Here is a 144,179-nt window from a genome sequence, read left to right as displayed (position 1 = left end):
CCCTCCAATAAGGAAGGCATTGCTTGCTGACAGGTGTCTGGGGAATCACCAATCCAGGACTATTTGAACTACACTCTCTCCTTGAGGTTCTTCAAATCAAGCAGGTAATTTTCTTTCAGTCTGAACCTGCATGAGTCAGATTTGAGAATACAAAATCTCAGGGGAGATGTTCTTTCTTCTCTACTCGCTGCAGAGGTTTAAGACAAGTCATTTTCCTTGTAGTCCTCAAGGGGTGGGTTTGTTTCTAGATCATTCTTAGACTAAGGGATAGCTTTTAAGGTCCCAGCTTTTTGTTGTGGGTGTCAAATTACATGTTCTACTTTGAGGGAGACCTGGGCTTTGTCTGCAGGCAGAAAAGGGAGGAAAGGAACAGAATTGGGTAGGCAACAAATTTTGTGTGCTGAAAACACTATCTTACATGAAAATCACATTAGGGGCACCTGGGAGGCATAGGTAGTTAAGTGTCTGACTCTTGGTTTTGGCTTAGGTCATTATCCGGGGTCATCGGATTGAGCAGCATGTGGGTCTCTGTGCTCAGGGTGGAGTTGACTTCAGACTCTCTGTCCCTGCTGTCCCTCTCTCTCTCTAAAGTAAAATAAAAGAAAATCACATTAAACACGCCCCAACATGAGGAAAAGCAAAGGTCTAGGAGTAGGAACAAAATCCTTACAAGCTTACCTAAAGGCATAGTGTGAGTTGCCTCTAACACCTCACCAACGTCTTCCTGAAACAAGACTCCCACATCACTTCCTTGTTCTAGAACTGTTCCTCAAGTTCTTTGCGTAGTGCCAAGAGAGGTCAACTAGCAAAACATTTAATTCTCCTTTTCCCCCCAATTAAATATGACTAATATGTGGTGGAAATAATATGATAGAAATTAACAGCTCATATATAAGAAAACATCTGGGACTGTCAGTTACTGCCAATTCTGGTAGAGACTGAGGACTCTTTCAATATAACAGGATTCTGTAAGTAGGATGAATTTCTTTCTTTCTTTTTGCTTGATAAACTTGTTAGGATAAATTACCAGAAACAGAATCATATGCTGATTTTTAAATTTGGAGAGGTAGTACCTAATTTTTCTTCAGTTACTATCTTATCAGCAGAGTATGGGCATTCCTTTTCCTCCATATGCAAGTCAAATACCAAATAGAATTTAAAATTTGCTTACATAGAATTGTAGTCTTGTAACAGCTCTCATGAGTTAGTTCTGTCATCTATAAATATTCTATGTTCAAAGGTCTACTGGGAAATTTTTCTTCTTTTGAGTGTTTTTCTCTATTCTCCATCTTTTCAAGATGGTGTCTGGGTATAGGTATAGGTGTATGCGATATCATGCCAAGAAGGCAGGCAACTGGTTCTTGGAGGGTCTTTTTGCTGTCATCTGGATTCTTGATGACTTCCCTGGAGAGGATCTTTGTGTTGCCCAGTCAGTGGGTATCTTACTGGTATCTGCTGCTTCTATCTGTCAAAGGTGGGGCCTAGTTCTACCCCAAACCCCACTGGCTAGGCCCTCCTTGGGATCTTGTAGACCTTGCAGATCTCTCTTCACTTTCCATCTGGCCACTGACTTGGGCCATCTCCTCTGAAAACTCTGCCTTCAGTGGCTCACCTTTCTTTCCCTCTGTAGGGTCACTGCAGGCCTGCTGACTCACAACGCTCTACTTCTTTCTGCATTCCTCAGTGGTGAAGATTCTGGTTGCTCTCTCACTGGAGAAGCATCCCAAAGTGGCCAACTTATATTCTTAGAAGCAACACAGATAGACTGCCCAGCTCAGCACTTAGTAGATGTGCAAACAATGTTGATTTTCCCTCCCTTCCTTTTCTGCAGTAGGCAACCACATGTCTGGCTCTGATTCTCTTACTAAGCCAAAATGCTAGAATAGTGGATTAAAGAAGAAAAGGAAATGAATCCACTGCTCAGAGGTAAACAGCTCTCTTCCGCCCCGCCCCCACAGCAGCTATCCACCTCTAGACTTTCTTCTGTGACTGTATCTCTATTTTAGCATGGAGGTAACATGCTCTTCATGTTTCCGTGTCATAAGACCACTAGAGGAACACTCCAGCTTTTTTCTAATGCTTCACTTAGTCCTCTGAAGACAAGGGGCTTGGAGAAACTCAACACCTCCTCGTTCCTGAGACATGCAGAGAGCCCCTCCTCTGCCTTGGGACTCCCTGCTGTAAGTCTTATAGGGACAGGATCTGGTCCTGCTGAGCGAGCCTGTGTTTGCTCAGGGTCACCTGTGATCCGGTAGGCAAGGCAGTCAGTTGTGGGGTTCTGTATCTCCTATCTCTCTCTGTTTCTTCCTCTTTCTCTTGTACAATCCCCTGTGGATGCATTAAGTTGTTTTCATGTTTTACTATTAAAAAACAGGCTTTGTAAACATTCTTGTACATATTTCTTTCCTACTTGTCTTGATGAACTCATGAGTATAAACTGCTCAAAGCAACATCACAGGGTCAGATGTATGCTAATTTTAAATTTGGAGAGGTATTACCTAATTTTTCTTCCGTTACTCTCTTGCCAGCAGTGTGGGAGTTCCTTTTCCTCCATACCCTTGCCAACACTGGCTGTCATTAATTAAAAAAATCTTTGCTCATCTGCTAGCTGAAATATTGTTTTAATTTCCATTCATTTTATTACTAGTGAGCTTGAACATCTTTTTCAATTTGTTTTTCTTCCTTAATTTGCTTGTGCATGTTCTCTGCAAATTTTTCCATTAGGGTGGTTTTCCCCTGATTTGTAGGATTTATTTTTATGTTCGGGATCTTGGTCCTTTGTCGATGGCAGATTAGAGGAGTGGGTGAGAGCTTGGGTTTTCAAGATGTGACTTTGGGCTAAGATACTTAAAATCTGCTGTCACTTCTTCATCTATAAATTAGTCCTTATTTGGCAGGTATAAAATATTACTCTTTTCCTCTCACACGTGCCACCTCAACTACACCCCTCTGAGGATAACTGAGGGAGACGGTATTGGTAGCAGTCATGATGGGGCATTACATAATAGTGACATAGCCAGAGAAGGCAAGAAATATAAAGAGAAGAATCAATGCGGAGGGCAACAGCTCTACTTTGGGGTGTGGGGAAGATAGATGGGCTAAACATTTTTTTAAACCTTTTTTTTGGGGTGTTGTATCCCTTCCTTTGTAGACTCTGGTTCTACCCCCTTCTCTGAGCTATTTATTCAATAAAAACTTTTTTCAGAGCTTTGATTCAGAGCTGCATTTCTTTAGTACTTACCTCTGTGTGATGCTGGAGTTAAGGAGAGCCAGAAGACTCACTTGACCAGGGTATTAATGGCGACGGGGCATGTGAGGTGCTCTTTGCAAACATGTTCCTTAATCTGTTATTAGTCTTTGTACTAAGTTTATGGTATTTTGCCATAAAGGAAAAAAGTGTTTTAACTTCAAATATTTTAAAATAATATCTCTCAAGCTTGTGATGATGTATTTGTCCGCAGGTAACAGGAGACATGACACCATAACAGATGTATTGGCTGATACGATGGGAATTCTAGCCAGGGGGTGGGTCTCACACCAAGTGTTCAGATCTTTCCACCTTCCAGACTATCAGAAACACCTTAAGGCTGATTTCTTTTGTTCTTTTAAAACTCCTGCCCATGCTTAGGGCTTCTCTCTCCTCTTATTCATGTTCAGGACAGGGGGTGAGGGGAGAGGGAGAGAACATCTGACTTGCCCTGTAGATCTCTCTTAAAAAAAGGAAATTTTCTTCCAAAACACTTATATCCAACATCTCACTGTATCTCAGAGGGTGCAGATGCCCTATCACATAAGCCAGCATTGGCAAAAAAGAAGGGTATTATGCACTTGGCTTAAATTGGGGTTCTCATAGTGTGTTTCCAGACCAACAGCTTCAACCCTTCTTTGAAATGAAAATTCTCAGGGCCCCACTGCAGATCCATGGATCAGAAATTCTCTCCAGCTGGTTCTGATGCCCCATCAAGTCTGAGACCCACTGGCTCAGGGCCCACCACTGGAGCTGTGTTGGTTATGTCCCTTGAATCCCATAGGGTAGTTAAGAGAGTGAAAGATGCCCCGCCCCAAACAAAGCTGAGGTTCTGTGAGGTGGGAAGGGAGAAATAAAACCTGGAGAGGTACCAACTAAGTCCACTACATGGGACAAATGGGCCATAATTCAAGCCCCAGATGACCTTTTATTTTTTAAATGATTTTATTTATTTATTTGATAGAGACACAGCTGTCTCTATCAGAGGGAACACAGCAGGGGAAGTAGGAGAGGGAGAGGAAGGCCTCCCACTGAGCAGGAAACCCGACATGGAGCTCAATCCTAGGACCCTGGGATCATGACCTGAGCTGAAGGCAGACACTTAACTGACTGAACCACCCCTAAATCTAACTTTTAAATTGAAAAATTAATACATGCACATAGCAAAATTTTTTAATTGTGGAAAGGTATAGAGGTAAGCATACAATGCTCGTGATTCTATACTTGCTTTCCACATTCAGTATATCAGGGAGATTGTCTTTTGCCCACACCCATAAATCTGTCTTTCTAAAAGTTGTCTATTATTCTGTTTCACGAATATGCCATAATTTATTCTGTCAGTCTCCTACTGATGGACCTTGAACTTTTTTCTAATCTTTTGTTAATATAAACAATGCTACAATGAACACCTATATCTGCATATCTTTGCTTGAGCCCAGATGTCTACACGTGGAATTTCCAGCTCAGAGGCAGGTCTATTTCAAAGTTTGATACTTATTTGCCAATTATTCCCCACTGGAGTGGTACCAGTTTACACGCCCACCAACAGTGTATGAGATCCATTCTCCACCAACTCTAGGTAATACCACACTTCTAGATTTTTGGTTATCTGAGAAACAAAAATTTATTATTTTAATGTACATCTTTTTATTTGTTATTTAAATTGGCACTCCCTTATATAAAAGGAAGGTTGGGTTAATTTTCCACATTTTCTTACCGTAAAATTCATCTTTACATCTTCCTTGAGGGGCCAGCCACACAGATAATAATACATATATGTGGTTTCCTCAAAAGTTTCTGGCTTAAGTGTCACGCCAAGAAGGGTCTTCTGAACTCTACGATTTTAATGTGACATTCTAATAGAAAAGAGAGTAAATAAATCGGGTGATAAAGAACGTCAGTGCTGTTCTATTTGCAAAGATACGATTGTTCAAGACGTTTCAGGAATGCATGTCTTGGCCACAAGCAGATTTCTTTACCATCCGAATGCCTGGGTATGGGAAGCTCCGTTAATCACAGACGTTCTCTGGTTAGTCTGAGCTTTTGGTGGAGACCGGAGTTCTCTGTCTGTAGGACGAGGTGTTCACTGCGCTGGTGACATCCCCCACAGGACGCTCCCTCTCTCCCTGCTGTTGTTTATTTCCCATCCTGGTGCCTCGCTGGTCCTCTGTAGGTAGCTTTCAAATACCAGCTCCTCTGGGTCTTGTTAAAATACTTTATCAATGCCCATCTTTCTCTGCAGGGGTGACCTTTAACTCAGCTTTGCTGTCACTACCTGACTTGGATAACCTCCAAAGGAAGGTTGCCATGGCGATCCTGTATTCAGCTCAACCAAATCTGGCTTCTGTATCTTATTAAATGTTCCCTGAAAAGGAAATCACACAGAGACACGGACGATGAGGGTCATTCACATGTAGCCATGACGCGCTCTCCCCCGTCTCCCTTCCCAATCACCAGGTCACCATCCTCTCCTCTGACGCCGTGAATTCAGCCACTGCCCTGCTCCTCCTTTCCCTCGTCCCGGCTGTTGTGGCAAATGCTTACATTTTAGGGGGTGAAGGGGTGGGCGATGATTATGGCAAATGTCAATTTGCCTTTCAGAAGACATTCTTCTGCGGTTCAATTCGAACACCACTGGCAAATGTCAGAAGTGGATGTATAACGAGGCCGTGTTAGAGACACTAATTGGACGGATATTCTTTTTCCTTCCATTTTCTTCTTCTTCTTCTTCTTCTTTTTTATTGTGGTGTTTTTCCCCTTTTCCTGGGGACTCTGTTTTCACAAGGACTCTCATTAAATCTGAGGAGATAATCTCTTTTACACTACAAGCTCGGTGCTCCTTGGAATCGTGCTGGAATGCACGATTGCTGCTGGGGACTTTCAAGAGGTTGTTTTGTATTCACCCCATGGTTGAAAGAAGAGGGGAGAAAGCAAGAAATATGTGACACTCCAGCGTCTGCGGGAGGATAGATCAGGTTCTCAATCCTTTGCTAGCAGTCATTCTGGCGCAGGGGATGATTGGGCATCACGGAAGATAAAGGTCGCTCCTGAAAGGGCAGGTGCTGCCTATGGTCCACCGGTTCCCCCATCCGCTCTGAGAGGAGGGAAGGTCTGACTCTCTGGCTGGCACCCAGGGAAGAGGGGTTTGGGGTGTGGGCAGGAAGAAGAGAGGGCTCTGCTGGTCCTCGCCTCCTTCCAGAAGGTCTTCCCCCCATATTACTCTGCTAGGGCTGCTGTAACAAAATACCACAGATGGGACAGCTTGAACGCCATTTATTTCCTGGCAGTTCCAGAAGCCAGAAGTCTCAGATCAAGATGGCAGTACAGTCCTTCTGAGGCTTCTTTCCTTGGCTTGCAGATGGCTGTCACATGGTCTCCCAAGTGAGTATCTATGTCCTAATTGCCCCATCTTATAGGGACGCCAGTCATATTGGATTGGGGTCCAGGCCTAGGACCCCAATTAACTGTGATTACCTCTTTGAAGACCCTGTCTCCAAATACAATTGCATTCTGAGGTGCTGGGGCTTAGGACTTCAACATAAGAACTTTGGTAGGACACAGTTCAGCCCCAAATAGTCATCTGCTCCTGACCAGCCCCCTTTTCTAGGCCACTCTTGTCCCCATGCTGTGTTTTGTTGCGGAGAGCAACCAGCATTTTATTCTGGAAGCATGTCTCAGAAGCAAACCAGAACAGTGTCTGGAATTTCGTTTTTACTAGATGTCAGTTGCCATTATGATGGAATGCTACAAAATTCGATGTTTAAATGATACAGTGATCTGCTGTTAAAAATAGAGCATAATCGGGGCGCCTGGGTGGCTCAGTGAGTTAAAGCTTCTGCCTTCGGCTCAGGTCATGATCCCAGGGTCTTGGGATCGAGCCCCGAGTCGGGAAGCCCTGCTCAGCAGGGAGCCTGCTTCCCTTCCCCTCTCTCTGCCTACTTGTGATCTCTGTCTGTCAAATGAATAAATAAAAATATTTCAAAAAAATAGAGCATAATATAATGTTCCAATAAAACAATAAAATTTGTAGGTTAAGTCCTTCATTATACCCTCTCTTGGCTCTCTGATCTCTTCTGCTGTGTTCTGCCGAGCCCTAATTAATACACTACATGAAATATTATTGGTTTATTGTTCGTTTGTTCCTGGTGTTGGAAGCTCCATCTGGGCAAGGGTCGTGATTGGTTTCTTCACCCTGTATCCTGACCACTTTACACAGGGCCTAGTATATAACATAGGTGCTTCAAAAGAAATGGTGTGTGTGGACTATTACGCAGCCATCAAAAAAAAGAAATCTTGTTATTTGCAAGGACACAGATGGAGCTAGAGTGTATTCCATTAAGTGAAATAAGTCAGCCAGTGAAAGACTGATAGTGAAAGATACCATGTGATTTCACTTGTGTGGAATTTAAGGAACAAAACAGATCAACATAGGGGAAGGAAGGAAATAAAAGAGGAGAGGCAAATCATAAGTCATAAGAGACTCTTTTTTTTTTTAAGATTTTATTTATTTATTTGACAGAGAGAGAGATCACAAGTAGGCAGAGAGGCAGGCAGAGAGAGAAGAAGGGAAGCAGTTTTCCTGCTGAGCAGGGAGCCCGACGTGGGGCTCAATCCCAGGACCCTGGGATCATGACCTGAACCGAAGGCACAGGCTTTAACCTGCTGAGCCACTCAGGTGCCCCAAGAGACTCTTAACTATAGGGTTTCTGGAGGGGAGGTTAGTTGGAGGGGGTAGGGTAAATGAGTGATGGGCATTAGGGAGGGCACTTGTTATGATGAGCACTGAGTGTCATATGTAAGTGAAGGATTACTCAATTCTAAACCTGAAACCAATATTACACTATCTGTTAACTAACTAGAATTCAAATAAAAACTTGAAACAAATAAATAAATGGTAAGTAAATGAATTCATAGACATTCTTAGTCTCTAGGAAAAATGACCACAACTCAGGTGCTTCTCTGGTAAGTCAGTGTCTAACTTCTGCATACATCTGGAAAATCTACCCACAAGTTCTGAAGGAGGACCTTCCACTGGAGAGGGGTCCCCACCTCCTCCAGCTGCCTTGGCCCTGGACTTAAACCCTGGTTCTTCCAGTTGTCTTCTGAGGGATGAACACAAACATGGATCTGTTTTTAAAAACATCACCAAAGCTTGAAGGATTTATATTAAAGAAAATGAAACCCTAAAAGTGGTCCTGAGGTTTCACTTCCTCAAAGTGTGTCACCTCCAGGTCTCTGGGTTCCTGCCTCCAGCTCCCTCCCCTCCCCAGAGCAATCTTTTTGCTGAGCCCCAGGCCTGTCCCCGGATTGTAAGTCCCCTCCTTCCACAACTGAATCAATCTGGTGTTATCACCTCAGTTCTGGAGCACCCCACACACCCCCCATGCCTGGCCAGGCCAGAGTTATTGTCAAAACGGTCTTTGGAAGGGTATCTCCTACCTTTGGTGAAATTCTCCTGTTAAGCTATTGCACCTGGAGACCCACATCCCAATCATAGCATTTGCTTCTGAGTTGTCAAGCACTCCCCTGTTTCAGAACACTTACATGGGGACTTGTGTCTGCATCCTGGAAAACAGCCAATGAAATGGCTTTTCCCAACACCAGGCAGAGCCTGCCCCAAAGAATAACCACAACTTCTTCCCTAAAACCACTAGAAATGACTATTCCAGGTTTTGGCTTCTAGCTCTCTGAGTCCCAATCAAGATATTGGGGTTCAGGGTCAGGGACCCTGGTTTTGCAGGTCTCTTTGCCCATAAACTTGGATCAAGGTGATATTCTAAGACATTAAGGGACAGCGGGCTGGTCCAGAAAGACTCAGCTTATAGGGGCAGTAGGATTGCCCAGGGAGGCGGGGCTGGCACAGAAACGGCATGGTCTCTGTCCCCTGATGCTTAGAGGCGGGGAATCAGAGCATGTCCCCGAGTAGGGAAGAAGGGAGGGTCCCAGAGTCAGTCCTAGGTGGTCATTACCCTTCCCACCCCTTCTCTTAACTCTGCAAACACAGGACAAAATCAGGGCTCATCGTGTCAGGTCCTAGAGATAGGGCTTTTCTGGGGGCAGGGGTAGCTGGGACTATGCCTCTCTCCTCGGAGGACTGGAGGGGATCTTGGAGGATCCGTCTGTGGGTCTGCCTGCCCAGGAAGAGGGGCAAGGAAATGGACTGGGGGTGAAGCTAGCAATTATGACACTGGAATTACCTGAATTCTCCAAGCCATCAGCTTTCACTTTGTTCCGAACGCTGCATGAAGGATTGCACACAAATGTTCTCATCCCATTCTATAGGTAGCTGTGAGTTACTAAACAGAGAAATGAGTGACTCCACGAGACCCAGATCACACTGCTAGGTTGAGTCATGGCGAGACTTGACGTCTGGATCCCTTGATTCCGAAACCTGCCCTCTCAAGGGTTCTCAATGGGTTCTCACTCTCCCTTAGTGGGTGGAGAGGGAGGGCTCTCAAGAGGGTTTTTAAAAACTCACACCTGAGAGGAGGAGGCAGATAAATAAAAACGCCTTCACGGCAACAGCAGCTACAGTCTCAACTCCCTGGGTCATTGGGAGGACCCCTGGAGTCTACGGCACCCATCCTGAGCATCTGCTGTGTGTTGTGTTGGACGAATGAAGGTACTGGCTGTAAAGGTTCCAAGTTCCTTAGGGCTCACCCCATAAATGACCAGCTCTGGGGAAGGCCAGCTCCGTCTGCACAGGGACATCCTTTCCAGAACGACCCCACTGCCCATTATAGTTTACAACCTAGGTCGTAGGGAAAGAGTCCCCAGTTGTCCCCACCATGGCCCCAGGCAGCCCTGTCTCCCCTCCTTTTAGGCTTCTAAAGACAGTAGAAAACAGACCGTACCCCCACTTTCTGCTCGTGACCAGTTAGAGGGGGTCGTCCTATTTTTAAGAGATGTTAAGGTTTTGTTCTGTTGTTGTCACTTAATAATCCCTGTCTTTGCTGTCCCTACTCCACCACAAACTACAACAAGTCACCTCAAACTAAACAAAATCAGTGGGGCCCCATAGGCAACTCCGTACCAAGGGAGTCCAGAACCCCAGGCAGCGAGTGTGTTCATGGACACACGGAGGGTAGAAGCTGGAAGCGGGGTGACTACCCCTAGCCGCACCGACCCCACCCTGGGGCTGGGAAGAGCAAAATCATTCCTGGGCCTTCTGCCAGGCATAGCAGCAGTGGAGAGCTGGCCTGAGGGCATTGAGGAAAGGGACAAAGGAAACACCAGCCAATGTCTGAGTTGACAGTTAACGCCAAAAACCAGATGGCACCCCCCACACCTATGCCGTGACACCACAGAAGTCCTCAGGATTTGGGCACAGGCACAGGGAGGTGAGGACATTCTGAACCGAGTCAGAGTTATGGAGTGATGGCTCGAAATAGAAATAAACCCGAGTTATAGACAGATAGGCAAGTCTCGTTACTTGCACACTGATTGGGAGGGGGCCATGTTGCAAGATTTAAAGGCCCTTTTTTCAGGAAGCAGAACTCCAGCCTTTTTTTACAGACTGGACGTCTGAGGAATAACGAGGGGCCGGTCCTGAGTTAGGGGAGGGGGACACAGACTTGTATGGGTAGAGGCAGAGTGGGAATGGGGAGGGAGCGCTTGGTGGTGGTGGTGGTGGGAAGGGGAATTTCGTGTTTTTATCCCAGGGCAGGGGTGAGGACACAGAGGCCAACGTCTCCGCATAATGTAGATTATCCAGGACATGGCTGCCATAACGATTTTCTTGTAGAATCGGGATAAATCTCCAAGCCCGGCCAGTCAGGCCCCTTCCTGGGCCGCCAGCTCTGCTCTGCACCTCCTGGTCCACATGGCTTCTTTGCTTTCACAACTGGGCCCCTGGAATTCGCCTTCATTGGCACTTGCTGGGCCAGCCACTAACAGCTTCTCAGGGAATGCTCTGATGGGTGTGCTCTGTGACAAGGGAATCTGAAATAAATTTGCTAAGCCTCAGTCAAAATGAGGAAAGAGAAAGCACCAGAAAGAAAGAAAGGATAAAAGAAAGGAAGGGAGGGAGGAAGTCAGTCCATGATTTTCCAGCAAAGGAAATCCACGCTTTATTCTTCTAGAATGCATTCTTTTAGAATGGATACCGGAGAGCTAAATCTGTCTTTTACTTTCTTTATACCTTTTACTTCCATCTTGAAAACACCAGAAGACATAGGACAGGTGCAGCAGTTTCCATGACCTGCTTCCTATCAAGTAATGAGCAAGGCAGGATCGCCTTGCACATGCCGCGTGGCCTGCCACGGAGGGAAGGCTGCTCCTGATCAAAGGGTTCTACTAACACTCTCTCGGAAATGATTCAGGCGGGAACTCCCTTGAACTCCACTTTTTGTGATCGTCTAGGATGGTGTAGTTTGCTTAATGTGTGCAATTATGAAAATGGCTCTTGTTAACAGTAAGCCTGGCTGGTTTCCACAATAATTCTGTTTCCTTGCAAGAAGCCAGGAGATGTGTCCATGGCTGGTCTATCAGGACCCTTACAGCTAGAAGGTGAAAAAAATGGGTCTAAAATGATTTCCAGCAGTGGTGCTTGGAACCTTTACAATCCTTAGAATCTTCAGAGTTTGTCCTTAAGAGGAGAAGGAAGGCAGGAAGCCCCTCACTCACCTCTTTCCAAATGGAGGGATTCTGTTTGCTGATTTGATTTGGAGGGAAAAGATCTGCGTTGCTGAAATAGGTTTGAAAGTCATGTGGCTAGGACAGCCCTGAGTGGACCATAAAGCACAAAGTCTTCACTCCACAGGGAAAGATGGAGTGTGAGGTTTTTGGTTAACTTCGGCCTTGGTCCGAAGTGTCCTGATCTGAGTCACATAATATTGTTGAGGAAGCCAGTCCCATGGGTGGGGAATGATGCCATGGAAGTGATGTGCCTTCTTCTGCTGGTTCTTCTTTGACTCAGGGTCATGACTAGATAGAGTAGCCCTGGTTTGAGCCAGCTGGTACTTTAAGCAGGCTGGGCCGTCCCACTGAAAGACACAGCAGCTTGGGGGGTGGTGGGTGCTCATAGGGGCAGCCAACCCACCTTTTCCTGTTTGATCCCAGCATAGGCTTTGGGGGCAGGAACACCAGTGTTCTTGGTCGGCCATTCATTGAGTGACTGTGGCCACTAACACTTTGAACAGCTTCTTCATCTGAAAAGTGGGGTGGACAGAGCTTACAATGTGAAGTTATCGTAAAATGCAATCAGATCATTCACATGTAATGTGCAGCATACTTTCTGGCACAAATTAGAGTCCCACTGAACCCTCATCATCATCATCATCATCATCATCATCATCTCAAGAGTGGATGCCCTGTTGTTCATTGCCTGAGTGGTGGGGAGGCTGCAGTGATCCCTTGGGGGATGTGAAATGTGACACATGGGAGCACGGTCCAGTTATTCAAGGATGAACTCCAAATTTTGTCTTGCTACTTCAGGAAGGGCAAGTTCTGCCCACTGGTCCCTTGATGGTAAGTGGCCCTTGGACATTTGTTGGAGAGGCACGAACAAGATGACTCTATTAGGCAATTTTTTTTTTTTTAAATAAAACTGAGGTAAGGGGCACCTGGGTGGCTCAGTGGATTAAAGCCTCTGCCTTCGGCTCAGATCATGATCCCTGGGTCCTGGGATTGAGCCCCACATCGGGCTCTCTGCTCAGTGGGGAGCCTGCTTCCCCCTTTCTCTTTGCCTGCCTCTCTGCCTACTTGTGATCTCTGTCTGTCAAATAAATAAGTAAAATCTTTTAAAAAATTGAGGTAAAATTGGTATACAAGGTTCTATAAATTTCAGGTAGATGACATTATAATTTGATATCAGTATGCTACAGAGTGATCGCTCCTAAAAGTCTAGTTACTGTCCATACCCATAGCATTGGCACTCTGCACTTGTTTCACAAGCCCCCTCCCTTCTCCAACCCTTACTTCCCCCCCACTCCCACTGGTAACCACCAATCTGTTTTCTGTATCCATGAGTTTGTTTTTATTTTGTTTTTTAGATTTCACATAGGTTTGAAATCATATGATATTTGTCTTTCTCTGTCTGACTTATTTCACTTAACATAATACCCTCTAGGTCCATCCATGTTGTCAAAAATGGCAAGATTTCATTCTTTTTTTTAACGGCTGATTAGTATCCCATTGTATAAGTGCCACATCTTCTTTATCCATTCATCAACTGTTGGGTGGATTTAGATCATCACCATTTCTTGGCAATTGTAAATAATGCTGCCGTCAGTGATGGTGCCTTCATATTTTTGTATTCTTTATAACCAGTATTTTTGTATTCTTTGGATAAATACCCAGAAAGGAAATAGTTGGATCATATTGTAGTTCTAGTCTTAATTTTTTGAGGAAACTCCATGCTGTTTTTCATACTGTCTGTACTAATTTACATTCCCACAAACACTGTATGAATGTTTCCTTTTCTCGACATCCTCTCCAACACTTGTTCTTCCTTCTGTTGTTGATAGTGGCCATTCTGATCAGTGTAAGATAGTATCTCATTGTGGTTTATATATATATTTCTGTAATAATTAATGATGCTAAACATCTTTTTGTGTGCCTGTTGGCGATCTGTATGTCTTCTGTGGAAAAATATTTATTCAGGTCCTTTTTTTTTGTTGAGTTGTGTGAGCTCTTTATATATTTTGGATATTAACCCCTTGTCAGATGTATGACTTGCAAAAATGTTCGCCCATTCAGTAGACTGCCTTTTCATTTTGACGATGGCTTTTATCCCCCCCAACTACACAGGAGATTTTTGTTTGGTAGACCCCCATTTGTTTATTTTTGCTTTTGTTTTCTTTCCGATTGGAGTCAGAGCTACAAAAATATCACCAATACAATAATGTTGAGGAGATTACTACCTATGTTTTCTTCTAGGAATTTTATGGTTTCAGGTCTTATATTCAAGTCTTTAATACAATTTTGACTCCATTTTTGTGTATACTATGAGATAGTGACCTAGTTTTACTCCTTTGCAGGTAGGTATCCAGTTTTCCAAACACCATTTATTGAAAAGACTGTCCTTTCTCACTGGACAGCTATATGTAGAAGAATGAAAATCGACCATTCTCTTACACCGTACAAAAAGATAAACTCAAAATGGATAAAAGACCTCAACATGAGACAGGAATCCATTAGAATCCTAGAGGAGAATATAGGCAGTAACCTCTTCAATATCAGCCACAGCAACTTCTTTCAAGATATGTCTCCAAAGGCAAAGGAAACAAAAGCAAAAATGAACTTATGGGACTTCATCAAAATCAAAAGCTTCTGCACAGCAAAGGAAACAGTCGACAAAATAAAGAGGCAACCCATGGAATGGGAGAAAATATTTGCAAATGACAGTACAGACAAAAGGTTGATATCCAGGATCTATAAAGAACTCCTCAAACTCAACACACATAAAACAGACAATCATATTAAAAATGGGCAGAAGATATGAACAGACACTTCTCCAATGAAGACATACAAATGGCTATCAGACACATGAAAAAATGTTCGTCATCACTAGCAATTAAAGCCACACTGAGATACCACCTCACACCAGTTAGGATGGCCAAAATTAGCAAGACAGGAAATAACATGTGTTGGAGGGGATGTGGAGAAAGGGGAACCCTCTTACACTGTTGGTGGGAATGCAAGTTGGTGCAGCCACTTTGGAAAACAATGTGGAGATTCCTCAAGAAATTAAAAATAGAGCTTCCCTATGACCCTGCAACTGCACTACTGGGTATTTACCCCAAAGATACAGATGTAGTGAAAAGAAGGGCCATCTGTACCCCAATGTTTATAGCAGCAATGGCCACGGTCGCCAAACTATGGAAAGAACCAAGATGCCCTTCAACGGACAAATGGATAAGGAAGATGGGGTCCATATACACTATGGAGTATTATGTCTCCATCAGAAAGGATGAATACCCAACTTATGTAGCAACATGGACGGGACTGGAAGAGATTATGCTGAGTGAACTAAGTCAAGCAGAGAGAGTAAATTATCATATGGTTTCACTTATTTGTGGAGCATAACAAATAGATGGAGGACAAGGGGAGATGGAGAGGAGAAGGGAGTTGAGGGAAATTGGAAGGGGAGGTGAACTATGAGAGACTATGGACTCTGAAAAACAATCTGAGGGTTCTGAAGGGGCAGGGGGTGGGAGGCTGGGGGTGGGTATCGGAGAGGGCACGTATTGCATGGAGCACTCGGTGTGGTGCAAAAACAATGAATACTGTTACACTAAAAATAAATTTAAAAAATTAAAAAAAAAAAGACTGTCCTTTCTCCATTGTGTATTCTTGGGTTTTTGTCATAAATTAATTGTCCATTTACATGTGGGTTTAATTTTGGGGTCTTAATTTTGTTCTATCATTCTCTGTGTGTTTTGATTGTCATAGTTTTGTAATATTGTTTGAATCAGGGAGCATGATACCTCCGACTCTGTTCTTCTTTCTTAAGATTGCCTTAGCTCTTTGGGCTCTTTTATGGTTCCATGCAAATTTTAGAATTATTTGTTCTAGTTCTATGAAAAAAATGTCATTGGAGTTTTGATGGAAATTACATTGAAACTGTATATTTCTTTGGGTAGTATGAGCATTTTAACAGTAGTAATTCTTCCAAACCATGAGTATGAAATATATTTCCATTTACTTGTGTCATCTTCAATTTCTTTCTCAGTGTTTTATAGTTTTCAATGTAGATATCTTTCACCCTCTTTGTTAGATTTATTCCTAGGTATTTTATTCATTTTGATGGAATTGTAAATGGGATTATTTTTATAATTTCTCTTTATGATAATTTGTTATAGTGTACAAAAACACAACAGATTTCTGTATGTTGATTTGGTATCATGTTAATTTACTGAATTCATTTATTAGTTCTAACAGTTATTTTGATGGAGTCTCTGGGTTTTCTAGATATAATATGTCATGGGCAAATAGTGAGTTTTACTTCTTCCTTTATGATTTAGAAGATTTTTTTTTTCTTATTTCTATTTCTTTGTCTTGCCTAATTGCTGTGGCTAGGACTTCCAATACTGCATTGAGTGACAGTAGCAAGAGTGGGCATTCTTCTCTTGCTCTGATTTTAGAGGATGATCTTGAATGTCATATTAGCTCTGTGTTCATTATATATGGCCTTTATTATGTTTAGCTATGGTCCCTCTATAGGTTCCCTCAACAAAATGGGTACCTGGTTGAGAGTTTTTATCCTAAATGGATGTTGAATTTTGTCAAATGCTTTTTCTGCATCTATTGAAATGATTATGTGATTTTTATCCTACACCATTTTGTGGTGTACCATGTTGATTGATTTGCAGATGTTGTGCATTTTCTTGTTGTAAATTGGTGTCATTTCTTTTCAGTTTAGAGAAATCCCTTTAACATTTCTTATAAGGCTGGTTTAATGGTAATGAACACCTTTAGCTTTTGCTTATTCGGAAAACTTAATAACCTCTCCTTCAATTCTGAATGATAATCTTCTTGGGTAGAGAATTCTTCATTGGAAGCTTTTACCTTTCAGTACACTCTCTTCTGGCCTACAAAGATTCTGCCTAGGGGCGGCTGGCTGCTCAGGCCATGATCCTGGGGGTCCTGGGATCAAGCCCCTTGTTGGGCTCCCTGATCAGTGGGGAGTCTGCTTCTCCCTCTTCTTCTGCTCTGCCCCCCTCACCCTGCTTGTGCTCACTCTCTCTCTCCCTCCTGCTCTATCTCTGAAATAAATAAATAAACTCTTAAAAAAAAAAGTCTGTTGATAGCCTTATGTAGTTTCCCTTGTATGTGATAAGTTGTTTTTTTCCTTCCTGCATTTAAGATTCTCTCTTTATCTTTAATTTTTACCCATTCAATTATATAGTGTTTTGGTGTGGCTGTCTTTACATTCCTCTTATATAGGACTCTCTGTGCTTCCCAAACCTGTATGTCTGTTTCCTTCTTCAAATTAGGAAAGTTTTCAGCCGTTTTTCTCGAATAAGCTTTCTGGTCCCTTCTCTCTCTCTTTTCTCCTTCTGGGATCCCTGAAGTGTAATGTTCTTTCATTTGATGTCGTCTCAAAGTCCCCTTGAATTCTCTTCATTTTTAAAAATTCTTTTTTCTCTTTGTTTCTCTGTCTGGAGTTCTATTGCTTTGTCTTCCAACTTGCTGACCCAGTCTTAGGCTTCATCCAGTCTGCTGTTGAACCCTTTTAGGGTATTTGTCAGTTTAGTTACCATATTCTTCAGCTTCGTAACTTCTGTTTGGAACTTTCTTATATTTTATATCTCTTTATTGATGGTTATACTCTGTTAATTCTTCTCCCAAGTTCAGTGAGCATCTTTATAGCCATTATTTTGAGCCTTTTTCAGGTAGATTGCATATGTCCATTTTATTAATGTATTTTTCTGTTGTTTTGTCTTGGTCTTTCATTTGGAACATATTCCTCTGTATCCTCATTTTGCCTTTCTGCATTTGTTTCTATGTGTTAGGCATATCAACTACCTTTCCCAGTCTTGAAGGAATGGTCTTGTGTAGAAGATGTCATATGGAGCCCAGAAGCACAATCACCTCCGACTACCAGAGCATCGCTCAAGGGATGTCCCCTATGTAGGCTGCGTATGCCATCTGTCCGTGGCATAGGGGCCATGTCTATGGCATAGAGGTAGGTAAGACTGGCACCTGGCTTGACTGTAATGTGCAGTTGTGCTATGGTGTAGGGGCAGGCAGGGCTAGTGGCTGGCCCATTTGCGACCTGCTGTTGTGCTGCAGAGGTGGATAGTGTTCTCAGCTGGGTAAGCCCAACAGCTCTAGCATGTTAGAGAAATAGTTTCAAAATGGTGCCTACCATCGCCAACATTAACAAAATAGAATGAGGTTGTAAATATGGTGTCCACCAATGTCTCTGTCCCTGGATGAAGTCTGAATAGTTTCCTTCCTCTTTGGCAGGTGGTTTAAGGCTAATAAGTGGGTCTATTTCACATACAGTGAACTAATGCCTAGAGCTTTTGTTGAGTCCTAGGGTGAAAGAGTCTGTGCACGAACCCTTGAAGACTGGTTTCTCTGTTCCCTACAGTTCTATGGTTTTCCTAGACATAATCCACAGTGTTTTTCAAAGCCTGGCATTTAGGGGGCCTGTTTCTCTGGTGAAGGATATAAAGGTTGAGTTACCTGATGTGGAACATAAACCTCTCCTCCTCAGGACGAAGTTCTGTGTTTTTGAGACCCCTCCCAATTGTGGATTGCCATGTTTGGGATGTGGTTTTTAAGTTTTTGTCTTTTTGGTGTGGTAGTGTCTTTATCTCCTACCTCTCTTAATACTGTCCTTTTTAGCCTTTGTTGTAGATGTTCTGTTCATTCAGTTTTCTGGTCTTTTTCAGAGGAAATTATTCCATATATAGTTGCTCATTAATTGTATCCATGGGAAAAAGTGAGTTCAGGGGGCCCCTGGGTGGCTCAGTGGGTTAAAGCCTCGGCCTTCAGCTCAGGTCATGATCCCAGGGTCCTGGGATTGAGCCCCACATGGGGCTCTCTGCTCAGCGGGGAGCCTGCTTCCCTCACCCCTCCTCTTTCTGCCTGCCTCTCTGCCTACTTCTGATCTCTGTCTGTTGAATAAATAAATAAAATCTTTAAAAAAAAAAAGTGAGTTCAGGATTTTCCTACACTGCTGTCTTGAACTCAACTCCCCATTAGGCAGCTTTTAAAAGAGCATCTTTTGAATTGTCTCTCCCAACCTGGTCTTGGGGAGTTGAAACAGGATCAGCTGTGCCCAGTGTTGTGAACTTCATCAAATCTGGCCTATTATAGAAGCCAAAATGCTTAGTAGATTTCCTGGGGGGAAACAGCACAAAATAACAGAGAGTGGCTTGAGAGAAGATAAAAAGGGATTTATTCCTTCGAGGAGAACATTGAACATTGAACATTGAACATTCAGTCCAAACACCCCCGTAACTAATTCATTACTTTACACCAAGCAGACATCTTTTAAATTAGGCGGAATACAAATGAGTCTTGTTTTGTGCCATTAATTTCAATGGCTTTACACAATATTTGAATCACTGGTTTTTCTTCTCCTTTGGAGGCAGACCAAATCAGGCTGAATCTACTCACATTAAAAGCCATTCATGGGACCCAGCCAGCCCCATCTTGCAGATGGAATGCCATATGTTTTGGCTTGCCCCCTCATATGGAACAGTAATATGCAATCCAAGAATAGAATACACAATTTCTCCATGTCTGCATTGCCAGTCACCTCTAACCCGTAAGCACTTTCTATTCTGGACAGAGGTAGACAAGTTCATCTGGAAAAGATTCTGAAAGATGCTGAGAGTTTGAAGAGATGGTTTTTGTTTTCTTTGGCCCCTTCTAGACTCAAGACCTCAAATGAAGTCAGTTAGAAGAGTTTAGTGCATCTGTAACATGGCACTTGGAAGTATTCCATTTTTACTTTTCTAGGAACATGTTAGACCTTTTAACTCGAAAGCATAACATTTGACTTTTTGTTAAGGTCTGGAGTATCTATAAATAATGAGTTAAATTGTTCTGGGATCGAAAAATGGAAAAGCAGAAGTAGAGAGGTAAATATGGCATATGAATCATATTTATGATTAGAATAAACTTTGAGTGTTTGGAAAGACTTGACAGGAGAAACAGAGAAAAGGTAGTAAGAGGGTAAGGGCTCATTTTTCTGTTTACCTAGGTTGAGGTTGTTGAAAGAACATTGAGTAAGAAGTCTGGTCTTTTCTTTGCTGTTGACTAACTGTGTGACTGGGAGCAAGTGCTAGGATTATGTTCTTCACCTATAAAGTAAGAGGACTAGGGAAACTTGGGTTGCTCAGTTGATTAAGTGTCTGCTTTCAGCTCAGGTCATGATCCCAGGATCCTGGGATCGAGCCCCACGTCAGGCTTCCTGCTCAGCAGGAAGTCTGCTTCTCCCTCTCCCTCTGCTCCTCCCCCCGACCCCTGCTCATTCTCTCTCTCTCAAATAAATAAAAATCTTTATAATAAAAAAAAAAACAGAATAAGGGAATTAGGTAGAATTGGCAATGGCAAGTAGATTTCATCTCTCATGCTCTTGCACTGCTGGGTATTGGATGAGGCTGGTCTTAGTGTGCACACTGGTGAGACCAATCAGATATTTGCTGTGGGCCTGGGATCTGAGAATGAGCATGGTCACCTTTTATTTGGTTCAGAATTGAATGTCTCTAAGGTCCTTTTCAGCAGTAAAATTTTGTAGCTATGTAACTATGATTCAGTTTGTTCCACAATTGACCTTAAGAAGACTTGGCACCATTTGGAAACCTCTCAGTGACTGAAGAAGTGTTCTTGAGCTTCAAACCATTCTCTAACATGTGGAGTGCCTACATACAAAGCCCTATGTCCATCCACCCATTGCTGTGAAGCTTTATTCCTGATCTAGGGAACAGTTCTAACAACAGACTGATGTCATGGAAACACAGATGCAGCTAATCTCGAATTCTGATTTTAATGAGATTGTAAATGAAAAGCAAAGGGCAGATACTGGAATCTCATTGTTTTCCAGATCACCAAGGTGTGGCCCGCATCTTCTTGCAGCTCTTTAGGTTTCAGTCAGGCATAATCATGGCCCTCAAATTACCAAATATCTATTTTCTGGGTTGTTAGAGATTGAAGTTTGAGATAGCTAGGCCTTTGAGATTGCTTGACCCTACAGGATGGGCTTTCAGATAAGGTACCTGAACCATTACTTGCATCAGTGTATTAAAATGCAACTTTCTGTCTCTCTTCCTCTCTCACTTTTTTCTTTAAAGATTTATTTATTTGTCTGAGAGAGAGAGAGCATGAGTGGAGGAAGGTCATTGGGAGAGACAGAATCTCAAGTAGACTCCCAGCTGAGCAAGGAGCCTGATGTGGGGATCAATCTCTCAATCCCGAGATTATGACTTGAGCTGATACTAAGAGTTGGATACTCAACCAACTGAGCCACCCAGGTGCCCCTGCCTCTCTTTTAGCTGAGATGCCACAGGCTAAGAACAAAACAAAAGCATCCATGTACTCTTTCTTTCCAAACCCAGGAGCTATATATCCATGTAGGACTTGCAAAGGGGCTGACCTAAAACCAGGTCCTGATCCTTAGCCCATTACCCATCTCAAGGGTATAGAATTATTGAAAATGGCAATTGCAAAGAGACAATATTTTAAGGGAGAGTTGTTGGTATATGATGTGACCTGCCCCATACCCTAATCCACATACATCAGGAGAGAGGAGGCAGAAGTGAGAGCAGCTTCTGGAGGACCACCTGGAAAGCTATTCTTCCCTGGAATTGAGGGACACAGTGGACTGTGCCCTGATCGACATCAGAGTTGTGGATTATGGAATTAAGATTAAGTTATAGATTGAGGCACCAGAGCTGGGAGGATAGGGGCTGTTGGGAGGCAATGTTATGGATTTTCCATGAGTCCAATGGATGTGAAGAGGAGATTTGGTCTGGAGACTTTTCCCAGGAGCTACCATTGGAAGGATGATGGACCAGATGTCTGGTCATCCTAGAGTCCTTATATTTTAGCACTGCAAACCAAAACAGCATTTGAAAACTCATGCTTGTGTGTGTATATGTATGTGTATGTGTATGTGTGTATGTGTGACTTTGTGTTAGTCATGAGAGACTATACTTATGTTTTTTTTTTTTTAATTTGAAGATCTAATTAGCTTTATTAAGCAATTTATGAATTGGGCAGTATCCCATTTAGCAAATAGAGGGGAGCTCCTTTAGACTTATGTCTGGAAACAATCTCAGCGCTCAGTGACTTAACACAACATACTCCATGAGATTGCTTTAGAACTTTGCTCCACACTCAGGGACCTGGGTTGATGAAGGGTCCATCATTCTCTAGTTGCTTCATCTGGGTCCTGTTGTCTCTCTGGGCACCCTAGGACAGGAATAGGTAGCCAGATGGTTGCGTGTGTGCTGGTTCTTGTATGTCTTATTCCAAAAGTAGTATGCCACTTCTGCCTATAGTCAACTGGCCAGATCTAGTTAGAGTTAGGTTCTGCCTCACTGCAAGTGGGTTGGAAAATGTGGCAGAGCAGATGGAATGCATTTTGACCATCTCTGCTTTTGCCACAAGCTTTTTGACTATGGGCTCCAGTGTATAGTGATCGGACTTGAGCTGGTCAGATGCCCAAAGAAGTCCTTCTAATCTCTTATTTATAGAGTGAATCCTTGTAGCTAATGCTCTGGGAGGAGAAAGAAGGCTAAAATGGGATGTGTATATTGGGGGAACCTCAGCATTTAATATGCATAGAGTCACAATACCTCTGTGCCTGGTATCCACAGTTCTTTGGATTTATTCTCTCCAGTGTTAGGTATGTGAGGAGCCATCACCCAGTTTCCCCAGAGGGGAGATGAAATCAGAGGGTTTAATCACTTCCTTAATATCTCTTAACCAGTTTTCCTGTTTTTAGCTGCATCTTCACCCCCACATTCATGGGCACCTGGTGCCACCTTTTCTGCTGCCAGCTTACAACATAGTTCACTCAGTTCCCATTCTTCCATCTGCTTTTCATCTTCCAAAATTTCTCTTGTTTTTTTTTTCTTCCATTATTTATGTGCCAGAAGATTTGTATCCTTTTTGAAAAATCATTTTAATAGGGCTTATAAATTCAGTTGAAGTACATGGGTGCTTTCAATGCCCATCTTTAGGCAGAAGACCTATTCTCACAATCCTTATAAAACTCACTTTCTTTTTTTTTAATATTTTTTAATTTATCATTTATTTGACAGAGATCACAAGCAGGCTGAGAGGCAGGTAGAGAGAGAGAAAGGAGGAAGCAGGCACCCCGCTGAGCGGAGAGCCCAATATGGGGCTTGATCCCAGGACCCTGGGACCACGACCGAAGGCAGAGGCCTTAACCCACCAAGGCACCCAGGCGCCCCCAAACTCACTTTCTTGATACACGATAACACCTACAGCCTTACATACATCTTATCATTTCAAGTTGTTTTCATTGGAACCTGGGGCAGCTCTGTCCTACTCCCATTCAGGAAGCAGAACAGGGCCCTTTACTCGTCCTGTCTTCCTTCTCTTTAGTGAGGATGATAGGTAGGTGTCTTAGCTTTGGAGCATTTTTGTAGATGACCAGCTGTAGTGCTTTCAAAGAAGCTTGGTAGAGCACGACTGAATGTGGAGAGGGAGTTTTCTATTTTACCACCTGGAACACAAATTCGCTTACTGCATATGCCCTCAAGCCCTGAAACTGTTGTGATGAGACTCTGGTACCATAAACCTTCAGGGTGTGAAGAGAAGCATATTGTGGCTTTATGATGGACTTTTTCAACTTGGAAGAGGCACAGCATCTCTTAATGTTTTAAGAGTTTATTTGATGGTTTATTGAAAGCCTGATGAGAGCCCACTTTGTTCTCTTTATAGGGAGTTATAAAAGACCTTATTTCCAGAAATGCATTGTAATTTATGTTTCTTTTTTTTTCCTTGGGAGAATATGGCAGAATGAAAGGAGGTTTCAAAGGGATGTCTGTGGAACACAGGCATACTATATTGAAGGTAGAGCCTGGAATAGGCTCTCACAGGCCTTATTTTGTCTCCAGTAGAAGTGGGTGATTGTTTATGCTTTCCAAATGGAGGACAAACACATGCTTTGTGCTTGGGATTTGGCCTCTCAGGCCTGATCTAGCGTTTAAAAAAATTTTTTTTTGAAGATTTTATTTATTTGACAGAGAGACACAGGGAACAGCGAGAGAGGGAACAGTAGCAGGGGAAGTGGGAGAGGGAGAAGCAGGCTTCCTGCTGAGCAAGGAGCCTGATGTGAGGTTTGATCCCAAGACCCTGGGATCATGACCTGAGCTGAAGGCAGTCGCTTAATGGCTGAGCCACCCAGGTGCTGCTGATCTAGCATTTAGAAGATGGTTGGGACTCCGTTAACTCTGCTTTTAAACATACTCTGGGTACATATGAGTCATCTTGGGCTCAGCCCCTATATACAGATTTGCATGTGAACATTTGATATGATCTGGTCCCCTGGTATACAGCTCAGGCCCTTCTGAGTTAAGCTCTGGTAGTAGCTGCCCTGTGTTAAGCACAGGAAACATGGGCTGGAATTATGAACTATCTAGGCCAGATTCCCATCTCTGCCGCAGGCAGGAGGAAAAGTTTGATTCGAATCTAGTCTATGACTTAGTGTTTTCCTGGGAATCCTTATTGTAATTCCATAACGGAAGTCCCATTGTTTTAAAAATTCTCTTTCACGACTGGCAGGGACAATGCCTGAGTCAAAAGCAGACAAGACTCCTCTTTGTCTCCCAGGTCTTGAGAACAGCTAGACCCCCACATTGTGCATGCTGTTTTTCAAATTAATTGCTTGGTTACCAATCAATCAATCGATTGATTAATTTTAAGTAAACTCCACACCCAGTGTGGCACCCAGTGTGGGGGTTGAACTCATGACTCTGAGATCAAGACCTGAGCTGAGACCAAGAGTTGGATGCTTAACTGACTGAGCCACCCAGGTTCCCCATGCATGCTGTTTTTAAATAGGCTGAGTTCAAAGTCACCATCTGTTGCAGACAGAAGTGTAGCTCGTGTCTCCCTTTGGGAATGAAAGCAGGGATGAGCCCTGCTGGCACCTGCGTTGTTGGGTGTGAGGTCGTAAGCACCAGCTACATGCCACCACTTAGCCATATGTCTCTGTGTATTGATCTCACCTCGCTCCCTCTTTAGTCTTTTCACCAGTCTTAATGACTATCACGTCAGCTTATTATCTTAAATATTTTGGAAAATGTGCTGCGTTGTAGAGTGGACTTCTCTTCTGTCCTCTACCCTTACCTCCTGATATGATTCCGGGTAGATTGTCTTGTTAGTTTCCCCTTTCTTTTTAACCAAAGGAAGCAAGCTGTGAGGTGCCCCACTATTTGCCATGCCCCATTTATTCCTGCCATCTTCCTCTTCCTCTCATAGGTGGGGGAGCTCAGATTTAGGACCTTGTCACATATCCTTCATGCTCACAGCAGGGTAAGAGTAATGCCCTCATTTAGGATAAGACATCCTGTTTTCTTGAGATTCTGGTGAGCGTGGTGGGATCCCAACAGATGACATCATTAGGTGCTGAGGCTGTTTCTCATACGTAGGTCTTTTTTTTTTTTTCTTAAATCCAGGTATGAAGAAAAAGTGCAAGAGCCTGCTCACCCATGGAGCTGCCACGACGTTCATCCTTGGCTCCTTCCTTCTATCCACTTGACTTCCACTGATGAGAAGCAAGAGGCTTCCATCTTCCCTGAGAAAGATCATGAGAACACAAATGTCTGCCTCAATGGCCTGCATGGTTACAGGCACTCCTGGGAAGCTGAGGCATATCCTTGAGGACTGGGCCAGTGACTGGTATTACAGTGAGAAGGGCTGCAGACAGACTAAGGAGGCTGTTCATAGAAGGGGGACACTGAGGTCTTACCAACCACACCCTGAAGAAGGTGAAGTAGAAAAAGGATGAGGGCATGAGGGGGGACTTGGAAACAAGCTGCCACTGCATGTCTTGGGCATTTGGGGTGAGCACCTGCCTGTCCATTCATCCCTGGCATGGTGGACCTAGTGCATTGCTGGGTCCCAGTGTGTCTCTGCCATGCCAGGAGGAAAAGGACAGAGCAAGGGTCTCATGCATCCAGGTAACCTCACCTAGGGGTGGTCTTTCGACCTGCCTGGACAGGTGGCAGCAGGGTTTATTCTCTTGGTGGCTTTTGTAAATTGGTGGGATCTGCGGCAGTGTGGCAGTCAACTACCTTGGACACTTTGCCCTCTGGAGTCAAAGCGGTGGGCCTTGACTTCCTTATCCATAAAATGGGGACAATACTATTGACCTCAGAGGGCAAAGTGCCCAAGGTAGAGGAAGTCAGCTCCCTGAACCTTCATCTCCTGTCCCTCGCTGCTGCTGAGGAGGGTAGAACCATCCCAGAGGGGATAGTCAAGAGAGTCAACATTCAACTATCAAAATCCTACTCATTCCTCAAGGCTCAGCTCTTCTATCATCTCCTCTGTGAAGTCTTCTCTGAATCCTCCCAGTGACTTGGGCTGGTGTTTCCCTTTTATTTCATTCTGCCATTGGTGGTGCATAATTGTTCCTCCCATCAGACCTGAGCTTCCAGGGGCAGGGACTGTGTCTCCCACAGTGCCTGAGGCAGAGCTAGTCCATTGCCAGCTCTCAGTGTGTCTGATACTGAATGAAGAGCTAGAAGCAGTCATGCTCTCTTTGTCCTGGTCCCGTTGGTGAGCCCAATGGTGGGGGATGTGTACTGTGTAGGTGGGCTATTACCCTACGACCTCTGAGCTGGAGGGTCACCAAGCATTGAGCGTATGGGGAAGAAGGGACCAGAGTGTCCCAGCCCTCACTCCCCTTGTTGTTCCTGAGTCTGTAGAAGAAAGGAGAGTCATCCTCACAGGCACATGGTCTCAGTCCCTTGGGCATGTTTCAAAATTCCACTGCTCCTCTGGAGTGAAAGGCATCAAAGGGAGAACAGACAAGCAGGAGAGGAAGGAGCTGACCTGGGTGGGCTGGAGACTTAGCAGCAAGGGGAACACTGACCAATGGTAAGAATTCAAATGCCTCCTCTTCTGGGAGCCACCCCTCCTGGGGTCCTTCTCCTTGGTGTGCCCTCCCGAAAACAGAGTTCCTCACTCTTTTCTCTCTCCCCTCCCTGAGCAATCTGCTGCTTCCCCTTACACCTGCCCTTACAGTGCTGTGCCCTATGTCTATCCACCTTCTGCCACTCCCGTCCCCGGACTGCGAGCCCTTCAGGAGCGAGGACAGGCTGCTCATGTGCCATGGTGGTTTGTTTGTTTCTTTTTTTTCAACAGATTTTATTTACTTAATTGAGAGAGAGCACATGAAAAAGAGGGAGAAGCAGGCTCCTTACTGAGCAGGGAGCTTGATGTTGGGCTCAATCCTGGGATCCTGAGATTATGACCTGAGCCAAAGGCAGATGCTTAACCAACTGAGCCACCCAGGTGCCCCCCCCCCACAGTGTTTCTTAAGTGGGTGAAGAGATGAATGAGTAAGGGGGGGCACGCATGCATGATTGAGCTCAGAAAGCTGCGTGGATTAGGTAGGGAGAGATTCCTAGAAGACATTCTCCCTCTGAGTGAGATCCCAGCTCTGCCATACTGGCCATCTGACAAGCGGTGGGCCTTGACGTCCTTATCCATAAAATGGGGATAATACTATTGACCCCAGAGGGCAAAATGCCCAAGGTAGGGCAGGCACACGATAGACACTCAACCAATGGCAGGTCCCAAGACTACCTGAGTCAGGGTCTTGTTGCAGGGACAATAAGCCACTTAGGAAAAGGCCTCTTCTGGCGGGCAATGGGGAGGGAGTCTAGGGGTGCTACTGGCCCTCAAAACCCCTAGTTATCTGCTGCTCTACTACGATCCCAGCTGTGGCTCTCAGGGAGAGGAATGAAGAGGAATGCACCTCTTCTTTTCAGGAATGGAAACAAGGCTGGGAGCCCCTCTGCTGAGTAGATGGAAAGAAGCAGTTTCAGGAAACTGGGAAGCATTCGGTCTCTCAACAGATATTCATTCCTTATTAGGCACCTACTGCATGCCAGGCCCTGCTACTCACTTCTGCAACAGGTACGCAGCCAGGATGAGCCATAACTCATCAGGGACTGGTCTTTGCCCACTTGGCCTGAGCCACCCGGAGAAGGCAGCGAGTTGTCACGTGTGGCTGGCCTTCTGGAGGCGAAGGACTCAAGGCGCCTGGTCAGGCCTAATCACAGGAGCACCCGAGCAGGCAACTTCTCAGTTTGCCCATGGGGAGACAGAGATGGGAGGCGAAGTGGCTGGACCCAGGTTGCTCAGATAGGATGCGGTGGAGGAAAAGTTGGGACATGGGTCCTCCGGGGTCCCTCGGTTTCCTCAGTGCCCTCAGGGAGGCCTTGAGGCCCCTTCTCTGCTGTAACCCAGCCTCGTGTGACTGCGTGGTTTTGAGGCAGGTGGTTGGAGCAAGGGGCTTGACGAGGACAGCTGGTGACCCCTGGGAGAGTTCGCAGGAAAACTCCATGACCTTGCCCACACTCTCTCCATTCTGTGCCTGCTCTTAACCCATTCCCTTCCGTCCTCTGCTCGCTGTTCCTTCTCCTTTCCAGGTTGGCCTCTGCCAGAGGGCGCTTCCACATTTTCCTAGCAGCCTGTGGCTTGGCTGTCCCCCCTCTCATCCCCAGACACTGGGCCAAGTGGCCCAGCATGTGCAGAGGGTCATGTCCAGTCCCGGCTTCCTCGCCAAGTTCAAAAGGCAGCAGCTGCAGCCTCTTGGCAGCTGAGCCTGTCACCATCCCTGCACGAATGAGCGTTTCCACTCGGTGGGCCTGGTGGCGGCAGCTGGGGGTGAGGAGGGGCCGGGGGGCTGGGTCTGCATGGGCACGGCCCCCATGGAAAGTGGCCATGTTACTGGGCAACAAGGCAAATGCAGCCCCTGGGGGGGGGGTGCTACGGCGATCAAGGTGAAGTTGAGGGGCTTCCTGTACCACTTTGGAAAGTGTGGGCTTCAGTTCAAATCCCAGCTCCGCCATTGCCTAGCTCTTTGACCTTGGGCAAGTTAATAAACCCTTTGAGACTTACTTTCCGCATCTGCAAAGTGGGGATGATCATAACATCCACCCGCAGGGACCTCTGTGAGGATGAATGAGTCCAACCATGTAAAGCACTCAGTGAGTGTTCAGGGAACAAGCCTGCCTTTTTGGGTCCTCTGCCGCTCCCTCTGTCCCTGGCCCATCTCCCACTCTCCACTGTGCCTCACAGTCACTCTTCAAGGCAATCATTTCTAGTGACCAGTCTTGGCTGATTGCCCTAAGATGCCTCTTCTGCTTCTTATGCCTCTCGATGCTTCCACAATTGAATTTACAATCTGTACTCACATGAGCTGGACATCTGCTCTGGGTCAAGGCTGTGTCCATGTCCATGGAAAACAATGGGGGAAAGCCAGCCACTTCTCCAGGCCTGGCTACCATGAACACACCAGTGAGACAAAGCTCTGGTGTCCTGCCCTTTGGTCCAGAGGCTCAAACTGCCCTCTTGTCTGGAGGGTCTGGGAGCAGGAGATGATGGGTTAAATAGTTACAAACTCAGAGGGGTCCTGGCCGGTTAGCACAGACTCCGGTCATGGTGTCGGAGCACGGCACTCTTGGGGAGTCAGGGGCCTCAGCGCAGTAGCTCTGAACTGACTGGCAAGGAAGTATTTTTAACAATTGACATTGTCACTCGAGTGTGTCCAGGGTCCATAGCAGCTCCGCCCATGGGAAGGGCCAATGACAGCAGCAGCCGGCGACCAGTCTGGATGGAAGGAGAACCAGTCTAGTCTGTTGTCCCTGTGCCCCCTGTATGCGAGCTCACCCTCTGACCAGATAGTAGAGGTTTGGGGGCTCGGTGCTAGGTGTTGGCTTTGGCATCAAGCCACCCACTCAGGACCTTTGACATCTTGAGCAAATTTTGAGCCTCTGAGAACCTGAGTGATCCGATCTATAAAATGCAGGCAATAAAACCCACAGGACCGTTGTAAGGACAAGTGTTCTAGAAAACACAGGGTCCAGAATGCAAGAGCAAGCAGAGCACACGGGAGCAGCCCTGCCCCTCTTCAGGAGGGGTTCTTTCCACTACATAGGAGTCCTCCCCACTCTGGAGGTCAGTGGGGGTGCTTGTCTCCCTTAAAGCACCCAGGCCCATACTTTCATTCAGGCAACAGGCATTTATTAAGCGCTACTATGTGCCACACACAGTTCTAGCGGCTGGGGGTGCTTCAGCGAACCTGCCAGGCAGGGCCGAGTCCTCCCACAGCTTGTATTTTGGAAAGAGAGACAGGAAGTGCCAGGCCTTTCCTCCTGCTGCAAGCACACAGAAACAGCACAAATCCTGGAGGTGACGGACCCATCAGCAGCAACAACAGAACCCATCAGACGACATAGAGCCAAGCTCCAAATCAAAGGAGGAAAATTCCAGAAGCTGTAAACAAAGGAATGACCTCCGACCTGAGGCCTGAGTGAAGCTGCCGTGGAAGGAATAAGGGCGGGGATTCCGCAGCTGGGTCTGGGTCAGCCGGTCCCAGCTGGGGCTGCACATCCACCCTCCTAGGGGCTTCTAGATGCCCAGGCCACATCTCAAACCAATTGCATCAGAGTCCCAAGGGGCAGGTCCAGGTACCAGTGGGTCTGAGACTCCCCCAGTGCCTGCTGTGGGGAGGGGCTGGGAATCTAACGGCTGCTCAGACCAGGCATGAGCCAGGATCCCAAGTAGGACAGGAGTCGTGAAGTTCTCTGAGTAGGTGAAAAGGGCACTGGATAAACTACACCCACGCGCTCACAGGGTAAAAGGCTGGCCATCTACCTGGGGCTGCAGGGGACAGTGTCACTTGGGAGAATTTAAAACTAGTCTGTGCCTCCTAAGAGTTCCAGGGAAGTGGTCACATTGCCAGCCCATTGCCAGAGCCCAGGACCAATGCATTAACCGTAACCTACTGCCCAGGGCACAAGATACTGCTTTAAGAAATGAGTTCCTACTGAACATTCTAGAAGGGCAGGCAGACAATAAACAGTGGAGCAAACATGTCATTGTTTCTCAATCCTGGCTGTGCACCAGAATGAGATTTTTTTTTTTTAAAGATTTTATTTATTTATGGGGCGCCTGGGTGGCTCAGTAGGTTAAAGCCTCCGCCTTCGGCTCAGGTCAGGATCTCAGGGTCCTGGGATAGAGCCCCGCATTGGGCTCTCTGCTCAGCAGGGAGCCTGCTTCCCCCTCTCTCTCTCTGGCCGATGCTCTGCCTACTTGTGATCTCTCTCTGTCAAATAAATAAATAAAATATTTTTAAAAGATTTTGTTTATTTATCTGACAGACAGAGATCACAAGTAGGCAGAGAGGCAGGCAGAGACAAAGGGGAAAACAGACTCCCTGCTGAGCAGAGAGCCCAATGTGGGGCTCCGTCCCAGGACCCTAGGATCATGACCTGAGCCAAAGGCAGAGGCTTTAACCCACTGAACCACTCAGGCACCCCTAGAAGGAGATTTTAAAAAGTGCTGATGTCCCTGATCAGTTTCCAGAGATCTAGATTAAACTTACCCAGAGTGTGGCCTGGGCATCAGAATCTTTCCTGAAATTTATCAGGGCTGAGAACTACAAAACAACTGAGATAATTCAGATGGTTTATATAGGCTAGCTAGCAGGATATAGGAAAGATAATAAAGAGTAATTAGTTCAGGGGCACCAGGGATGGACTTCCCGGAGGTGACATGCAATATGGAACTTGAAAGATGAGCAGAAGGCAGCTTGCAAGGAGCAGGGGAAGCAGCTCTCCAGGCAGAGGGAAGAACACGTGCAAAGGCCCTGAGATCTGAATGAGGCTAAAAAGTTTTAGGGGAAACAAACCAGCCGGTGTGGCTGGAATGTTGTGAACCAGAGGGGAGGCATTTTCAAGACCGCGTAAGTCATGAATTTTGCAGGCTTGCATACATAAGCATTTTCTCCCAAGAGCAAAGGAAAGCCACTAACATGTTTCGGCAGGGCAGTGACATGGGGAGAATCCTGCAAAGTCACAGCTGTATGCACTTGATCTGCTTTACGGCCCAGAACCTCCTCCCCGCCCAGCTTCTCTCTCTCCCCCGTTCTTTATTTGCATTATTCCCAGTGACTCCGTGGGGGAGGTAGGTAGGTGTCCTATCCGTGTTACATATGAGACAGCACCAACATCGACTGGCTTCCTTCGTGCGATGCTGCTCCCGAGGGCAGGCTTCTGGATCATCTGGCGCCTGTCCCAGGGCTCCTGGGGGAGACGGGTTGCTGCAGAGTACCAGCAACCACAGTTGTCACTACAGTGAGTTACATTCTTGCCACCCCTGGTTGGAAGGGAGACGCACAATGCTGGGTCTCCTTGAGCAAAACAGCTTGCCCCCGAGTGGTCTCCTTTGCAGCACCCAACTTCCACGAAGAGCGAATTGTTCTGATTGTTAGTTGTTCCTTCATAGACTATGACAACCTCATTTTAGGAAATGAAGGTGCTTTGAACCAAATCAAAAAGCCAAATCCGAGGTGCCTCACCTTAGTGTTTCGCAGTGGGATTCCCCACTGGTGAGTCCATGCAGGCTCTGGGCAGCTGCCCCACTGCTTGGCTGTGGGCTCTCATTTTCTATTAATTCCCCAAGGACTGGCTGCTCGCAGCTGTTGCTGGGTCAGTTGTGGAGAAACCTCTTTAATATTAGAACATGCCGTCATGGTTGGAGCATATGGGTCTTTCTGACACAGCCCTTGGAACCCCAGGAGGCCCATGGCACACCCCAGTTTCTAGGGAGGGGAAGGATGTTGTGAGGAAGACTGAGAAGGGCCACAAGTGACCTTTAGTGATCTCGCTGGGTGGTTTCGCGGGGCTGTGGCTGTACACAACTGGGATGATTCTGGAAACAGGATGACGCTGGGCTGGATGGCTTGATGCACAGTTTGTGGAAACTGGTTCCACCACCTGGATTACTAAGGCGAGATATGAAACTCCTACCCTCACCATGAAGCCCAAGGGCAACAAACACATTGCTTCTACGTAGTAACCATGGAAACCCTGGTACAGACCCCTGGTGTTTTTGCTTCCTGTAGAGATGGCACCGAGTGCTCCCCAACTCCTCCCTTTCCGCCGTCCCACTACTTTATCCCAGTAGGGGCTTAGATTCCCAGGAAGAGGTCTCTCAGCTCACCAGGCTCCTGGTGAATGCCAAAGGGAAGAGCCCTGGGGAAGGAAAGCAGAAGGCTGGGAATGAAGACAGGAAGGAATGATGACATCCAGCAGTGCTGGTGAGAGACAGGCAGGCTAGGGCAGGCTGTTGGTGTCACTGGGAATGCTATTAAGGGCATTCATGAGGCAGCACGCACGTCTGGAGTCCCATCTGACCGGCATCAACAAATGTCTCTGTTCCATTCATTCTGGAAGGGGAGCTTTAATTAGGCATGAAGAGATTTATCAAACAGCAGCCCCTTGGAGCTGTTGGTCTCTTTGCCATCTGGACGGATGGCTTCGTACCCTGTGACAACAGCAGTGGGAATGATTAATGAGGTCCCACAGCCCCACCCCCTGGGCCTGGTAAAACCTGAATGGCTTTTGTCCTCTCCCAAAAGGAGAGAGATTTTGCCTTTGTTGATGGGCACACAAGCTAGGGTTCATGTTGAGGTATGTTTGACTCTTTGAAGGTGATCCCAGACCCATGGCAGCCAAGACTGTGCTTGAGGTCGGTTTCCAGTGTGCAGTGAACCAGCCACAGGGATTAATAGAAGAGACCATGGAGTGGGGATAAGACTGGGGTGCAAATTCTGCCAGTGAACTATGGGGCTTCACGCAGTTTTTTTGGCCTTGATTTTATGACCCATCCAATAAGAATAACGATTTCTACATCTGCCCACCACATGTGATTTTTTTTTTTTTTTTGGGAGAGTTTTATGACATTACAGATGCAAAATGACTTCATTGATTACATAGCCCTCCACAAGCATTAAGGATTTAATCCAACAAACATTTATTGAGCAACTGCTGTGTGCTTTGCACCACTCCTGGTGCTGTAATGGACACAGATGATTAAAACACAGTCCCTGCCCTTGGCGAGCTTACAATCTAAGAACGGTCATAGGACAAGTGCACAATAACTATAATACAAGGCAGAATATGGTAAGTGCCATGAGAAAGGTACAAATAAAGTGCTACGGTGGTTCAGCGGAGGGAGAGATCCCAGTGGTTGGTAGATCAGGGAGGGCTTCATGGAAGATGTGGTTTCTGCACCGGCCTTGAAAGGAACAGAAGAGAGGGTCCCAGGAGATGAGAACAGCAAGACCAAAGGCACAGAGACAGGAAAACCAGGCACCCCTTCCAGCAATGACGATTCTCGATGGACCAGTGCAGGGAATAAAGAAGGAACAGGTCCTTATCTGGTGATCTGTAATAATGTCAGGGTGGTGACTTGTACCTTGTTTCGTGGGCCAGGGGAACTTTTAAAGGCTTCTGAATGGCTGGAGATAAGAATCACGATGCATCTGCAGGATGGGTGGCGGTGTGCAAGCATGCGCAGAGGGAAATGGGGGTACAGGGAGGGGGAAGAGAGTGCTGCTAAAACTGTGCAAGCAAGGGAGAAGCCAGGGCAGCGCTGGTTGAAAGGGTGACAAGGGAATCCATGGAGAAGAGTCAAAGATGACTTTAGGGTCTCAGACTTGGGTGGTTGAGAGGCTCACGGGGCTTCTAGCAAGAAGAGGGGGGGATCGTGGAAGAAGGGGAAGCAGAGATGATAAGCTTGGCTTCGAGGTATGGAGTCTATGATGCCCCTGGAGCAGGGGGGGTGGGCACACAATGGAAGGCACCAATGTAGGGAGTGTCTGTGCAGTGGGGCAAGGTGGGAGGTGGGAAATAATGGCCTGACCCATCTCGGGTCCTTTTTAGAACAAGGGAAGGGTGGTAATAAATAAATCATAAATACATAAATAAATAAATACATAAATAAATGATGAAGAGACGTTGGGAAGGGAGAAGAAACACCGGGAGTACATGGCATCGTAGGCACGGAGGGGACGGGTGTCCTGCAGGGGTCGCTGTGGATCCCAGTGATGTGGGGAGCTCGGTGGTGATGAGGGGTCTTCTGATGAGGCAACATGGAGGGTGCTGAATCTCCGGTCCCCAGAGCATGGAGAACAGGCAGGTCATGGGAGACAGCACTGCAAGCACTGGAGACCCCTTCCTGGGGCTGCTGGCAGGGAAGGGGAGGGAGGGAAGAGGATCCTGGAGCCTGGATGGGTGGGAGAGTGCGCGCTGGTGGAAGTGAGGACAGAGGTGGCAGAGGCGTGGCTGGGGTGTGTAGGAAAACGTCACTGCCCAGAGGACGGATGTCACGTCCTCAGGAATGCGCGGAAGGAGAGGCGTGTGGAGGAAAGGGATCAGGAGATCTGGGGGAGAGATGGTGTTTCTGGTGGCTTCCTCTCTTCAGCCAAGGAGGCGGCCGATGGAGGGGGTGGTCATTTGGGGGCTTGGCCAGCATGCAGGTCTCGGAGGCTCCAGGGTGGGTGAGGGTGGGGTGATTGGGGACGGCTTAACAGTCAACAGGAGGTGACCAAAGGGTCTTCTGCTCCCAGGATGGCTGTGACCACTGCAGTTACAAGGCGGTGGACCAGGGTGGCGGGGACAGGGTGCAGGCTGGGACTCCTTGGGGCCACCCAGGCTAGCTGGCTTGTGCATTTAGCTGCTCTCAACGGGCAGAGGGGACGGGCTGCCTCCTGACTGTGTGCCCCGGTGGAGGAGCAAGAGGAGGTGGGGGAAGCCCAGGTCCTGGAGCTCCTGCCATCAGGTGGCTGGTGCAGTTGGGCAGTGTAAGACCTGTGACTTGGGGAACAGAGGGGTGCAGAGGGTCCTGGCTTCCCAGGGCAGGTTGTCAGGACTCCTTCTACTTCAACAGCCACTGGTGTCCGTTTAAGGAACCTAGACCAATATGGGACAGAAGGAAAACCAGCTCTTCCACGGAGCTCTGGCCTTAAACTGCCCCACAGGGTGGACTGGTGGCTGGTACACGAAGCGTGGGGCCAGTCCAGGACCTGACGTCCCAGCTCCCCTCAGGACTCACCACTGGAACGTTCTGGAGTCCAAAGCCCCTGTTAATCCATCGAGTCCCAGGAAATTCTACCTGCTCCCCAGGGCACTCCCAGCTTCAGACATTAAATGTCTTCCAGGGCCTTTGAGATCCTCTCGATGAAAGGTTCTGGAGAAGTGTAAAATATGATACTAATTATTTCCACTTCTTGCGAGGAAGTCCAAACCACGCAGTTCCCACAGAGGCTGTTAGGGCTGTTGCTTTTTAAATATTCATTTTATAACGTAAATCCCAAATCTCAGACTTGAAGCATCCATGGCAAGGACAACAAGAGAAGAAACAGAGAGGCAGGGTGGCGGTTGCAGCCATGGCTTGGACACGGAGCACCCACGTGCAGGTGAATGGTTCTGAACATCCTCCCACCGCCTCCGTTTGCTGCCCACCAGCCATTAATTTAGAGCAAATGTCCTGGTCTGAATTGCTGCTGATTAATTCTGTCCGGTCTCATGTGCTTGGGAGCAGATCTCGGTTACTTTTCTTAACTCGCTTCACCTTCCAGATCATGGTTTTTTACTTAGCTTTCAAATACGTTTTAAAACACTGTTATTTATCAGGCAAGGGAATACATCCAAACCGCCTAATGCTTGTCTATATGTGACCTCTGATTCCAGCCCCTAAGTGATTGGCATGGAGCCCAGATTTCCCTGGGAAGATTAGGCCATGTATTTGGATACTGCATTTGGATTTGGGTTAAAAAAAAAAAAAAGTCTTTACAATTAATCTTCATGGGGGCAAAAGGGATTTTGTGAATTTCTCAAATCATTGCCTCCATAGAGAGGATGGGTGGGTGGGGGTGGGCAGCGGAGCCTCTCCCTGCACGCTGGAGATGTTCAGTGTTGGAGCTCAATGGCGGCTAGTGTGACATCGGGAGAGGAAAATGACGAGAAAGTGACATGGATCCGGCAGTCTGGCTGCAGACGCCCCGTGAGCACACGATGCAGGAAGCAAACAGAGTGGTTACAGAGAAATGAAGCAAGGTGCTTAACATCCTTTTAGGTCTCACACTCTGGGGCTCTATGAGGCACCCAGAAAGGCAATCATATGTATTTTAAAAAAGGATGACATTTATCTTGACGGTGCCCTTTCAAGCTTTGGCTGTGGCTTCCCTGGTGGAAGAAGGGGACAGGACGGTCCCTCATGTGACATTCTAATAGAGCAGGAAGGGGGCTGACCCAGCGGGTGACATCTCAGGGTCCCTTCCTCCTTGGTGGACTCTAGACATTTTAAAGAACACCCACCAGACCACCACGTTCTAGACACTCTTCTGCCTTATTGTGGGGTGGAGTGTTGTCCCCAAGCGGGAGATCTCAATTTTTCCAAAACGCCAGGTGAACACCCCCTGTGGTCTTCAGGGTCATCTGCCTGGTCTGTCCAGGTTCTTGGTGGTTCTTGCAAAGCCAGAGTATGGACTGTCCTTGGTTTCTTCTCCAGCCGTCTCTCCATAGCTGTGGAAGCCTGTCTGGAACAGGTGGGTCCACCGTGAATCATCCCTCGGACAGTTTTACTCTAAGTTTGTGGAACAAGGCTCGTGGCCCTGAAGTGGCCTCTGCTTCTTGGTGTCCTTGTCCTCCTTTGCCAGGCTGAACCCTTCAACCTCCTTCTCCTCTGTGAACAGCACCATTTTAGACTTGGGTCCAGTTGTCCCCTCTGGGTCTTGGCTCACCCAGAATCCACGTGTCTCAGAGGCTCGGGGCAGCTGCCAAGAAGGGGCTCTCCATTCATCCATGAGCCCAAAGATCTCTCCAACCCAGATCATCCAAAGTCATGGGACTGGCTTCTTTTCATGTCAAGTCCTTCTGCCCCTAAAGATGGACTGAGTCTCAATCCGGTTTGGGTGGGTTCTCCACACCTTCTTCCTGTGGCTTATCTGCCTAATGCTAGATGAACACCACACAGTTATAAATACTCAGGTCAATATATATATGCAGGTATATATATATATATTCTGGTCACTGTTTTACACTTTAACAAAGAAAACCACTAGCCTGCTTGTTCTATAATTTGCGCCACCCCGACTCCCATCTGCCTGTGGTGTAGCTGGCAGGAAATGTGAGCCACTGAGTCCCACGGGGTGCCCACCTTACGTGGCCCCATCGCACTGGCCAACAGTCAGTTTCAAAGCCCCCTGCTCATGCAGGCTCTTGAGGGCCTTGAACTCCAAGGGCATGGTGTGGGGGCTGGCCTGGGAGGTGTAGCCATACTTGAGGCTATCGTAATAGTGGTACTTGACGGGGTTCTGGTTCTGATCTAGTGGAAAGGGCCAGAAGCCGTAGAGGTAGATCTGGTTGCAGAAACGTGTGGCCAGGGTGTACATCAAGAGACCAGTGGTGGGTCTCTTGATGTGGACCTTGTTGGTTAGCCAGTACCTGAAAAAAAAAAAAAAGAAAAGAAAAGAAAGAAAAAAAAGAAGAGAAAAGAAACATGAGTTTGTGAATCATCCTTTCCAGGAAGAGGACAGTTTTAACCTGTCCAGCAGTCTCCCTCGTCTTCACCACTCCAGGAGCTGTGGAGACCACTGACCCCTGGTTCCTTTCACAGAGGACTGACTACCTACCTTTATTAAGAAACAGAACTCTTCCCTATGCTGTGAGCTTTCCCATATATGATTTTTATGGAAACATGAGGAGCCCATTAGGAGGTACAGATGCAGAAATGAGGCACAGAGACAAAAGTGGCTTGCCCCATGCCACCTAGGTAGAAAGGGCAAGACCTTGACCTGGACTAAGGCCTGTTGGAATCTAAAGTGGGAACGGGCAAAGTTTTTCTATAAAGAGCCAGCTGGTGGATATTTTTGGCTTTGCAGTCACGCTCCTGGCCTCTGCTGTGGGAGCACGAGAGAGCCAGCCAAAGAGGACTCATGTGGGTGTGGCAGCTTGCTGCTTGGGCCGCTGCATGCAGACCCCCTATTAAGGGGCGGCTCTTGTACGGTGCCCCCCCATCTTCCCTTTGCGGAGGGTCCCATGTGCTTCCCTCTGCATGTCACCATTCCTGACTCCAGCAGAGACCTCCTTGTCTCTTGAGTGTCATAGGATTTCCTTCCATCCCTGCCTGCAGGACCTCCACCCTCTAATGCGGGCTGCCCACCTCTGACCATAGGTGGCTGCCTTGAGAGTTGAGATACCAGAGGGTGCTCTGCCCGGTGAAACCAGGTTCAGCCATGCTCTCTTCTCAAGGCCTGTTGTGGCACTTGGTGTATCTCCTTCTGAATTGGGAGTTCCGACTTCCTACCTAGGAATCTGGCAGGGATAGCGAGAGGAGCTATGGAGAATTGGGAAGAGCATGGCGTTAGGCTAATGGACGCCAGTGCTGGAGGAGGCACTGAACTACCTCTGCCCATAGAAGGTGTCAGTTTACCTTAACCAAGACAGCATTGAGGAAGAACCCAGCTCTAATCCACAGATGAGGAGAGAGAGGTCTGGGGAGCTACCAACTTTTTAGATCTGTGCTTCAACTGACAGTTCTGTTAACAGCTACCTGCGTGCCTTTGGGCTGGTCACTTCTCCCTGCTGGACCTAATTTTTCACATCTTTGTGATAATGGGCCATAGACTAGGGGATCTCCAAGTTTCAACTCAATCTAGACCTTTCTCCAGAAGCAGGAAAATGTCCATTCTCTTTGCCGCCATTTTGGCTTTCCACTATAGTTCTTCTGCTTGGATTTAGAACTCATCGGGATGTGCGGTTTAACCTCTTTCTTTCTCATAAAAAGCTTCTGCTAACCCTACGCTGGATGCCTTTAAAGGCAATGCATATGCCTTGGTGGAAAGATGGAGTTCCTTACCATCAACTCCTCACTACTGTGTGTCCACACCAGACACTGGCCATGTTTTTCTGTCCTCAAACTCTGTGTGCCTCACCGCACCTGGTCCACCTGCCTCTGTGAAAAACATCCACTCCCCAACCCCAGCGTGGCTCCTGAGGACACCTCAGCCCTGTGGCAGGTATGACTTTATAGTCAAACGCACCAATTAAACTCAAGCCAGAAGCAAATGTATGCCAGGCAAAACATTTACGTGTTGCTGAAAGTTGAAACGGTCTCATATACTTCACAGTGCTTTTGGGGAAAAATTGGTTGGGCAGGGGGAAGATTTTCTAGAAGCTCTAGCACGCCCTTCCTCTTACAAGTGGTTCTTTCTACCGACCCAAAAATGAAACACCAAGACATTCCAGAAAGTTCACCTTAAATCCTTTTTTTTTTCCGGAGGAGATTAACCTTTGAAACAGACAAAGGTTACAGATTCCTAGTAACCCATATAATTTTAGTAAATAATGTAATATTTTATATAATGAAACACATTTCAAGGACCCCTCACCCCATCCTGTAAACATGATTCTCGGAGGCACTGTGCCGACCTCCAGGAGAGTCCCTAGACAGCCAGTCTTTTGTCGTAAGCTTGTCAGTTGAAGACCACTTTGCTTGCTTCTTTTCCTGTTTCATTCTGTCTGGGCCAAAAAACTTCCTTATGGGTGAATTTTTCAACCCAGAATCAGATGGAGGGGACAAAGGCGGAGAGCAAGACAATGGCTCCCTTAACCACAAACACAACTGGGAAGTAATAGGGAAAAGCCTGTGTGGACATCCCACAGACCTTCATCATTTCTTCCTTGAACTGCTGAGAGGCTTACTCCCAGCTAATATGCGGAAGGCATGGTGCTGGCTCAGGGGGGCGTCCGTGGTTGATGCTCATGAGATAAGATGCTCTTCCTGAGATAACTTGCACACTGTAGGTTCAATGTGGCTGAACTGAGCTTGGGAAGGGTGCTGAGGGGCAAAGGCAGGGAAGTGGAAGGAGGAAAGAACCCCAGCAGAGTAGCAGCTGATATTTGGATCACCCCACACATCCTTGCAAAGTGCTCATCCACATTGCTTTAATTACTTATGATGATGGGGAGCTCACCCCTTCATAAAATTGCATTTTCAAGTCTAACTCAATGCTTCTTGACCAAGGCTATACACTGAGTCACCTGGAGCTTTAAGAGGACAGATCCTGAGTACAACCTCCGGGTATAGGTTGGACACTGGGATTTTTAAAACCTCCCCCAGTCATTCAAATGTGCATCCAAGGTTAAGAAGCCCTGCTCTCATTGGTGGGTGGTTCTGCTAAGAATGAGGTATATTTAGAGAAAATATGGGCAAAGAGAAAGCCTCAGGAATAGTCATCAAGTTTTTTTTTTTTTTTTTTTTTTTTTTTTTTTTTTTTAAAGATTTTATTTATTTATCAGAGAGAGAGAGGGGGAGAGAGCGAACACAGGCAGACAGAATGGCAGGCAGAGGCAGAGGGAGAAGCAGGCTCCCTGCTGAGCAAGGAGCCCGATGTGGGACTCGATCCCAGGACGCTGGGATCATGACCTGAGCCGAAGGCAGCTGCTTAACCAACTGAGCCACCCAGGCGTCCCTAGTCATCAAGTTTTAAAGACGATTTGGCCGGGGGAACTTGTCGAGTCCCGTGGCCTTGATGTCCCCTGGCCGGAGATGTAACTGGGAGGTGGGAGCTAGGATGTGTGAAGGGAAAACCAGTGCCTGGCCTCAGGGTCGCCAGACAACAGGGAGGGTCCCATGGTGCTGTGGCATTTAAAGGGGTGACCAGTTTTATTGTTGTCCAGTATAGTGGTGTCGAAGGGTGTATGAGAGAGCTGGATTTTTATGCCGTTTCTCCAAATTTTTGAATGTTGGCAACTAATTAAAAAAAATTAGAAACATCATGTGAGGTCCTGTTGGGTGAGTCAGCAGACCATATGTGTGGGTGATCCACGGGCCTCCCAGATTGAACTTGTTCTCTTGTTTCAGGTTCCAGAAGGAAAACAGGAGAGTCCAGGGAGACAGGCCCGAGTAGAGGCACTCCTCGAGCTGCTGGTTAGACAAGGCTTAGAAAAAATGCGGCATAGACTCCCCACTCCTAGTTTTGGGCTTTTTCCCCCCCATGGTGATTCCAGGAGGGTCGTGGCCTGACATGAGCCGGCTGTCGATCCTCCCGAGGGACGTGCAAGCCACTGCAGTGTCCCTCCCTGAGAGCATAGCGCTATTTGCTCCCTGAGCAAATTTAAGCCCTAACACCGGTCACAAATGCCTTATTAGGGATTTGTGGTTTGTTTGTTTTCCTATTGTAAGGCCTTAGCCTGAGAAGGCGTTCAGAAATGAATTTCTTCTCAGGACATCAGTGCTGTGCTCAGAGACATGGAGGGAAGAGTTTGATCTGCAGGAGGTCTGAGGTTACTCGGACACATGCTGCGCCCTACCTGCAGGCGGGACTTTCCTCCTCCTGTCCCCAAGGTCAACTGTTTTCCCCTCCCCACCAAAACTAAGCACACGCATTACATCTTCCTGGAAATGTTCCTTTTGTTCCACTCTCTTCTTCCTAGTTCATGCTGAGGTAATCACTTCCATGTATTATCATGAACTTGGCTTCTACTTCTGCTGTTGTGCTTGTCAATCTGGCCTGACCCTCCTACACAGAACAGTGCTGGCATCTCCCTGGGGACAGGGGTCATGCCTCACAGCCCTGGTAGGGGGTTCAGAGGCACCTGGCTCCCTGCATGGCACAATCAGTGCACTGTGGCACGGACAGAAGCTCTCAACAAACACTCCATGTGCCCTCCTACATCTCCCAGCATTCCTTGCAATGGGGCTGTGGTCACGTGACCAGTTCTGGCCAAGAAGCTGTGACAGGAAGTGTGTCCTTTGGGGGCCAACCTTCTCCTCTGCCTTAGGGACCCTCCAAGCCTCCCATAAAGATGGTGTCAGCCTAACAAGGAAGAAGCCTAGATCCCTGGATCACTGACTGGAAGAGAGCCAGTGCCGACCTGCATCACACTTTCCATGAATGAGAAATCAGCTTGTTGGGCTAAGCCGCAAGGGGCTGGGGTGTCGTTACTGCCACGCAGCCTAGAACCACTATCTATCATCCAGGGTTCCAGGTGCTCAGCAAATGTCTGACTCACATGGAACTGAAAAATAGGAAGAAGTCAAAAAAGAGGAAGAGGGAAGCCAGCATGGCACACAGGTTTGTACCTGTGGCTGGGAGGGACAGGGAGAGAGGGGCACAGCCTCTCGTATCTGCTGCCGGCTTTCCCCCAAGAACCAATCACTGGGAGAGGTGTTAACAGCCCAGGAGGCTCCAGAATGAATTGGGAGCTCTGTGGCATGGAGGGGCTGACTTATTTCCCATCCCGGCACCACAGGTGAACAAGAACACTCCTGAGCCATGTCTGACTGGGACGCGGGGGCGCCATTTAATGAGCAGCTTATAATAGCCGCTGACTGAGTTACGTGGGAACAAATCACTCTTGATTTCCTTTCTATCCCCCTCGGCCACTCTGGCCAGCTTAGAGACTGTGTGTGTGGCTGACTTGTAGACGATTTCCTTCCTCAGGATAACAGCTGGGTGTTAAAATACAAACTAATTAATTTTGCCTTCCCAAATGAGGTTAGCTGGGTGCATCCGAGACGTTGTATTGACAATGCACCTTTAATATTCCAGTCTTGAGATTTTAATTAGAAGGCAAAGTAATCATAAAGAAGGCAGTAATTATTTTCCAAATTGGTTATCCCAATTGCCAAGACGATTAAGCGCTGTATTTTATGAGCATGGACAGCTATAGACGAGGATCGCCAAAATCATCTCCAAAGCACATTTGTCCTTCTTTCTGAATTCCTGAGCTCGGTATGTGGCAAGCACAGTGGCTGCCACTGTGGGAAAAAGGGACCAAAACGGCCTTCTCTAAGATGCTAAAAGCACTTTGTGGAACATAGCTCATATTGTCCCTTAAGGAGCAGGAATGCCTTACAGGTGGTTGCCATGGCACACTTGGGGACACTTTGTGCGAGATGAGCAGCAAAGTTGGGGGCAGGACCCTCAGACCCCTGGTTTCCCATTATCCACACCAGCAGCCTGGGCTCTGGTCTGGGGGTCCATAGCCCATTGCTGTCTTTTCCTTGGGAAGACTGCCCAGGGCTCTTGTCTCCTGGGGGAATACCTCAGGATGAGGCTGCCCAGCTTTGTGAGCATGGAGAGCTGGGGGTTTTGTCTCAAGATTAGGGGCTGGAGTGCAGAGCTGACCCAGTCCTGTTGATGCCTGGTCCCTAAGCCTCAGTGCCCACCCAAACCAGTATCCTTCACTCAAGTAAACAAGGTTGACTTGAAGGATGACCATGCCACCAGAATTTCTCCAGGGACTCTTGGAGTCCCGAGGACAATACCCAGTGGCCTTGGCCAGGCTTGGGAAGCCCTTGTGACCTGGGACTGAGATCCCTCCCACCACCTGGCCCTCAGAGCCACACGCTATAAGGACCTTCTTGATTCCTACCAAGACACCACCAACTCCCAGCTCTCTTGGCCAGCAACTCTGTCTTATGGTCTCAGCTTTGATGTCACTTCCCAGACCTCCCCAGATGGGTCCATTTTACGTTGTTCTTTTCCAATCACAGCACTTAACCATACTATGCTATCATTATTTACTTGTCTTTCCCCTCCCCTACAATTTACAATTCTGTGAGCCAGTGGACTGACTTCCTACTCCTTATATAACCCCAGATCCTTATAGCTCATGTGTAAAGTGGGTGCACCACAAATCTCTAGTTTATGAAGCCAGGAGAGAAAATGAGCAAGCAGAGGCTAGTGTCCCCTTGGGGGGGCACTGGAAGAAACGAAGGAGGCTGGTTTTCCTGCAGACCTGCAGGTCTGTACATGGGAGAGGCAGGCTAGTCGTGCCTTAGACCATTTGTTGCCAAAAGAAAGGAGAAAAATCATGATGCCTGATAACTTCAGAGCTTCCTCCTCCTTCATGGGGGGTCCCTGTGGGTGTCGAGAGACACTCACAGGGATCACCTCTGGCCCAGCAGGGTTTCAGAAAGTCTACCTCTTGGGGGCTGAAAACTTGTGGCTGGTGTTGGATTCTGGAATCTAAACTGATGCCGCTCCAAACAGGAAAAAAAAATTATAATTAACCTCATTTATAATGAAAGGAATCCAATTCCACACAACAATCAGATGGCATTTTCCGTTGGATTCGCAAAGAGAACAAGTATTGGTGACCTACCATGCTGGTGAGCTGGTGAGGCTATGGGAAAGCAGGCATTTTCAATCACCGGAGGTGGGACTGTAACTTGGTACCTGCTTCTAGGGAGGGCAATTTGGTAACCTCTATAAAAACTAATGATGCTTACATGCATCTCTTTTTAGCAACGGCATGCCTAAAAGTGAGCCTCTAGATGTACGTATGTGTGTAGATGCCGGTATAAGATGATCACTGTAGCACTGATTATACTAGCAAAAGATTGGAAAAACCTGCGATGCCTACCAACAATTTCTGCTCCCATAAATTATGGTCCAGACACTGTGAAGGAAAGCAAGGTGGTGTGCTTTGATGTGGAATAATTTCCAGAATTTAGCAAGGTACGATGTTTAAAACATGCTCCCTTATGTGTAAAAGTGGATATTTCTGGAAGAATACACACAGAAAACCAGTGTAACAGACTGCCTCTGTGGAGGAGGGCTCACTCGTTCTTCACTTTAAATCCTTTATACTGTTTGGATTTTTCTTTTTATTATGTGCATTGCTGTTTGAAAAAAAAAATTGAGACAATCTATGAAAAATGATGAAATGCCATCTGTGCCTTAAGACCACAGACCTCCTTCTTTTTCTCTATGTAACACTGGAATGGGATATACTTCTGCACTCTGTGTCCCCTGGAGGAGACTGGAACCCAGCTCCTGGACTGAATCTGGGGACATGCTCTTAGGACCATGCGATGGCCATGTCTGGGAGGAGGGTCCTCCAACCTGCGCTGGTCTCGGCTCTCATTCTCTGCGCCATGCTTACTCTCTTGCCTGTCCAGTGTGCAGGTTTCTGCTACCCGCTGCCAGACAGCAATGCCCACAATGCTGATCTGCTGCTCCGGCCCTGGCAGGGATGCCCGCTGGACCACTGCCATCCTAGGGCTGACGTTCAGCACGTTTGGTGCCTAATTAAGCACCAATTCACAGGCTTCCTCTGCACCAGGCCTGTGGTCTGGGTGGCTAAATGGGCCAGGCAGCAGGCTGCTTTCCTGCCCGAGGGCCACCCTCTCCACGGGTCACAGCCTTCCCTATTGTCGTAATTGAATCAGAGCCATTCACTACCATCTGCAGACCAGAGTTTTCCCCTTCCTGCAGCCATATTCAACTGCCGGGGTGTCCTTCCCCTGGGCTGTTCGCTTCCCTTGCCAACAGCCAGCCAGGGCACTGTGCCACTCTTGCAGGCTGACACAACCGAAAGCCCCCTGGAAGTAAGATTCAAAGGGTAGGCTTTCTCTGTCCCACACTGCCCCCTCCCTGCAATGCCCAGGTCCCATAAAGGCCCCAAAATGTCAGGAATCTCCAGAGGAGCTGGTGGTTAGAGATTCTGCTGGCACAGGTGTGATGAATCAATGAATCTCTGAGTGGAAACTGTGGACCATCTAACCCAACCAATATGGGTTGAATGATATTCCCTCAGAATTCATCTGTGGAGGTCAACCTCCAGTACCTCAGAATGCGATCTTATTTAGAGATAAGGGTCTTTACAGAGGTAAGCAAGTTAAAATGAGGTTGTTAAGGGGACTCCTGTTCCAACCCAATTTTATAAGCAGGGGGCATTTGGAGATACACAGACACACAGAAAGAATGATGGAGAAAGGTCCTCCACAAGAGAAAGAGGAAGGCCTGAGGGAGGGTCTTCCCTCAGTGCTCTGAGAAGGACTTCTAGCCTCCAGATCTGCAAGACAATAACTTTCTGTTGTCCATTTAGGCCACATGGCCTGTGGTCCTTTGTTACAGCAGCAAGGACAGACTCATACACTAATTCTGTAGGATGTGGAGTTCCCAAGTCATGGCCCAGCAAGGAGCATTCACTGCTGCCTGAACAAGAGGCAACCAAGCTCAGTTCAGAGAACCTTATTTGTTGGGATGCTCTTCTCAGCACCCAGATGAAGTCAGAATCCTCGTAGATCCCTTCTCAACCTTGGTTCTACATCTGGAGCCTTGCAGTCCAAATCTGTGAGCCACTCAAGGGCAAAGGCCTTGTTTCATTGATTTTTGTGTTCCCCCAGCACAGGCCTGGGGCCTTCTAGGTTATAGCAAATAAATATTTGTTAATTGAAGAAAGATTGCTCCCACGCTCCTTGGAGACCTCTCTCCCCAAACCTTTCGACTTTCGAATTTCTCTGCCACTGGGGTGCCTCTCCAGCCTGGGTCCCAAAACTTCTCCAGGTCAGATTTGACCAAGGTCATTGCTGACCTCCTTGAGTCTCAAAACATTATACATCCATCGCTGTGATCTAAGATCATCTTATCCCTTTGAGAAACCATGTGCCTGCTGCTGATTGGTACTGTTCATCACACATGTACAATTGTTTAGAACCTAAGCACAGAATCTTGCATTTGTCTGTATTAAATTTCTCCCTCTTCGATTAGCTCATTGTTTTAGTCTATCAAAAGAAGTTTGGATTCAACTCTGAGGCCCCAATTATTAGGAATCCCCCCAAAGTTGTGTCTTCCGCAAACTGACTAAGGAGACCATTGATGCCTTCACTTAAGTTACTGGTAAAAATGGGGACAGTTGGGGCACCTGGGTGGCTCAGTGGGTTAAAGCCTCTGCCTTTGGCTCAGGTCATGATCTCAGGGTCCTGGGATTGAGCCCCACATCGGGCTCTCTGCTTGGCAGGGAATCTGCTTCCTCCTCTCTCTCTGCCTGCCTCTCTGACTACTTGTGATCTCTCTGTCTCTCTCAAATAAATAAATAAAATCTTTAAAAAACATGGGGACAGTTGGCAGTACAGGAAGCTGGTGGTGTGTTTTAGAGACCCCCATGAAGTCAACCTTTAATTAGTCATTTGGGTATCTGTGGTCAACAGACAGTGGCCAGTCTGTCAAGGACATGAGAAGGGGCATGGCAGTAGACACAACTGAAACCCATACACATGGGTTCGAGTCCCCCTCCTCCTCATCTGAGTTACCTGGTGTCTGAGCCTGTTTCCTTGTGAGTAAAATGGGGATAAAAATAGTATCTATCTTACAAGGTTTCTCTAAGAAGAGACTTAACATTTGCTCCTTTTTACTCCCTGAAATATCACAGTTCTCCATGCTGCTCAAGCAATATTTTGTCAAAGTATCTGACTTGAACCAAGATATGAAAATGACGACACCAATCCTGGGTCTATCTGTCTACTACCCCCTCAGAAGAGCAGACTGGGGCAGTGTGCCCTGCTGCTTTCCCATGAGGACATCTGGTCTTGATATTTGCTTCTTCATCTTCAGGTGTTCCTGAGCCATTGCACTGATAAACATTTTGAAACTCTGGCTTGGGGTTGACAACAAGCTCGCTGGAGTCCATCCTTTCCCATGTTTAGAAAATTGGGGCATGATTTGGGAAAGGTCAGGGCCAACTGCTCAGTGGTCTTAGTGCATGATATCTCCTGAGATATTAATAGGTCTTGGTTTTGTTGATAGTACAGGTTCTCAAACTTGTGTTGTACATCAGAATCACCTGTAGGGTTTGTAAAGATGTAGATTTCTGGGCCTCAAACATGCAGTTTCTGATTCAGTAAGCTGGGGGTGGGCCTGAGAATTTGTATTTATAACAAGTACCCAGGTGATGCTGATGTAGCTGGTCCAGGGACCATGTTGAGAACCGCTTGTTTAGGGCAACGAAATGGGATTATACATAATGATGCCAAAAGCTTTGTCATGCTATCCAGGTAAAAGACAGCTCTCCTTTGCTGAGAAGACAGGTGAAGAAGAGGAACCAAGAGTCCCATTCCCATTTGTCTTTTGTAGCCTCTACACTGCCTGCCCTTAACTTTTTAGTTCTTTTTACTTGAATCATAAAATGCAATTTCTGTTTTTCTTTCTTTTCTGGGGGGGGGGGGCGGGTGGACGGAGAGGGAGAGAGAGAATCTTAAGCAGCCTCCACACCCAGGGCGGAGCCTGACGAGGGGTTCCATCTCATCACCCTGAGATCATGATCTGAGCTGAAATCAAGAGCCAGAGGCACCCCTTTTCTATTTTTTTTCTTAATATTTTCATAAGCTCGCATTCTGGCTTTGGCCTTCTGACATTATTCTTCTAGGATCCCTGTTATTAATTCCTGGTTATTGCTACAGGGGCAAATGGGTGGTGATCAGGAGCAAGAGAGGAGTCCTGAATCTCGCTCACAAGCCATGCAATCTTGTGCAAGTTTCTTACCACCTGAGGCTCACTTTGCTGTCTTCAGCATAGAATGCTGGTTCTAGTTCTCTCATCACATGACACAATACTTTGCATGGTGTCTAGTATAGCTGTGTTAGGGATGGCTATCTGTGACCCTCCTCGATTCTCCTACATGTCCTTCTTCAATCTGAGGTCACTGGAGACCCCCTGACCAGTCACCAGAGGCTCTCTGAGTATCAGGTACTATGCAGGAGAGAGGAATGCAGCACAAAGTGGCAGTATTCTAGCCTCGAGGCACTGACAACTTAACAATTAATAATAAGAAGTAGGTTAATAACCACAAATGTGTAGGAGGAGACTGTTTAGCCAGGAGAATGGAAACTGTGTTCATGTGGTCCCTTCACATGAAGCCTGGCTCTACCACGTGCCAGGTTGTAGTACTAGACGGACTTAATATGACCAGCACTGGGCTCTAAAGTGATTTAAGTAAATGATTTCATTTGGTCCTCATGACAAGCCCACTTGCTGTTAATAGAGCATCTCATGGTTTTTTTCCCCCCATGAAAGGATGGACTGGGGACACTAAACCAGTCTAAGGAGCACAGTGACTTGTATGTGGACACGTTTGGGCATGTCAAGCCACCCAGCTGCATTCAGGGTGAGTGGACGCACAGCTGCTATGTGAGGATGGCTGCTTTCCTTTGGAAAGATGGCTTGGCTGTGAAGGAGCAGTCAAGCAAATGAGGGAGGCAAAGGCCAAGGCAACGTCAAGGGGCGAACAACACTGAGAGCCTCAATGGGGGGTTCCACAAGACTGTGTCAAGGCTCAAATTCCAGAGGGTGTTTGATGGGACCCTGAGGTGTTTTGACCTTTCAGCTTGTTCTGCCTGGTGGGAACACTGTCCCAGACTCAGAAGAACTGCCGTGCACCCAGGGAGACCTGATACACCGCTGTGTGGTCTCCTCACACCACTTCTCTGGTGTGACAGCATCTGCCCCACGGAGCTGATGGGGGCCCCAAATCCAGAACTGGCTGGATTTGAATTTGCTGCCTCTGGTGTCCTGGCTAGAGTGAGGTGCTGTGCTTCAGTTCCTGGTTGTGCCCCTTCCTGGCTCGGTGGCTTCCTACTCATCACCCAACTCATCTGGGCGTCAACTTCCTCCTTTGCAGAATGAACATATTAAGATGCCTCAAAGATGATTCCCACTTGACATTCCCACCAGCAGGCACAAGGGTTCCGATTTCCTCACATCTTCACCAACGCGTGTTATTTCCCACGTTTTGATAGCGTCCATCCCAGCGGGTGGGAAGTGGTATCTCACTGCGGTTTTGATTTACAATTTCCCAATGATGAGTGATGTTGAGCATCTTTTCATGTGCTTACTGGCCATCTGTATATCTTCTCTGGGAAAAAAAGTCCATCCAAGTCCTCTGCCCTTGTAAAAATTAGGTTGTTTGATTATTTATGGTGTTGTTGAGTTGTACTCAACATATACTCCGGATATTAATCCCTTATCAGATACATGATTTGCAACTATTTACCCCCATTCTATGAGTAGGTCCCCACCCCCTGCCATACTAGATCGGCTTTTTGGTGCATGAAAAGTTTTAGTTTAATGAAGTCCCTTTTATCTCCTTTTTTCTTTCATTTCCTGTGTTTTTGGTGTGATACTTAAGAAACCATTGCAAGACCCAAGATCATAAAGATTTTCTGCTACATTTTCCTCTAACAGCCAATTACTTCTAATCGAATGGCGCACTTGAAAGTGGTCAAGATGGGTTACTACCAAATCACAAGTTGGCAAAGATGTGGTGAAATGGAATAACAGGTGTGGGGGAAAATGTGGAGAAACTGAATCCCTCGTGTGCTGCTGGTGGATCGCAACATGGTGCAGACACCATGGAAGGCGGGATGGATGTTCTTCAAAAAATTAAAAACAGGACGACTGTATGATCCAGCCATGGAAAGCAGAGTCTCGAAGAGCTATCTGCTCACACGTGTTGACAGCAGCACTATTCACCACAGTCAAGAGGTGAAAGCAACCCAAATGTCCAGCTATGGACGGATGGACAAACAAAATCTGGCGCACACATACAACAGAATATTATCCAGTCTTCAAAAGAAAGGCTGTTCTGACACAGGCTCTGGCACGGATGGACCTTGAGGACGACACGTTAAGTGGAATCTGTCAGTCACAGAAAGGCAAGTGCAGTAGCAATCTCCTTGAATGAAGTATCTAAAGTAGCCAAATTCATGGAAACCGAAGTAGAAAGATTACTGTATCAGGGGATGGAGGGAGGGGGGGGGTTGGAGAAAAGGGGACTTGTTATTTAATGCATATAGAGTTTCAGATGTGCAAGATGAAGTTCTGGAGATTTGTTTCACAACACTGGGTATATACTTAACTACTGAGCTGCACAGTTAACAATGGTTAAAGTAGTAAATTTTATGTTGTGTCTATTTTATCGCAATAAAAATGTTTATCTTCTCCACTTCATAAAGAGAGGGTTTATTGAACAATAGATTTTTAAGTATGGAAACAAGATTATTCTGTAAACTCCAGTCTACGTTGGAACTCTGAGGTGAAGACATCCTGACAGGTGAATCTAACTTTTGTCCACTCTTCTACTACAGAATCCTTTATCCAATGGAGCCTAAATAAACCCTCCACCCTGTGGTTTCACCCTCTGGTCCTACTTCTACCTCTGAAGTCTATAGGGCAGGTCCAAACCCTTGCTGGGTGGTTGGTGGCCGTAGGGATGACTGACTGACTGTGTCTCCCTTGGCCAGCTCAGACCACACATTCAGATGTAGGCAAGAGACAGAGAAAAGTGAGAGACAGACAAAAGCAAGGCTCAGGGAGGTAATGGACCTGTTTCACCACCTGAGTAATGGAGGTGGGATTTGAACCCAGGTGTCCCTAACTCCAAAGCCTATGGTTCTCATGCTAGACCAGGCTGCCTCTGGGCCAGTTTCCTCTTCAGCCATCTTTTCTACGAACCCTCAGTTTTTTCTCCTGTGGCTTTGTTCTGCCTCCCCCATCCCTTCAGCCCATTCTTCCTCTTGAGGCAAACCCCAGGGCAAGTTCCCGCCTCGTCTGGGCAAGCCCTCGCTCTCGCTACAGGCACTGCCCACCTTTCCTGTAATGTCTGACAGGACCCGCACCCTGCAGAGGGAGAGGGCCATTGGCAGAAATCCATTCCGAGGCCCCGGAAGCCCTCTTCCCTGCCAGCTCTTCCCCTTGCTAAAAGCAGGAACCAGCCCCGTTCTCTCCTGCAATATTTCCTCCCGGGAGTTCCTGCAAGGGAAGATGTTGCCATCCCAGGATTAACAGCCTGTTTGTTTAAAGGGCTTATTACTGGTGCTTAATGCTATTTTGACAGATGAAAGTGAGTCAATTATAGCTGGAAATAGCTCTGGCTGTAAACGTTTCTTATAGGTAGTAGCCCATTCCCTGTCTGAGGGACTACTTCTTTTTACCATGAGCAAGTCCTTCCCCTTCTCGCATCTCCTCTGACCCCCAAACCTTTCCTCCTTCCAGGCAGAGACAACATATAAGGCATGGAGCCCAGACTCCATGAGATGGGGGGTTGCTGGGACAGGGAGGAGGTAGATGTTCAAGGAAGACCTCACAGGTTGACCTCCAGGTTAAGGAATGTGGCCCCAGTGAGCCCTCTGTCCATCAGGTGTCACTCTGCTCCATCAGCCACAAGCGTCGCCACCTCTTCCTGAATGTTTTGCTCGGTTTTTCTTGGGGGTAATGGGTTTCCGTGCTGGCAACACAGCCTAATCAGATCAGGGCCGGTCACAGGCTTGGGGGTCTCGGGGGTCACCTTTGTGAGGACAGCAAGAATCTATGTGGGTTGGACAGAGAGCTTTCTGGGGGCCACACTGAGTTATGCTTGGGCCCCAGGAAAGAACATTTCAGAGTCAGCATGGGTCTGTATGATGCGCTCGCTTGTGCCACTGGAGCAGGATGGTGAAGTGCCACGTGTTTAGGTGAGGTGGGTACAGGGCTTGATCCCAAGCTGCAAGCTCAGGAGTGTGGACAGGCGTATTTGTAACAGCCATCTCAAACTTAATATGTCCAACCTTAATACCCCCAAACATGCCTGGGCTCTCCTCTCACAGAAAATGGCACCACGGTCCACCCATACTCTCAAGCTCTAATCCTTTTTTTGAAAGGTGGCTTTCAAAAAAGGATCCTTTTAAAAAAGGATCTTTTTTTAAAGATCTTATTTATTTATTTGATAGAGAGAGATCACAAGTAGGCAGGGAGTCAGGCAGAGAGAGAGGGGCGAGCGGCTCCTGAGCAGAGAGCCCCACACGGGGCTCTATCCCAAGACCCTAAAACCATGACCTGAGGCGAAGGCAGAGGTTTAACCCACTGAGCCACCCAGGCACCCCTCAAGCTCTAATCCTAACAGCCATTCTGGATTCTTCTCTTTCTCTCCCTCCTCGAGATCCTCAAATAGAACCCACCAACAAATCCTGCTGCCTCTACGCCAAAGTTTCCAGCTAATCTGAGCGACCTGTTGCCTATCTACTACCACGACCCCCGTCTTAGCCACAAGCAGTCCTGACGCAGACCATTGCAAGAGCTCCCAGCCTATTTTCCTCTTTCCACCCTTGCCCCTCATGGTTTACTCCCTACGCAGCCCCGATGGGAGGACCGTTCTCAGCCCAGCTCTCCGGGCGGGCCCTATGGATTGGTCAAACCGGGCATGCTGGAAGAAACCCATTTAGCAGCCCCAGCTCCTTTCTCCAGGAAAGGATGTGCAGGAAGACCAGGCCGATGCCGAGGTCACAGAACTCACGCGTGGTAAGCTGGGATGCAAATGCGTCTGGGCGGGGAATATCGCCCACCAAGCCCTGCCCAGGCTCCGCGCCGACCCCCTGCCCACCCCTGGCCACCCCGCGGAGAGGCCGCTCACCCGCGGACGGCGTGCAGCAGGCGCAGAGAGGGGTACGCAGTACGCACGTTGACGCGGTGCTTCAGGATGAGCTCGTTGACCCACTCAACGCGCTCCTTGCCGCCCCTGGCCATGAAGGCGGGAATCCACAGGATGCTGCCGTTGAGACTGTGCAGCCGCTGGAGTAGCTTTTCCCGCCACGTGGCGTTGACCAAGTCCTCAAAGGCCCGTTGGATGACGGAGGGGTTCATGGTCACCAGGTCGGTCTTGAGCCCCACGTCCCGCGCGTACTCCTGCACCGGGGCCAGGTTGCACCTGCCAGAGAGAAAGGCGTCACGGTCCTTTGGGGAGAGATGAGACGCTGCTGCCTACAGTTCATTTCATCCAACCTTTACCTCCTGTCCCCTCTCCTCATCTTCCAGCACGGTCCCCCCGCTCCCGCCCCATCATCCCTGCCTCCCATATTTACTAGGCTCTTACCACATACACGCTGGCCCCTGGGGCTGTGCAGTGTGTACCTTCTGGAGTTCCAGATCTAGTGGAGCAGGAAGGGGGCGAGTAAGCCAGCCCTCAGCCCACAAGATGGCCATGCTACAAGCAGGTGCAACCTGGCCATGATAGGTAACAGTGAGGGCTCTGAAGGCACACTCCCAGGTTCAGAATTCACTCTGCTACTTTCTACCTGTGTGATTCTAGGCAAACTCCTGAAACTCTCTGAGCGTCCCAAGGAGCTTCCCTACAGCTAAGGAATATGCACAGTGGTGTCTTTAGCTGTGATGGAGATCCCAAGAGCACCCCCTCCCAGGGATTAAAGGAGTCAGCACATACCCAGTACTCAGAACACTGCTGGACCACACTAAGATCTCAATGTGATCTAGTCTCACGTTACTACGGGAAGGAGGAACATTAGATAGTATTCTCAGAGGTGGTGACCACTGAGGGACATCTGGACGGATGGAGGAGAACTAATCCCTTTGTGGATGAGGCAACTAGAAGAGTGTTCCTCTAGCTTGTCAGAGCAGAGCAATCACCTCAGGTGGTAGTTAAAAATACAGATTCACCCGGTCTCTCGCCTGGGGACCCAGATTCAGCAGGTGAGCAGAGAAACTGGTAGTTATTTTTATAAGCCCGTCAGGTGATTCTTATGACCAGGCAGTTTAGGGAACATTGCGTTTTGGCATTAGAAGCACAAGAAATGTATCTAAGGGTGTAGAGGTGCAAAACAGTATGGGGATTTAGGGGTAGGCAAATAATTCGCTCTGCCTGGGACATACTGTGTGGAGGAGACAAACCTAGAGAGATAAACAGCGTATATGTTGGGCATGTGGTTCCAAGAAGATTTCTTGAACAGGGGAGTAACATGACAAATTTGCATTTTAGGCAACAGGTAGGCAATAAGACGAAATTGTAGTACGTATTGGATTGGATAGAATTGGGTCTGGGAGTACAAACTAAAAAGGCCATTGCAATCTTGTGCTGAACTAGCCAGGGACCCTGGGTGGGCAACTTCTGATATCTCACCAGAGGCCTCCTTTGTGGGGGACCTTCCCACCTTCATGGGTCTAGCTTGGGTGTGCATACTGGGACTTCTTGCCTATGCTGCAGACCAATGGGCCTGGACTGGCCACAGGGGAAGCCTGGCTGCTTACTGCACAGAGGATCTGATGGTGGAAGAGCCCTTTGACCAGTGGAATTAAGTCTGAGGAACTAGAGTAAGTGTTTGTAGAACAGAGGCTGGAGATATGAAGACCAGGGCCATAAGTCATTGCCAAACGATGAGACCCAGAGAGACACCACTCACCCTCCTTGCAAGCCAGGACTTTTCTTCCTTCAACATTTGAGGAGGAAAAGTAGGATGATCAGAAAGAAAATGAACATCCTTGTGCCCCTGGCGTGTGCCAGCCCCTGGTCCTTTAACATGGGTCAGCTCATTTTATTCTGACTCCGTGTTAATCACCCTCATTTTACAGATGGGGAGCCCAAGGCCAGAAAGTGCAATGTAATTTGCCCAGAGCGAGTAAGAGAAGCCCCAGGATTCCGTCTCTGATGTGTCTGATTCTGAGACCTGTTTGGTGGTCAGACTAGACGCCCTGAAATACCCACCGTCCTCATTCCCACCCTGGCCTTGCTATCTGTGACTGTGGCCACATACTGCAGGGTGTAGAACTGGTTTGGGACACCTTCAGGGGCCCTTGCCTCGGACCTCAGAGGAATGGAGTGCCATTATCCCTATTGTCCTGAACCCCACTGAGCCAGGTTTCCAAGACCTTCCTGAGAATCTGGGGCCTCCCCTGGGTCAACCTCCAGGTCCTGAGAACAGGGGCAAGGGAAGTGGATTCAATGCAGTTCACATCTGCTGAGTCTACCACGGGCCAGTGGGGGCTGGCTCCCAACAGGCTTCCAGGTTGGTCAAGGGACGGAAAACAGGTGCATGCACCCTCAGCTACAGTACTGGTCAGTTGGGGTGTCGCCCAAGTGCCCTGCTGGAGACTCTGGGGAGCTCTGGGGCTGCGAGCAGCCGGAGGCGGGCTCCCCACCTCATTCAACCTGGGACCCAACTCATGGCAGGTGTTCCAGGCAGGGGAGGGCTCTGAGGGCCAGGCTAGGTCCATGACCATGTTTCAGGGCCACTCCTTGAGTGAGGATGATGGAGGCAGCTCTGCCTTGCTGTACCCCTCCTTCACAGGGTAGTTTTCTTTATGGGGGTTATCGGGGGGATCAGGAGGGGAATAAGCTTGCTCTAACAGCAGGCCAACTCTCCCAAAGAAAATTCTAGGGGGGCTGCTGGTGGGCTGCAGTGCTTTGATGGGCATGACTCTGGGCTGGAAAGGAGTCTGTCCCTTCCAGAAACAGGCATGTCCATAGGTCCAGGGGGAGAGGCAATCTGCTGGAGAGAGCAGCAGCTCATGCTTGGCTCTGAGCCATACTGCCTGGGCCCACAGCTTGAGCCTGGCCACCCAAGCATGCTATGGACCTGTGGCTCTCTGTACCTCAGTTTCCTTCCTGCAAAAGCCAGATCCAAATGGAACATTCCTGATAGGGTTGTTGTGAGAATTGCATAAGTCAATTGACATGAAGTGCCTAGAATTACACTCGGTGCATGCGAAGTGCCCAATGACCATGACAGTGAGAGGGATGATTTGTCTGTGAGGGGGCATTCATCCATTAGGTTTTCTCTATTGAAGGTGAGTGTGCGTGTCTGTGTGGTCTGTGTGTGTGTGTGTGTGTGTGTGTGTGAGAGAGAGAGAGAGAGAGAGCGAGCGCATGCAATGAAGTTTTGATTCCCAAACATCTGGGAATTTATTCTGTACTAAATGACCCCGAGTTAAGCAAACCCCTCTGCCTGCCACTGCAGCCTCATGGGGACACCGCAGGGACCAGCACTCCTGTCCGGCCCCAATTCCCAGCAGCACTTGAGGTGGGCAGCCCGTGCTCCGTCAAGCTCCAGCCTCTGCCATCCATGAATCTAGTCTCTCGCTTCCATGCCTTTCCTTCTGTTGCTTCCTCCTGCTCAACTTTTTCATTTGCTAACGTCTGCTTCTTCCAGAAGCCTGACCTGAACTCCCCTCAGGAATGCAGAACGTTTTGCAAGCTCATTGCATTTTGCATGCAGGCCTGTTCAGTGTGGAGCGTTCTGAGAGGCAGAAGGTCTTGGGGTCTCCCAAGCAGGTGAGGGGTCCCATTACCACAGAGCAAAGCAAAGTGATGGAAGACTGGTTGACAGAGACTGAGAACATCCCATCAGGACCCTCCTGGTGTCTGTTATCCCACAGAGCCTAGAGCCCGAGCTCAGAGTCCCCTGTCTGTGCCAGGCTCAGGCTTGGGCTGGTGTCCAGAGATGGGCAGGAGCAGCTTGCTTTGGGGGAGCTCATGGTCAGCATGGGATGGGTGGGGTGGAGACACAGGGCTCCTGGAGAGTTCTCATTCAGAGAAGCAAATGCTACAGGAGAGGTGGTGTGGAATTCTGGGGTGGCCTCCCTCCCTGCACCTCAGGGGAAGGCAAGGCAGGGAATGAACTCTCAGTGTGCTCTATTGTGGGCGACACCGTCTAGACACACACATGCCAACTCAGGCTGAAGCCATAGCATTGCACCGCATTTTCTCTCGGTGGGGGCTGTGGCCTATAAGATCCCCCAGAGGGAAAGAGGGTGGTCCCTCTAAGGAAGAAAGAGCCCAGGGGGCCCCTGACGGTAGCCAGGGCTGCCACCTGGCATCATGAGGGTTCTGTATACAGTGCGCCTTTGTAATTTTGTCCTGAATTGCCAGGGCAGGGTTGGGTCGACCATGCAAATCTCACTGCTGAAGCTTGTGGCAAAGGAAGAAGCATGGCTTATGCATGTGACCCCAAGTCAGGAAGGCCTGGTACCCCCTACTCACACTCTGCCCATACCTTTAAACCCCGCCACCCAACCCTCACCCTTGCCGCAGCTTCCATCAGACACCTGCCCTGCTTCCTTCTGCCTTGCATTCCCCCTCCGTCCCTAAGTCTGTAGACAGGAGGGCTTTGAGAATGGGGGCCAAGTCCCGGGCTACACCAGGCACAGGCATAATCTGGCAAACGCTACCAAGCTAAACCAAGTTTGGCTGCGAGGTGGCCAGGGTGCTTCTGTCACAGCAGATGCATGAGTCGACACAGCGTCTAATCCCACGGCCTGAGGTCGTTTCCCAAAGCCCCAGGACAAGGCTCTCTTTGCATCAGGACAGCCCCAGAGGAAACGTGAGATGCGGTATGCCCTTCTGCCAGGGCTGGGGCACTGTTTGGGACGAAACTCGAAGCTCTGTGTGCCCTACTTCTGACCAGGGGACAGCAAAGCCTTGTTCCCAGTCCATCTGGGTTGGGGGTCAGGTATCAAGGCCATGGGTAACTGAGTCCAGTTGGGTCCCAGGAGACAGAACAATGAGAGCTGACATTTCAGGGAGAATGATGGTCAAGTCCAAGTTTCTCTGCCACCCCCTTACTTCCCAGATTTTGACTATAGGATAATAGTCACTAGCAGAGCACTGCCTTCGAGAACACTTGTACGAGGTTTGCAAACTTGAACGGACAACTGGCTGGCCTAGGCTTTATCTGGGGGTCGACAGACTTTTTGCATAAAGGGCTAGGTACTATTTTCAGATTCTGGCATATGCTTTCTCTGTTGCTACACTTCAACTCTGCCCAACTAATTTCGCTATTGAGGATATGAAAATGAATGGGCATGACTGTGTTCCAGTAAAACTTTATTGATAAAAACAGGCTGTTGGTCATAGTCTGCCTACCTCTGTGCCAGGTTAGGGATCTCAACCTTGACGGTACACCAGACCATTTGGGTTTCCTTGGCTATATCCTGCTGACCCCTCAGACTGACCTAATCAGTCTGGGGTGCACTTTGGACACTGGGACTTTTAAAGGCACCTCAAGAAATTCTAATGCACAAAGGTGAGAATGGAGACTAACCCAAGCATAGTCTCTCATTTCAACCTCTTGGGACAACTGGCCATGCACCACTTAAACCTGCCTGTCGCTTCGGGCCCAGAGCCCCTGCTGTGGTTACCTGATGACAAAGCTGTGCGTGTCGATCTCCTGCCCGCAGCCGCTGTTCAGCAAGACCCCCGAGTTGCCCACAATGGCACAAGTCCGGAAGTGTTTGTTCTTCAGGGGAGAGGTTCTGGGGAGGAGATCATAGAGGTTCTGGGACACGTTCATCGTGCTGTCACGGTCAAAGATGTAATGAATGATGTCTCCGGGCTTCAGGGTCCCCTTGAGGACAGAGATGTCCTTTTCAGCATCCAAAAACTTCAAGATTTGCTTCCTACAGGAACCAAACACACATGAGGAACAAGTTTCCCTGTGGCCAGCTGCCCTTTGTCAACCCAGATTTTCCTGTCCTCTGTCCCCCCGTGGCCTGACGCAGCCAACACACAGGCGAAGCCGAGTTCGGGTGCTCTCTGAGAACGCATTCTAGGTGGGGGGTATCAGAAATGGCCCAGAGGCAACTATGGCGAGGGCCGGTCTGGCTTTTGTGGTTATGGCCTCTTCCTATGGGAGGTGGTAACTGCCCAGGGAGAGGACTCTATTAGGACACAGTAAGAGCTCATCACAGAAGGCCCGGGGAGGAAGCGTGTCCCACCATTCTGGTTTGCCCAGGACAGCCTGCTTTTAGCATTGAAAATCCAATGTCCCAGGGAACGCTTGTTTTGGACACTTCCAGTATCCCCAGATATCACACTCCCTCTCAGTGGGATTCGGGGCCAGCATCTGACAGGGGGGTCCTGAGCCAGGATTAGGAAGCCAAGATGACACATGTCCCTCACTCCTCAGCGGTCTGTTTTCTTCCACAAAAATCTTCTCTAGGAGAGTGGATATCCCATGGTGTGAATGGGAGTGTAGATACTGTGAGGTGTGTCAACTCCTCTACCTTTGAGAGACTGAGAATGTGGCCTGCCATCCCTGAGTCGGTCCATTCCATGGACTGTGCTGTTCTGCCCCCACTGCTATCTAGTTCGAGTTTATAAAAATTGATCCTCCTCTGGTCCCTCAGAGAAATTCCTTCGTGCTGTTTCAGAACAAAGGTGAGCAAAGGACAGCTCCCTAGTCTCCCGGATGACTTGGATTTCGGCAGAATGTTCTAGAATCATCTAGCAAAGTACACAGCTGAAATGGGTGTGGTCAGAAAAAGGATAGGATCTTCTCAGAATCGCCTGGGGAGATTTACTTAAACCACTCAGACCTAGCTGGGGGATTCTAGCTGGGGTGGAGGTGTTTACTGTCTGAATCTCCTAAAACATCTTTAGAAGTGATTTAAGTCAAGAGAAAGAAATTTGGTCCCCACAGTAGCCCTACATGAACTTCATTTCCTGCTGCAAGCCCCTTTCGAACATAGATACAATGATGCCAGAAGATAGATACAATGATGCCAATCTTCTTTTCCACAGAGCCCTGGCAGGACAAAACTTCTTCCTGCACTTTGCAAATGTCCGAATTTGCAAGACAGTTGCCGCACTGTGCAGATGGTAATGTGGATGCCTGAGAGCCTGTAGGACTGGAGATGTTGGCCACCAGCTGCGTGTCCCAGCAGCACGCCCATTCAAGCCCCCAGGGAACTATAAAGAATTCGGAAGTTCGGGGCTCACACCTGAGAAATCCTGACTTTGAGAGTGGCTCAGGCTCTGCGTGCTTCCTAACGCTCACCAGGGAACTTTAACATGTGGCTGGATTTGGGAGCCTCTGGGGTAGCCAAGGGGTGGCTAGAATGCTTGGCAGGGCACACTGGAAGGAAGTTCTTCTTCCACTAGTCTTATTAATGACCTGGATCTCTTGCCATCACGCAAGGGAGACACTCCGGGCTGAATAATTTGTATCTCTTGATGGGAAAAGAGGCATTATATTTATTTACTGCCCTTTACCAAGGATTCTACAACTTGACAAACTGATACAGCATGGAGATTGCTAAAACCTCTGCAATCACTTACCCCAAAGTATTTAAAAGTAAAGAGAGTCCCTAGAAAGTCCATAAATAAATACCTCTGTGAGTGAATTGATTTATACCTAATTATGAGAAATTACTATCAATTATTAAACATCATTCCGAATCACTCACAGCATCTTTTATTAATAATAATTTGGGTGATTAATTGAAGGGAGTTGGAGGAAATTCCTTTTCCCCCTGGGTGAAGGCACATTGTTCCTGCCAGCATGGCTGTGTTTGTAGGCTGCCATGGTCTGGTCGCCTCTGAAAGTGTGTGTGTGTGTGTGTGTGTGTGTGTGTGTGTGTGTGTTAAGTGTCCATCAAGGCCAGGGGCATGCAGGTGGGCTTGTGCTGGTGGAAGGATTTCACTCCCATATGGTGTGGTGGGGTGCTCCCCCCACCAGATATATGTCTACTTCCTAACCCTCAGAACCTGTGATGTGGCTTTATTTGGAAATAGCACTTTTGAGGACATAATGAAACTAAGGCTCTTGAGATGGTCCTGGATTACCCGGTGGGCCCCAAAGCCAATGACACGTGTCCTTACAAGAGGCGGGAGAGGGAACCACCCGGACACAGAAGAGATGGGGACAGGGATTGGAGCCATGAGGCCACAGGGCTGAGGAAGGGCTGAAGCATCCCCCCTCTCCCCTGCACACCCCTTCCCCCATCACGCAGAGGGAGCACTTGGAACTCGGGCCCCAGAGCTGGAAGAAAATATGTTTATGTTGTCCTAAGCCACCAAGGGGGTGGGAATTGGTTAAGAGCAACCCAACCCTGGGAGACTATTGTGCATGATCTCACGGACGGATCCACGAGTGCTGCTGATCCAAGGGCGAGTGATAAAGGCCTGTAGCTGGTCCACCAGGGGGCCTCAGAGGGGCACTGGTGAGGGTGGCAGACCCTCAGGTGGCAGTTCCTTCAGGTGGCTTTTCAGCTGCTGGGTCCTGGGTCTCATGTGTCTCTAGCTCCCACCCCCATTCCCCCTCATGTCCCCAATGAAGCCTTGGACTAGGGGTTGGGGCTTTCCCATTCTGACAGGGAGCCTCCCTGGAGAGGGCACCTCCCTGCTCCTTGTGGGGACACCTGGTAGCTCTGGGCCCCCTGCTCTCCCTCCCCAGGTGGAAGGCCAGCGAAGGTTGGCGGCCATAGTCCAGGCTTTCTCCATTTCTCCAGGCTACCTCGCCAACCTCCCTACCCACATTCCGTACCTCCTACTTCGTGCCCCGGCAGCACAGGGCTCGGACACCGGATGCCAGGCTGTGTGCAAGTGGGACGAAGCTTGGCATACCTGTCAACCTCCTAATTACCTTTCTAATCCCGCTGCTCCTTTTCTGGCTCTCCTGTTTCATCCCCTTGTTCTCCCCTCAGAGTGATCTCTGTATTTCCACTGATTCATGCAATGCAACACCACTTAATGTGTGTGTCACATGGCGCTGTCCTGTCTTATATCTGTCTCCCCACTAGCATGTCTGCTTTAGCATCCCGGGCCCCCAGCACGATGCCAGGGTTCTACTGACCAAGCTTTGGTGGGTCAGTCATGGCTATGTCAATGTCAAGTACTCAAAATGTTGATGCTGTATCTCCTTCTTTAGAGCTCTCCATCCCTGCCACCCAGCAGTGACTGCAGAGCTCTGAGACATCATCCTAGAAGCTCAGGACAAGAGCTCCTCTCTGGCTAAGCACACCTCTCCTCTTTATGTCAGTTCCTGGGTCACCCACAGACAGCGGCGCAAGTGCCAGAGAAGGACTCTTGCTTTGGATCGCCTGGGAGAAGCCACCTGTGGTCTCCACCACTCAGGCTCCTGCTGTTGCTGACCCGAGAGCCTCACTCCTTCCAGAACCCAGGACCTCAGCAGGGAGCTCCTGCCACCTCCCCAGCCCTAGTCGCTGCACACACGTGTTGGGCTGCTGGGGTTGTCTCGGGTTTTTATTTCCAATTGATTGCTAACGGATGAAACCTGCCTCAGCGGGAGGTAAACATTTTATTTCTATCCTGACTTCTTTAGATGATGGAGAGCAGCAATTTGCCGGCTTGTGCCGAAGAAGGCCAAGGCTCTCTCTTGTCCTATAGGTAATTACCACTACCTGATCCTCAGAGAGAGCGTCTGGTTGTGCCTCCATTTGGCCGAGGCTGGCTGGATGTTGTGTTTAATGCTTTCATTACTTCTGTCAACAACAGCTGGCGATGAGGAGCCATTTATTACAACTTCAGCTCTGGAAGAAAAAAAAAAAAAGAGGAAGAGGGTAGACATGATCTGTTAGCATGCCGATGACAAGCCTAATAGTTTTGTTTTTGCATGGGCTTGGATGTAAACTTCGGGAGAGCAAAATTGCAGTTATTACCTGAGAAGGGAAGGAAGTCTATTTATCTTCTAGAAGGCACAAATTCTCTCCCTCAGATATACAGTACATACAGTTTGGAGACGGGGAAGGCAGTCTTTCTCTCTCTCTCTTTCTCTCCATCCCCCACCCCAATGTCTTCTCCCAGTGAAACCTCGAGGTCAACCGTTGGAATAGTAATACACCTTCAAGTTACTTTTGCAAAACTCTGCAGTTGCATTAGCAGCTAGGGGGCATCAGATGGTCTACAAAACTTAATAAAGAGAAAACAAAAGCTCATGCCAGGGAAAAGCGAAGCAGCCTGTGGCTTTCCCCTCCTCCGTCTTATCGTATCGCTGCCCTGTTCGTACTCTCAGATGACACCTCACACCGCGTTCCACAGTTCTCGGTGCTCAGTCTCCCTCTCCCATTGTCTGTAAGCAGGGGAGCTCCCTCATTCATTTCTTTTTTTGTCTAAAGGTCTAACATAGGAGGTGCTCAGTAAATGTTTGTTGAACTTGAATTTCACCTTGGGGGAGCCTGGATGGGTGAAGGAGTTGGTTGGCCCTGCATGTCTGGGGCAAATCACAATTCTGGCTGCACAGCCTCTCTCTACCTGACTCAGGAACACTAAGCATTTGGGACCCGCTTGAATCCTGAGGTTTGAAATCTATGCTAGTAGGTTTCTAAGAAACTAGGTTACAATTACATCTCTAAAGGCAGCGTAGTCACCAGCCTGCCTTTATCAGATGCGTACAGATGCATGTGGGTCACGTCAGGTATTGCTTTTGTCTGTGCTGACAGCAGATTCTCCCACTTCGAGTGATAAGTGGATTTGTGATGCCAAATTTTGGAGCTCTAAAGAATTCAAACCAAACATCTATGTCCTCAGCATTTATCTGGAAATAGCTAAGTTAAAAGAGATGCAGTTCTTTTAATGAAGTCTATAGCCGATGCTCTACTTTGCTTTTTGTAGGTAGAAAAGAAATTCAGTTGGGGGTGCAAATTATCTCTGCACATTCTCCCCACACATCTCCATTGCTCAATATTCCTGACTCCTCTGGCTGATATCTCCTGTTTTGGATTCAAACATATGTAACTTTTGCAGAGGACTAGAAGAGGAAACAGAAGACCCTTGGAAATTTTGTTGTTTTCATAAAAGGAAGCAGAAGGTGTCATGGAAAGATTTTACAAGCTTTGTGACTGTGGGTAAACCATTTTACTTCTTGGAGATTCAGTTTCCCCATTTATAGAAAAAGGGAGATATTCAGCATTAAGGACCTAGAATTCTGTAAGGACCACGAGGTCTCCTGCACCTGTCCCTGACTGCCCTCTCATAAGGCTGCAGGAGGAGCTACTTGTGGTTAAAACCCATTGGCACTGCCTCCTTCTGCACAGGCCACAGGTAGGAGCAGTGACACTTGGGACCACAGATCTAGCTATTACACCTCAAGATCCCAAACTGATCATAACTGATCAGAACCTGGTATCTCATGGCTTAATGTGGATTCAGTCTTAAGGTGAAGCTTCCTAGAAACTGTGGCACATTGGTTGACCCCAGGCTCTCTCAGGCCAGAAGGATCTGCAGAGGTACCTATCCTGGGTGCTTGCCCAGAGAATTTTCTTGGAAAACTCCAGAAGGAGTTTCTAGGCTTCTTTGGGACAGAGTGGTGGAGGGGAGGAAGGGAAAGAGATAAACGCTGGCATGACTAGTGGTAAAATTCCATTTCTGTCTCCACTTCCTAGTGATATCTTGGAGGAGACCTTATGCCTCTAGTTGTGGTCTTCCTGGAGTTAACCCTGGCTCTGTGGCTGTTGAGCTGGGGGACTTGGGACAGAGACTTGGATCTCTGTCCTCTGCTTTCTTCTCTGTAACATCGGAGGGATGGATTAGGTGACCCAGGAGCCAACTCAAGTCTCTGGTTTTACATGCTCTCTGTTGCACAAACTCAGCTGGATTAGTGGGTCATTCCAATGCAATGAGGAAACAGGTTCAGATGGGAGAAATAATTTGCTCATGGCCCCAACTAACAAGCACGGGGAATGAATCCTGGTCTGCCTGACTCCCAAGGCTTTTTCTTCCTGCTTCTCATACTTGATTTTGAGTAAGACTCTTCCTCCCTCAAGTTACCATGGAGCACAGCTGTGGCAAGATCATGGGTCAAGATCTTGTTTCTCCAAAAGGGGACATTTTTCCACAAAAGAAAGAGAAGAACTTAGGGCCACGTGGTCTCCTTTTTTATTTCTGCATTTTACTAGGCATAGTGCAAGTTTCATTTGTCATTAGAGAGCCAGAAGCAATGATGTCAAGGAGAGAGGGGTCACTTTCCTGAATCAAGTGGGGGGTTAGGAATGGACATATTGAATAGGTCGGATATGGTCAAGAGACCTAAAAAAAAAAAAAAAAAAAAAAAAAAAATCTATAGAAGGGCAAATAAGAGACCGTACTCCAAACCATTTGGATCTCTCATCCCCAGACTGACCACAGTAGGATATTTAGAAAGTAAGACAAGGACTTCATTTTCAGTAGTAACTGTGTCAAACAATGTGGCAATCTTTCTTCCTTCCAATGTTCCTTAAGCTATGGGGCAGTTGTCATCAGTGGACAATCGGACTCAAAAGCCTGGTCCAACCATAGTCAGTGGCAAGTGTGGGTTTGTTAGCTTGCAAACCATTTGCTCACTTCTGTGTATCAAGCAGCCTCTGGCCAAGGATCATCACAGGAGAAAACTCGCTTTCAGAATTTAGATTGTGCATTCAACAGTCAAGATGAACATTGCTGTGTTGACTTCCTAAATATTTTTAAGAGGTCTTTGTGAAGTTCCTGAATGTTTTATTTTCCATCTTAATCTCCCAGATAAGACACCTACTACAATGAAATTGAATGAGAGACCTGATTTTCTTTAGAGCTTCCACTGCTCAGCAAAAATGCAAGTTATGAATAAGCACATTCGTGGCTCAAGTGCTTCAAAATGTGTGGGCTCTTTTCCAGAAAGTAGCTCTTTCCCATCTGAGTTTTCCATCTCTATAGCCTCTAGACCTTGGGCCATTTCCTGGGCTCTTCTATCGACAGCTCCTCCCCAAAAGTGATTAGGGAAATGCAAAGCCAAAGTGAAACAAAACAGATCTATTTGCTAAGTAAGAAGGGCACATCCAGCAAAGAGGAGAAGCAGATTAATAGCTGCCTTACAGCAAAAACAAATGAACACAAAATCTAATTTACAAACCTATTAGATTTGCTATGTAAGCTGTTCACAGCTGATCTGATTGTACCTCTGCCTCCAGAATCCCTGCAAGACAAAGGAAATGCATTATTTATAAACCCAGCTCTTCTTCCCAAAGCCCTCTTCAATCACCAGGAGATCCCGCAGCCTGCCTGGAGAACCCTAGAGGGGGGATGAGATCTCACTCTGGCTTCTCCAGAGTGGGCAACATCCTGGCACAGTCACAGACCCAAGCATTTTACAGGGAAGTAGGCCTCCCAGATCCCCCCCACCCACTTGAACACTGTTTCAATTGGTAGGAGTGTTTCCACTTGAGATCATTTGAGTCTTGAGACTAACTTCTTTGAGATGAATCTCCCCTAGTTAATCCCTCAGCATGACTCAGCATGGCTCAGCATCTGCTCTAGCATGACTCAGTATCTGCTCTAGGATGTCTTAGCATGACTTGGCCTTCACTCTAGCATGATTCAGCATCTGCCCCTGGTCTTCTGTTGCTCTCACTCACGTGTTAGGATGTTGTCCCTCACATTCTAAACCTGAGACACCAGAAGTTCAACAGAATCCTGAATATGGTAATGATTTGCTTTTTTGGTGGCAGGAAAAATAATAAGTGGTGTCACTTTGTTGTGGGCAAGGAGCAGGAGATTGGTGATTAATAGGGTCGTTTGCTTCTTCCTCTAGAATATAGGGTTTTGGAGTAGAAACCTTGTAGGGCCCTTTCCAGCCCCTATTCGTTTCTGGAAAATTCCATTCTGAAGGGGGCCTCTGGGGCCATGAAGTGTCACCCTGCTTTGCTATCACACAGGGCCAGGGAAGAGATGAATCCACTCACCCTCAGTACCTAGTCCACTCTGTGCCCTGTGCGTGTTTTTTAAAAGTTGTGAATTATTTTTATTAAATTGAATATTTTTTTCTCCCACTGGTTTATAGGATGTGTGGTGGAGGAGCTCTTCACACTTTTCTCATTTCTAAACTTCCATCTAGATTTTCTGTCAGGGTGTTGGAGCACTCCGGAGAAACGATTAAATCACTGGCGAAACTGTATGTTTCAAGGGATCCTGTGATTTAATGAGAACTCTTTGGGGGAAGTGAATGCCTGTCTCTACACTGTTGAGTCTGGATTTTTCTGTCTGCTTTCTTTAGGGTTACCTTATCTGTAGTTATAACGCTGTGTGTGGGTTTTGTGTATGCATTTGTGTGAAAACATATATGCCTTTTCCTGATGGACTGAAACATCTTTTCAGCATTATTTGGCATCAGCCAACATTCTTCCACTTCACAGCCAGACAATCCGACAACAGGAAGTACGCTATGTCCTGCCCAGAGCCTCCTCCCTTAGGTCTTTCCTCAGGTCTCCAATTTCCATCCCTCCCAGTCTAGTTCTTGATTGCATGGAGTGTCATTGGTTCTTCACATTTTAAATCAATGCCTAGTATTTCCTTTTTGTCTCTCCTTGTTTCTCCCTGTGAAGACAAGGCTCTGCTCTGGCATTTTTAACTCAGGGGTCTGGGAATATCGGGCCAGCTCGGGACCTGTAACTACATCTACTCAGATCAAACCCCAAGGGCTTTCCTGGGTGTACTGCTGTCCACATGTCACTGACCTTGCACATCCCCCCATCCTGACCCCTGTCCTCAAAATCAGTACTCTTCACAGGGAGGGAAGACCTGTGGGGCCAGATACTCAGTCAAGTGCAGTAATTAAAAGTGTGGTAATAGCTCAAGACTAATGAAAGGTTAATGGAACAAAAAAGATCATCCAGAAAGACTTCATATAAGAATTGATGTATGACTTTAAAAAATCATGATCAATGAGAAATTCAGTAAATGGTTTGGAGTAGTTGGTTAACAATCTGGAGGTGAGGAGGAGGGGAATCAGTTGAGTATTACTTTAGTCTATACATCAAAATGATCTCAAGTGATTTAACTAGTGTTTCCTAAATGCCAGCTATTCTCTTACCACCAGTTCACCATGTTTTATCACTCACACACAACATTACCTCCTTAAGTTTTAAAACTGACTCGTCTTTGAAAACTCCTGATCCTAAGCAATGCCATCTGTGAAAATATGTGTTTGATATAGGGATTAGATGGCATTTGAAAAGAACACAATGTCATTAATACAAAAATACTTATCACTGGAATTCCTAAAGCCATATTATTTCTGAGAATACTTCTAGAACCCTCTGAAAAAGACTAAATTGCAGAGGTACCCATTTAAGGAAGGGATCCCATAAGAAACCGGTGAGAAAATGGAAGAGAATATTTATCAAATCTTTGATGAGGTATGAAGAGTGTATGCAAAGGACTTTTTAAAATTCAGAAGGGAAAGAAGAAGTCATAAGAGAAAATATAAGACAGATTTGACTTTATAAAAACTTAAAACTTGGCTTATACAAAAAAAGCAATCCTCAACAAACCCCATGCATGGTGTCTTTCATGAAATTGAAGTGGGCATCAGGAGAGAGAGCACTGTCTCTGTGCAGCCCTCTGGTTTAATGTGACCAGGGGTTTGGAGAGAACCACCTGCCCAACAACAGCTGTCCCAGGTCTTTCTCTTCTGCCTCCAGACCAGGTCCTGAGTGGCACCAAGACCTATGGAGTTCAGCAGCATCTTGGCCTCCATCACTTTACGCCAACAGCAGCCCTTTCCCCACCCCCCAATTTATGACAACCAAAAATGTGTCACCAGACTCACCAAATGTCCCCTGGGCAGGGGGGCAAAATTGTCTCCATTCAGAATTTCTGCTCTAACCCTTGTTTCTGCCCATTGCCCCCCGGGAAGAGGGATCTCCCACCAGCCAGCCTATCTGCTGTCACCTTCCTCAGCTGACCCCTGAGCCAACATCTGTGTTTCCCTTCCAAACCATCCCATTTTCATTTTTCCATCTTTTCCTTCTCCTCCCAGAGTATTCAATTGTCTTATAGCATCTGTGACTTCCGTGCTTATTTAATTATTTCAACGATTTCTTGAACTCACAGATGGCGGGGGGGGGGCTTTAAAGAAATCTCATGTGCATGGTCCAAACTCCTTCTCTTAGAATTGGAACCAGGGCCTGGAGATTTGGTCCCGGTTGCAGTTTCCTTGGCTGTTCACCGCACTAGAACATCAGTCCTTGGAGGGCATGCATTAACCAAGTCTTGTCTTTTCTGTATTCTGAAGCCTTGTGGACTCTGGAGAAACTGACCCTCCCAGGTTAGCCAATTCCTAGAGACAGTAAACAACTCATTTGGGAGTGTACCTTTCAAAGGCAAACCAACCAATCTAGCGCCCACACCACTGTTATCTTGTTATCTTCCTTACTGGGGTCTCACACTCTGGGCTACTATCCGTCTGCCCTAATCACCCCAGAGCCAGGTACTGGACAGATAGGGGCAGCCCCCATGTCCAGAGCCTGCTGGATTTATTCAACCAGCCTCAGCCTGCTTGCCCTGCCTCACTCTTCCTTCCTATGAGAATGACAATAAAGGCTCTTGCCCACAGTCTTCCTCATCTTTCTGCTTCCTGGGTGACCTGGGATCTGGAAGTATAATAAAATATCATTTTAGTGGCAATCATCCTCTGACCTATTGGTCTGACCATACCTAAATAATGATAAAACCTGTATTAAAAGAGGCGGGGACCCTGTCTTGTTCACCTTCACAGCCTTCCCCAACTGTGGCTTACTGAATCAAATCTAACTTCCAGGTTAGGTGGGACTTTTCTTCCAAAGTCTTCCCTTCCCAGTGAGCATGCCATGTTCCTGCATACGATTTACACCTGTACAAGACACAGTTCCCCCTCTCAGATAGCCATAGAATGGGGCACACCATCATTCCAAGAAACAGACTGCAGATGTTTGGCTGAACAAGAATCACATGAACCGACAAGGGATTTTCTTTTTTTTTTCTGATTAGGATTTTGCCTTCAGTGTTATTAAAATAAGCTTGCCTTCCTTACAATGAAGGAATGCTGATACCTGCTTGGTTGAGTGACATAAGAAGATGATCAGGTGAGAAAAATTTGCTAAAGATAATTCACAGTGTGCTGAAGTCATAGAAATAAAGGCACTTGGATAATCCAAAGGAGAAGACATATAGAAAAGCACTTGCACACATAAAGAACTCTATAAAACAAGGTATATTTCTAGTAGTAACCACTGTGCATTTGACCCTGTTAAATATTCTTAGCCATAGTGATGATAGAAATTGATTACAGCCCTGCATTTTAGGACAGCGATCTTCTTTCCACCACTGACCTAATACTCCCTCTGAGTAGAGTGTACTTGGTAAACTAAAACAATGCATCAAAATGATATGTTGAAAAAAAAAAAGGCATCATGTACAGTTAGCTCTGTTCTAGTGAAAAGCAATTAGCAAATCTGAAAGCTGCATTTCTGTGTTGTCTCTTTGCCCAAGCCCAGTTGTTGATGGGTAAGGGAACATCCAGTGTGTTGGGGTCTTGTAGCTGTTTAGAATCTCCTGTGTTCTCTGTTTGTCACTGGAGAGAGAGGCTCAGTAAACAAACTGTCAGCTTTAATTAAGAGTCTAGACCCAACCTAAACAACTGACTAGTCTTGAGAATAAAAGGTTAAACTAAAGCACAAATCATGAATTTGCAGATGGTTCTTCCTTCCTTCCTTCAGAGTTTTGGGAGGATACTGAATGTTTTTTTTTTTTTTTTCAAAAAATTTGAAAGATTTTATTTATTTGACAGTGAGAGAGGAAACATAAGCATGGGGAGTAGGAGAGGGAGAAACAGACTCCCCGCCAAGCAGGAAGCCCCATGTGGGGCTCGATCCCAGGACCCTGGGATCATGACCTGAGCTGAAGGCAGATGCTTAAACAACTGAGCCACCCAGGAGCCCCTTTTCCTTCAATTTTTGCATAAAACCAGTTGGGGTTCCTTCCCGTTGTCTAAGGGACACACTATAAATATATGGCCCAGAAATGCATGGTGGGGAGGACTGGAAGAAAAAGGATCATTCATTTGGGGTCAGTCACATGGATAGAGCTAGGGCTTCTGGGTTCAGCGTTAGAGGATGGGTTTCTTTTTAATTGGGGAAAATATATTTAACACAAAATTCCCATTTTAACCCTTTTAAAGTGTACAGTTCAGTGGCATAAGTATATTCCCAATGTTGCGTAGGCACATTACCACTACGTAGCTCCAGAATTTTTTTTTAATTGCCCAAAGAGAAACTCTGCACCCATTAAACAATACCTCCCTCATCCCTTATTCTCCTACCCACTGGTAACCTCTATTCTACCCCCTAGCTTCATAAATTTTTCTATTCCATATTTTAATATATATATTTATATATTATATAAATTAATATGAATTAATTATATAAATTAAATAAATAATATTACTTATATAAAATTATATATAATTTGTGTATATAAATTATATATATTATATATATATAAAAATGTAAGCAGACTCATATAATAGTTGACCTTTGTGTCTGGCTTCTTTCACTTAATGTAATTTTTTTTTTTTTGTAATTATGAAACTGTATTTAAATGACAAAGCATGTAATTATAACTTTAAAAATAATTTACAGTAACAGTTGAATCTGGGCTTGAATTTTAACAATACATCGAATAGAAATTATACTTAGTGTAATTTTTAAAAGATTCTTCCATGTAGTTGCATGCATTGGAAACCTAACTTCTGATGCGGCTGTTCTAAGGAGGCAGAACTTCAGAGTCAAGAGAGGGAAAGACCCTTCCCAAGTGTTTGTGTCTTGATCCTTGAGCCCCTGTGATTAGAACAGGAGCAGAGGGTCTACCAGCTGACCAGTGCTTGGATGGGTCAGGGGCTCTCTGGCCCAGGGCTTACTTGGTGAGGAGCTTCCTGAATTTGTTGCCAGAAAATTAAGCTTTGCTGTCCATCTCCTCCTTCATGGAGCTCATTGTACTTGGCCAAGTGCTCAGATGGGCAAGGGGCCCAGCCTTGTTGATCCAGTGCACAGCCACACTATGAGGTTGGCAAAAAAAGTATTTTCAGTTGCCCTAGCACAGTGGGAAATATGGCACCCCATCCTTTGGACCAGGCCAATTTGCATTCCTGAAGACACTCTGTCACTGGTGTCTGATTCACTCTGAGCAGAAGGCAGTTACATGTGGTGTTGTCCATAGGCTTAGTCATTTGTTTTGGGTTGGTCACCGTGAGACTGCCCACAACACCTGTATACTACCTGCATTCGTGGGAACTTCTTCCCAGCATTCTAGCCATCCTGCTCTAGGGCATCTTTAGTAGATACCACTGGGTAGTCCTTGATGAAGGACTTGGACCCCGTCATCAGCTACTCAGGAGTGATGCAATGGCTGGGTTCATCAAGAGACCTGAATTTCGAGGTCATACTTTCCAAACTCTAAGAACTAGAGGCTACAGCACTCTAGTTCTTAGAGTGGTTCTAGAGGCCATTCGTCACCTTGTAAGGATAGCCAGCCTTTCTAGTCACATTCCATAGCAAATCCTATTCTGTGGGATATGAGTCAGCAAATTTTTCCTTTAAAGGGCCAGACAGCAAAATATTTTAGCCTTTGTGGACCAAGAGGAAAAATGGAAGGTTTTGCAATGAGAAGAATGCAGTTCCTTCTGGGGGGATATTGGAGCTTGATTAATTGAGATTTGAAGTTAGTAGTCCTGTCATCATGATAGAAAGGTGGCATCATTCCTCTATAAAGTCTTCCCTCCCATGAACTCATCAAAATGTGTGTCTTGAGTCTCTCTTTTGGACTTCTACTTTATCTACACTTATGGGGTAGGAGAACATTTCATATGGGGATGCAAGTTAAGAACACAAGGCTCTATAATAAGACTCCCTGGGTCTGAGTTCTAGCTGAATTAATCGTTAGCTGTGTGATCTTTGACTATTATTTAACCTATCTAGAAGCTTCCGTTTGTTTCCTGGTCTACAGAATGAGTAACCACTTCACAGGGTTTTAGTAAGGAGTGCATGAGCTAATGAGTTCCAGGCTTTAGAACACTGCAGGACAGATTATAAAGCACTTGATATTAGTGTTACACTTCCTTTGATTTTTTTTTTTCTCCCAACCTTTAAAAAATGCCAAAACATTCTTGGCTTGAGGGCCACATGATAATAGGTGGCTGGTTGGATATGACCGATGAGTCACACTTTGCTGACCTCTGCTCTCAGGAGTTAAGAGCTAAATGCCTCTCATCCCCCATGTGAGAGGCATCTTTGCCATATTTCTTTTGGACGATGTCCTTCTGATCCAGCATAGGCTTCCTGAAGGCACAGCTCCAAAAAGGAGGACCATGAACTCCAGCACTGCCAGCTCTTTACCAGTGTTGACAACGACCATGGATCATACTGAAAGCTGGAACTGGTCGGTCACTTCTGGACCACCAGACAGGACTCCTTGTGACTCTAAAGGTCACAGCAGCTTCAGTTTTATGAGCAGCAAGTGACGCTTCTGGCTTGGTAGTTCCATCAGATTTAGACTTATTCCCAGGGTCACCCATACTTGTCACCAGTTTGCCTCTTTCTTCTGGTTCCATGAACTCAGCTTCTCGCTCATCAGGTCAAGCTTGAAGCTCTCCTGATGTGCTCACCAGTCTCTGGGACACCCTTTCCTGGACAGTGAGTCTTATTGGACAGAAGCCCTTGAACCTCACAGATACTGAAACACACCAGGCACAGAGCTCAGAAGAGACCTCGGTAGGGTTCAACCCTGACAGTGGTGTTTCCATGACGATCGAGATCTCTGCTGTTGGTGTCAAGGACCAGGGTGAAGTCAGCGAGCTTACAGGTGTCTCTCTTATGCCCCTGAGCTCTCCTTGTCAACCGCCTAGCTCCTTTCTTGGCTGTCCTCCCTTCTTTCACTTTAAATATTAGTGTATTACTGAATTATTAAATATTACCCATTTGCTTTGATTTCAGCAAACTTTTGCTTGTGAATCAGCTTCCATCGACGTACAAAAAAGAACCAGCTCACTCCTGGTTCTTCCCTTTGCTCAAGTTCAGAAAACACCCATGTGAACTTAGGGCTTTGATTATGTTCCAGGCAATTTCTCTAGTCTTCATATAAAAGCACAGATAGGGATCTACACATCCAAATTCAAGTAAATAAGGCACTTGGATGCCAAATATTTATACCCGGTTTATTGCTGATCCTTTCTCATTATGAAACTGTTACCTTTGATGGGGTGGGGAGAAGGGGACCATATGATTTCTCACTCAAACCTGAGTCTTTTTGGCATAAACTGAGGCACTGTTTACCAATCTAGGTGGGACTCTCTATCCTTAAACCCATACCCATTTTATAAAGGAGACAGACTTTATAATAGAAAGACTTCTGAGAGAATGCTGCATTCCTAAACCCTGAAAACACTCAAAACCCCAGAAACCAAGGCCATTAAAACTCAGAGGTGAGACATATTTATTCTGTGGCTTGAGCTGGAGACAGTAAAGCTATCGGCCGAGAAGACTTCTGTAAATCATTCAAGGCTGTAGAGACTTTTCTGAGAGCCCCCTGACCCCATCCTGAAGTCCCTGCTTTACAGCAAGCCAGAGCGCTTGTCCTACTTCTGGGTCCTGGTCCTACCTGCACCAAGGTGCTCCCCACCACTGCAGTGTCACCTAGCACATGACTTCGCCAGACCGCAGCCAAGCATAGGACAGGGTCCTGCTCATCTCCGTGTTGCGGAGGTGGGGTGTGTCTCTCTTGCACATCAAACATGCCCGGGAGAGGGCTGCTGAATGAGTAGATGAGTCAGGAAGACTGAAGGTGTCCCTCCACCTGTAGAGAAGAGGACTAAGCCTCCCAGAAGCATGACTTGGGGAGGAAGAAGGGAAATCCTAGCTTCACTGCGATCACTACTGCCCACCTACTCATGTCCCCCTAGGGGGTGCTCTAGCCTCAGCGCTCACGCACTGGCTGTTCCCCTTCCCTGGAACACTCTTCCTGTAAATCTCTCCATGACTCACTCCCTGTCCTTTCAAACATGGGCCCCGATGTCACTTTCTCAGAGAGACCATCTCTGACCACCCCATTTAAGATAGCATCTGCTCTGCTATTCTCCCCACCGTGGCCCTCCCCGCTCCCATCTCCTTTTGTCTTCTTATCACCATATTCATGTATTAAACGCACTGTCTGACTCTGCCCCCGGAATGTAAGCTTCGTGACGGAAGCGCCGTGTCTGTCTTGCTGCGGCTGCACCCCCAGCGTTGGGCACAGTGCCTGGACATCATAAGGGCTCAGTGAATATTTGTAAACAGAAGACGTCTGCCTCCTCCTCCCTTCCTTTGTTACAAGAGAAGAGCTAGCTGTTCTCTTATCCAGACCCAGGAGCCCTGTAGGAGCTAGCTGTTCTCTTATCCAGACCCAGGAGCCCTGTAGGAGCTAGCTGTTCTCTTATCCAGACCTGCCTGAGCTCTGAATCGCATCCCTTCCTGCCTTGGAGACTCTTGCTCTATCAACTACTTCTTCTCCCTTCCATATCTTCAACAACATCCCTCCAGCTCTGTCGTACTTCTGATATATATCTTGGGCCTCACAATAGCCCTGTGAGGCAGCACTGCTTACCCGTTCCACCTGACAAGACACTCAGGCACAGAGAAGGTGAAATACTTCCTAGGGCAGCACAGGGACTAAGTAGGGACACCAGGGCTTGGACCCAGGAGGTGGATTCAGGATCCCAGCTCCTGATTCCTCGGCCATACAACTGGCTCATACCCACTAGCATTTATATGTATGTTTGTTTTTCTCATTTTTTTAAAAAAAGATTTTATTTATTTATTGGACGGACAGAGATCACAAGTAGGAAGAGAGGCAGGTGGAGAGAGGGGAAGAAGCAGACTCCCCGCTGAGCAGAGAGCCCGATGCGGGGCTCGATCCCAGGACCCTGAGATCATGACCTGAGCTGAAGGCAGAGGCTTACCCCGCTGAGCCACCCAGGTGCCCCTGCTTTTCTCATTTTAAATAAACAATCCAACCTTAACTCTATAAGGTTTCTGTACTTTCTCTATGTCTTGCCAGCACTTAGCAAACTTCCTAAGGAATCGTCTACACTAGTCATCTGTGTTCCTCATTCTACCCTCTCTTGGCGCCTCTCCAATCTGGTCTATGTCCCCCTTCAAAAGAACTCTCGCAATGGATGCTACTCATTCCCCACCTTCTTTGAACCCCATCCTTGTGTGATGATAGTGGCTGCTTCTTCCTTCTGTCCTTCTTGGATAGGTAAAGTCAGGGCTCCCTCGGTCTGGCCATGGGACAGATTTCCCTCTAGAGGAAATACGCTACTGGGAAGGGACATAATGAACAATCCCTACCCAAGAGATGGGTTAGAGTCCTCAGGGCCTCGTTAAGATTCCTTCTGGCTCATAAAACCCATTATTATATTAAATCATCTCCACTCAACCCTTGAAGGTTCCACGTACAATGAATAAAATCCCTTGAGTCTCACCGCTCCCCAGACAGAGGGTGCCCCCAATTAAAAGTCTTGATTTTTCTCTATTTTCACACCCAGCAAGATTTTGTTCAGCATTACTTTCTACAGTTTTTCTTACAGACTATTCATTTCATGAACTTTTCAAATACAAAATATACTAGAATATGGTTTTTGTTTTGTTTTGTTTTGTTTTCAAACGAATCAGCCTCTCTTTTCTCAGCAAAATTTACTCCCTAAATGTGATGCCTTCACCAACCCAGGTGAAAATCCCTGTCCCAGATGGACATGTTACTAGAACATATTTCCAGGAAGGGGATGCAGATTCCAAAAGATCAGTGAAAAATGTTAATGACCTCATTTGCTTGACCCCACGATGTGCGGGGCTCTGTAACAGGGACCTGTTAATTTTCACATTTTAGTTTTAAAAATAAAACACGCAGGCCCCAAAAGGTTAAGTGATTTGCCCAGTGAAAACACTGGCAGAGCAGGAACTGGGGTCTCCTGTGCTTGGAGAATGGGGCCACCCTGCCCTTCATCTGCTGCGGGTAAGGATTCAACATACTGTCAGGAAGATGCCAGGGAGTGAAAAAGAAGCAAAGGTTAATTCCACAAGTAGTTGTGAGATAGCTGGTGAGCGGGCTAGAGAAATAGTCAAGTTGGAATCTTCACCTGTACCACACCAGTAGGGAGGAATCGTGATCCAGGAGTGGGTTTATATGAAAAATCATTCAATCTTACTGTCTCTGTCCTTTTGGGCTGCTAGAGCATGATACCAGGGACTGGGTGGCTTATCAAAAATGTATTATTGCTGGGCGCCTGGGTGGCTCAGTGGGTTAAGCCGCTGCTTTCGGCTCGGGTCGTGATCTCAGGGTCCTGGGATCGAGTCCTGCATCGGGATCTCTGCTCAGCAGGGAGCCTGCTTCCTCCTCTCTCTCTCTCTCTGCCTGTCTCTCTGCCTACTTGTGATCTCTCTCTGTCAAATAAATAATAAAATCTTAAAAAAAAAATGTATTATTGCTCACAGTCCTGGAGGCTGGGAGTTTGAGATCAGGGAGGCATCATGGTCGGGGGAGCCCCCCCATATCCAACCCCGTCTGGGTCTGATTTCTTGTTCTAAACTCCTGTGGTGGAGGAAGTGAGGGAGCTCTGGGGGCTCTCCGGGACAGGGCACTCCTCCCATCATGACGGCCCCACCTGCACGACCGAATCACCTCCCAGAAGGCTCCACTCCCTAACAGCATCGCATTGAGGGTTAGGGTTCTGACATGTGAATCTGGGGTGGGGGTGGGGAACACCAGCATTCAGACCCTAGCACCTCCACTGGCCAGTGACTCAGTGTCCGTCTATCGCAGTGCCCGCGCCTCCTGCCGCAGATACAGTGGTAACCTCGGCTGTCATTCCCCGCATTGCATCGTTGCATTAGAAATAGACTCCTGCAAAACCCCTGAAGTGGGATCTTGGTAGCTCTGAAAGCCTCTCCTTTCATTCATGTGGCCTGCCATGGATAAATCTGTGCTCTTTAAAGGGAAGCAGAATGCCCAGCCACAGTGCCGCGCTTTGCTCTTGAACCCGCCTCGCCTCGGCAGCACTTGAAAGGGCTCTACCTTAAGCCGGCCTTTCTTTCCTCTCTTTTGTTCCCTTCTTGATGGAGCTGCATTCAGAAACAGCATCCATCCCCATTAATACCAGTGGCAGCCTTTCCCCGAGGAAACCCCCCGAGGGCACCAACGTTGGAGAGGACTTTGAAGTCCTGTCTCTTCTGGGTGTCAGATGTGTCCCCAACCTGCCTTTCCAGCGGTCACCGTGCAGGGAGTGTGGGTGTCGTGCAGAAGGAGGATGGCCAGGACCATCAGTTAGGGGGTTGGGGTTCTGGGTCTTGATGGTTCTGGCTTTGCCGCTTTAGACTCTCTAGGACTTGATGTCCTTCCCGGTAAAGCGGGGACCTGTTGTGGGGCTGCAGTGAGCAGGACTGGACGGACAGGGACCTCGGTTTTTGTATTAAGGTGATGGCTGCCGCCCTCTGGATCAGAGAGAACCATTGCTGGGCAAGGACTGCCAAACCCCCGTGGAACAGCTTGTCCTCAGGGAAGCTGCCTTTCAGCAGTGCAGCCCTCAAGGGAGAAAGGAGGACCAGGACGCAGAAGAAAATGCGTGTGTTCCCCATGGCAGAGCTGTGGTACCTGCTGCCGTTGCTGTCACCGATGGTGTGCCAGAGACTAATCAGTGCATTTCCTTTTCTTCAACAAAGAAACTCTTAGCTAAACAGCAGGAAGCACCTCTAGAGGTCATGCTGTTGAGACCTAGGCTCAACTGGCTAGCAGGCTGTGCTGGACTGAGCTCCCAGGGGGACTCCTTGCGAAACTCCCGGAGTACAGACTGGTCCTTGAGTGAGTCCGACCACACGTTGGTTCTTTCTGCTCTGCCCCTGGACTGAGCAAGACCCAAAATATGCTGTGAGCCACAGACACTGTCCTCCTCTGTCGACTGGCCTCACGTCTCCAAGTGTTCCCTGAACCTTTCCCACTACTTTCTCCCAGCTCCTCCCCACCTGCCCGTCCTCCCCCTCAATGCTGGGGTAGCTCAGAGCCCTGCTGAGCATGGATCACTTGTCCAAACCCCAGCTTCATTGCTTGTCTAGATGCCGTGACTGACTGATTCCCAGCAGGCACGCCTCACTTCCAGAATCATGCACATCCTGGATACCTCCCTACACAACTCAAACCTGACCAGGATCCAGGTGGCATCTATATTCCCCACGTGCCCTCACCATGCTCCACCTTCCAAGACCACCCAGGCTTCAGATTGTACACTTGAGGGGAGCAGGTGCCGACCTTCATGGCCCCACCCTGGATCATGGCTTGGTCTCCATGTTCTCTCCCTCTCTGTCTTGGAGAGTCATTCTCTGCCACCCCCTCCCACACTGGACCCAGCTTTCTGAAATGCAAATTGCAATCTGGTAGTCCCTCCTTGAAACTCTTCAGGGTTCCCTTACAGACCCACCCAGCTTTCAAAATAAAGAACAAAAATTAAGGAGCACAGCACAGGAGACACTTTCTGGGGTAGCCCTCTCTGTCTTCGTATTCCATTTTCCCACTTGCCACTTGCTAACTCCACCAAGGGAAGTTTCTGGAATGTGTGGGTTGGATCCAACCAAGCTTGTATCTTTGAACATCATGCTCTCCCTCAGGAATCATTATTCTATCTGCATTTACTAAATTCCAAGTTTATGAACTGCCAGCCCCAGGTCACATCTGGCCTCAATATGTGTCTGGGTGGAGGTGACTTGCATATTCTAAACATTTTAAAAATCAGAAGCCAATATTTTAAAGCTCAAGGGAATAGTTATTATAAAGCAGGCTAATTTCTGGATCCTTTTGAACAATCAGAAGATCTGGCCACACTGAGTCAGAGTGGTTGGTTGAGTTGAGTTGAGAAGGGGCTGTGCCTCAGGTTGGTGGGAGCAGGGGCGGGGGGCAGGTGGGAATATGCTACGTTTCGCCACGTCCTCACCATTCCCTCTTGTCTTACCCTGAGATGCCTCACTTATGTACGTGTCCTACCTAGACTCTGTAGTTTGAGATCCCTGGTTTGACTCTTTGCCACTTACATAGCAGAAAATCACATGTCATCTTCTCCATTAACATCCCTGACTCAGAAGCCCCTCTTAAGCCAGTACAGCAAGCCTGCTGGACCTGAGGGTGTGCAGGGAGTGGCAGGGGGCACTAGCTTCTTGCTCCTTCTCAATGACAACTGACAAGGTGCTTATTGATAAATTCAACCATAAGCAGAAGAACACCCAGAGGCTGAGTCCTTTGCCCCCTGTAGAAGCAAAGCTGCTGGAAAGGAAATCTGGGAAGTTCCTTCTTCCTACCATACAGTGCAAGGCTACTGCCTGCCCAGGGCTCGCTGATTGAACTTCCAACTAACAGAACAGTAAGAGGAAACCAGCCCGAGCTCTGGAAGGATACTCAGCCCCCATGACTTCAGGTGTCAGCCATGGCCTCCAGTCCCACACCAACCCTTTGTTCTGGAGGAGTCTGGGGGCTCTGGGGAGGAATTGTGGAGGGGTTCTGCCCATTGTTTCCCGGTGAGCCAATTCCTGTTTGCCTTGGAGAAAAGCCCAGAGCTGGTGCTCAGGATGGAAAACGCAACCTCCTGCCATGTTGTTAGGGCATAGAAAATGACTTCACTCAACAAACAGCGAGTAGGTTACAGTGGGTGGGGGTGGGGTCGGGATGGGCATAGAGAGGATGGTGGCACCCAAGCCTGTGTCAGGTTGATGCTAGAAACAGGTGTCTGGGTGGGGACTTAAGAAGGACTTTGCTTGGATGGTAGAGCCCAGAGGAGTGACCATCTTGAGTTGCTACTGCCTGGGTACCTAGCATCTGGCACCCACAGGCCACGCCCTCAGTGTGGATTTTCTCCTTTTGTCTCTATCATAACCCTACGAGGTGAGCATTTTTAGTAATCCCATTCAGTTAGAGACGTTAAGCATTGAATCCAAGGATTTACAGCAAGGAGGAGCTGGAGGCAGGATATGAACCTGGCTTTGTCTAACAGATGGTCTCTAAGCTGGGAACATGGGGCAAGGGGTTGGGGCAGGGGCAGTCAAAGCCTGAGTGGAGTCAAAACTGGGGCTTCGTGTAATTGGCGCAAATCCAGAAGAGAAGCCAGAGAGCAGGGCCAGACAGCAATTGTACTTGGGACCTACCCCTGACTCCAGACAGATGCCCAAGCTGTCCCCTGGCACAGCCAAGAGAAGGAAGCAGGGAGCCAAGTTCTCCAAGGGGTGTGTGCACAGGGACCTATCCCACTGGATTCCTACCTTCTCATTCTAGGAGGGTTTGGCCCTAATGTTTCAAATGTTTCTAGCAGCTTTTCAGGGAGCCTGGTTTCTGCTGCAAACACACAAAAGTGAGAGGTGCAAAGATGGACTGGATAAGTTCCCCTCCCTTGCTTTCCCCCTTGCTCTGAGCATCAGTCCGGACTTCCCAGGTGTGTGCAGGGCGTTCTGCCCGTCTGCCTCCAGGGTCTGGGCTGGTAGCTCTGCATGGTGCTCTGGGGACAATGGTTCAAGGTAGCATTTCAGGCTTTGGATTGGGGCTGGCTTTGAGCTTTATCTCTTCTCCACTTCTCCTGCCACTGAATTCACCTAGAAAAGGCCAGGGAAGAAGCTCGGGGGAAGTGAGGCTTAGTCTGCTCCTCCTTGGACTTTAGAACAATCCAGAGGCAAAGAGAATTCTTCACCAGCTTACTTCTCCATGTGACCACAGTGGACTGGACAAATGGATGGGAAATTTAATGCTTCTTAGGCTCTCGTAAAACACCCTGGCATGTAAAGGGCTTTGCATGGGCATGTTCAGAATGGGGAGCAGAGGGGAGAGGCTGCCCAGAACCTCCCCACCCCCTGGAAGAGGGAAGGCAGGAAGGGATCTTGTCTCTGCATTTTTATTTTTATTTTTATTTTTTTGACAGAAATGCCTCTTGGATTCAATACTGTCAAAAAAAGAGCGACAGAAGAACACAGGCTTTGGTGAGCGAGCAGAGTATTTAAAGCTGAGCCTCCTCACTCCTTAAAGTGAGTAAACTTTGCAGAGTAAATGAGGTAATGAATATATACAAACAGCTTGGCAGATGCTATTTCAATTTTACTTCTATTATTGTTCTCATTAAAACTCTTCTGAGAAGAGAGACAGGTCACGGCTGGATTCCTTTGCCTTCCCATTTTCTTTGCCTTTGCCTTCCATTTTCTTCCAATTAGCATGCACTTATTAGGCACCTACTATATGGCAGGCCCTAAGCTGAGCCCTGGGGTCACAATGGGGATAGACAGTAACCCGCCCCCCAGGTTTGAAAGTGCTTAAAATCTAAATTTGGAGGTACATGTGGGTGGCTCAGTGTCTGCCTTCAACTCAGGTCCTGATCTCAGGGTCCTGGGATCGAGCCCCACATCTGCTGAGCAGGGAGGCTGCTTCTCCCTCTCCCTCTGCCTACTGCTCTTCCTGCTTGTGCTCTCTCTCTCTTTCAAATAAATAAATAAAACCCTTAAAATAAATCTAAATTTGGAAGCACACACACCCCCATACGAGAAAGACAAATATCTCAACAAAGGAAGAGTCATGAACATGTACTTGGTGGCGCCAAGAGGAATGGAGGACAGGGCCGGGTGTGTAGGGACCGGGGGCGGGCTCCGCGGGAGACAAGGACGAGTTGCCCAACGAAGGAGCCGGCACTCCATCAGCATCCTGGAATCTGAGCGAGAGCCAGCCTCACAAAAGGCTGTGGGAAGAGCCCCAGGCAGAGGGATCTGCTTAGGCCAGAAGAGCCTGATGGGTTGGTGGATCCCAGATCTTCCTTCCTTTAAAATTCATGTTTCTGGAGCCTCCCAATCCAGGATATGGTCTCCAAGACTTCATCCCACTCTTCCTCTCCCCAACCCTGATTATTGGTCTTGTTTTTACCTCAACACGGTAGCTTTATCATATAGCCTCTCCTTTCCTTCTCCCGCTCCTTGTTTCTCCACCTTATTTTTATGAATGCGATCTTTCCTTCGTAGACTATTCTCCTCCTGCCTGCTCTTCACACCCTGGACCTGCTTCTCCCTCCTTCTCAAACCTTTGGTGCAGCCAGACGGTAAACACGACCTCTTTGATCAGGGACCTCTCTTTGAAATCTTCTTTCATCTCATCATTGTCCCAAATGTCACCAGACACCTGCTGATGGCTAAGCCCAGGGGCCCTTGAGCACCCTCAAGCCTGCCAGGAGCACTTCCCTCTCTTGCTCACTGCTTTGGTCTCTTGGTTCCCCTCTCATCTTTGTCCAACCTTCTCCATGGCCTTTGCTACCTTGGCTTCTCCTTTCCATCCTCTAAATGAGGGCAATGGCCAAGGCTTAATCCTGGGGTCTCTGTTTCTTTAGGGATTTTGTCTCCATTCATGGCCTCAACTAACATCTCCCTACAAATGGCTTCCAATCTCCATTTCCGTCTTCCACAACCTCCCTCCTAGATATTGTTCTCTTATGGCTTGATCCCAGTTGCCTGCCATGTACATGACCATGGACAACCTCTTCCCATCTTGAGCCTTTGTTGCCATACTTAAAGAATAAAGGAAGATGGGCCAGCTAGCCTTTTGTCCCAATGCTCTGATAATTGTTGGTTCAGGCAGTGATTTTTAAATGTCTTCATTCCCACATAGACAAACTCTATCCTTTTATAATCACCATGTTTAAGGCCAAACCATTGTCCTAGCCACCACTGATGGTCCCCTGAGTGCTGTTACTTCTTCTCTGCACAATGATGCCCTAACTCTCTCTTCCTTTCCATTGACACAACTGCAACCCTAACCCTCCACGCTCCTCCTGTGGATGACGTGAGTGGTTTCCCCAGCTCATCCCCCTCTCAGCAGCTCACATATTCTCTGCACAATCCTGTTCAAAACCCTTCAAGGTTTCCTACTGTCCATAACATCTTCTCTTCAGCTTTATGGATCCCTTTGAGAATCCTTGAAAATATATGGATCTTTTGTCCAGAAAAATGCCTAGAATTTCAAGAGGTTCACTGATCTCCTGAGATCAATCGCAGACTGTTTAGAGGTCTTTGGACCCCAGCTTAATCCAAAGTAGCTCCTAAAAGAACCAAGTGTGATAGCATTAGCACTGACAGCTTGGCTCTGAGCCCTCTGTCTTGTCGTATTCCCCTCCACCTCCAGGCACTCCTGAAGCCTCCACTGCAGCCCAGCTCCTTGCTGTCACTCACCCTTTCCTTGGCTTCGACCATTCTCCCCATCTGGATCACCACCTTCCTTCTCTTTCTGGCTAAGTCCTTGGACCCATCCTTGGACGCAAGCCCCACCCTGATCCTGCCTCCTCTGCTAAATGTCTCTCTTGTCCTCAGCCCCCTTTGGAGCTCCTACAGTATGAATCATCAGTACCATCAGCACAACAATGTCACTTTCATTTTTATTGCAAGGCAGGGCTCACCGCTGAGGACAGGCACTGCCATTGCACACACGAGAGGTTTGTTGGTGACAATGAACTTCCTGATAACTAAAGGGAGAAAGCTTCCAAAAATCCTCCAACTTAGCTATATTTGATAATAGCCTTTTATATTTTATTACACACACTTAGTGCTTTTCTAACACATGGAATATTGAGCATAATTTATCTGGAGCACCAATCCTGCTGTAATATAATGATTCTCCAAGTGGTACTGGAAGACAGGAAACAGTGATGTTACTGAACCTCTCTTGCAAGTTTATAAGGTGCTTCTTTGAGATGTGAGAATGTCTACTGCAGTGCCTGGCAGGTAACAGGTGCTCAGTATGTTAGTCTTCCTTCTCCGGTGGTGGCTGGGTTTTTTTTTTCTGTTTAATGTAGAGCAACTGGTGGGTGAAAATAGACTAGCACCTATTTATTGCCCCGCTCTAAAATTTCAGGGCAAGGAATTCAGAGGCATAACAAAAGGATTTTCTATTTCCAGTGAGTCCGGACTCCATCCAACAGGGAAGCCCATGGAGGGAGGCACCCAGCTGTGAGGCATTAGAGCTAGAGAAGACCTGTGGGCTCATCTCATGCTCATTCTACAGATGGGGAAACTAAGTCCCAGAGAGCTTTGGGCCTGCCTGTAAGGTGAATGGCCTGGGGGTGCCGAATCCGTAACCAAAGCCCCGATCCCCAAATTGTTGCTCACTCCAAACCCATCTGTCATCAACCCCTAAGAAGTCTCTGACCTGTTAGACCACAAGTGCCTTGAGCCTTTTTTCCTGTACTGGGTTCAGATTTGCATGGTGCCAGCCTCCAACACAGGGCTTGTGAGCACCTGTGGATGGTGAGTCGGATCGATTTGACTCGTACAGCTTTGTGGTAAGCACATGAAGCTCGCAGTAACGGTCACAGCATCTCGGCACCAGGGACGCTTTTGTCCGGGGGCACCTCGAGTGACTTGCAAGGCTGCAGTTTCTGCACCTCGCTAGGAGCACGTTCGGACAGTGGACTTCTCCATGGTAGGCAGCATGTGCTGGTTACGCCGAAATGTGATGTTCGAGAAACCAGTTCCTGAGCATTTACCGCGCGCCATGCACCGGGGACACGTTGGTGAACCGGGCGGAAATGGACTCTTCCCTCACAGAGATTGTCTTGCAGTGGATGAAAACAGTAAAATCAAAACTGAATAACCCCAACCACCTTATCTAGGCTGATGGTCTCAGTGGCTAATCTCCGCCGATTTCCAAGACAGAAAATAAAAACAATGCCACACAATGGCACTCTGATGAAGACTAAAAAATCCCAAAGTCAACACATTTTACTTTATTTTCTCTCCATTGATCTCAACTCCCAAACGTTCCAGCTTCAAAAGGTAAGATTAGGTACCATTAAGCCAGCCAGACCAGCATTGATTTAAAACCCTCCTTCGTGCTATAGGATGGAGGAGGTTGCAGACCCTTATTAATCTCCGTGTTATCAGCTTGATCTCAGCCTGCCAGCGAATTCCTGATTCTGGCCACATCCCTCCAGTCCTCTGGCTTCTGTGTACCAGGCCACGAAGACTGTAGAGAACCTTGAGTTATCCTGTGAAGGATACTGGTCTTTCTCCATGGAACCAGCCAAAAGGAAAGTGGGCTTCATCTTTAAGTAGGATGGCACTTAACGGACTTTGAATCAGACGGTTTTTTGAGGGGCTTTTAGTATATGTGTTGCCGAAGTGAGCACATGGGGGGCTTTTATAATTCATATTTTCTCTCCTTCGGCCATGGAGAGAAATGTAGACACGATCTCAGGATGTAGGCGGCAGGGGCCTTTCTGAGCCTCAAGGAAGGAATCCCCCCCTTTCCTGACCTCTCTCCTTTCCTGCCTTTGTTCTCCAAACCAGGGCTTAGTCTCTGCAAGGCCCGTGCAAGGAGCTTGGAAGCACAAGGCAGCACAGGTCTGCTGTGGTGACCCCAGCCTCCTGTGGCTACCATCCCACAGGCAAGAAAAGGATCATGCAAGATACACGAAGCCTAAGCTACGGCGCAAACCAGAATTAGAGCGTGCCAGGAGACAGCGAGATGGGGGTCTAACCTTGTGGCATTGTCGGGGGTCCGGGGTCTCTCGGGCCTTAGTCACCCTTGCTTTTCAAAGCATTCAGAAGACTGTTTCATTGGCCAATTCCTTATTTGTACCCTGGGCAATTTCCCAGGTACCGTGAGCAAGTGTCTCTGTAACCAGGCACTTTCTAGGAAGATTAGCTCTCTTCCTCTACCTACAGAAGTTTTGCAAGGATTGTCACAGCTTTGCTACCAAAGGGGCAGATAACGATCACGGGGAAGAAGTAAGGCTAGTGTATCATCACGGCACAGACGTCAATCTTTTCCTGGATCTTCCTTCAGGGGTTTTGCTAACTGCACTTTATTGACTTAATACTTTTCTTTACAAACCTAAATGAATTTATCATAAAAGGAATCTTTATATCAGTGCCATAAATAGAATACCAATATCCCTTGCCCTTAAATAGAAAATAATGGCAAGAATAAATATAATTAAATTCTTGGCTACCAGCCTGCCCAGAGGCTGTCTTTACCTGAAGGAGCAGGTTGGTTCTAATGGCTTTCTTTTACCTGCCTTTGATCACCCCCAGTGGCCTCCCCCACCTTAATTCCTCTGCTTTCTATAACAAAGCACAGTTTGGGATGAGACCGTAGTCTGGGTAGGCCACCAAAACCACCCAGAAAACCAGGAACCCCAGGGGTCTGTTACTGCAGATACCAGCTAGAAAAGGGGGGACTTTCCTGTGTGAATGACCACATCCCGGCCAAGTTCATGAGTGGGGCTTAATGATCCAGCCAAGGAGGGCCTCGCTGCCCAGCTTCTCCAGAAATTTCGATCCTGTGCTATAGCCCAGGGACGAGGTTGTTTCTGGTATAGACATACTGCAGTCTCCTTGAAGACTGATTTCATAGATCAATTCCACCCTTGGTTGGGATTTCTCCTTTTCTTGCCTCCTGTCTCGGGCCTCATCTGGGAGAGGGGCAGAGAGAGGGAAGCAGGCTAATCTCTGAGACTAAATCTCCAGCACCCGGAAAATGGCCAGCTAGACCTTGAGAAAATTCAGTTCTCTTTCTCTGTGTTTAGGAAGCAGTTACTTTACTGGAGTCCCAGTTTACCTCTCCACAAAGTGGGTTTTGTTGGGGTTTTATAATAAATGTGTGAAATAATGTTTGAAAAGCTCCTGGTGCTTACACAGGCATCCGGCAAGTGGCTCTAGGAATAACTATTAGCAAGTTATTCTGACATCCATTCGAGGGTAACTCTAGGCCAACTCTGTGACAAGTAACAGGGATCCTACAACAAGTTTCCCCTGGTCTGATGGTCCGACCTCACTGACTTGGGCTGGGGCTCTGCAGAAGGCCAGGAAACCAGCTATACCTACCAGTGGAGCAAGTGTGCATGCAAATCACCTGGGGTCTTGGGTCTTGTAATGATGCAGATTCAATTTCATTAGGTCTGGTTCTGGGGTGAGGCCCAAGATTTTGCATTTTTACCAAAACTCCAGATGATGCCATGTGGCTGGACCAAAGACCACCCTTTGAGTGACAAGGCTCTAGCCCCATGGTTCTCCAAATGTGGTCCTTGGAGGGACCAATGGTAACAGATCACCTGGAACTTGTTTGAGATTTGGACTCTCAGACCGCACTCAGATCTGCGGAGTCAGAAACTCTGGCCTGGGGCTGGTACTGTATCTTACAGCCCTCATGGATGCTGACCCACAGCTTCCGCACTCCCTGCCCCTGCAATCCACGGCACTTCCTCATTCCTCCTGTGTTAGGGGAACTGTGTGGCCTGAGCCTAAAAGCGAGGGAGACAGCTGTATCCCAGCTTCCCTAGGCCAGAGAGAGCCAAATCTCTGCGGATTAGCATTTGGGGCTCTCTTCTTTATTCAGATTCACCATTGACCCCCAAACACTAACCAAGGCTACCCGGATGCAGCTGGTAAGGCAAGGGGCAGCTAGGGAACTAGATGTGGCGGGAGGGTGGTTTGGGCTGTTTATCCCCTTCCCTGCCTACACCTTCCACCATTCCCTGCTTTCCACGAGGCCTGGGCTGCTCCCACTGAACTTAGGCCGGCCAGCAGCCCAGCAGGTATTTACAGAATGCCACAAAGAAATTACGTGTTTCCACTTCCCACAATTCCAAATCCCAGATGCTGGGTGTTCGGCCCCTCCAGCAAGTGGTTTGTATTTCTGTAAGTCTAGCTCTGCAGTCCGCCTCCCCTTTCTCCCTTGACTTCCTCCCCAGCATGCTTTTTCGTACTATATTATTTCTTGAATTGAAGAACACTCCCACGGATGTTGCTTGGTTAAGACCGTAACTGCCCACTTAAAATCAATCAATGTGCCTTGAGCACCTGCCCGGTGCGTTTTGGCAGCTTGCATCTGTATGCGTGTTTTTAATTGTGGTTAAAGTACACGTCACATAAAACCTCCCACCTTAACCATTTTTAACTGTACAGTTCACTAGTGTTAAGTGCATTCAGGACGTTGTACAACCCATCTGTAGAGTTCTTCTCATCTCACAAAACTGAAACTCCGTATGCCTTAAATAGTCGCTCCCTCCTCCCCTAGCCCTGAGCAACCACCATTCAGCTTTTTTGTCTTGGGAATTTGATGGCTCTGGGCACCTCATGGAGGTAGAATCGTTCAGTATCTATCTTTCTGTGACTGGTTTCTTGCACTTAGCATAATGTCCTCAAGGTCCATCCATGTTGTAACCTGTGTCAGAATGTCACTCCTTTTTTTTTTTTTTTTTAGAGATTTGTTTATTTATTTGACAGACAGAGATCACAAGTAGGCAGAGAGGCAGGCAGAGAGAGAGGGGGAAGCAGGCTCCCTGCCGAGCAGAGAGCCTGATGCGGGGCTCCATCCCAGGACGCTGAGATCATGACCTGAGCAGAAGGCAGAGGCTTTAACCCACTGAGCCACCCAGGTTCCCCCAGAATGTCCCTCCTTTTAACGGCTGAATAACATTCCCTCATACTATATGCCGTACATAACTTACCCTTTCATGTATCCTTGGACATCTTTTTTTCTACTGCAAATACTACTGAACACAGGTGTACAAACACCTGCTCAAGCCCCTGCTTTCAATTCTTCTGGGCCCATGCCCAGAAGTGGGATTGCTGGATCCTATGGTAATTCTACTTCCAATTTTTTGAAGAACCGTCATACTGATTCCCATCATGCGGCACAATTTTTCATTCCCATGATGTGTGTTTTATTTAACCCTCGGAACACTGTGAGTCGGATATTACTAACCCCGTTATTTAGATTAGCAAGCTGGGGCTCTGAGAGGTGATGTCACCTGCCTGAGGTCACACAGGTAGTAAGTGTTTCTCCAGACACGAGAGCCTCAATCTTACCACTGTTACCCTTGCGCTGGCAGCTGGGAGAAATGAACAGTGAAGACCTAAGTGAGTTATTCTGACACCGGTGGAGGTTAGAGCTTTACTCTAATGCGGCACCAGACAGGGTGGGGAAGGGGCTCCAGAGGTTGGCTGGTTCCACGCTGGAGGCTGGCCTGCCGTGGTTCTGTCCTTGAATACAGCGGCCTAAGAGGTATTCCCTGCCACCCCCCCCCCCGGGGGGGTTCCAACTTGCCCTTCTCTTTGCTTCTCCTTGTGGACCCCGGTACAGTCAGACGTCATACAGAGTCCTCTGAGTGTCAGTTCCCAAGTTTGGGAACCACGGAGGTGTGGTTGGAAGAGCTTTGCTGTTTCTCCTTCTTCTTCTTTATTTTAAAGCTTTTATTTATCTACTTGATAGAGCATGAGGGAGTGCACAAGCAAACGTAGAGGCAGGCGGAGGGAGAGGCAGAAGCAGGTTCCCGCAGAGGACTCGAACCCAGGACCCGGAGATCAGGACCGAGGCTGAAGGCAAATGCTTCACTGACTGAGCCCCCGGGGCACACCGGACAGGCTTTGCTTCTTCCGGGAGCAATTGCAAGTCCCCAGCCCTATCCACTTACCAGCTCATTTTCTCCGGAGACCGGAGACCGGAGACCGTATGCCTCCTCCCTTCATTATTTAAGCCATGCTGGCATTTACCGAGAGAGAAGTGTGAATTAATCCTGGGTATCGCTCCTCCGAGCACCGCCAACGTTCTTGTTCTGGAAATTGGAGATGGGGAACTAACAGCACAAGCCCACGACTCCCTGGGCAGAGTCTGAGTGTGGCCGCCCCTTCCTCAGCATCCACTGAAATGGGGCACCCGAGGGCAGCGGCCACCACTGTGTCTGGGGCGCTCCTCTGCAGTCTCAGATGTCCCCAGCTTCCCTTTCCCAACCCTCTGTGTGGTACAGAGGATACAGAAGAGGCTTAGGGAGCTGTTGGAATAGGAGCAGCAGCCCCATAATTCCAGTTCCTGAAAGTAGCTAAGGCCTGCACGGGCCTGCCTAGGCAAACCTGCCTAGGAGTCCAGTGCCTCAGTTTCCCGCCTGTGTGACCTTAGCAAATCCTGGACCCTCTCCCGCCCTCATCTGCCCATAGGCAAACCGGGTGGCTGTGGGGGTTAAGGGAGTGAGCCATGGGGTCCCCAGCAGAATGGTGGGCACGTGTCTGTCTCTGGAAAACAGGGCTCCCTGGGCACATACTTCCTCCCTGCTCTAGCCTGTCCTGTTCCTGCCAGCTTGCTTCCTTCCTTCCTTCCTCAAAGGGCCCCTCCTAGCCCGAGGGAGCTGGAAGCACCAGCCCTTCTGCCTTTCCCCAGCAAGAAATTCCTCCTGGCCTTAATCACTTGTGTTGTCTTCCTCTTCCTTCAGTGTGTGTCATCTCTCTGGCAATGAGACGGTTGCACGAGGCCACGCTCCAGAGCCATTCTGAGGAGACTCGGTGAGGGCAAGCGGGGGCCTGGGGGAGGCACCATTGTGCAACAGGTGACTCGGAGCCGGCCGCCCTACGGGGCATTGGCCCACAGGCTGCCAGGATGCCACCCCAGCCTGGCGCTAGCACACGGCCCCAGAGCTCGCTCTCAGCACCGCTGCTCCCCACAGACCTTCATGTTTCCCAGCGTTAGCCTCCTGCAGATTTCCCCCACTGGATGCCATTCAGTACGTGGTTTCTGGATCATTCTCCTTGCTTCCCGCAGCCTGGGTTCACATCCCAGCTCTGCAGCTCACTAGCGGTGTGACCTTGGTCGTGTTCTTTAACTGCTCAGTGCCTCGGTTTCCTCCTCTGCGCAATGGAGGACAGAGCGGCACAAACCTCCAGGGACTGCTGACAGGGCAGGTGCGAAGAAGGCTAATGGGCTTCGAGTATCGTTCGGTGCAGAGCAGGCATCCCAGAGTGATGCGTTATTCTCGGTGGCGTTGGCCTCTGAGAGGAAAGGATGTGTGAGGAGAGAAGCTGTGCTTCGGGGAGCGACCCCCTCTGCTTACCCCTCAAGGCAAACTCAGACCCCAGACTGTTAGATTTCAGGATTGGTAACATCGGTAGCATCGGGGAGTCACAGGGCCACCAACCTCTTTGGCCACGGAAGACCATCACTCTCTCTCAGGAAAGAGAGGACACCTTTCTACCCCACAGGAAAAAAGAACACCACCTCATAATAAAGGAGAGTCAGTCTCAGGAAAGGCGGCCGGCAACCCCAACCAGCATAATCATCATGGGTACGTTGGGCTTTTACTTTTTCTTCTTTCTTTTCTTCCCCTGTTTGGATCCCTGGCCTTCTGCGGATCAGCATTGGCGACCACTGACCTCAGGGTCATTTTGATCCCCCAGCCGCTGACTAAGAGGCCAGAGGAGGAGGAAAATTTGTCACCCTGAGCTCAAAAAGGGACTGGGAGGTACAGCTGACGGGGGGTGCCTCTGGGTTCTCCCAGGAAGAACAAAAAAGGTGCTGGGGAAACTCTCCGACAAAGCATGAGCCTCCTTGCAGAGCCATTTAGGAACACACACACACACACACACACACACACACACACAGTCCGCGGAGCGGGACTCAGAGTGGAGAGCAGTGAATCAGGATTCCAAGTGGACAAGTGCCGGGAGGAGCAGCTCCTGGCGTGGAACACGGATACACGGCTGGTCACGGCCACTGCTCTCTCCCTGGATGGAGCGGTTCCCTTTGCCCCCGTGAAGTCTGTGACAGCTGAAGCTGAGAAAACGCTGGGACAAACAGGTCCCGTCAGGACACCGGGGCGGCTTCCTAGCCGAGTGACGGATTGCAGGCCACTGGGGAGAATTTAAAACCAGCCCAGCTGCCACCCAGGAGAGTGACTAATCTCAACACTTAAGGACAAGCCCCAGACCGGCAGTCATTCAGACACAGGAGATGGGTTTCCTGGACGCAGATGGCACCCAAGTGTCTCGCCCTGGGGCTTCTCTTGGAGAAATGCACCGACCCCATCCCTTGGCAGGAGACGGCCACCTGATGTGAAACGCCCCCCCTGCAACCCCAATGGCCTGACCTCCTGTTCCTTACTCTCTCAATGTGTCAAACACGCAACTTCCAGCATCCTTTCTGGGGACCAGCCCTTGGAAGGAAACAGTTGGCTCCGGGTTAAGTCTGCTCTTAAGGCCAGTATGAAAGCATGAAGGTGACAAAGACAGACAGAGCTGGCACTCTCTGTCCAATCAGAAGGACGGTGACTAGGGGATAGACGGCTGGAAAGGGTTCCCTGGAGAATAAGAGGCTGAACAGAGGCGTGGGGTGGGTCTTGACAGCTTTGGTTTTTATCTGAACTGGCAGTTGGAAACAGAACTGCTAAGTCCTCTACTTTTACAAACTAGGAAGGGCTTTTCCACTGGCCGGCCTCCGACATTCCAAGATGATGAACAACGCCCTTGCCCTTGACTGAGCTTGTGTGCTCCGTGTTGGATACAGAAGGCAGGCAAAGTGGAAAAGCAGGACCTTTCAAGTAAGCAGACGGTGTTTACTTATTATTAGAATAGTATAGGGGCCCCTGAGTGGTTCACTCAGTGAAGCAACTGCCGTTGGTTCAGGTCATGATCCCAGAGTCTTGGGATCGCGCCCCACATCGGGTTCCCCGCGCAGTAGGCAGCCTGCTTCTCCCGCTCCCTCTCCCCCTGTTTGTGCTTGCATGTGCTCTCTCTCTGTCTCAAATACATAAATAAAAATCTTAAAAAAAAAATAGTATAGGCCTTTGGGAGCAGAAAGACTGAAAGCTTATTTTGGCCACATCTAGTCCAGAAAAATATATTATGGCTTTCATGCACTAAGTCATATGCTCCTCACCAGGGGCTGGGGGCAGGGAGAAATAAAACAGAATTGCTGAGCCCATGACCACGTGCTAAGGGTAACACAGGAGGGACGGCCACCCCAGACTGTCCAAGGAGGGTCTGGGCCCTGGCAATGCTTTACAGAGGAAGTGCGACCAGACCTTAGCCTTGATGGTGGAGTCAGGGGAAGGTAGCAGAGCATGGGGTGGGAGTCGGGGGGGGGGGGGTAGGGTGTGCAAAGAGGTTTTTCCTGAAAGGAAGACAAATGTGTTCAAAAGCATGGAAGCATGGAGTCATGGCTCATTCCAGGAAACTGTGAGCAAAACAGAATGGCTAGAGCCCAGGGAGGCTGAAACAGGAGGCTGGGGCCAGATTATGTAATACCTTGCACACCGCGCTCAGAGCATGGGAGCCTTTCTAGAATTCTACTCTCTCTGAGAAGTATTTATAATTGCAATTTACAACATCTCCAATTTGTAAAACCTAAACAATTTTAAAACCTAGCAACCCTGCTTTATAAGGGGGAAAGAGGCCCTGAGTGGTGAATTGGTTTCCAAGATGGATATCTATTTACAATTTAAATTTGATGCTAGGAACAGTTGGCAACAGGACTTGGGCAAGTGAGTTAAAAACCAGAGCCTTCTCTCCTATTTTATCCTCCAGTCATGTTTATACGAGAGGGAAGTACACCAGGATTGGGAAGAAGAATGAGCTTTTACCAAAAAAAAAAAAAAAAAAAAAAAAAAAAGAAAAAAGAAAAAGAAAAAAAGATTACATCGTCTTGAGCAAATATGTATTCTTCTGACAAGGTCCCTGCGCTTCAGGACTCAAAGACGAGCTCATTTTCTTTCACATCAGCCTGGACTCATCCAGGACCAAAAGGTGCACCTCACTCCTGGCGGATGGCCACAGTGGCTGCCTCCTTGCAGACCTGGTCACAGCCAAAGACCAGAGCTTGCCTGCTCCTCTTCTTAATTCTCTGCAGTTGTGGTCTGATGTCTGCTTGGGGTGCACTGGGACTCCTGACCAGGGTGACTGGATGGCATCTGTCCTGACCAGTCAGATGTCCATGCCAATAGGCCAGTGCTCACAGGGACCCACTGTGAAATATCTCTACTATCAAGCCTGCTCCAGGCCCCCAGATGCCCAATGATACATGGTATGTAGACGTCAGAATTCTCTTTCAAGTGACATCTAAATCAGATTTGCAAATGGATAGGAGTTTTCCCTCCAGAAGCTTCAGCCCAAGGTCCCACCTGTGAGTCTAGGATGCTCCTGCTTGTGGCCCATGACTTTGCCTGGCCAGCCAGGGGACAGATAGTGCCATCATCTGTCCTCTGGCATCACACTGAACTTGATGGGACCAAAGGGGCATTTCGGGGAGACGAGCCCTCTGTCCTTCCCACAGTCTCCTTCACTTACCTTCCCTTTTTGCAAGCTGCTGAGGCCAGACCATGGTCTTAGGAAAACTCTGGGCCTGTGCAACATCCCTGGGAAATGAGTGAAATTCTGAGACTCGTTCTGCAGTATTACCGCAGAGTGAAAGAACCCAGAGGACAGGGCAGTCAACGAGGCTTCTTACAGAACTAGGGTCCCTTGCTTGATCACCAAACCTCTCTGAGTCTCAGTTTCCTCACTGACAATCTGCAGATAGCCACAGCACCTAGCTTAAAGAGATACAGTAGCATTGAGCAAAGTAGTACTTTAAAGCAATGAGCCCAGTGTCTGGCACACAGAGTTTGAGGAGTAGGAGGTCTTGTTGCCCCCGGGGAGGTGACCACTGTGTTGCCATGACAAAAAGGTGAGTTAATATCAATGAAGCACTTGGAATGGCTCTTGGCTCAGAGCCAGCACTCAATAAATCAATAAATGCTAATGACCATCATCACCTTCATCTTCACCATTATCGTGATTATTACTATTATTACTATTTATCTTCTTTGAAGTTAGAGACTATGCTCAGGGAACTCATTCAGGGATGAGGGCATTGGGTTGCAAATAAGGAGACCTGTGCAGGCCTGTCCTCTCTTTACCAGGTCAGGGTGTGATATTGGATAAGTGATATTGCTTCGCAGGGTCAAATTTACACTAACTTTAAAAAAAAGGGGAGGTTTCCTGGGGGGGGGGGGGAACCTCACACACCCTTCCCATCCTAAGGATCTGTGGGTGTCTGCTTTGCCCAAAGATGCTATTTGTGCCCATCACTGGGCCAGTGCAATAGAAGTTTATTGAATGTCTCTGTGCACTGGATTTGGGGACATCTTGGTGGGCAAGAGAGTCATGCCTCTGTTGTAGGTTACCCTCAAGACTAAAGTTCAGGGGACAATCAGAAAGAAGCACTTTAGCTTACAACTTGGACTAAAAATTGGGGCACCGCATGAATTGTTGGGAGCTGTTTTATCAAAGCCCCACCCAATGACTGATGTAGAATTTGAATTCACTCTTTGTTCGAGTGCTTTGCTTAGAACTAATCTTTCTACCTTTCCTTTTCCCTCTTGGCCCCAGGAAGGCATTTCCACAAGCAAGCAAGTTAGAAGTTGAAAAGCATCACGGAGGAAAAGAAACGAGTCTCTCAGAAAAAGCTTCAGGAAGAAAAACCTGCCCCTCGTAACCCATTGTATTCCTTGTGCAGGACAGGACCTCTGAGACTACCATACCAAAAGCTTCATTTTAGAAGAAAGGGATACAAGAGCTTTAAAAAAGTGTATCTCACTTGTGTTCCACCAGACAATGCATGTGCAATTCTCTTCCCTCATTCGGCTTCATTCCTTAATCCTTGGCTATTTAGTCCAGAAAGAAATGCCTTCCTTCTTCCCTTCCTAATAACACCATGGGGTCTTCCCTTCCACACACAGCCATCCCTGGAGCAGGTCGAGATCAAGATGGGGAAGCACGGGCACGGCTGGGGCAGTGGCACCATGGTCTTGAATATGTGTCCAGGTCTCCCAGGAAGGAATAAGATGAGGAAGACAGAGCCCTGCCCCTGGCACCCGTCACTGGCCACTGTGCCAGGGCCCTTAACCCACTGAGCCCTGGCTGACCACTCAAAGTTGGGGTGGTTTCAAGGATTAAAGTGACTGAGCTTGGAACCTAGCCTCTAAGCAGACATCACACCTGTTGGGATTCTGGTCCTCTGCCCGATACCCTTTCTCCTCCAGCCATGGCAAATCCCAGATATGCCTCCCCTCCCCTTAAACAGGTGTGGGGCAGATTGGGAGTAGGGACTAGGGGAGGGAAGGAGTGGGGGAGATGTTTCAAGCCTGGGTCAAAACGGGACTAGCTGGGGATCAGCCTGAGCACAGGGACACCAGGAAGGAGGGGTGATGCCCCAGAAGATTACACATTTGACCCGTCTGACAATTTTTCCCAGCGTCAGCCCAAACAGATACTCCCCTCCCCAATGAAACAGGTCCCCGGGCATAGTAGAGGAGCCCTGGGCTTTAAATATATAGGTAAAGGCCCTTCTTAGCTCTGGCCTAGGAGCTTATTCCTGGATACCCTGTTGAAATAACCTGATGTGGGGTGGTGTTGGGGGCGCTGGGGGTTCTGTAAAGCATTTGGCAGGAAAGTGAAGCATTATGTGCAAAGTGATTTCCTGATTGCATTTTAAAAATTAAAAGTCCCTGGCATGTAGAAGCTATTCAAAGTTCAGTGAGTGGATAAGCCAGGGATGCCTGAATGGGCTCTGCACTTCTTGTGTTTCTATAGCAGAACAATGGGCAGCTGCTGGTCCTTCCCTCTCACCTGTCAAGGTCAGCAAGTGGTCTGGGCCCATCAGAGCCCACAGCTGGGAGAAGGGAGGGAGAACCGAGAGGAAGGCCCTCCCCACCGGGCCATCCATCATCCAAGACTTGGCTTGCCCGCTTTCCTCTCCCACCCTGTTTTTGGGGGCAAACAGCTATGGAAAGTAATGTATTTCTCTATTTCTGCGTGGGAGCACGTCACGTATTAACGGAACAGTATTTGCGAAAGTTTTCGGAGCTCATGGGGAAACCGAGGGTGAGGAAGAGGAGGAGGCTGGCAGAGGGGTTCATGAAAGGTCGTGGAGCTCACAGAAGGAATTCTTGGGCTTCTGAGATGGGGAAGGGGCCGGGAGAAAAGGAGAGGGCAGGAAGTGGCGCCTGCCCCAGGTTTGGGTCCTTAGGGCCTTGGGATCCTGTCATTTCCTTTTTGAGGGACCTGTCCGCTTAGCGGGCCCTCAACTCCAGCTGATAAAGAATGAAACAAATGGGACAAAGGAGGGGGCGCACGCGGCGCGGGCCTCGAGTAGGGCGCCAGGCTCGGCTCTAGCCCCAAGGAGAAGGGGACATTTTGCCCCCTCGGCGACCTCACCCTATCCCAGCCCTGGGCCAGGAAGCTCTCCTCAGGGCCCCTCAGAACCCTAGCTGCCTCCCCACCTGCCCGCCGCGGATTGGACGCTCTTTGTGGCGCTGAAGCAGAGAGACCCGGCGGAGCGTGCGGGGAGGCTGCCGGGCGGGGCGCGAGTCCCAGCCTCCCGGCCCGACAGCGGGTGCGTCCCGCGCCGCAAGTGAGCACTCCTGGAAGTCCCGCGCCAGGGCAGGGGCTCGCGGTCCCGCCCCACCTCTGGAGAGATCGGGAGAGAAGCTGGGGCGAGACCGCGCTCCTGGGGGCCCCCCCGAAGACGACCCCGCGGCAACACAGACTTTCCCGAAAGGTCTCCGTCTCCGCGCTGAGAGCGCACGGGAACCCGTGGGCGCAGGGGGCGCCGTGGGGTTAGCTGAGCGTCCAAAGCCAGGCGAGGGAGAGAGTCTCAGCCCAGCCCCGCGCGCTTCGCCTCTAGCGGTACCAGCCGGCGCCCCAAGGCCGGGCTCCAGGGCGGGCGGGAGGAGCGTGTGCCAGTCGGTAGGTACTGGGGACACTCCCCTTCCAGGGAGCCAGCGCAGAGCCCCCGCCCTCCGCTCCAACCCGGGGATCCCCTCCCCCAGCGCAGAGATCCCCGCGCGCCCCCTGCCCACTTTGCCAAGGCGAGAAAGCGGCCGAGCTGGAGACAAAGAAACTCCTGCCTCCTCCACTCTCGGCCCCTCCGCCCACCCCAGACACTCCCCGGCGCCCTCCCTCGACCCCGGCGACATCGTTCGCGGACACGCTAGGGAAGGGGGGTAGGGTAGGCGAGTCTGCTCCCTGACGCGGGCCAGCTGGAGGCTGCCCGTGCTCCCCGCTTGGGGACACCCCACGGCAGCCGCGCCCCCATGCTCCGCGCCCCAAACCGTCCCGGTCCCCCGGCACCGCCTCCCCGGGCCAAAACCTTCCCCCCACTTCTCCAGCTGAGCGTTAGGGGGGCGCGGCGCACACAAAGCGGGTGTGGGGGGCGGAGTACCGGGGTGGGAGAGATCCCGCCAGGGCTCTGCACGGGCCCGGGTGCAGCTATTTACCCGATTTCTTCTTCGATCTCCGAGATGTCTGCGAAGATGAGGAAGACTACGAGCAGCGTGAGCGCAGCCAGCATCCAGCTCCGGAACTGCAGCTGCATGGTGGGTTCGCGCCCGCCGGGACCCGCGCGGGCCGGCGCGAGGAGCGGGGGCTGGAGGGCGCAGCGGCAGGCGCCGGAGCCTCCGCGCGCGGCGCGCAGCGGGGCAGACACCCTGCGCTCCGGGCGAGTGCGGGCCAGCGGCGGCGGCGGCGACAGCGGCAGACAGGGGTTGCTCAGGCGCGGCGAGCCCGCTCGCTCTCTCTTCGCTTTCGCCCGCCCCTCCTCTCCCCTCCCTCCTCTTCCCCTCCCCTTCCCTTCCCCTCCCTCCTCCGCCCCGCGCGGGGCTCCGAGTGCAGTTTGACAGCTCTGCTCCGCGCCTCTGCTCGCCTCCTCCCACCCTAGTTAACTCCTAGGTCCAGCCATCCGCCTTTGCTCCTCCCGCCTGGCTTCCTTCAGTCCCCGAGGGCTCTGGGATGTGGCCAGAACCCGCCACTCCCCGCCTAGGGTGGCTGGGCTCGGGGCACCGCGGGCGTCCGGGTACCGAGCAGAGCCCCGGGAAGAGTGCGCACCGCCCGGCGTCCCCAGCCGGCTGGCAAACGCCCTCCCGCGCTCGCTCTTTGTCCAGCGCCCTCGCTTTCTCGCAAAGTTTTGGCGACACAAAGACCTACACCTGGGGACAGTCCCCAGCGCTCGGCGAGGAGGCGGTTTCAACCAGGCAGATGTTTCAGCAGTTGACGAATTAGGAGGGGTGATGGGGGAAGGGGAGGAGAGAAGAGATATCCAAGATAGGCCAACTTCAGCGGAGATGCTGATTGCAATCTGTGGGCGAGGTGCTCAGGCCCCTAGAAACCACCCCCTCCGGGCGGTCATCTTGGTCACCATTGATAGAACAGAGAGACTGGATCCGGAGAGGCTCCCTGAGTTGCCTGAGGTCGCGCAGTCTTGGCTAGAAGTCTGGGCTCCTGCTGGAGCGGCTGCTCTACCCACAATGGCAGACTCAGCGTCGGCCCTGCCCAGCCTCTGCCCTGGCCCTTCTGCCTCCGGGCTGGGCTTCCCTCTCCAGCTTTTGCCCTCTCCCAGCAAAATCAGTACCCGCCCTCCCCCCACCCCGGGGTCGGGGGAGGCTCCTGTCTTGATCTAAACGCCTGCTAGAAATTATGGCTCCCACAAGGGGTAGTGCCCCCCAAGCCGAATATTTTTCGCTTCCCCAGCCTTAGACAATTTAACTGAAATTACATTCTGCACCAACCATTAGCCTGGGAAGGGCCCCATTAAGTTTTACTGGAATTAGATAATTACCTTTTTTTTTTTCTTGCACTAATTGTAACAATCCTCAAATCAGGAAATGTAACTTCCCAGAACTGATCATCTGGTTTATGAAAGGGTCCTTGAGGTCGGAGTTTGGGGGAAAAGGGTCCTGTTCAAGAAGTGATATGGGGTATCCTAATGGCCTGAAAAGGACTGTGGAATGAAAGGGCCCTGGTGCAAACTGGCTGTTTCCTCCAGGACCACCCACACAGAGCCAGTTCTCACCAGGGTTGAGGAGGGGGATGTCAGTGGCTAAGTCCCTTCAGGGGCACCTTGGGGAGGTAATAGGGCTGCCCGTGCCCAGGATCCTGCCTCTTTGTGTGTAGGGAGGAGGACAGGAGGAAGTCTTCCAAGCTAGGGGAGCTGCTGGATGGCTCTTGTTGACCCTGGAAGCCAAGATAAGGTCTTCCCTGTAGGAGGAGTTCCCCTTACCCTGCCTGGAGGGCAGGAGAGGGAAGCACTCCAGAGAAAGGGGGAAAGCTCTGGGCATGGGGTACAGATGTCTTTTCCCCAGAAGAGGGGTGTACCAATCCCATGACAGCACTTCATTTCTTTTCTAGCCCCTTGCAAAATCTGTGCACCTCCATGCCTACGGGGAGCTCCTCCAGAATACCACTTACTTTTCTTGGAGTGAGATTTTTGTAAGGTTGAGTACTGTCTCCCGGTCCATTAGAGGTGTTGGATGTCTGTCTCCCGGTCCATTAGAGGTGGTAACGGGCATCAAAGGAGGGTTTACCATCAATGTGGCTGGCCACATGGCTTAGCCATCACATCTCCAAGTTTTCTGAGTGCCTTGATCTTTCCCTTGTCCTACTTCATGGGTGGTTAAGGAGTGGTAGAATTGTATTTGTTGTTTTTCTGAATGGTTGTGATATCTGAACAGAGAGAGGTTAAGAACAGGGTGCACCTGTTACACTGCTCCATATTTCAATCGTTCATTCATTGATTCCATTACTCAACATGTTTGTTGAGCACTTACCCTGTGCTAGATACTCTGTGCTTGGGGCTAGAGCTACAAAGAGAGGAGAGAGAGAGAGAGAGAGAGAGAGAGAGAGAAGGGGAGAGAGGGAAAGAGAGAAGCATTTCCTGCCCTCTAGTGGCTCATGGTTTAGAAGGAAGACATGTAATTATGATACGGGATGTGAGCAAGCTACAGTACAGCTATGGTCTCCCGAATAGCTTATAATTGATTAATAAGACCACACAAGAGAGCAGCAAGAAACGAGCTGGCCTGTCTCTTTGCTGCTCTCTGCTTCTCTACCAGCTCTTACTGTGGCCATCACGGAGAGACTGCTCTCATCCTAAGCTCATCAAAATTGCTACTGTTACAACAGAGTGTATCCATCTCCTTTTAGGTGACCCAGTGGTCATCCCAGGCTCAGAGTCTCCCTTCTTTGGACTCACTTGAGAAGAGTCATTTTGAGCGGACAGGAAACGTGGAAGCTGTTGAACCCGTCCATCCCTTCTATAGAAATCCTTGTAACCAGACCCCCATAGAGCAAATCCGTCAAGTACACCTGCTGGGAGAGAGTGAGCTTTGTAACATGTAATCCTTGCACTGAGAGCCACTGAGATGGGCTTTTACTTGGAGAGTGGTAGGGACTCTCGTGAAAGTTGACCACAGGACACTGTCTGGAAACAGCACTTGCATCTGCTTCCACATGGGCCAGCTCCTTTTTATGGTGGTCTGTGTACGCCACTGCCTCGAGGTTGTCTGTGAAAACCAAGTTTGTTCCTGGGGTCTGGAAAGAGGGAAGATGATTGAATTGGCAGCAAGTGTCACGTCTGCTGATGCTGTGTAAATGGACATGTGGACACACACTAGGCTCAGCCCCCCAGGTCCCTCCACTCTTCCTGTCCTTTCTATTCAAACAAGTCCCTTTTCCTGCGTTGGTCTTTCTAAGAAACAGTAATCGCTTCTTTAGGTTACATTATTGAGTATTTGGGTTAAAATACAAGAGTTATATGGGAGTGGCAGCAAATTACAAGTCATTACCACCCATTGACATTTTAACTCAAATTAATAGAGTAGATTAGCTATTCAGGCGACTGACATGGCTCTGGGAGGTTCATATGAATGGGGTGGGAGGAGCAGGGAACTCTGCAGGGCCCAGAATCAGGCAGCCCTTCCTTATCTCTGACTCTGACTAAAGGTGTGCTTCTCCTTCCAGCTGCTGACCTCAAGAGTGGGGACCCCCACCCAGAATTGAAATTCCTGAAAACCCAAAAACCATATGTATCATTTACACATCAACTAACCTCTCCACGCTTCTCGCCCCAGATACGGAGTGTTTTCATCTGAACTGCTTCTTGGGGGGTGATAAAGACTTCTCTTGGCAATCCTTTACACAGGTACCATCACCTCAGAAGGGTCTCCATTGCCCAAGATACCTCTGTGGGCAGAAAGGGAATTTTAAGGCAGGTGGCCCCTTCTGAGCCTTGGGGACTTCTGGGATTATGCGAATGCCAAGGTCCTCTCCAGCACAGTTCTAAATGGATTTGTAAATAGGCACCACCTTTGATTTTTACTGAATCCCTTTCATTCTGGTACGCCAAGATTAGGGAAACAAATTTATCTTCACTCACTGCCCACCCTCCACCATTGGTGAGACAGTAATCGTGAATTTCAATTTTCATCTGTCCACACAGAAGAAACCAGTCCTTTTAACCCAATCTTTAAATAAAAACCTCAACAATAAATAATAATTTTTTTTTTTATCCAAAATTCTGAGACCCGGTACTGAACCACCCTTGAACTCACTTGGAAAGCCATTTAGAGTGTTTGAGAAAAAACTAGAGTGGTAACAGTTTTGCTCTATCATCATCTCTGAAGGAGGAGCTGTGGATTCTTAGTGTTGGGGGTCTTCTGGGGGGGTGTGTAAAGTCACAGAGATCTTAGTTGGAATAGACTAATAGGCTATTGTATTTCTGTACCTCCCATAACTGAGAGAACCAGCCTCCCTTTTGAAATTTACACTAAATTTGAATGTTCTCACAAATGCAACATTTCCCCCTTCAAAATCAGAATCCAACGATAACAATATGGGAAAATAAATGGGCACATTTGCATTCCATTTGTAGCTTTTGTAAATAGCAAAATTGTATATTAGCTGAAGAAAGAAAAGAAATATACCCAGGCAAGTGCTGTAAATGTTTCTGGGATTATCTGCAAGAGACCTTGGGAGGGACATGGGCATGAGCTCCATGGGGAGCTGGAAGTGATAGCAGAGGGTAGGGGGTAGAGGTTCAATTTTTTGCTGGGATTTTTCCAAATTCTTCAGCCAGGATTAGAGATGGTTTTGAACCAAAGCATGAAGTCGAGGGTCAGATGGCAGAGATAAATGAAAAGGAACGTCTTCCCATGATTCTCAACAGTGCTTCAGCGAAATGACGACTGGGATCTCTGAATCAGCTCATCCAGTTTTGCCCAAACTCCAGCATGACCCTCCCCAAGACCATCTAAGGAAGCTGGCCCTGGTCAGCCTTCCCTGGCTCTCTGTCTTGTCTCGTGTCACTTTCTCTAGCCTCTGTTTGGATCATGGACCCCTGCATTCTCAGAGCTGGGGCATTGGGCAGAGAGGGTGCACCCCTGTCCCTTCACTCACTCAACCATGGCGTGTCTTGAATAAATCTAGGCACAGTTTCTGCCCTTATGGAGGTTGGAGTCCTGTGGAATTTTTACAGATGGAAAACCCTGGGACCCAGAGACCAAGAGACGGCCCACAGTTGCTAGTTTGAGAACCTAGTTTGAGAGTTTGCCAGTTTGAGAACCGAGAGCAGAATTCTGCCTCTCCTGTCTCTGAGCTGAGCTCTGTGCCAGGTTTCCCCTACCTACACTCTTCCATGTTATTTTCCATGACAGTTCAATGAAATTGAAAACTCCCAAGAGGTAGGGAGATTTATTCCTCTTCTGGTCCCACATTATTCAATGAATACATGTTCCCCCATGGTCAATTTCAAGCCACCACCATCATGTCACTGAAAGAAACACTGGGAAGCGTGTGCCCTAACCCACCATGACATGGATGTCTACCACATACGTACAACAGATGAATCATCTCAAGGGGATGGAAAAGGGTGAAAGGTAGAAAACAAAGTTAGGAAGTGAGGAGTTCTGAGCATGTTTGGCCTTTGTTTTCATAAATTTATGTTTTTGAAAGTTTGCAGGCTTTGATTTCTAATAATGGCTCTGTTTCACGATCAGCACAAGCTGCCTCCAGGGCAATACTGGTGACCACCGGCAACAAGAAGTTGGCATCGTCCCAATGAACTGGTGAGCATGCTTGGCAAAATACCATTTCTAAATGAAACTCCAGATGGGAGAGTCTCCAAAGCCATGGCAGCATTCAACAGAAAGTGAACGTGCCCGGATCCTGGCACAGCGCACTGGCCGGAAGAGAGTGGCCTGGGCCCCAAGTAGGCTCCTTGTGAAATGTCCCATTGGGAGTCCTCTTCTACATCTGCCTACCCCACATGGAGTCTTTGTGGTTGGTCATCCTCTCTTCCCAGTTCCCCCAGTCTGGTTTGACAAAGTAGACTGGAAAACCACAGAAAGATCAAGAGACAGTGAGCGTTTTTGGATTAGGTAAAGCAAGTAAACCCCAAAGGCCAATGGCTTCTTCAAAACAAGTTTGTTTCTCTCTCATGTGCAAATGCCCCCAGTAGGCAGCCTGGGCTGGTTTGGCCATGGAGCTCCCTAAAGTCTTTAGGATTCAGGTCCTTCCAGCTTTCCTGTGTGCCATCCCTTTGATGAGGCCCTTTCTCATAGCTCATCACCTCCAGATTCCCAGAGGTAGAATGGAGGAAGAGATAAAAAGAAAAGAAAGTTCCGGAAGCCTATGGCACAGGGCTTTGGCTCACTCCCCTTGGTCCAGAACACTGTCCTGCGCTACACCTCGCAGCAGGGGGCTCTGGCCTTCGGTGCGCTCAACTGAGAAGCCCATTGTGGAAGAACAGGAGGGCAGATGTGAGGGGCAACAGGCAGGCTCTGCCACAATGGGGTTGGAAAAGACCACTGCAGGGTTTTTCTCTCTGCATTAGCTCTGCCTTAAGATGATTGTGTCTTGGGCAGAAATGCCGGGTACAAGACCTGTTCGTGCAGCCGAGTTTCATACTGTCATAGTTCTCTCTCTCTCTCCATTTCTTTCTTTCTTAAGATTTTATTTATTTATTTGACAGACAGAGATCACAAGTAGGCAGAGAGGCAGGCGCAGGGTTGCAGGGGCGGTGGAGGGGGAAGCAGGTCCCTGCTGAGCAGAGAGCCCAGTGCCGGGGGGGGGGGGGGGGGGGGCTCGCTCCCAGGACCTGGAGATCATCACCTGAGCGGAAGGCAGAGGCTTAACCCACTGAGCCACCCAGGCGCCCCACTTCCCTGTTTCTTAGCGCCCTTTATTTTGCCACATTCTTTCCTTGTTATCACCCGAGGGAGGCATCCTAGGAGGCATGATTTGTACTAAGCAGATCTTTCTATTCTAATGCGCTGACATCTGGGCCTTCCCTGACCTTGGAAACTGCTCTCCCAGGGCTGATGAATCCCAGAGAGAGTGAGGGATTTGCCAGGGAGTGTGTCTTCCATATGCAAACCAAGCCAATCCAGACCCACACCCCACCCACTTCCTGTATGGGCTCTCACTCTCTGGGCCAGTAACCCCCTGCCCTAAATCACCCCAAGGCCCTACACCAGACAACCAGGGACATCCCCTGTGCCCCAGAGCCCACAGGAATTACACAGAGTGAATCCTAAACCTGTGTATCCCGACTCGCCTCTTCCTTCCCATGACCATCAACCGGAAGCCTCTTGCCCGTGTTTTCTTCCCTCTCCTCCGCCTGCTGACTGACCCAGGAGCCTCCCCGTGTGTTCCCGTGTGGCATGGCCTGTACAACAGATTATCTTTTCAACGGCCACGGCCTCCTGATCATGGGCTTCCCTTCCCCCCAGCTGAGTTATAACAACAGCTACATTTAAAAACAAGGTTTTTAGACCTGAACTTCGCAAACTACTTGTGATATAGGACCGGGAGTTTTTCTTTGTTTTTAAATCTCATCGACTGCAGAGTAACAGGTGTCTGACCACGTGACCAGCTGTTCGGAACTTAGCTTTTTGCGTGATCTCGACCTAGGTTCCAGTTTTCCCGATATTAAATGGAGAAGATAATAATACGTAGCTCATGAGTTTTGGTAAGAATGAACTAAGATCGTATAACTCAAGTACTCAGGAGCATGCCGGCATAAAGGAACTGTTCATTATATATGGACTTCTGCTTATTATTTAGGATAATGCAAAAATAGAAAGGATATACATATGTATATATATATAATGCAAAAGCAGTTATCTCCGGATGCTGAAATTTGGGTTGATCTTTATTTTTCTCCACACTTTTCTCCATTTTATCAATTTTCTATGATGACCATAAATTACTCTATAATCAGGGAAAAAAGAAGAAGTCATTACAATTTGTAGTGCCTATTTGCACTGCACTGAATTTTTTTTTTCTGCCAGACTTTAATATTCTTTCTTAATAACCCAAGAGAAACACACATATTTAGTAAAGAAAATTGGTTTTGCAAACAATTTCCAACCTTTCTTGGATGTTTTGTGAGCAGCTGCCCAATATTCCTGAGGAAGGAGAGCATGGTCTACAGAAATTTGCCCACTGGCGTTGGGAAGCCGCAGAGATGAGTCTCTCTCTTATGTTCTCACCTGATGTCACCCAATGGTCACCTAACGGGCTTCTCTGTTGATTGCTCTGCGTCATGGGCAAGTCCCAGCTTTTGGAGCAAAGGGGTGACTCAGAGAGATGTGTGCAGGGACAGCAAGCAGTAGCTTCACACCCACATGGCACCCCGGTCTCCCCAGCTCCAGGCGCTGAAGGGACGGACTCTCCCCTTGACCTCACTGTGGCTCAAACTCTGCCACCCATGGTTTTGTGCAGGCAGTGGTACTGAGGATACATTAAAATGAGGGGCAGAGGGGCAGACCAATATGAGGGTCATAATCAAGGGTCATAATCCTTCCTCTTCAAGTCATTACATAAAGTCCTTTGCTTTATGTAATCATCAGGTCGCTTTACTGTGCAAAGCTCTCTTTGAGAAGAATGACCCTCACCTTGAAGTCAGCTCTGTGACCACTTCATATTTTAGAATATCCACCCGCCTGGGGCGCCTGGGTGGCTCAGTGGGTTAAAGCTTCTGCCTTCGGCTCAGGTCATGATCCCAGGGTCCTGGGATCGAGGCCCGCATCGGGTTCTCTGCTCTTTGGGAAGCCTGCTTCCTCCTCTCTCTCTGCCTACTTGTGATCTCTGTCTGTCAAAAAAAAAAATCATATTAAAAAATGGGCAGAAGATATGAACAGAGACTTCTCCAATGAAGACATACAAATGTCTATCAGACACATGAAAAAACGTTCATCATCACTAGCCATCAGGGAGATTCAATTTGAAACCACATTGAGATATCACCTTACACCAGTTAGAATGGCCAAAATTAACAAGACAGGAAACAACATGGGTTGAAGGGGATGTGGAGAAAGGGGAACCCTCTTACACTGTTGGTGGGAATGCAGGTTGGTGCAGCCTCTTTGGAGAACAGTGTGGAGATTCCTCAAGAAATTAAAAATAGAACTTCCATATGACCCTGCAATTGCACTCCTGGGTATTTATACCAAAAATACAGATGTAGTGACAAGAAGGGCCATCTGTACCCCAATGTTTATAGCAGCAATGGCCACGGTCGCCAAACTCTGGAAAGAACCAAGATGCCCTTCAACAGACGAATGGATAAGGAAGATGTGGTCCATATACACTATGGAGTATTATGCCTCCATCAGAAAGGACGAATACCCAACTTTTGTAGCAACATGGAAGGGACTGGAAGAGATTATGCTGAGTGAAATAAGCCAAGCAGAGAGAGTCAACTATCATATGGTTTCACTTATTTGTGGAGCATAACAAATAGCATGGAGGACATGGGGAGATGGAGAGGAGAAGGGAGTTGGGGGAAATTGGAAGGGGAGGTGAATCATGAGAGACTATGGACTCTGAAAAACAATTTGAGGGGTTTGAAGTGGGGGGGGTGGGAGGTTGGGGTATCAGGTGGTGGGTATTATAGAGGGCACGGATTGCATGGAGCACTGGGTGTGGTGAAAAAATAATGAATACTGTTACGCTGAAAATAAATAAATTTAATTTTAAAAAAAGAATATCCACCCCCCCCTTTTTTTTGGTGGGAGGAAATTTATTGAAATGAAAAAGAAGGTAATAATTTGTTTCCCTAGACAGTTTTTTTAAAAATCCAAACTATAAAATCCAAATTGTTTCAAACTCTTTCAGATTCTAAGAAGGCATTATTACTACCTAACATTTATCATAGTTAACATTTTGAAGGGAGAAGGAGATGATCTTTATGACCTAGCACCGTTGCATGTTTTTTGTTTACAAATATTTTGGGGGGAGCATTGGGATCTTGCATGTAACTAAAGCTTAGGGGCGCCCGGGTGGCTCCGTCGGTCAAGTGTCAGGCTCTAGATTTTGGCTCAGGTCATGATCTCAGGGTCATGAGATTGAGCCCCGAGTCAGCCTCCACACTGGGTGTGGAACCTGCTTAAGATTCTCTCCCTCCCTCTCCCTACCTCCCCTTCCTTCTCTCCTCCTCTCTAAATAAAATAAAATAAAAATAAAAAATAACTAAAGCTCAGAGTAAATGTTTACCAACAGGGAGATAATGTTGACAATTCCCCATGATTATGGAAATTCATGGCTGCGTACTGGCCTTTGGATCAACATATTATTGGTAATAGCCATGATTTATTTGCTTCCAAGACCTAGATCAGTAACCGAACCCCAGTTATAGATTTGATCCAAGGGAGGAAACACCGTCCATTTTGCAGGTCTCTGGAAATTCACTGAGATGACAGATAAGTGCTGGGTCACCCTTTCGGTCGGAAAGCAGGTTTTTTTTTTTTTTTTTTTTTAAAGATTTTATTTATTTTGACAGATGGAAATCACAGGGAGGCAGAGAGGCAGAGAGAGAGGAAAGGAAGCAGGCTCTCTGCTGAGCAGAGAGCCCAATGCGGGGCTCAATCCCCGGACCCCGGGATCATGACCTGAGCCAAAGGCAGAAGCTTTAACCCACTGAGCCACCCAGGTGCCCCCGGAAAGCAGTTTAATAAATTTTCCTGAGTGGCCCTGGGAGCAGCCGTGGCCTCCAGTCATGTGACATCACGAGAGGTAGACAGGCCACATAACAGCAACCCCCTGAGCATTTAAGTTACTCACATACTGAGTCAGAAAACCACCGTGTGATTTTCCCAATACAGCAGAACATAGGTCCAAGAGGGATTAGGAAGCTTGATCTTTCAGTTTTATTCCAAAAGGAAACTGCCAGGGTCTCAGATCCAGAAAGGCCCCATAGTGGGTTATTACACTTCTCTAAGTGCCCATAAGATCCTCGGCCAAATTTTACCGGAGGGACCCACTGGCTCCCGTGCACCGATTCAGCTGTGTGTATGGATCGTGGTTCTTGCGTCCGTAGGGAGGTCAAAAAGGCACGGTCGACAACAGGACTCTGAACACTGTCTTGACAATGTCCTTCCTTTCCTCTCAGTCTCTGTGTGAATAATCCCCAGTTTGGACCATTCAAGATGAGTCCTCTAGTACTTACTTTGTAATTTAAAAACTTGGAAGGTTTCTAAGGGACTTCATCTGGCTTGTTCTCGGGACCTCTCCCATTTCCAGTGCTGTCCACCTGAATTGCCCACTTCCTGACTCTCGGGCGTTTCAGGAAGATTTTGCGTTCTGTAGCGAGGCTCATGTCAAAAGATAATATTCTCGGGGCGCTTGAGTGGCTCAGTGGGTTAAAGCCTCTGCCTTTGGCTCAGGTCATGATCCCAGGGTCCTGGGATCGAGCCGCATCAGGCTCTCTGCTCAGCAGGGAGCCTGCTTCCTCCTTTCTCTCTGCCTGCCTCTCTGCCTACTTATAATCTCTGTCTGTCAAATAAAGAAATAAAATCTTTTTTTAAAAAAAGATAATATTCTCTTATGGTTCCAGGCCCCGTAAAGGGGAACACATATTCCCCTTCCCTTTCTTCCTTCCTATTCACCAGCCTCGGGGAGGGGTCAGTGCCCTTCCTGCAGGACGAGCGTCCCACCGCTCAGACTACAGCTGGACCCTGGCCGAGGTGTGCCCACAAACAAGGAACCAAAACAACACAGCATTTATTTCAAGATCCATTAGGGGCTCACATGGCATGAGGAAACAGAACGGGAAAGATGAAACTGGCAAGAAAAGAACTTCTATTCTCTGTTTCTAGAATGGAATTGACCACAAATAATGATGGGGTGGAAATCATTCAGCAGCATCTACTTTAAAGGTGAACAAATTTAAAAATTACACCAAACACACATTTTTGTTGTCATTACCGAAGCATACTTTAAAAAAGAAAAAAAAAAAAGGATAATTGCCACTTTGTTCTTTATTATTTTTCCTCACTGGCACATGACCTGCGGGGATCCAGGACTGGAGCGCCCAGCTAGCCATTGTGAGAGTCAGCAACCCCCCCCCACCCCCCAAAGCAGGAATTACCCTTCCAAGGTGGCTGCATCCATTTGAACGGATAAACTCTTAAGTATCAATAATATTGATGATTCATCATGATTTGCTAGATAATAGAAAACCGTTTTACCGTCTCGCTTTCAGAAGCCAGTAAAGAGAAGGCTTCCATAGGGAGTGGTTAACCACTCAAAAGTGATCCTTGTCCGCTGACAAAATACAATAGAAAAGGTATTTTGAGAGCCGTGGAGAGGAGTATAGTTTTGATATTTGTAAAATAGTCTTCGCAGAATCAATCCTTCCTGTGCTTTCATACAACTTGGGAATTTGTGGGCCATTTGTCAAAAAGAGGAATCTTTCTCTCGCTTTCTGCATCATTTGATTTCTTGCAGGGGGTCGATATCGGGTGTATTCAAGCCCACTACCCAGGTGGTGTTCTTCCCCTGGTTTTGTTGTCCTGTTGCAACACCGGAGACGGGCCACCAGGTGGCACTGTGCTAGACGAGGGTCTCCAAAATGAAGCGCCATGACAAGGCTGAGCCTGTGCCGTGTAGACGCGGGGCCAGGGAGGGTGAGAGAGAAATAGAATGAGAACAGAGAAAGGACACAATCACGCAGAGGACGCAAATCTTGTATTTTGCTTATTGACCTGTGTTAGACCCATGGAAGCCAGCTCCCATCAGCCAGTTTCAAGCATGTAACTGGAGTTGAGATTAAGAAGTAGACACGCTCATGGTTCACCTCCCCTTCCAATTTCCCTCAACTCCCTTCTCCTCTCCATCTCCCCTTGTCCTCCATGTAATTTGTTATGCCCCACAAATAAGTGAAACCATATGATAATTGACTCCAGACTATAGACTCTGAAAAACAATCTGAGGGTTTGAAGGTTTTGAGGAAGTTTTTGAAGGGGAGGTTGGGGGAACCAAGTGGTGGGTATTAGGGAGGGCATGGATTGCATGGAGCACTGGGCGTGGTGCAAAAACAATGAATACTGCTATGCTGAAAAGAAAAAAAAAAAAAAAGAAGTAGACACACTATTTCGGGGTGTTGAAAGCTATCAGTATTCAAAGCCAATGAAACGGAGGATGGACATGAATCACCAGAAACTGGTTGGATGATCCCAGTTATCTCTGCAGAGGGGTTCTTTTCTTAATGCCTCTTCTAGCCTTGGTGAAGAAAGGAAATTTGAGCAGTTCTTCAGATAATCAATAATGGAAATCAATGATAGATGGACACATTGCATGATCAGTGAAAATCAATAACTGATCAACAGCTTGCCCTGTCCCTGATTTGGGCACAACTACAGTCGATGTGCATTTCTAGCTGTTTAAATTGGTGAGAAAAAATGAAGTGTTTCCACTTCCCCAGCTATCCTTACATATTAATTAGACCAAGAATCAGCCTTTCTCTCCCTGCCCCCCCCCCCCCCAGGCAGGTATATAAAATAGAAAATTCACTTCCTTGGGGATGGAGGAAGAGCGTGATACTCGTACAGCATCTGTGTCCTCACAGCTCACTCAGGGGCCAGGAGGCACTATTCAGTACCTTCCCTTTAGGAGTCCAGCACTCTACCCAGTGCCCTGATAGGAAGAAATAGACGCTGGAGATTTTCCCCCAGAGTCTTTGGAAAAGATCCCTGATGCACGAATGAGGTGATGCTTGTCACATGTCGCACAGATACAGCTGCACCCAACCCCTCATTAACTTAATGGATTCATATAGTCAGTCCCCCAGGGATGTGGAGTTGAAGCGACTCCGATTCACGGCAAGTGTGGGAGTATTTATAAGTGTATCTCTCCCACTGCTCCCAGGTTCTGAAAGTGGGTGAGCTCTGCTCCTGCAGCAGATAAGAAGGAAATGAACACTGTACCCAAAAGCTGTCATCATTTGTTCATTCATTTATGCTTTTTATGACAACGAGTTTGCTTCCCAAGAAGAGAAAGTTTATTAATTTTTGTGCCCTTTGTCCATCTTGCAGTACCTACTGGCCCATTTTGTATGATACCTTTTTTTTTTTTTTTTTTTTTTTTTTTTTGTAGTAAAGATATATTGCTTTAGGGTCACCTGTATGAGGCAATTGACTTTGCTTATTAGGCAATGCTTTTTTTCCCCCATGTTCAGAGGTAATAACTGTTCTCCACTAACTTTCTCTCAAGTGTAAATCATGGATCATAAACTCACAGCTCAAGTTTAATCAGAGGCTCCCAAATATTTTCTTGGACCAGCAAAGTGTTTAAAAATATTTCTGATGGGTGTCTGAGTGGTTCAGTGGGTTAAGCCTCTGCCTTCGGCTCAGGTCATGATCTCAGGGTCCTGGGATCAAGCCCCACGTGGGGCTCTCTGCTCAGTAGGAAGCCTGCTTGCCCCCTCTCTCTCCCTCTCTGCCAACTTGTGATCTCTGTCTGTCAAATAAACAAATAAAACCTTTAACAAAAAAATTTTTTTAGTCTGGAAATCTTTGGGGGACCACAGACTCCCCAGCTCTCAACAGGCTCCACCACACATTTTCTATCTAGTCTGATTCATATACTTGTGATCCCTGCCTGGCTCTAAGGGCATCTTGGAACTGATTCCATGTGAAGCCCATACTATTGGGAAAAAGAACCCAGAATGTGCATACTTTACTGATGATGGGTCAGCCCCTTCTCATATAGTAGATTTTCAATAAGTGGGGAGATTCCCATATACTGTTCACAAGAGGGCAGATTGGAACAACTTCTCTGGAGGTCAGTTTAGAGATATACAGAAGCCCTGTCAGAGGAGACACTTGTTCTGTAAGATGAATTAGTGGTCCATGAGAATAGAAGTATGCAGACCCGTGGAGGCCTGCTTCTCCTGCACAGCCCTCATGCTCTGGGAGCCGTTAGTGGTATGAGTTACAGAGACGAATGGCAGCCTCTTGTTAGCCAAACAAGTCCATTAATTGCAGTTGGAAACATTTTATAAAGTAAGAGAAGTCTTTAAAAAACACATGCCCTCAACCCAATAATTCTGCCCATCTTTGGAAATTTTTTCCTAAGGAAATACATAAATGAATGTGGACATGTCTGGATACAAAGGTGTTTATAACAAGGTCATTTATAGAAATGAAGTATTGAGAACAACCCAATGGCTAGCAGTAGGCTTTTGTGAAAAAAATCATGTGATAGCTATGTTGTGGAGTACCACATGGTCATTAACCATCATAACTTGGTGCTATTTGTGTATGCAGAAATTGGTTTGCATGTTAGGAAGTTGGAGACTATAAAACAATATGATTCCACGTTGGAAACATTAACACGCACATATTTGCATGGTCCGGTGGGTGTCCTCCAAGATGGCGCCCAGGGACGTCTGCCTCCTCGAATTCACAGCCTTGTATAACCCTTCTGCAGTGAGTAACTTGTTTCAACCTGCAGAATCCAGCAACATTGAGGGGAGGTCAGTTCCATGATTAGGTCACAAAAGGTTGTGACTTTCATCTTGCTTTTGGGCTCTGTTGCTTTTCTGTCTTGTTCATGTTGATGAAGGCAACCAGTATGTCAGAAAGGCCCACCTGTCAGGGAAGGGCCCCTAGCTCCAGCCAGTGGAGAACTGAGGCCCTCAGTCCAATAGCCCACAGGGAACTGAATCTTGCCAACAACCATTGAGCAAACTTCTCCTGTTGAGCCCCTTAGGTAAGACCCCACTCCGGACAACATTTTGATTGCAGCTTGTGGGAGACGCTAAAAAAAGAGCTGTGCCTAGATTCCTGACCCATAGAAACTGTGAGATAATAAATGCGTGTTGTTTTGAGCTGTTGCACTTGTCATAATTTGTTACGTAACAATAGATAGCTAATACCCAGGGCGGGATATCTGGAGGTATATACAGGAGAGTAGTGGATGTCAGGATGTCTGGATGGCATAAATGTAGCATTCTTAAAATGTTTGGGGACTACACATCACTTAGATGAAGTACTGGCAGGCTTTTATATTTTATTCTGATGAAAACGTTGAGATTTTGACACTGTCATTGAGTAAACAGAAGGGTGACTTAACAGTTTACAATTTATTTGGCTGATTTCATATACTTATGACAGAGCTATCTGTCTCTGAGACACACTCTGTATTTATGGTTGGGACTACAATTTGGGGTGACTTTAATTCATCTTTCCCCCTTCTCTTTGCTGCAGGTTGGGTTCTCTGAAACAGAGTTTGGGTTGCAAGATGTTTATTAGGGATCAACACCTGTGAAAGGAGGAGGGGGAGAAGGATTGGGCAGAAAGTGATTTGAACTGCAGTGCAAGCCAATACTGCCTCATCTCACCAGGATGGTGCAGGGGTGGAGGGACTCTGGAGCAAATACCGTCTAGGAGATGTGTCTTGAATGGGGTTGAAATGGCAAAGCTTCTATAGCCCCACTTGCTGAGCTGTTGGATGCAGGCTGCCCCCAAGAGGGGGTGGCTTCTGCTTGGTGACTCTCTGCCCCTGACACAGACCTGGAAGGAGCTGTCACTGGAGGCTGCTGACTGCACCTTCCACACTGGACACCATGTCCTTCCTTGAATAGGATTCTGGGTAGCTCATTTGCCTGTGAACCACCATGGAAAAGAGGTAAAGGAAGCCAGGCTGGGCTGGTAGTAAGGGGTGGGGACTGCCATGTGGGCCTAACAAAAGCTTGGCCAACCACATGGAGAACCCTTGGCCATATTTGGCCAATCAGAGTATTTCCCCATTGACTGGAAAATGCTGGATGTTTATACTCCCCACAGTGGGTCATTGGATGTGCTGCCCTAAGAAAGGCATGCCCTTGGCTAAGAAAGGCATGTCACTTTCTGCAGCTGAGAAAGCTTGGAGGAGCTGGTAACTAGAAATTGTCCTGTGACAGCACTTTCCGTAGCTGCAACAGGTCCTCTCTTTCATAGGGACCTTGGAGGTGGCTCTGGGACCATGGTCCTCTCTTTGTATTACTCAGATCCACTTCTTCATGTACATTGTCAAGATCCCAGTGTGCTCCTCTTTTCCTGTGGGAAATGTAGGAGAAGATTAGAAAGACCTGTAGCAGCTGGTCTTGGGGCCCACCTGGAGCTCATTGTTCTCTAGACTTCCTTCACCATCAGCTAGCACCTCTGCTAGTCTCGATGGCTTACCTACCACAGTGACCCAGAGGTCTGAGTCCTTCATCACAGTGCCTTCCTCAGGTCAGGGTCATGCACTTATCCTCTCACTTTCCCATTTGGAAGGGAGGGAGGACCGACTGAGAGGCACCAAGCAGATCACCTGGAGCTTTACCTCTCCTCACATTCAGGGACAGTTTTCTCTGTTGAGATGGTGATTCCTTGCTTCGGCAGGATGTTTCTGGATGGAAAGAGTTTGAAGCGCCCCTATGGTGACCACAGCTTATAAATCAATGAGTTTCTTGCTCTGGCTCTGGCAAAAGCGTGCCCCCCCTCCTTAGGAAACCGTTCCTCTAACGCTGCGGAACCCAGTTATATGGAGGGAAAACACAAATCACAAATTTCTCCAGGGGGAGGGATGTTAAATAAGGTCATTCCTGCTTCCATCTTTTGGTTCTCAGACCCATGCATTGTTTCCATTGGGCAGACAGTGCCATATACAGGTCTCTAATTCAATGTGCATCCTGCATCCTGGAGAATGGTACCCCATCCTTGGGGAATATTGCATCCAAGGGTGTTTCAGTGGGAACTTCAGAAGCCATTCCATTGCTCTATAAGTCTGGCAGCTTCTGGGTGGGGCATTATGTAGTATAAGCCAACTTCCTCACCTCCTTTGCTGCAAAGTATGTCTCTTAGGATGCAATGTTATGTAAGATCTTACATTGGTGGATCAAACATTTTAAGCCTCTGGAAAGTGGCGCTGGCCAAGGCCAGATGGGCAGGAAAGGCAAATTCATATTTGAAATATATATCTATTCCTCCAAAAAGGAACCTCTAGCTCTTCCGGATGGGAAGAATTGAAGGGGCCAGCTGTATTCCTTAAAGTTTGCTGCCATATTAGGCACTCAGGGTTTTCTCTGTGTCTGGAAAATGGATTCTCAGAAACAGCCGTGGTTTACTAGCTTTGGTAAGTGGGATCCCATGCTGTTGGGACCGTGCATAGCATTCACCCCTCTCTCTGTGGCCACTCTATTCATGTGACCAATAACCTAGGGTGGAGGATTCAAATGCCTGAGTCATTTTGTCCCGGTGGCTATTTTGTGCCTCATCCATTGTGGATGCTCACTGGTAGATATTAACATTTGATATAAAGATCTTCACACCTTATGCCCACTGCCATATGTCCATCCGTATGCCACTACCCAAATCTCTCTGTTTTTAATCTCCAGATCTTCCTGTCCAGACTCCTGACTGTCCAGCCAGACTAGTCACATTAGCCATGAGCCATATATATATATTCTCACCTTTGGTCATTTCTCCTTCCGTGCAAAGTAGACAATGAAGTGAAAGGCTGGATGTGCCATCCATTTTTGGCTTGCACTCACATACCAAGCTGTCTTAACTCAGGCTATTACAACAAAATACTGTGAACTCTGTAGCTTAAACAATAGACACTTATTTTCTCATATATTCAGTTCTTGCTGAGGGCTCTCTTCCTGGCTTTTAGACAGCTGCCTTCACTCTCTATCCTCACTTGGCAGAGAGAGAGACTTTTGCTTCTTCCTCCCCTTAAGGACACTTATCCCATCACAATGGCCCTACCCTCATGACCCATCTAAACTCAATTACTTCCCAAAGACTCCTCCCACCCCATACTATCACGCTGGGGGTTAAGGCTTCAACATATGCATTTTGAGGGAACACAAGCATGTAGCCCATAGAAGCAATCCATCTATAAGCCAAGGTTTGGCTTTTTCTTTCTTTAGCTAGCCATCCATGGTTCTGACATAGCTGTGGGCATGGGCTGAGGGAGAAATCATGGACATGTGGGCTCTCTGTTCACGTAGCTTGCTTGTGCCCCCCTGAACACATTGTTGTGCAGTAGTATCCTTTTCCATTTTATGATGGATTGCTACTGGGCCCACCCAACCTTAGGATATGGCAGTTCTGATAGGCTTAGTCATAATAGAAAGTTCTGGACTCATGGTCACCTGTGATGTTTCCATGGTCAGGTGCTTTATCTCTGTTAGTAGCTGTTGTCAAAAGGTATACAGTTCTCCACTGTAGATACCAAAGCTTTGCCCAAATCCTAGGGATCTGAACTGTGGTTCTTTAACTGGAATATACCATCTGATTCACACAGTAACTTTCCCCGCCATCAATAACTCCGTATTACAGGTTCTTCTGGGTCATGTGGCAGAAATAGCAATGTGCTTTCACTATAGACTAGCCCAGGCTCTGGGCTCCTCTCAAAGTATACAGTGTTCAATTTACCCAGTATATAGGCTGGAATAGTGCTACAAGATGTGGAATATGATACACCCAGAACTTGGTGAAGCTTACTAGGCACTGTGTTTCCTTCCTTCTTCAAGCCTGGAGATATAAAATGTAATCTTTTATCTTTGACTTGGAAGATATCTTGGCATATCCCTGAGCACTGTAACCCTACAAATTGTATTGATGTAGCAGGCCCTGCTTAGGCACAGTTTACCTTCCACTATTAGGACCATGTGTCATACCAACTCATCCAGTGTGCTAGCCAACTCTTTATTATCTGGCCCAATTATCACAATGTAATCAATGTAGAAGATAGATGTGGTGCTCTGTGGGATGTCCAAATCATCCATATCCCTTTTATCAAGAGGGTTCCTCTATCCCTGAAACAGAACTATGAATTTATATTGTTTCCCATTCCCTGTGAATGCAAACTGTTTCAGTTTCTCTTTTCACACCATGCACCTGAGGCCATGTTTATTTGCCCTAACCAAGACGGTACATCTGACATAACAGCTGCTATTAGGGCTATTTATTGATTGAGTTTGTGGTAGTTTATTGTCATTTTTCAGGATCCATTTGGTTTTTGCCAGAGGCCAGATTGATGAATTCATCTGAGGTATAATGGGTATTGCATTCCCTGCAATCCTAAAATGGGGACTTAGCAAAGCTTTAAAGCACCAAATAATAAATATTTTATGCTTTGTGGCCACATAATCTCTGTTATAACTGTTTAACACTATCGCTGTAGTACAAAAACAGCCACAGACAATGTATAAACACATGAGCGTGGCTATGTTCCAATAAAACTTTATTGAGAGAAACACGTGGTGGGTGGGGTTTGGCCCGTGGGCTGTAATTTGCCAATCCCAGCTTCAGGTCTTTAAGAGTGTCACTAATTTCTACCATCCTAAAGAAAGATTTGCTATCTTGTGTTGGAGAAGGAGGATGTGTCAAGTCATGCAGTCAAGCAGTTCCTAAAATTTGCTTTCTCCATTTCCATAAATTTGGTAAGAGAAGAAGGAGGCATAAAGAATTTAGACAATCTATTAATCATGGCACAATATGTTTGCATAAATTACCATTATCCCCCAAGTTCCATGGGGGTGACGTGGGCTGGGCTTAGTGGTTGCTGTACACGCAGGTCTGGTCACAGCTAAGAAACACTGAGCTTAGGAGAGGCTAAATCTTATAATGGTTGCTGGCAAACATGCCCATCCTTCTCTCCAGAAAAAGATTAGACTTACTATCCTGGAAGGTAAGAAAATCCTCTCCTGGGAGGAGGGAGAACTTTATTATCCTGGAATGTTTCCTAGGATTTCTATCTTTAGGGAGACACTCTTTCTAGCTCTGAAGGCTGTCTGTTATAGAAACATTTTTTTTTTGCAGGGCCTTTGGCTCAAAGGATGAGCAGAAATGCCAGAATTATGGAGAATTACCTCCAAACAAGGATCCTGTTCCAGAGGCTTCCGTTTGGTATTCCCTACTATGCTAGTTCTCACCCCATAGATCAAGAACCCAATATGGGGGTTGCATCCATTCCTGAGTATGTAAACCCTAAATATGCATTTGGGTTCCAGAAGTGACTACTACAAGGGCTCATGGACCCAGAGGATCTACCATAAGCCAGAACTCAGCCAGACCTCCACTTATTACCTGACCCTCATGTGCTCCCCATGCTAACAGAGCATGCGAGGTTAGTGATGTTTTAGGTTTATGAGTGTCAGTGCTAATTCAGTCCTCCAAACATTAGAGTATTCCCTCCCCCTGGGTGTTTAGCTGTGTAAGTTAATAGCTGTAGGTCCCTTAGGAAGGACTGGAGTAGGTATACTATATAAATCCAGGAGAGTCAACAGATATTCTAAGGAAGTCTCAAAGAAGATACTATTTTCTAAGACCAATGGTGAGGGGGCACCAGCATCACTAGAAAGTTCAGTGGTGTCACTCCTCTATAAGCTGGGCTTGTGGTAAGGGGAGCTGTCAGTGAACTGGGCACACTGAGAGCAATGGGGATGATAGAGATGGGAATAATGGAGACCAGGTGGGGACATTTATCATGATGAGAACCAGTGCAGGAGTGGCATCCAAGAGGTTTGACCACAGAAAATTCAGAACTTTATGGAGACAGGTAATAGAACACAATGGCACTAGAGATGAAATATGTGGACTCCAAGCAGGATGATCCTAAGCTGTACAGCCAGAGGAACCCAAGGATGGATGAGCAGAAGGCTGGGGACCATCACCTCAATAAGATATTACACCTCCTTACTTATATTCTTGGTTTCATTGAGTTTCAGATTGAAGAGGTGCCCGAGTCCCAGGAGGAAGGACCCTATACCATGGCAAGCATACACAGTAATGACACCCACAGGCAGCCCAATCCAGTCTTGTGTCTGGCTCCCTCGATCAAGCACCCATGAATATTCTCCCAGCTCCTGTATGTGCATGCTGGCTGGGGCTCACAGCCTCTTTGATAAGGAGATAATTTTAAAAACTTTATGGAACCCACTGTTGGCTTTCAGTTGCCTCTTTCAGTTGGCTCTTAAGTTGACTAAATCAAGTGCATTTTGTACCCACATAGGGTAAATTCAGATTTAATGGCCCATCTGATGGCCCAGAACCTGGGGAGGTAATGCCATCTGATGTCTTTAGGAAGACAGTGAGTGACAGGCAGATCATGACCCCATCCCTGACTTGTCCATGTTGTGCTCATTTTTGGAGTCATCTTTTTTGGCAGGCGTGTATTCATGTGGCCATCAGAGCCAATCCATTTGCACAAATACTGGGTTATTAACCTGAAACCATCAAGAAGAAGGAGTGTGGATATTTCTTCTCCCTGTTATGTCTTTGAATGTTCCCCTTCTGTGAAAGTACTTGTAGGAGGAAATTAGTAGAAGGCCTTTGCTTTTGAAGATACAAAGACCTGCCTGGGGCCTCATTCCTGTTTCTGTCTAATAAAATCTCTTTTCTAATAAAAAAAAAAAAAAGTTACTTCCTGACAAGAGGCTTTGAGGGCAACTAGGGAAGTTAGTTTATTTCTCATAACTGTAAGAAAACAAACCCAGAGGAAACAACATACCGAAAATTTGTGGAGGATCTGTCTGGGCAGGGAAGACAGCGCAGGATTTGGTGATAGGTCAGCCTCAGGGGTAAATGATTTAAATGCCACCTATTTGTATGAAATTTTGGTCATTCTTGATACTTCTCTTTTCTTCAAGGGCATGGGCATAGACACTGAATTTTAGAGAGTTTATATGACTTGGCCAAAATCTCATGCTAATAGGTGATATTTAAACCCATTTACCTCTAAGGCTGACTAGCAAATCCTATGCAGTCTTTCCTTCCCATGATAGACCTGCCACAATTTTTTAATTGGGAAAATCAGTTTGTATCTGCATCTCTTTCTCCGTGAAGACTGAGAAGGGGTCTCCAACTGAGAGAAGTTGGTGGTTTAAGAAGTCAGGTGTCCCTCGACCTATGAAGATGGCGGAGAAGTAGCAAGCTGAGACTGCTTCAGCTAGCCGGAGATCAGCTAGATAGCTTATCTAAAGATTGCAAACACCTGAAAATCCATCGGCAGATCGAAGAGAAGAAGAACAGCAATTCTGGAAACAGAAAAACAACCACTTTCTGAAAGGTAGGACCAGCGGAGAAGTGAATCCAAAGCGACGGGAAGATAGACCCCGGGGGGAGGGGCCGGCTCCCGGCAAGCGGCGGAGCAACCGCGCACAAAATCAGGACTTTTAAAAGTCTGTTCCGCGGAGGGACATCGCTCCAGAGGCTAAACCGGAGCGAAGCCCACGCGGGGTCAGCGTGGCCTCAGGTCCCGCAGGGTCACAGAAGGATCGGGGGTGTCTGAGTGTCGCAGAGCTTGCGGGTATTGGAACGGGAAAGCCGGCTACAGAGACAGAGCCGACAGTAAGCTCGCAGCTCCGTGTTACCTTGAACCGGTCGCAGGCTCGGTGAGCTCGGAGCGCAGCCGGAGGTCAGGCAGACGGGAGTAACTGGGCGCTGTTCTCTGAGGGCGCACTGAGGAGTGGGGCCCTGGGCTCTCGGCTCCTCCGGGCCGGAGACCAGGAGGCCGCCATTTGTATTCCCGTCCTCTGGAACTCTACGGAAAGCGCTCAGGGAACAAAAGCTCCTGAAAGCAAACCCGAGCGGATTACTCACCCCGGCCCCGGGTAAGGGCGGTGTAATTCCGCCTGGGGCAAAGACACTTGAAAATCACTACAACAGGCCCCTCCCCCAGAAGATCAACAAGAAATCCAGCCGAGACCAAGCTCACCTACCAAGGAGTGCGGTTTCAATACCAAGGAGAGCAGCAGAATTCCAGAGGAGGAGAAAGCCAAGCACGGAACTCATGGCTTTTTTCCTGTGATTTTTTTTAGTCTTGCAGTTAATTTAATTTTTTCTTTTTCATTTTTTTTTTTTTTTCTCGCCTTCGGGTAAAATTTTTTTTTTTTTTTAACTGTTACCTTTTTCTTTTTTAACGATTTTTTACTAGTTTATCTAATATATATATATATTTTTTTACACTTTTCTTAGGTGTTTTCTTTTTTAAAAAAAAATTCTTTTCTTTTTTTTTTTTTTTTTTTCTTTTATCTTTCTTCCTTTTTGAACCTCTTTTTATCCCCTTTCTCCCCACTCACGATTTTGGATCTCTTCTAATTTGGCTAAAGCATATTTTCCTGGGGTTGTTGCCACCCTTTTAGTATTTTACTTGCCCCTTCATTTACTCTTATCTGGACAAAATGACAAGACGTAAAAATTCACCACAAAAAAAAGAACAAGAGGCAGTACCGAAGGCTAGGGACCTAATCAATACAGACATCGGTAATATGTCAGATCTAGAGTTCAGAATGACAATTCTCAAGGTTCTAGCCGGGCTCGAAAAAGGCATGGAAGATATTAGAGAAACCCTCTCGAGAGATATAAAAGCCCTTTCTGGAGAAATAAAAGAACTAAAATCTAACCAAGTTGAAATCAAAAAAGCTATTAATGAGGTGCAATCAAAAATGGAGGCTCTCACTGCTAGGATAAATGAGGCAGAAGAAAGAATTAGTGATATAGAAGACCAAATGACAGAGAATAAAGAAGCTGAGCAAAAGAGGGACAAACAGCTACTGGACCACGAGGGGAGAATTCGAGAAATAAGTGACACCATAAGACGAAACAACATTAGAATAATTGGGATTCCAGAAGAAGAAGAAAGTGAGAGGGGAGCAGAAGGTATACTGGAGAGAATTATTGGGGAGAATTTCCCCAATATGGCAAAGGGAACAAGCATCAAAATTCAGGAGGTTCAGAGAATGCCCCTCAAAATAAATAAGAATAGGCCCACACCCCGTCACATAATAGTAAAATTTACAAGTCTCAATGACAAAGAGAAAATCCTGAAAGCAGCCCGGGAAAAGAAGTCTGTAACATACAATGGTAAAAATATTAGATTGGCAGCTGACTTATCCACAGAGACCTGGCAGGCCAGAAAGAGCTGGCATGATATTTTCAGAGCACTAAACGAGAAAAACATGCAGCCAAGAATACTATATCCAGCTAGGCTATCATTGAAAATAGAAGGAGAGATTAAAAGCTTCCAGGACAAACAACAACTGAAAGAATTTGCAAATACCAAACCAGCTCTACAGGAAATATTGAAAGGGGTCCTCTAAGCAAAGAGAGAGCCTACAAGTGGTAGATCAGAAAGGAACAGAGACCATATACAGTAACAGTCACCTTACAGGCAATACAATGGCACTAAATTCATATCTCTCAATAGTTACCCTGAATGTGAATGGGCTAAATGCCCCTGTCAAAAGACACAGGGTATCAGAATGGATAAAAAAACAAAACCCATCTATATGTTGCCTCCAAGAAACACATTTTAAGCCCGAAGACACCTCCAGATTTAAAGTGAGGGGGTGGAAAAGAATTTACCATGCTAATGGACATCAGAAGAAAGCAGGAGTGGCAATCCTTATATCAGATCAATTAGATTTTAAGCCAAAGACTGTAATAAGAGATGAGGAAGGACACTATATCATACTCAAAGGGTCTGTCCAACAAGAAGATTTAACAATTTTAAATATCTATGCCCCCAACGTGGGAGCAGCCAACTATATAAACCAATTAATAACAAAATCAAAGAAACACATAAACAACAATACAATAATAGTAGGGGACTTTAATATTCCCCTCACTGAAATGGACAGGTCATCCAAGCAAAAGATCAGCAAGGAAATAAAGGCCTTAAATGACACACTGGACCAGATGGACATCACAGATATATTCAGAATATTTCATCCCAAAGCAACAGAATACACATTCTTCTCTAGTGCACATGGTACATTCTCCAGAATAGATCACATCCTCGGTCCTAAATCAGGACTCAACCGGTATCAAAAGATTGGGATCATTCCCTGCATATTTTCAGACCACAATGCTCTAAAGCTAGAACTCAACCACAAAAGGAAGTTTGGAAAGAACCCAAATACATGGAGACTAAACAGTATCCTTCTAAAGAATGAATGGGTCAACCGGGAAATTAAAGAAGAATTGAAAAAAATCATGGAAACAAATGATAATGAAGATACAACGGTTCAAAATCTGTGGGACACAACAAAGGCAGTCCTGAGAGGAAAATATATAGCGGTACAAGCCTTTCTCAAGAAACAAGAAAGGTCTCAGGTACACAACCTAACCCTACACCTAAAGGAGCTGGAGAAGGAACAAGAAAGAAACCCTAAGCCCAGCAGGAGAAGAGAAATCATAAAGATCAGAGCAGAAATCAATGAAATAGAAACCAAAAAAACAATAGAACAAATCAACGAAACTAGGAGCTGGTTCTTTGAAAGAATTAATAAAATTGATAAACCCCTGGCCCGACTTATCAAAAAGAAAAGAGAAAGGACCCAAATAAATAAAATCATGAATGAAAGAGGAGAGATCACAACTAACACCAAGGAAATACAAACTATTATAAGAACATACTATGAGCAACTCTACGGCAATAAATTTGACAATCTGGAAGAAATGGATGCATTCCTAGAAACATATAAACTACCACAACTGAACCATGAAGAAATAGAAAGCCTGAACAGACCCATAACCAGTAAGGAGATTGAAACAGTCATTAAAAATCTCCAAACAAACAAAAGCCCAGGGCCAGACGGCTTCCCGGGGGAATTCTACCAAACATTTAAAGAAGAACTAATTCCTATTCTCCTGAAACTGTTCCAAAAAATAGAAATGGAAGGAAAACTTCCAAACTCATTTTATGAGGCCAGCATCACCTTGATCCCAAAACCAGACAAGGATCCCACCAAAAAAGAGAGCTATAGACCGATATCCTTGATGAACACAGATGCGAAAATACTCAACAAAATACTAGCCAATCGGATTCAACAGTACATTAAAAAGATTATTCACCACGACCAAGTGGGATTTATTCCAGGGCTGCAAGGTTGGTTCAACATCCGCAAATCAGTCAATGTGATACAACACATCAATAAAAGTAAGAACAAGAACCATATGATACTCTCAATAGATGCTGAAAAAGCATTTGACAAAGTACAACATCCCTTCCTGATCAAAACTCTTCAAAGTGTAGGGATAGAGGGCACATACCTCAATATCATCAAAGCCATCTATGAAAAACCCACCGCAAATATCATTCTCAATGGAGAAAAACTGAAAGCTTTTCCGCTAAGGTCAGGAACACGGCAGGGATGTCCATTATCACCACTGCTATTCAACATCGTACTAGAGGTCCTAGCCTCAGCAATCAGACAACAAAAGGAAATTAAAGGCATCCAAATCGGCAAAGAAGAAGTCAAATTATCACTCTTCGCAGATGATATGATACTATATGTGGAAAACCCAAAAGACTCCACTCCAAAACTGCTAGAACTTATACAGGAATTCAGTAAAGTGTCAGGATATAAAATCAATGCACAGAAATCAGTTGCATTTCTCTACACCAACAGCAAGACAGAAGAAAGAGATATTAAGGAGTCAATCTCATTTACAATTGCATCCAAAACCTTAAGATACCTAGGAATAAACCTAACCAAAGAGACACAGAATCTATACCCAGAAAACTATAAAGTACTCATGAAAGAAATTGAGGAAGACACAAAGAAATGGAAAAATGTTCCATGCTCCTGGATTGGAAGAATAAATATTGTGAAAATGTCTATGCTACCTAAAGCAATCTACACATTTAATGCAATTCCTATCAAAGTACCATCCATCTTTTTCAAAGAAATGGAACAAATAATTCTAAAATTTATATGGAACCAGAAAAGACCTCGAATAGCCAAAGGGATATTGAAAAAGAAAGCCAACGTTGGTGGCATCACAATTCCGGACTTCAAGCTCTATTACAAAGCTGTCATCATCAAGACAGCATGGTACTGGCACAAAAACAGACACATAGATCAATGGAACAGAATAGAGAGCCCAGAAATAGACCCTCAACTCTATGGTCAACTAATCTTCGACAAAGCAGGAAAGAATGTCCAATGGAAAAAAGACAGCCTTTTCAATAAATGGTGCTGGGAAAATTGGACAGCCACATGCAGAAAAATGAAATTGGACCATTTCCTTACACCACACACAAAAATAGACTCAAAATGGATGAAGGACCTCAATGTACGAAAGGAATCCATCAAAATCCTTGAGGAGAACACGGGCAGCAACCTCTTCGACCTCTGCCGCAGCAACATCTTCCTAGGAACAACGCAAAAGGCAAGGGAAGCAAGGGAAAAAATGAACTACTGGGATTTCATCAAGATCAAAAGCTTTTGCACAGCAAAGGAAACAGTTAACAAAATCAAAAGACAACTGACAGAATGGGAGAAGATATTTGCAAACGACATATCAGATAAAGGACTAGTGTCCAGAATCTATAAAGAACTTAGCAAACTCAACACCCAAAGAACAAATAATCCAATCAAGAAATGGGCAGAAGACATGAACAGACATTTCTGCAAAGAAGACATCCAGATGGCCAACAGACACATGAAAAAGTGCTCCATATCACTTGGCATCAGGGAAATTCAAATCAAAACCACAATGAGATATCACCTCACACCAGTCAGAATGGCTAAAATCAACAAGTCAGGAAATGACAGATGCTGGCGAGGATGCGGAGAAAGGGGAACCCTCCTACACTGTTGGTGGGAATGCAAGCTGGTGCAGCCACTCTGGAAAACAGCATGGAGGTTCCTCAAAATGTTGAAAATAGAACTGCCCTATGACCCAGCAATTGCACTATTGGGTATTTACCCTAAAGATACAAATGTAGTGATCCAAAGGGACACATGCACCCGAATGTTTATAGCAGCAATGTCCACAATAGCCAAACTATGGAAAGAACCTAGATGTCCATCAACAGATGAATGGATCAAGAAGATGTGGTATATATACACAATGGAATACTATGCAGCCATCAAAAGAAATGAAATCTTGCCATTTGCAACAACATGGATGGAACTAGAGCGTATCATGCTTAGCGAAATAAGTCAAGCAGAGAAAGACAACTATCATATGATCTCCCTGATATGAGGAAGTGGTGATGCAACATGGAGGCTTAAGTGGGTAGAAGATTAAATGAAACAAGATGGGATTGGGAGGGAGACAAACCATAAGTGACTCTTAATCTCACAAAACAAACTGAGGGTTGCCGGGGGGAGGGGGTTGGGGAGAAGGGGGTGGGATTATGGACATTGGGGAGGGTATGTGATTTGGTGAGTGCTGTGAAGTGTGTAAACCTGGTGATTCACAGACCTGGGGATAAAAATATATGTATATAAAAAATATATGTTTATAAAAAATAAAAAAAAAAAAAATAATAAAAAAAAAAAAAAAAAAAAAAAAAAAAAAAAAAAAAAAAAAAAAAAGAAGTCAGGTGTCCAAATGATGTGATCATCTAGAAAAGCAGGAAGTCATGAGACCAGGAAAAGAGTGGTATAATCTCTGAGCAGGATCTGGATTCCTGTTTAAGATTTGAGGGCATAACTCATGGGAATCCAGTCTGTACAGCCATGTGTTTTCTCCAGCCATGTTCATATGGCTGGAGTAGAACTGCTGAATTGGTAATCATAGACACTTTACATTTTAGTGGCCATTGCCAAAGAGCTATGCAAATATACTCTTCCTTCAAAATGTTTCTCCACACCTGTTAATATAGCGTTGTATCAAACTTGTTGATCTTTGCCATGTGCTAGGTGAAAAAAAAATTTGGTATTTTGTTGTTTTAAATGCAAATTATTTCATTATACGTGAGAATGAACACCTTTTCTTATGTTTCTTCTGTGAATGGCTCTCTATGATGGAAACTACTTACAAACTTCAGGATAGTCAGATTAAAAGGAAAATACATTGTCTAAACTACTGAGCAAAAATACAAAACATCAAGGAGGAGGTCCTAATACCTTAGGGCTAGGTCTTTGCCTTGGCTAGAAACATTGTGGCCGGGGCCACAACTCTCTTCAGAAACATCCTAATCCCACCCACCAATGGGAGACTGGAGACGGGTATCCAGATTCCCTGCTCCCACTGCTGCGATCCCATATTTAACCACAGGCGAAATTTTGCCCATGACACAATCCTAGGGAAACACTGACAGGGAAGGGAAAGAAAGAATAAAATGAAAGGATCCAATAAATCCTCTTCCTTAGAGGTTCAGTGGGAACTGAGAGTCAGAATTATGCATTCGGCAGCATAGAAATGATACGAATGCAAAACTTATGAATCATACACTTTTTAACCTGCGGTACGACTCTTTAAGAGAAAAATAAGACTCCTAACTCTCATTAAGTTTGTCTACACTGAGAATCATGGTACATACACACACTGTGTTGTCCCCAATTTTTTAACCTGGAATGGGAAAGAAATAAATCTTTTGGACTCCTTTCCTTTCTTGTGGAGGGGGTAGTTTTAAACACAAGTTGAAAGGGGCTGAGAATCACTCTAAGTCCATTCTTGGAGAGGGAAGCATGGTACAGACATCAAAGAGAGGAGATAGGGCATTGGGTAAGATGGTGGTACAGAGAAAGACACCTGTCTGGAGGGTGTGGATGTGACCCCAGGAGTCCAGGCTTGCCTGAGTTATGACAGGGTCTTCACATGAATGTGCATTATATACTTAGGACCCCGGAACTGAGGGTGGGATCACCACCCAGCAGTTGTGGACTTGTGCCACATGAGCAGTTTTTAAATGATGTCCTCTGAAGTCCTGGGTCCTAGTGTTGCTTCCAGAGAGGAGTGATACCCAGATGGAAGGGCTGCCTTACTGTGAAAAAAGTATTCTGCACCAGTCACATATGTGGGATGAACTATGTGCCATGAACTATGTTGAGGTTTTTATTTAACTTGGAGAGCTGCCCAACTCTTCCAGCTTTGGAGGTGACAAAATTGAAACTCAGAAAGGTTACATAACCTGCCTAAGACCCCTTAGCCACCGAATGGTGAGCCTGAGTGTTATGGAACGAATGTTTTGTGTCTCCCCTCAAATTCATATGTTGAAGTCCCAATTCCCAATAAAATGGTATTTGGCAATGAAGCCATTGGGAGATAATTAGGTTAGGATGAAGCCATGAGGGTAGGGACTTTCATGATGGGCTTAGCACTCTTATAAGAAGTGACATCAGAAAGATTGCTCTTTCTTTCCTCCATGTGAGGACACAGTGAGAAGGTGTCTGTCTACAAATGAGGAAGAGTGTTCGAACCAGAACCCAATCATGCAGGCACCTTGATCTCGAACTTCCAGCCTTTAGCATTGTGAGAAAATAAGTATCTTCTGTGGAAGCGACCCAGTCTGTGGTTTCAGTCCTTCTGTACCTGACGTGAACACCCATATTCGTCCCAGTGTATCCTGCCACCTCTCCAGGATGATCCACGATTCCACTATGATGTTCTGCTAATGTATCACACCATAATGGTAAAATAACTCAGGACAAAACACATGCAAACTACCCTGAGAAATTTGTAATATTCTTGGGATAGTTTTTTTTTGGTCTTTAAACTTGTCATAAGGATGCTGTTCAAAGGGAGATATTTCATTCATTTCCTTTGAAAGAAAGGAATCTACAATCAATATTTCCTCCATCCACAGAAATCCACCTATCGTACATGGTCCTGGGTCCTATAAAATTCTATTTCATAGTTTGGCTATTGTGGACATGTTATTATGAACACTGAGGTGCATATGGCCGTTCTTTTCACTGCATCTATATTGTTGGGGTAAATGCCCTGTAATGCAATTACTGGGTCAAAGGGTAGCTCTATTTTTAACTTTTTGAGGAAACTTCACACTGTTTTCCAAAGTGGCTGCACCAACTTGCATTCCCACCAACAGTTGTAAGAGGGTTCCCCTTTCTCCACAACCTCTCCAACATTTGTTGTTTCTTGCCTTGTCAATTTTTGCCATTCTAACTGGTGTCTGGTGGTATCACAGGGTGGTTTTGAATTTCCCTGATGGCTAATGATGTTGAACACTTTTTTCTTGTGTCTGTTAGCCATTTGTATGTCTTTGGAGAAGTGTCCATTCATGTCTTCTGCCCATATATTGACTTGATCATTTGTTTTTTAGGGGTTGAGTTTGAGAAGTTCTTTGTAGATCTTGGATACCAGCCCTTTATTTGTAGTGTCATTTGCGAATGTCTTCTCCCATTCTGTGGGTTGTCTGTTTTATTGATTGTTTCCTTTGTTATGCAGAAGCTTTTTATTTTGATGAAGTCCCAAAAAGTCATGTTTGCTTTTGTTTCCCTTGTCTTTGGAGATGTGTTTTTATTTTTTAAAATTTTTATTTTTTATAAACATATATTTTTATCCCCAGGGGTACAGGTCTGTGAATCACCAGGTTTACACACTTCACAGCACTCACCAAAGCACATACCCTCCCCAATGTCCATAATCCCACCCCCTTTTCCCAAACCCCCTCCCCCCAGCAACCCTCAGTTTGTTTTGTGAGATTAAGAGTCACTTATGGTTTGTCTCCCTCCCAATCCCATCTTGCTTCATTGATTCTTCTCCTACCCAGTTAAGCCCCCATGATGCATCACCACTTCCTCATATCAGGGAGATCATATGATAGTTGTCTTTCTCTGCTTGACTTATTTCGCTAAGCATGATACGCTCTAGTTCTATCCATGTTGTCACAAATGGCAAGATTTCATTTCTTTTGATGGCTGCATAGTATTCCATTGTGTATATATACCACATCTTCTTGATCCATTCATCTGTTGATGGACATCTAGGTTCTTTCCACAGTTTGGCTATTGTGGACATTGCTGCTATAAACATTCGGGTGCACGTGCCCCTTTGGATCACTACGTTTGTATCTTTAGGGTAAATACCCAGTAGTGCAATTGCTGGGTCATAGGGCAGTTCTATTTTCAACATTTTGAGGAACCTCCATGCTGTTTTCCAGAGTGGCTGCACCAGCTTGCATTCCCACCAACAGTGTAGGAGGGTTCCCCTTTCTCCACATCCTCGCCAGCATCTGTCATTTCCTGACTTGTTGATTTTAGCCATTCTGACTGGTGTGAGGTGATATCGCATTGTGGTTTTGATTTGTATTTCCCTGATGCCGAGTGATATGGAGCACTTTTTCATGTGTCTGTTCGCCATCTGGATGTCTTCTTTGCAGAAATGTCTGTTCATGTCCTCTGCCCATTTCTTGATTGGATTATTTGTTCTTTGGGTGTTGAGTTTGCTAAGTTCTTTATAGATTCTGGACACTAGTCCTTTATCTGATATGTCGTTTGCAAATATCTTCTCCCATTCTGTCAGTTGTCTTTTGATTTTGTTAACTGTTTCCTTTGCTGTGCAAAAGCTTTTGATCTTGATGAAATCCCAATAGTTCATTTTTGCCCTTGCTTCCCTTGCCTTTGGCGTTGTTCCTAGGAAGATGTTACTGTGGCTGAGGTCGAAGAGGTTGCTGCCTGTGTTCTCCTCAAGGATTTTGATGGATTCCTTTCGCACATTGAGGTCCTTCATCTATTTTGAGTCTATTTTCGTGTGTGGTGTAAGGAAATGGTCCAATTTCATTTTTCTGCATGTGGCTGTCCAATTTTCCCAGCACCATTTATTGAAGAGGCTGTCTTTTTTCCATTGGACATTCTTTCCTGCTTTGTTGAAGATTAGTTGACTGTAGAGTTGAGGGTCTATTTCTGGGCTCTCTATTCTGTTCCATTGATCTATGGGTCTGTTTTTGTGCCAGTACCATGCTGTCTTGATGATGACAGCTTTGTAATAGAGCTTGAAGTCCGGAATTGTGATGCCCAACGTTGGCTTTCTTTTTCAATATCCCTTTGGCTATTCGAGGTATTTTCTGGTTCCATATAAATTTTAGAATTATTTGTTCCATTTCTTTGAAAAAGATGGATGGTACTTTGATAGGAATTGCATTAAATGTGTAGATTGCTTTAGGTAGCATAGACATTTTCACAATATTTATTCTTCCAATCCAGGAGCATGGAACATTTTTCCATTTCTTTGTGTCTTCCTCAATTTCTTTCATGAGTACTTTATAGTTTTCTGAGTATAGATTCTGTGTCTCTTTGGTTAGGTTTATTCCTAGGTATCTTATGGTTTTGGATGCAATTGTAAATGGGATTGACTCCTTAATTTCCCTTTCTTCTGTCTTGCTGTTGGTTTAGAGAAATGCAACTGATTTCTGTGCATTGATTTTATATCCTGACACTTTACTGAATTCCTGTATAAGTTCTAGCAGTTTTGGAGTGCAGTCTTTTGGGTTTTCCACATATAGTATCATATCATCTGCGAAGAGTGATAATTTGACTTCTTCTTTGCCGATTTGGAGGCCTTTAATTTCCTTTTGTTGTCTGATTGCTGAGGCTAGGACCTCTAGTACTATGTTGAATAGCAGTGGTGATAATGGACATCCCTGCCGTGTTCCTGACCTTAGCGGAAAAGCTTTCAGTTTTTCTCCATTGAGAATGATATTTGCGGTGGGTTTTTCATAGATGGCTTTGATGATATTGAGGTATGTGCCCTCTATCCCTACACTTTGAAGAGTTTTGATCAGGAAGGGATGTTGTACTTTGTCAAATGCTTTTTCAGCATCTATTGAGAGTATCATATGGTTCTTGTTCTTTCTTTTATTGATGTGTTGGATCACATTGACTGATTTGCGGATGTTGAACCAACCTTGCAGCCCTGGAATAAATCCCACTTGGTCGTGGTGAATAATCCCCCTTTTAATGTACTGTTGAATCCTATTGGCTAGTATTTTGTTGAGTATTTTTGCATCTGTGTTCATCAAGGATATTGGTCTATAGCTCTCTTTTTTGATGGGATCCTTGTCTGGTTTGGGGATCAAGGTGATGCTGGCCTCATAAAATGAGTTTGGAAGTTTTCCTTCCATTTCTATTTTTTGGAACAGTTTCAGGAGAATAGGAATTAGTTCTTCTTTAAATGTTTGGTAGAATTCCCCCGGGAAGCCGTCTCGCCCTGGGCTTTTGTTTGTTTGGAGATTTTTAATGACTGTTTCAATCTCCTTACTGGTTATGGGTCTGTTCAGGCTTTCCATTTCTTCCTGGTTCAGTTGTGGTAGTTTATATGTTTCTAGGAATGCATCCATTTCTTCCAGATTGTCAAATTTATTGGCATAGAGTTGCTCATAGTATGTTCTTATAATGGTTTGTATTTCTTTGGTGTTTGTTGTGATCTCTCCTCTTTTATTCATGATTTTATTTATTTGGGTCCTTTCTCTTTTCTTTTTGATAAGTCGGGCCAGGGGTTTATCAATTTTATTAATTCTTTCAAAGAACCAGCTCCTAGTTTTGTTGATTTGCTCTATTGTCTTTTTGGTTTCTATTTCATTGATTTCTGCTCTGATCTTTATGATTTCTCTTCTCCTGCTGGGCTTAGGGTTTCTTTCTTGTTCTTTCTCCAGCTCCTTTAGATGTAGGGTTAGGTTGTGTACCTGAGACCTTTCTTGTTTCTTGAGAAAGGCTTGTACCGCTATATATTTTCCTCTCAGGACTGCCTTTGTTGTGTCCCACAGATTTTAAACCATTGTATTTTCATTATCATTTGTTTCCATGATTTTTTTCAATTCTTCTTTAATTTCCCGGTTGACCCATTCATTCTTTAGAAGGATGCTGTTTAGTCTCCATGTATTTGGGTTCTTTTCAAACTTCTTTTTGCGGTTGAGTTCTAGCTTTAGAGCATTGTGGTCTGAAAATATGCAGGGACTGATCCCAATCTTTTGATACCGGTTGAGTCCTGATTTAGGACCGAGGATGTGATCTATTCTGGAGAGTGTTCCATGTGCACTAGAGAAGAATGTGTATTCTGTTGCTTTGGGATGAAATGTTCTGAATATATCTGTGATGTCCATCTGGTCCAGTGTGTCGTTTAAGGCCTTTATTTCCTTGCTGATCTTTTGCTTGGATGATCTGTTCATTTCAGTGAGGGGGGTGTTAAAGTACCCGACTATTATTGTATTATTGTTGATGTGTTTCTTTGATTTTGTTATTTTTTAGTTTATATAGTTGGCTGCTCCCACGTTGGGGGCATAGATATTTAAAATTGTTAGATCTTCTTGTTGGACAGACCCTTTGAGTATTGTATAGTGTCCTTCCTCATCTCTTATTATAGTCTTTGGCTTAAAATCTAATTGATCTGATATAAGGATTGCTACTCCTGCTTTCTTCTGATGTCCATTAGCATGGTAAATTCTTTTCCACCCCCTCACTTTAAATCTGGAGGTGTCTTCGGGCTTAAAATGAGTTTCTTGGAGGCAACATATAGATGGGTTTTGTTTTTTGTATCCATTCTGATACCCTGTGTCTTTTGACAGGGGCATTTAGCCCATTAACATTCAGGGTAACTATTGAGAGATATGAATTTAGTGCCATTGTATTGCCTGTAAGGTGATTGTTACTGTATATGGTCTCTGTTCCTTTCTGATCTACCACTTGTAGGCTCTCTCTTTGCTTAGAGGACCCCTTTCAAGATTTCCTGTAGAGCTGGTTTGGTGTTTGCAAATTCTTTCAATTATTGTTTGTCCTGGAAGCTTTTAATCTCTCCTTCTATTTTCAATGATAGCCTAGCTGGATATAGTATTCTTGGCTGCATGTTTTTCCTCGTTTAGTGCTCTGAAAATATCATGCCAGCTCTTTCTGGCCTGCCAGGTCTCTGTGGATAAGTCAGCTGCCAATCTAATATTTTTACCATTGTATGTTACAGACTTCTTTTCCCGGGCTGCTTTCAGGATTTTCTCTTTGTCACTGAGACTTGTAAATTTTACTATTAGGTGACGGGGTGTGGGCCTATTCTTATTAATTTTGAGGGGCGTTCTCTGAACCTCCTGAATTTTGATGCTCGTTCCCTTTGCCATATTGGGGAAATTCTCCCCAATAATTCTCTCCAGTATACCTTCTGCTCCCCTCTCTCTTTCTTCTTCTTCTGGAATCCCAATTATTCTAATGTTGTTTCGTCTTATGGTATCACTTATCTCTCGAATTCTCCCGTCGTGGTCCAGTAGATGTTTGTCCCTCTTTTGCTCAGCTTCTTTATTCTCTGTCATTTGGTCTTCTATATCACTAATTCTTTCTTCTGCCTCATTTATCCTAGCAGTGAGAGCCTCCATTTTTGATTGCACCTCATTAATAGCTTTTTTGATTTCAACTTGGTTAGATTTTAGTTCTTTTATTTCTCCAGAAAGGGCTTTTATATCTCTCGAGAGGGTTTCTCTAATATCTTCCATGCCTTTTTCGAGCCCGGCTAGAACCTTGAGAATTGTCATTCTGAACTCTAGATCTGACATATTACCAATGTCTGTATTGATTAGGTCCCTAGCCTTCGGTACTGCCTCTTGTTCTTTTTTTGTGTGTTGAATGTTTACGTCTTGTCATTTTGTCCAGATAAGAGTATATGAAGGAGCAAGTAAAATACTAAAAGGGTGGCAACAACCCCAGGAAAATATGCTTTAACCAAATTAGAAGAGATCCCAAATCGTGAGGGGAGAGAAAGGGGATAAAAAGAGGTTCAAAAAGGAAGAAAGAAAAAAAAAAAAAGAAAAGAAAAAAGAGAAAAAAAAGAAAAGAAAAGAATTAAAAAAAGAAAACAAATAAGAAAAATATAAAAAAGAAAAAATATATATTAGATAAACTAGTTAAAAAACTTTAAAAAAGAAAAAGGTAAAAATTAAAAAAAAAAATTTTACCAGAAGGCGAGAAAAAAACAAAAAATAAAAAAGAAAAAAATTAAATTAACTGCAAGACTAAAAAAAATCACAGGGAAAAAGCCATGAGTTCCGTGCTTTGCTTTCTCCTCCTCTGGAATTCTGCTGCTCTCCTTGGTATTGAAACCGCACTCCTTGGTAGGTGAACTTGGTCTCAGCTGGATTTCTTGTTGATCTTCAGGGGGAGGGGCCTGTTGTAGTGATTCTCAAGTGTCTTTGCCCCAGGCGGAATTGCACCGCCCTTAGCAGGGGCCGGGGTGAGTAATCCGCTCAGGTTTGCTTTCAGGAGCTTTTGTTCCCTGAGCGCTTTCCGTAGAGTTCTGGAGGACGGGAATACAAATGGCGGTCTCCTGGTCTCCAGCCCGGAGGAGCCGAGAGCCCGGGCCCCACTCCTCAGCGCGTCCTCAGAGAACAGCGCCCAGTTACTCCCGTCTGCCTGACCTCTGGCCGCGCTCCACGCTCCAAGCCTGCGACCGGTTCAGGGTAACACCGAGCTTTGAGCTTACTGTCGGCTCTGTCTCCGCAGCAGGCTTTCCCGTTCCAATACCCGCATGCTCTGCGACACTCAGACACCCCCGATCCTTCTGTGACCCTGCGGGACCTGAGGCCATGCTGACCCCGCGTGGGTTTCGCCCCGGGTAGTCTCTGGAGCGATGTCCCTCAGCGGAACAGACTTTTAAAAGTCCTGGTTTTGTGCGCGGTTGCTCCGCTGCTTGCCGTGAGCCGGCCCCTCCCCCCGGGGTCTATCTTCCCGTCGCTCTGGATTCACTTCTCTGCCGGTCCTACCTTTCAGAAAGTGGTTGTTTTTCTGTTTCCAGAATTGCTGTTCTTCTTCTCTTCGATCTGCCAATGGATTTTCAGGTGTTTGCAATCTTTAGATAAGCTATCTAGCTGATCTCCGGCTAGCTGAAGTAGTCTCAGCCTGCTACTTCTCCGCCGTCGTGACTCCTCCTGGAGATGTGTTTTGAAAGAAGTTGCTGCCCTTCAACAGATGAAAGGATAAAGAAGTTGTGGTACATATATACAACGGAATATTACTCCGCCTCGAGAAAAGATGAATACCCAATATTTGCATCAACATGGATGGATATGGAGGGAATTATGCTAAGTGAAATAAGTCAAGCAGAGAAAGACAATTACCGTATGGTTTCACTTATATGTGGAACACAAGGAATAGCATGGAGGACATTAGGAGAAGGAAGGGAAAAATGAAGTGAGAAAATCAGAGAGGGAGACGAGCCATGAGAGTCTATGGACTCCGGAATCAAACTGAGGGTTTTCACTATTCTCCAATTTTTGCGTTTGAAAAATAGACTGAGTTGAAAGTGCACACAAAACTTGTTCATGGTCGAACATACCTTTCATCAGGGCTTCTTAAGGCTAAGCCATATTGAGAGCTTCTCAGGGAGCTCATCAGATCCAAAATACCTAAGACAAAAGGAAATCATGCTTGGTATTTTGTCCTGTGAATAAAAGGGGTGTTGGGCACCAAATTCATTCTTCACCTTTTTTCTGGAATGATTTTGGTTCAAGGCCCTTGCCCGCCAGTGGCCTAATCCTGGGACACTAAGTCAGGGTGGTTAGACCACAGGGGTCTTTGGCCCTTGTAAGTGAGACCCTGACTTCGTTTTGATGTCAACCAAACGCTGCCCATCCCCACCAACCTTTCTCTGTTATATGTCCAACTTCTTGCTGAAAAACTGCTTTCATTCTCCAGGCTCCTCTTGCCTTCCAGCCACTGAAGAATGAAGTGAAGTTACAGATCAGACATCTCCAGAGCTCTTCTCTCACCTTATCAAGGTAAACAAGGTATTGGCAACTTTCCCTTTGAATAAATACATCAAATTTTTTTTTAAATGTAAAAATACCACATATGTGGAAACTACTTTAAACACTACCTAAAAACCTGTTACTTAGCACAACCACTGTATTATTTTGGTTTAGATTAAAAAGTTTTCCTATGTACAATTTAAAAAATGTACATGTTAGGAAAGCATACTTACATGTTTGTACCCTATTTTTTAAATGAAACATTACAACACGGTGTTTTGCAAGTTATTATGGAAACACCCTACTATAGTTTTAAGTTTCTGCATAGCTAGTGAAATAAGGGAGCAACTTAGTCTTGAGAGAAGACAAAAGTCTCTAGTATCAGACAGACTTTTCTTCAAATATCTGCTGCCATTTACCAGTTGACGTGAATTACTTCCTCTCTCTGTTCCTTGGTTACCTCATTTCTAAAGTGAAGTAATGTCATCTAACTTTTATAGAGGTGTAAGGATGCAATGAGGAAAAATACCTTGCAGATTGGCACTTTATACCTGGCTGCCATGTTCATTGTGATTAAAGAGTAGATGTGTGATCCTGAGCAATTCTCTGATTCGTGGGCATACCATACCTCTCTTCTCTAATTTGTGCTTAGCAGGTCCCATGTTTCTCCATGAAATTTTGCTTCAGGTTTAAATAGCTAATGGAATTCTCTTTGCCTGGGCTATTGCATCTCTGGGCAGCTTGTTCTGATGTTAAACAAGAAATGATGTGAGCAAAGGTCCAAGCTCCTGGGACTCAAGGACCAGTCGGCCTCCTAAAATGTTCCAGGAGAGTATGGTGTTCAAAGCAACACCCCCGGACTCCAGTCTGTAATTGGAGAAGAACAGACACCAATTCAGTTTACCTAAAATCACTCTAACAGAAAATACTTACAGAATGCTCCCATGCGCCAGACTTCCTTCTAAATGGGGAATAAGACTAGCCCTCTCATCTCTAGATAGAAGGAGGACATAGAGAATAAATAAATTTCAGCCAAGTTCAGCATATGGTAAGTGATAAAAAGTGAAAAGAGGGGTGACTGGGTGGCTTAGTTGGTTAAACATCTGACTTCTTTTTTTCTTTCTTTTTTTTTGTAAAGTGAGAGGGAGAAGCAGACTCCCTGGTGAGCAGGGAGCCTATGTGGGAGTTGAACCCAGGACCCTGGGATCAGGACCTGAGCCAAAGGCAGATGCACAACAAACTGAGCCACCCAGATGCCCCAAGCATCTGACTCTTGATTTCAACTCATGATCTCAGGGTCATGAGATTGAGCCCCACATCGGGTTCCATGCTGGGTGTGGAGCTGGCTTAAGATTGTCTCTCTCCCTTTCCCTTTGCCTCTCTACCCCCCGCATCCCCTGCTCACAATGCTCTCTCTCTCTCTAAAAAAAAAGAAAAGAAAAGAAAAGAATTTGGGTGCACTGTTTTATAACAGTGGTCGATATTACATCGATAGAGATGTAACACTGGAGGGGCGCCTGGGTGGCTCAGTCGGTTAAGCGCTGGCTTTCAGCTCAGGTCATGATCCCAGGGTCCTGGGATCGAGCCCTGGATCAGTCTCCCTGCTTGGCAGGGAGTCTGCTTTTCCCTCTGACCCTCTCGCTCTCTTTCTCTCTCTGTCAAATTAAAAAAATAAAGAAATAAAATAAAATCTTTAAAAAAAAAAAAGATGTAACATTGGAGCAAGCCTGAATAGAAAGGAAAAGCCAACCCATGAATATTTAGGACAGTAGAGTGGTCAACTGTCCTATTTGCTCCAGACGGAGGCATTTCCTGGGAAGCGGGAACTTCTGTGCTTAAATCAGGGGAGTTTTATGCAAATCAGGGTGGTTGATGACCCTAGGAAGACAGTCCCAGGCAGAGGAAAGAGCAGATGTATAAAGGCTGGTGAGAGGGGAAGAATGTGGGGTATTCTAGGGATGTCCAGGAGGTCAGTATGGTGGGCCCATGGTAAGGCATGTGGAGGGAGGAGACAGAGCAGGAGGCAGGGCCAGGCCACACAGACCTCGTTGGGTAGGGCAAAGGCAGTTGGATGCATGATCTCCATGTCATTTTCTGAAGGCCACTCTTGTGCCTGCACAAGTCCGTACTCAAGGTTAAAGTAGAAAGGGCATGGCCATCTCCAGACACCCCTTTTTCCAGATGAGGAAACTGGGATGGAGAAGGGAGGAAGTGACTTGTCTAATGAAACTCAGGGAGTCGGAGGCAGAGCTGGTCGTAGACCCCAAAGGGAGGGCACTTGCCTGAGGAATTGGTCTTGACAGTGAGCCAGGGTTGCTGCACCTGAGCTGGGCCGGGGGGAGCTGCCCCCTCCCTGCTGGTCTTCCTTGAGCTGAATTAACAGGAATTTGGTCTCAAGATGTGGGAAGAGGCTAATTTATTCCTGTATTAAGACCGTAGTAGGAGCACTGTGGGGTATTGTGTGTGGGGGGTGACAGAGGGATCCAGGATTTAAGGGGTGCTCATATAACATATAGAGTGCATTTGGAGAAGAGTGAGGTCAGATGGTGTGGGAAATTGAAATCATGGCATGTGGACAACAATCAGTAGAATAGGTCGCTAAAGCTCAGAGAAGCAGCTGGGGGTCGGCAGTGCAGAACCCTGGGTCCAAATCTATGAAGGGCTGACATAGACAAATAATGCACTTTGCTTGAGTTTTATTGTTTTCTCTATTATTAATAATTTTATTGTCACTCATGTATGTCTTTTATTCTAATTATAGAGTCCTATAATTTCTTCATGCAGGGTTAACTACTTATCTGTGGGTTGGCCTGGAACCTGAATCATGCTTTAGAAAGAAGAACCCAACCCCAGCTGCGCATTTTAGGGTATTTTTCATTGTTCTTACTCCACCCAGAAATTTTTATTTAATTGGTCTGGGATGGAGCCTTGTGGTAGTTTGGACCATTGAGCAGAATAATTTTTCCCATCCTATTGATATGGGGCTTGGCCATAGCATTTGCTTTGGCCAATGGAGTGTTACTAGACGTGAAATGAGCAGAAACCTTACAAATGCTTAGTTTGGCTTGTCTCTTATATACCAGTGATCTGTCATGAGAGCATAAGCTAGGTAGCTACTGGTCTAGAGAGAATGAAATATACTTTGAGCTGACCTGAATGCCACCTGTAGTCTGTGGGGTTTGCCCAACTGAGCCCAGCCTAGGTGAGTCGACTGCAGTCCAGCCCTAGACTTGCAAGGGAGAATCAAATGTTTCTTGTTTTGAGCCAGTGTGTTTTGAGATGTTTATTATATAGCATCATTTTAAAAAAAACGATTTTATTTATTTGATAGAGAGAGGGGGAGCACAAGCAGCGGGAGAGGGAGAAGCAGGCTCTCCTGCAGAGCAGGGAGCCTGACTCGGAATTCGAACCCTGGCCCCTGGCACCATGATCTGAGCTGAAGGCAGACGCTTAACGACTGAGCCACCCAGGCACCCCTATACAGCATTATTATAGCAATGTCTGACTAATACAAGGCCTCAGCCCTCAGAGATTCTGATTTAATTGGTTTGGGTTGAGGCCCAGGCATTAGTGTTTTTCAAAATGCTGCCCAGGTGGCTCTATTGTACAACCATGGTTGGTGACTGCCATGATGACTGAATTTGGAGTATTGCTTTTTTCTTCTCAGGAATCACATGATGATATCATTGCTTGAACTGGAATGTCTTAAAACCTGGCTCTAGAAGCACATGCATCAGAAATCCTGTGGTAGTAAGTAAGGCATCTCACATGATAAGAATGCAGATTCCTGGGACCCCTTCTCCGACTTACTGAGTGGGACTCTCTGCAGTGGGCTCAGGAGTTTTTGTTTTTAACACACTCCTCCTTGGGCAGTTTTCAAACACAATGATGTTCAGGAAAGGCTGAATAAGGGATTCTCTCCCATTTCCCACTATCCTGTAGTAACAGAGTTGATGACAACTGAAACTTTCTTATTAATATTCTAAGCCATTGTCCTTGTCTATGAACATCTGACTAGAGTTTAAGTCTTTATAATGGAGATCTTGGGGAAGAGAAGCAGGCTCTGATCTCATTCTGATGTAATGGAGGAGGTCAGACTACATTACTTTTTGGGGCTCTAACACTCTATTACTTTATGCCATTGTATTGGTCATTACAATCTGTAGCAATGGCAGGAAGTGGTTTGACCCTTAGCTACCACAGGCAGAAAGGTGCCTAAGAGGTGTAAGTAAGAAATCACAGAGCCCATGGGTCCTGCCTCAGACATAAAGCCGTGTAGACCAACTGGGGCTCCAGACACCTTGGCCTCTGAGGCTGCACTTGGACCCTACCAGGCCATGGCTCTTGCAGAGGTCACCGTGGGTCCTTGTGGCTCTTGTCTGGTTGGCTTAAAAAAAAAAAATACTGTGTTTCATTTCTGCCCCCACTTTAAACTCTTGGCTTTGCACCATGGACTCCAATCCTATTGTTGGCCCTTTGGACTTGAGGTCAAGTCTTACTCTCCCCTGAAGGTGAAGCTTGGCTATTTCTTGTTGACTCAGATTTGGAGTTGGACTGCTCAGACTTGCAGTCCAGTGGTTCTCAGTTTCACCTGGGAAATTTGAAACAATGGATGTCCAGGCTCCCTCTTTTCCTATAATTCAGTTAAGGCCTCTGGGGTGGGACAGAGGTATCAGAATTTTCAGATGTGCTCCAGCAGACTGCAACATGTAGCTGGGATTGAGAGAACCATTCCCTGGCAGAAACCACACCTCTCCATGGCCTCCACCTTTACCTCATCCCCAGAGCTTTGGTTGAACCCCCGTTACCAGGGTGCTGCTTCCACGAGGAGTATTTTAACACAGTCACCACATTGCCATCTGAGGGAAGAGCTCTTTTCATGTCAGTCCCAAACTGGTAGTCACTTTCCCCACCCTCCAGGAGTAGAGTTTGAAATATGCCACGATCATCAGGTTGCAGACGGAGCATGGAGGCAGCTGGCTAGAGAAAACACAGTGCTCAAATGAGAGAGACAGACAGAAAGCTTTGGGG

General features: G+C 46.9%; 1 protein-coding gene and 1 long non-coding RNA gene across 2 annotated transcripts; one reads left to right on the top strand and one right to left on the bottom strand.

Annotated features, from left to right (window-relative positions):
• Positions 1-33,709: 33,709 nt before the first annotated feature.
• On the bottom strand, positions 33,710-100,263 carry ST8SIA2 (ST8 alpha-N-acetyl-neuraminide alpha-2,8-sialyltransferase 2). The gene is made up of 6 exons (XM_059180068.1): positions 99,920-100,263; positions 66,917-66,979; positions 63,456-63,584; positions 59,454-59,711; positions 53,941-54,234; positions 33,710-38,208 (listed from the first exon to the last, which is right to left on the bottom strand). The coding sequence occupies exons 1-6, from the start codon at positions 100,015-100,017 to the stop codon at positions 37,923-37,925; spliced, it is 1,128 nt and encodes a 375-aa protein (XP_059036051.1). The 5' UTR covers positions 100,018-100,263; the 3' UTR covers positions 33,710-37,922.
• On the top strand, positions 99,883-106,481 carry LOC131835645 (uncharacterized). The gene is made up of 3 exons (XR_009355286.1): positions 99,883-100,018; positions 103,437-103,617; positions 105,470-106,481. It is a non-coding gene; the product is annotated as an uncharacterized LOC131835645 (long non-coding RNA).
• The last annotated feature ends 37,698 nt before the right edge of the window (positions 106,482-144,179 follow it).

The sequence above is a fragment of the Mustela lutreola genome, chromosome 7, assembly GCF_030435805.1.
Source record: "Mustela lutreola isolate mMusLut2 chromosome 7, mMusLut2.pri, whole genome shotgun sequence".
In the NCBI taxonomy this organism is placed as follows: Eukaryota; Metazoa; Chordata; class Mammalia; order Carnivora; family Mustelidae; genus Mustela; species Mustela lutreola.
The sequence above is the reverse complement of the archived record's forward strand: the minus strand, read 5'-3'. Positions and strand labels throughout refer to the sequence as shown.

What these genes read in the sequence shown, in the direction of transcription:
- ST8SIA2 (XM_059180068.1), bottom strand. Translation starts at nt 100,017, where the DNA reads ATGCAGCTGCAGTTCCGGAGCTGGATGCTGGCTGCGCTCACGCTGCTC. An exon ending in TTACATAGCAAATCTAATAG is followed by an intron (nt 63,585 to 66,916) that starts GTTTGTAAATTA and finishes TTTTTCTTCCAG; the next exon opens with AGCTGAAGTTGTAATAAATG. An exon ending in CTGCTGCACGCCGTCCGCGG is followed by an intron (nt 38,209 to 53,940) that starts GTGAGCGGCCTC and finishes TTTTTTTTTCAG; the next exon opens with GTACTGGCTAACCAACAAGG.